The sequence below is a fragment of the Schistocerca americana genome, chromosome 3, assembly GCF_021461395.2.
Source record: "Schistocerca americana isolate TAMUIC-IGC-003095 chromosome 3, iqSchAmer2.1, whole genome shotgun sequence".
NCBI lineage: Eukaryota > Metazoa > Arthropoda > Insecta > Orthoptera > Acrididae > Schistocerca > Schistocerca americana.
Window position 1 is genome coordinate 403,776,988 of NC_060121.1, and position 144,179 is coordinate 403,921,166.

Sequence of the window (144,179 nt, forward strand, 5' to 3'; positions counted from 1 at the left end):
AGTTCATCAAGAGTATTGCGACGAGCCAGTTGCTCGGCTACCATTGACCAGACGTTTTCAATTGGTGTGAGATCTGGAGAATGTGCTGGCCAGGGCAGCAGTCGAACATTTTCTGTATCCAGAAAGGCCCGTACAGGACCTGCAACATGCGGTCGTGCATTGTCCTGCTGAAATGTAGGGTGTCGCAGGGATCGAATGAAGGTTAGAGCCACGGGTCGTTACACATCTGAAATGTAACGTCTGCTGTTCAAAGTGCCGTCAGTGCGAACAAGAGGGACCGAGACGTTTAACCAATGGCACCCTATACAATCACGTCGGGTGATACGCAGGTATGGCGATGACGAATACACGCTTCCAATGTGCGTTCACCGCGATGTCGCCAAACACGGATGCGACCATCATGATGCTGTAAACAGAACCTGGATTCATCCGAAAAAAAGACGTTTTGCCATTCGTGCACCCAGGTTCGTCGTTGAGTACACCATCGCAGGCGCTCCTGTCTGTGATGCAGCGTCACGGGTAACCGCAGCCATGGTCTCCGAGATGATAGTCCATGCTGCTGCAAACGTCGTCGAACTGTTCGTGCAGATGGTTGTTGTCTTGCAAACGTCCCCATCTGTTGACTCAGGGATCGAGACGTGGCTGCACTATCCTTTACAGCCATGCGGATAAGATGCCTGTCATGTCAACTGCTAGTCATACGAGGCCGTTGGGATCCTGCACGGCGTTTCGTATTACCCTCCTGAACCCATCGATTCCATATTTTGCTAACAGGCATTGGATCTCGACCAACGCGAGCAGCGATGTCACGGTACGATAAACCGCAATCGTGATAGGCTACAATCTGACCTTTATCAAAGTCGGAAACGTGGTGGTACGCATTTCTCCTCCTTACAAGAGGCATCACAAGAACGTTTCACCAGGCAACGCCGGTCAACTGCTGTTTGTGTATGAGAAATCGTTTGGAAACTTCCCTCATGTCAGCACTTTGTAGGTGTTGCCACCAGCACCAATCTTGTGTGAATGCTCTGAAAAGCTAATCATTTGCATATCACGGCATCTTTTTCCTGTCGGTGAAATTTCGCGTCTGTAGCACGTCATCTTCGTGGTGTAGCAATTTTAATGGCCAGTAGTGTATTTGTACATGATATATTACACTTTAGTGCAGCCCCTGAACTGACACAAGTATTAATCGCTCACTCTGAAAAGACTGTCAGAGCAGTGGCTGATGAGAGTAGCTGTTTCAACGGAAGTCTAAAAGACTGTGCGTGTTTTCGGACTGTTATTCAATTGTTTCTAGTCGCTATCAACCTATTCTTTTAATGTTCAGTGCAAAGAGTATCTTCATTTAACATATCAATAAATTTAAATCATTTCAGGTTCAGTTACTTACAACATGCCTCTGATCTTTAAGTCCGCTTGTTGCGTCTGCTCTAGTTGACAATTACATAGACGCACAGAACGCAGCATCGTCTGCTAGCTAAAGTTGACTAAATGGTTCGCATATCCTTATGTTGGAATTATTTCCATAAATAGCTTTGGCTATTTTAATCAAGGGAAAGACTCTACTTGACTAATCGATTTTACTATTTGTTTTTCTTTCGAGTGCCGGTTTCCCCAGCTCTCCCCTGCTGCTATTTTTGGTGGGTCGACATGTGACCAGACGCCTTTGTTGACTGTTGGGAGATGCTGTATTTGGTTTTCCTGGGGGAAGGAGCAAACAGCTTGCCTTTGTTCAACCTCAGCCCTTAGCATTTCCGCCTGCAACATGTGTGACTACTTTAAGGCGCTCTTTGAGGCGTGAATAAATGTACAAACAATAAAGCGAAATTATTTCATGTGACGGCTGGCTACTATCCTCGCACATATGTTGAAAGTAAAACACAGTGTTAGGTATTGGGTTCTGGTATTCTGGATGTTTGTGTATCTCCACTTACCCAAATGATCTCTAGTACTATAACATATTTTCGTAGATAATTTTTTTGCAATTGTCACCTTAATTACTTTCTATGCATTTCGTCACAGAATACACTGAAGTTCATCTTAGAAAGAAAATTTGCAAACATGTTCTATTCATACTGAATGTTACATTTCTAGAATTTATGATCTCTGAACGTTTTTCTTGTTCATGATATATAATATTAGCTATTTGTGAATAGTGCTAACTATTTGTGTAAAATGATTTTAGATAATTTTGTCCTGATAAACAGTTTTAATTTTAGTTCCAGTCGGTCTGTTCTGTAGAACATTATAATAATGGAGTGAATTCTTTGTAAAATATTCCTAATCTGCCATATGAAAATAAATAATGATACACATTTCGATGATGTTGATAAACTAATAGTTCAGATAAACTGAGAATTTTGTGACTTGATCTTATCCTTCACACTTGTGTATGTTTTAACCCTGCTCGATTGCAGTATGTGTAAATACTCTGAGTCATAACTGTAATTTTTTGTTTGTTGTTAATTATGATGAGTAAGATGTATACACACCACATGCACAAAGCATTATCCTTCTGTACTGAGGATTTGCAGATGATGGCTTTGCAGATGATGGCCCAACAAACATCTAGCTCTGATTACTAAGTTCAGCAGTGACACACATAATAAATGACCAAAGGGAATTAAAAATGAGTTTCGTTGTCTTTTATCCAACAGAAAAGAAATGATACTTTATATGTCAGTCTCACAATAGTTCAGTATCTCTAGTGATCACAGGCTGGCAAGATGCAGAATAAAGCTAGAACTCTGAGACACAGACTAGCTCATTCAACACAAATTTTAATTACTGCTATGTTGTGGGACACTCTTTCCAAAACTGGCCCACAACCTTCTTAATAAATCATTTTCAAATGATGATGATCCATTTAAATTTTTATTTCTGCATGAAAGTATGAATGCAGTTAAATCTAACACCAATGACTGACGATGTAAGTAATCTTTTCTTTAACTCTGCATTCTGACAGGTCTTCATTACGTTTCTCTGCAACATGAGACAGCTAGCGGGCTACGAGAACGGATGAGAGCACCAAAGGGGAGTGTGGCAGACAGTAAAAATGTTCCTGTTGAAAGCCAGGAGTTAGGGAGGTAGGGGCTGGGACAGAGCATTGTTTTTTCGACAGATGCAAAAACATGAGGTGATTGCTGAGGGAGTGGCAGACCAAGAAGGAGTGTTTCTAGCATGTTGTAAACTTTCAGAAAGGGAGGAGCTTAAAGAATGCCCTTTGGTAAAAAATAAAATCTGTGGCATCAGGAGAAAAACAAGGCACATTCAGCATGGGTGATGGCTATTCTGGGTCAAAGGTGGTCACACGTGTATATGTTTAAATTTTTTATGGAAGCCCAAATTGGCTCGTATTAATTATTTTGGTTATTGGGATGAGGAGAACTTGTGAGTGCACACCTACAGCTGTTATCATTGGAGGGTATATGAAAACACACAGACAGTGGGAGCGAACTTACGTCTTCTACCCCTCTCTAAAAAAGAACTGAGTGGTCTTTGTTAACCATGGCAGTTTCATTAGAAGAAGAGAAATTGTTGCAAATTGTTATAAACTTTTCATTTGTCAGAACTCAGAATTTACAATGTGACTGGCTATGAGATTCCAAAGTTGGCACGACCAACTAAATTTTGTGGAGGAAAAGTGAAAGCCACTTCATTCTAGGGTATGAAAAGATATTTCTTCATCATCAGGTGTCAGGGAGAGAACAGAGATGTCTTCACTTTAGAGCTGATCACAGATACTGGAGCGGAACTCAGAATTCTCAGCCACTACTGCAGCCATCCTCTGCACCTGAATATCAGCAGAGTCATGAGTTGCATTTGTGTGTGTCGCGATGAGCCGACCGTAGAGTTATTTGTTTTCAACTAATTCATAGCCTGCTAGCTGCACTCAGTATGCACACAGGCGAGAGCACGGCTGATTGTTCGTAGTTTTCCGGGTCTTTTCTTTGGTATAACAACTTATTCAACAATCATCATCACTCGTGGACTTAGTTAGTTTTTGTATCATTATCATTCTATCTCAAACCGACCCACCTGTGCAAAGGTCTTTTTTACAAGTCTTCACATCCTTGTACCCTTATCCAATGATTTGCATTACTTGTTTATTGATTAGAATCATATACATGCATCCTGCAATAAATCAGATTGTTATAGTGATCTGTAGTTTCATTAAGTAGCTCAATGGAAACTCTTATCAATATTTCTGTGTGAGATGTGACTCTGTTTGATACAGACAGTCAGTTATCTATTGCACGACTCTGCTTTTCCATTTCACATAATCTCATGGAGAGTGATCTGTTAACTGTGAAGGTCACCAGGTTTTGAACATGTAGCCTCTCAAGGGTGTGCTAAATGCTCAACTGATACCTCACAGATTCATAAAATAGAATGTAAAAGAGGAAGTGCTTTGAATAAAATTAACAAATAGATTTAAACTCTAGAAAATAAAGAAACCATAAATATAAATTAAAGGGAATGAAATTAAAGTCTAGGGAGAAGAAATAAAACCTTCAAGGTCTGGCAATGATATTTTAGCTTTTTAATAGACAACAAACGACTTGAAAATTTAGTTGAACGAAATGAATCATGTCTTTCAGAGAAGTTATAAAGTAGCAGATATATAATGGGGTGTATTCAGATTAAATTCGTTTATTGTGAGGAAATGAGATTAGGAAATGAAACGCAGAAAGTAGAAGATTAGCTTTGCCATTTGAACAGAGAAATAACTAATGATGGCACCAGTGCGGACGATATAAAATGTAGAATGGCAATACCAAGAAAAGTTTTCTTTTCTGAAGGCATTTATCTGGAATGTAGCCTTATATTGAAGTGAAAGATCGGCAGCAAACAGTAAGATATGGAGAGAACAGAAGCGTTTGAACATACCATTATAGAAGAATGCTGACAATTAGATGGGTAGGCTGAACAGCAAATGAAGAGGTTCTGAATTGAATTCTGCAGATAAGAACTTTATGGCACAACTTAATTAAAATGAGGGACAGTTAATTTGCTAATATAGAGAAATATGGAGAGTAAAAGCTATGCAGTGAGACCAAGACTTGAATAGAGTAAGCTGGTTGGAATGGATGTTTAATGTTGAAAATGGTAATACTTGAATTTGGAGTGGTCTAAAGGAGAACATGATCCTATTGTGGAAATGGATAATGATGATGATGGTGAGACAATGATGATGATGATAAAAGTGTGGAAGACTTTGAAGAAGATGTAGATGGATAAACAGTACATATATTACTGTTTCAAGAAATGCTTATGGTAAGGAAGAGTTTGAAGCAGATGGACACATGGTACTGTAGAGTTCATTACCCCTGTGTGGAACTGACTAGAAGTCCTTACAGCAAATTATAATGACGAGGCTTTAGGAACACTGGAGGGTGACAAGGTAAAATAAAGAGTAACGCAAAAAGCACTTCAAACTTACACGGTTAAGAGTGGAGATGTGTGAATGGATGTTGAAATATCCTAGACAGAATTCAATGATGCGTTAATGAAGAAGCAAAAAATTTAAAACACAAAGAAAAAATGAGATCCTCCACAAAAGATAAATTATATTCCTGGAAATCTGATTAGTGTGAAAGGACTTTTGCTTTAACCTATAATTATTACAAGGAGAAATATAGAAAACATATCGAAACAATTATTTCCATTTTTCAGATGCATTCACATCCAGTACCGCAATTGACTACCTAACTTTGCTGGTATGTTACGTGATCAAAAGTAGCCAGAAGAAACCGACAAAAAAACAGTAGTCACAGTGATTTTATACATTCCTTATGACATACAGATTCGTGAGTGTACAACAGTGTGATGTCAGAGTCCAGGATGAAACAAAAGTTTCATCCTGAACGTTCAACATGATGTGATGACTGTCTGTTCCGGTCATAAAAGAACAGTGCTAGAGGTTTCAGCTAAATCTAAATTTGTGATTTTGCAACGAAGTGGAGAAGCAACAGCCTCACAACAGACTATGCTTTTTGATTTTTGTTACACCTGTCAGAGAAGAATGGACTTTTAGGTTGTGGATGCACCAGTGGCTGAAGGATGCAGACTCTGTAAGACAACTAGCTGTGCAAGTACAGCATCTGCACCTGTGAGAACTAGCACAGACCGTCAGGCAGACTCGAAAGCTGGTTGAACGATAGGCCCAGCCAAGTGAGCTGCCATGGTTTCACCAGCATTTGTGAATGAATATCCATGTTAAAGTACGAAGTATTTCCTAGAGGGTGGTAGATGATGTCAAAATGAACCCCTACCACTAGACAATTCATGGGATGGACCTTCAAGCAAACAAACCATGCAGTTTCACATTGGTAACTGAGGAGGCTTTTTCACAGAGTCCATTTGATTAGTTCTAGTACACAACTGATATCGGGCCATAAGGATGAGCTAGTAAGTCTACAACCATTTCCGTTCAAGAGTTCTGCAAAGCACCTAAACCTGTGCAAGATTTACCTATGATTCCTCCAAAATATGAGTCCAATGTCGTACCCTTCAAATGAGCTTGCTCACTATCATAATACTGGGTGATTCTAATTACCGTTTAAAAACCCCCGAAGCGACGTAGATAAAGCTGAGACAAGTTATTTAATATAAGAAACATGGGGGCGCAAATCTCGGGAACACCACAAAAGTGGGTGAATAATGCTAACATGTGATGTCACCGTATGACGTACATCGCAGCATGTGCAATGGTGAAGTCTATTGGTGTGTTGCATCTGATCATCCCAACCCAAGTCAAGTATTCCGGAACTACTTGCGCGACGTTGGCACGAGGGGTCAGGGTTCGAGCCTTGCACCTGGCAGGCACTGTTTTTCTGCATTGCGTTAAGATTTATTGTTTTATTTACCGGTCTCGCCGTCTCCGATGGTTAACTGCAAAGTTCAGTGCAACGAAAACATACCATAGTAAAGAACTATAAGTTTCCGAATTACATCGATAGAAGTAAATGACCTACATATTCTTTAATAAGTACAATCTGAAAATTAGAACAGCTTTTGCGTGGTTACAGAGAGGACAATAATTTTGTAACTTCTACGTTTACAGCAGATCACATTTTTACAAAATATGTTCGAAAACAGAGTGGGGTAACGGAGCGATGGGAAGTACTGCCCCCTGCTGGGCGAGGGTGGGTCGACAAGCCCAATCACTATACGCACGGCGAGGTACGTCATCTGTTGGCGTCACCTATTTAAAATTTGTCATCCACTTTTGGGGTATTTAACTACACCTGCGTCCTCATGTGTCTTATATTAAATTATTTACTATTAAAAACAGTCTTGATCACGATTTATTTATTAAGTCGACCGGTTTCGACCACTACTGTGGTCATCTTCAGACCATTGTGTAGGAACCTCTTACTGATGGAGAATCACTAGAACCAGTAATGATTCTCCAGCAGTAAGAGGTTCCTACTCAATGGTCTGAAGATGACCACAGTAGTGGTCGAAACCGGTCGACTTAATAAATAAAACGTGATCAAGACTGTTTTTAATAGTAAATATTTGTAACTCATTGATCACTGCCACTCCCATAATGTATTCAAAAGTAATTATATTAAATTACGTGTCTGAGTATCATCTACGTAACATCTGGATTTTTCAAACATTAATAAGTCTGTATATTACAGAGGCACTAATGAGGTTTTGTTGTGCACTTCAAACTGCTCTGTCTCCGCTTTTCTAGATCACAGTGTTACAAAGAAATTACGCGGCGAGCAGATGCAGAGTCAACACATGCCAGTGCTTTGGGGCACTGATGGTGAAGTACACGCAGCACTGTCCATAAAGGACTGAGATGAAAATCAATAAAACAGAGAAAGGGGGCTGCTGAAGTACTAGTAACGTCAGTGAAAGCTATTTCAGCACTGAGAGAACATCAGTCAGCGGACGACTGTCTCTCTTTGTGGCGTTCAGGTGAAATGGAAGCTCCTCATCTTGCCAGCAGTCGGGAGAGGAGCTGATGATGGCCATTTCAGGGACACTGACGTTGGTGAACTCAAGACAAGGCAGCGCAGCCTGTTTGATAGTTGGGTCGCTCCTGGATGGGGTTGCCGACTGCGACAGGAACAGGAGTTCGTGCGCGCTGGCGACAACCTCCCGGATGCAATAACATTGGAGAAGTCGAGGCACTGAAGTTTAGGTACCCTTTCTGGCAGGGCACCAATAATCTCACTGTCAATTACCATAAATCGACAAACACAGACGCTCCCAGCTGCACCGTTGTGGGCCACTGCTGGGTAGGCTTTCCAGCTGGAGTGGTAAAATGAGTCACCGCGGGCTGGTGGCGGCCCTCTCGGACGCGGTGACGTTGGTGAAGTCGAGGCAGCGCAGCGCTGGCAGGCCGGCGAGCACTGCGGCGCGGTAGTCGGGTCTCTGCTGGACGGGGTTGCCGTGCAGGGTGAGGCTGTACAGCTGCGGCAGACGCGACAGCACGCGCAGCGCCTGCGACAGCTCGGACAGCCGGTTGCCGTGCAGGTACAGGATCTTCAGCCCCAAGAAGTGGCACAGGTCATCAGGCAGACTCGAAAGCTGGTTGAACGACAGGTCCAGCCATGTGAGCTGTCCTGGTTTCTCCAGCACCTGTGAACGAGAACCCGTGTTAAAGTGGGAAATTTTAACAACAATGTTTTATTAAATCTGGTGGCAATGAAACAATATTGACTGCTGGGGCGATAATCGAAAGGTCATCCTGGTGCAGCGAGAGTAGCTCTTGAAGTAAGGCTCTATGAGGCTGGATCCTGAGTTGTGCTTGGGTAGTTCAGCTGGTAGAGCACTTGCCCATGGAAGGCAAAGTTCCCGAGTTCAAGTCTGTGTCTGGCACTCAGTTTTAATCTGCCAGGAATCAGCATACACTCTGCTGCAGAGTGAATATTTCATTCTGGAAATCAACGGTTGAAAGGTAGAAAATTTTAGTGACTGGAAAAAAAAAAAAAAAATCACAAAGGGAGTCCTACAGGGTTCAATTTTGGGTCCAGTCCTATCCCTTATACAGTTTGGGGCAAATAAAAGTGGCACGATTGGACATGAATGTATGCATATAATAACACCCCATGATGTGCACACCACGCATACGCCCACCACATGATCCACTCCAGTTCAGAGCATAGTGTGGGCTGTGCCAGTGTGAGTGGAGCAGTGCAAAGGAGACCATGGTACTCACTGTGGAGGAGCAAGTGTTCGTTGTGGGAAATTATGTGACAACAAAGTCATGGAAATGGTGTGGTCAGTTGTTTGCTGAGAAATTGAATGGCGTCAAATTGCCAGCAAAGAGTGCCATGCATCACTTAGTCCGAAAACGGCGTCCGACAGGATCTGCTTTGGACAAGTCAGAAAACATTCCACACACCAGAAAATGTGGCTGCAGTTTACCACAAAATGCTTCAAGTCCTATCAGATCAACCTGACGTCGGTCCCAAGATACTAGCATGTCACATCGATCATGTGGATAAAAATTCCACTTGGACCTGTACATGTATCCCTACCAAGTATCTGTTCTTCATGCATTAAAACCAGCAGATGCTCCTTAGCGCCTCCAGTTTTGGGAGTGGCTGTTCACTAAGTTAACTACGAATGGCTTGGACATGGATCTGTTCTTTATGTCTGACGAAGCCTCATTTCACCTAAGTGGCTATGTCAACTCCCAGAATCACAAGATCTGGGCAGCGGAGACTCTGTATAACTTCCACAAAACGTAATTGCACGATTAGAAGGTCGGGGTTTGGTGTGCAGTGTCTGCACGTCACATTATTGGTGTAATCTCCTTTCATCAGACGCTGACTTCGGCATTTTGCATTGCCATTTGAAGATGGCTGCCAAACGACTCTACTCCCGCTAACATACATTGCGCGTAAGGACCACGAAGTCTTCTAGGACTGATACGGAGGCATATCGACTGTTGTTCTTGCCACACTCTATTTGCGATTGGAACAGGAAAGGAAATAACTAGTAGTGGTACAGGGTACCCTCCGCCACGCACTGTACTGTGGCTTGCGCAGTATCCATGTAGATGTAGATGTAATTAAATAATCATTTAAGAAGAGTTAGGAAGCGCTGTAATGGCATTATAGGGATTTAAATCCAGTTTCTCAAGAGTGCTCGATGGTTGGAACATACGTACCCGCTATCGGTGGCGAATATCAGCATACTCGAGGATGCATTCAGACAACACCGGGCCTGCAAGTAGGTGCGTCTGTTGAAAACAGGTACTCAGCAACACGACAGCAGAGGCACAGCACACAATCCGATCGTCACTACTAGTTGAAGATGCATAATGGCTTCTGTCCTGAACACTGGCAGAATTCGACAAATATGTCATGGAATGCCTCGTAACCCCACGACGGACCTCCTTTTGACCGACTTTGTGCAGCAACTCGACGCGGCGTGGACTCAACAAGCCCTCAACAGAAATATTGAGCTATGCTGACTCTATATCTGTCCATAATTGCGAAAGTATTGCCGCTGCAGGATGTTATGCACGAACTGACTTCTAGATTATGTCCCATATATGTTCGATGGGATTCATGCCGGGCGATCTATGTGGCTAAATCATTCGCTAGAATTGTCCGGAATGTTCTTCAAACCAATCGTGAACGATTGTGGCCCGGTGTCGTGGCGCATTGCCATCTATAACATGAAGTCCATGAACGGCTGCAAATGATCTCCAACTAACTGAAAATAACAATTTCCAGTCAATGATCGGTTGAGTTGCACGAGAAGATCCAGTCCACTTCATGTAAACATAGCCCATGCCATTATGGAGCCACTACCAGTTTGTACAGTGACTTGTTGAAAATTTGTGCCCATGGCTCCTTCGGGTCTGCGCCACACTCGGAACCTACCATCAGCTCTTACCAACTGAAATCGGGACTCATCTGACTAGGCCACGGTTTTCCAGTCGTCCAGGGTCCAACCGATGTGGCCACGAGCCCAGGAGAGGCACTACAAGCAATGTCGTGCCGTTAGCAAAGGCACTAGTGCCTTTGTCTGCTGCCGTAGCCCATTAACACCAAATTTCACCCCACCGTTTTAACGGAACGTTCGTCGTACGTCCCACATTGAGTTATGCGGTTATTTTATGCAGTGCTGCTTGTCTGTTAGCGCTGACAATCCTACGCAAACGCCGCTGTTCTGGGTCGTTAAGTGAAGGCTGTCGGCCACTGCGTTGTCCTTAGTGAGAGGTAATGCCTGAAATCTGGTATTTTCAGCATACTCTTGACACTGTGGATCTCGGAACATTGAATTCCCTAACGATTACCGAAATGGAATGTTCCATGCTTCCAGCTCTAATTACCATCCGACTTTCAAAGGCTTTTAATTCCAGTCGTGCGTCCATAATCACGTGGGAAACCTTTTCATATCAGTCATCTGAGTACAAATTACAGCTCCGCCAATGCACTGCCCCTTTATACGTTGTATACTCGTTACTACCGTCATCTGTATATGAGCATATCGCTATCCCATGACTTTTGTCACTTCATTGTAGTCTGCCCGGGAACTGGGTGTTTGTGTTGTCCTCATCATTTCATCATCATTATCATCATCGTCATCATCATTCGCGACAGTGGCTAGACTAGACTGTGAAATAAAACTAGACTGCGTAAAAATTTGGACTTTGTATGGGCGCTGATGAGCGCGCAGTTGAGCGCACCACAAACAAAACATCATCATCATCATCATCGTCATCATCATCAACTACAATGTAGGTTACCTACATGCTTCATAATTTGCAAGTACACCTGTTTGTAATGAATGAAGAAAAAACTGTACGAAGACACTGAGTAAAAGATATTCGCAATGAAAGGCAGGTAAGTGCGCTAGCACTTCGAAAATGAATAACACAAAGAGTACTTTTCAGATTTACAAGCATCATGGTATCGCCGTATAGCTGTCAATCAACTACTCAGACTTGCAATACAATATACTAGACTGGTGCAAAAGCTCAAATTTTCGTAATTCCACAATTAATTTGTTTGTAATCAACTAACCATAAGAAACGTATTGACACGCAAGACAAGCCAACTTATAGGCACTATGGGATCTTAATGAACCTTAAGACGATGTAATATATTTACTTGACTAGAAAAAGTGAAAAATAATCAGATTAAAATTAAATACATGAACTAATGAGAGAATGGCGAGACATATCATCAATCTGAATGGTCGAACAGAAAGACGAGACAATTCCTATAACAAAGACGCTATACACCAAATGAGTTACATATGTTTCTTTTATACGACTAATTTACACAAGTATCAATAAAATTAGCAACAGTTTATCTCATTTTCCAATTGATACAGAATCTGCCAATTAGTCTTACTTTTCTTTTCCTGATAGCACGCATGCAACGCCGTTTGTAACTTTTGAGAAAGATACTTTTATTTAATAATTTGTGTTGTTCTGGGAACACTCATTTTGTGACGTTAGATACAAGAGAGACGGGACAACCCGTAGGCAGAGAACTACGAGGGATTAAGGCAGCTGGATTTTGTGGAGCGCCTGGGGAGTTGGTCGATGGAAACGAGAGCAGTGAGCCACTGTAGTTCGGTGGTTTGGGCGGCGACTCTGCCGCGTTCACTAGTATCGTCTATACTCTACAAAGTTCTTCGATACTTATAAAGGATTTAAAGCTGGTCTCGCGTGGACTTAAAAAAAACGCGAACTCTGCTGAGCAGTGAATAGCTCTTATGAACAATGGTGTTAGTTTGATGCTAGGAAATAGACAATAGAATTATGTTGGGATAAATTAATGGTGAAATTTCAGTAAATGAATTTTTGTATTCAGGGGATCTGATTGCCGGTATTGTACTACGCCCTTGCTTGCGTAAAGTCGATGCTCCCATGTTTGGAAAGATCACTTTTATTCTTGCTTAATGGAATAACCTCTAGTTAAAACCCACGTGGATCCTAGTGTTGCCCAAATTACTTAGGGAAGTCCACTGAACTTTTTGAACTTTTCAGACAGCCGCTGCTACTTTAGCAACAGGTAATTACTGCTGTGCCTAGATAGCCTTAAAGCGGAATAATTCATCGATGCACTCGTCTGTCCCGCCGGATTAAGGTAAAATGGTACCTTTGGGAGCAATATCATGTGGTACGATATGAGATCACGAGTCATTTTACTTTATTTGACATGATGCATTGTTTTACATGACATGGTTACTAATACTAAAAAATAAAAAAGCGCGTATATGTCAAGAAATTTTGATTTAAATGTCCTTGAAGTTGTTAGATGAGTCATAAAGCTAGTTCCCGTCTTTTACGTCCCCAAGACACAATCTCCTTTTTTGTGCTATGATAGGAGCGTTTCTCATTCTGGTTCATTCTGGTTTACATGAATATGCATGAAGCTGGAAGTCGCATTACGGATAAACGTATGCGTAATATGCTGAGAGAGAAATTTGATATTAGCAGCTATGACTGCCCCGCGAGATGGTTATCATAACAGATATAAGTAGTCAAAGGAAATCGTGGTACTCAACGGAATCTGTGGCACTTTACAGCTTCATAACCGTTGTTAGTCAAGTAAAGCGTCCCAAACAAGTAGCGCAGTAGGCAAATTCTTGCCGATCTTTGCTCGTAAAGCAGTGGAGCGATTTCAGACGGACTTGGCCCTCGTGTCCTTCACTGTCAAGCAACAATCGCTGCGGCGATAAGAACCATCTACCTAAAATAGTTCAGGAAATATGACGTCACAAACAATGAGATGCTTGAAAAACTGTCGCATCATGCTTGATACTAACTCTATTCGCAACATATTTCGCAGGCAGTATCCACATATGCCGCTGAATGTACCTACGTGTATACACCATTGGATGACACACAGTTCAAGACATATGACGTCATAAGCACTAAGATGCTTGAAAAATTGTTGTATCATGCATAAAGTTTTCATACATTTATTCTTTACTGTTAAGACACTCGTGACAGTCCAGTCAACTTAAGAAAATCCCTGACAGCTGGCAGCGCTTGTGATAGCTTTCAACTGCGAAGCGCAAACGGCTGTAGGCGAAGGCAATAGCCGTCTACAGAACTATGAAGAGTCGTTGCCATAGAGACGTTTACAAACTGCGTTGTAGACACGCGAAGCAGCTGTTCCCAGTGTACAGAAACTGTCCGGGATCATGTTTCTTAATTTACATACTGTACTTATACATTTCACATTATGCATATTTCTTTGTACGGCTGTTTCATAATTTCAAAGATGTTTTCATAATTTCAAAAATGTTTTCACGAATGTATGGAATTTTTTCGAATAGAAAATTCGCGAAATGAATAGCCGGGCAGTGCCGGGTTTGTCGGTTAGTTAGTCACGAGAGGCGCCAGTCTTCGGAACAGCCACCTGCTGGGTGCAGAGAATCTTCATGGTGTGTGTGGTTACAGCGCACCATCGGCACGGGTTCAGCCTCAGAATGTGGGCGGGGATTATTGGTGACCACTTTGTGGAACCAGTCGTCCTTCCACAATTCCCAGAGACGAGTTGTATCTTCACTTAGTGCTTGCGACGCTGCCTTCCCTGCTGGAACACGTGACTTTGGTGGTAAGAAAGGCAATGTGGCTACTACGTGAAGATGCTCCAGGTCACAGCCCTCTTGAGTGTGGAGCTAAAACACTAGTGCAGACAGAGCATTTGTACTTGCCTGGTTTTTTCTCATGGGTGATTTCGGTTATTGACACCTACACTGTCAAAGATCTTTGATCTCCACCTTCAAGTGCGTATATCCCCGCTGGAGCGTTTTTCTGGCCGTATGCCCGTATGACCTTTCTGCGTCCTGATCGTCTCAAGGACAGTTTTATGAAATTTGTCCGAAAGAGTATTTATACCAGAAATAGCAGATGAGCAGTTGTTCGCATCCTACTTAGACAATGAATGGACATCACTCTGTTCCACATTAATGGACGTAGAGGAATGATGTGTGAACTTTAAACTGATTGTAAATCGCGACCGATCGGGGTAGCGCAGTGGTTAGCACAATGGACTCGCGTTCGGGAAGAGAACGATTCAAACCCGCGTCCGGCCATCCTGATTTAGGTTTTCCGTGAGTTAAAGGAAATGACGGGATGGTTCTTCGAAAGGGAACTGCCATTTTCCTTCTACATTCTTCCATAAGCCAACTTTGTGCTCCCTCCCTCGTGACCTCGTTGTTAAACGCTAATCTTTTCCTCATGTAAATCGCGCTCTGGAGAAATAAGCGCGACTGCTACGGTCGCAGGTTCGAATTCTGCCTCGGGCATGGATGTGTGTGATGTCCTTAGGTTAGTTAGGTTTAAGTAGTTCTAAGTTCTATGGGACTGATGACCACAGATGTTAAGTCCCATAGTGCTCAGAGCCATTTGAACCATTTGAACCTGGAGAAATAATAATGAGAAGATTAGGGATGGAAAAGACCCAATAACAAAATTCAGAAAATGCTGAGAGGCTCGCTTGGGTAAAAAATGAACCTGGAAATGTTGACAGGCAGAAATTAGTAGAAATTCATGCTTCTGGAAAAGAATGCACAGTTATGCCTTACTGAAGGATCTTGCCAAAAAAATCTGGTCCTGCGTAAGATTACTAAGAGGATCGAAAGTTTCTATCCAGACACCCATCGACCAGTTTGGTACGGCAATAGATGACAGCAAAAGGAAACCTGAAGTTTTAAATTTCGCGTTTAAAAAAATCATTCACGCAGGAGGATCGTACAGACATACCATCGTTTGACCGACAAACAGGCTATTACACGGGGGACGTAGAAACGTGCATCCCTGGTGTTGAGAAATGGCTGAATGAGTTGAAAACAAATAAGTCGCCATAGCCGTACGGAATCGCGATTCGATTTTACAGAGAGTACAGTACTTGGCTTGGATTTATACAGAATCTCTTGCCCAGCGCAAAGTCCCAACCGATTGGGAAAAAAAGCGCTGGTGAATCCTATATGTTAGAAGGATAAAGAAACGAATTCACAAAATTACAGACCAATATCCTTAACAGCGGTTTGCTGCGAGTGTTCATCAGAGAAGTAATGCATCAGGGAAGTGTGATAGGACCACTGTTATTTTCTGAATACAGAAATTTTTTCATGATGCTGTAGTGTACGGGAAGGTGTCGAAGTTGGGTTACTGTAGGAGGATACAGGATAGCTTTGACTTTGTATTTGATGTGATGAATGACAGCTTGCCCTAAATGTGGAAAGACTTAAGGTAATGTAGATAGGTTGGCAAAAGAATGCTGTAATGTTCGAGTGCAGTATTACTGGTGTGGCCTTTGGCAAAGTGATGTAGAGATTAAATATCTAGGCCTAATGTTGCAGGGCGATAAGAAATGGAATGACCACATAAGGGCGGTAGTAAGTAAGGAGAATGGCCAACTTCGATTTCCTGGGAGAATTTTAGGAAAGTCAAGCTTATCTTCGAAGGAGATCACCCAGGGAACAGTTGTGTGACCCGTTCTTTGATACTGCTCGAGTATTTGGGATCTGCAGCAGGTCGAATCAAAGGAAGATATTGAAGCAATTCAGAGACTCGCTGCTAGATTTGTTACCAGTGGGTTCGATTAACACGGTACTATTACGGAAATACTTCGTGAACTCAAATGGTAATCCCTGGAAGGAAGATGACATTCTTTTCGTGAAGCACTCTTGAGAAAGCTTGGAGAGCAGCCATTTGCAACTGACTGGTGAACGATTCTTTCTATTGCCGACAACATACATTTGGCGTAAGGACCGCGAAGTTAAAAGAAACTAGGGGTCATATAGAGGCATAATACAGTCGTTTATCCCTCGCGCCATTTGGGAGTGGAACAGAACAGGAAATGACTAGCAATGATATATGGTACCCTGTGCTGTGCACCACAGGGTGACTTGCGGGGTGTGTATGTAGATGTAGATTTAGCAAAATCATCGTATGTGTTATGGAGATATTCGTCCCACTAACGTCCGAGGGGCGTTCAATAAGTAATGCAACACATTTTTTTCTGAAAGCAGGTTGGTTTTATTCAGGATTGGAATAGACCCTATTATTCCCAAGTGTCTTGGTTACAAACAGCTTTATTCAACTCAATGTCTGTGCAGTGCGACGGCCCTATGCCACCTTAATTGGAGGGTCTGTGTAACTGTACGTGGAGGTTTTACTGGTCGACGTCAGAGCCAACGTCTTGGTTCATCAACACACTGTATCCCTTGGAGTGCATCCTTCACTGGGCCAAACAGATGGAAGCGAGGAACCAGGTGGCCAGACACAGTTGAATACCTCAACTGGTGGACGAGTGCGTCAGCACTACCAGCAGGGACGTTCAGGTGAGCAGCGAGGTGTTTGATTGTGATCTGTCGATCACCCTAATGAGAGTGAACTCACATTCCAATATTGCAGGAGTAACAGCTATGTGCGGCAATCCTGCACGAGGGAGATCGGGTAGGTTTGCGCGACCTTGTTGGTATGATGAGAGACACCTCGTCCAACGACTCACCGTGCTTCTGTTCACTGCCAGGTCTCTGCAGACATTCTGCAAGCGCCTATAAATGCTTGCGGTGCTCCGGTTTTCCTCTTAGAGAAACTCGATGACAACTCTCTGCTTGGAACTCACCTCCGCTACAAACGCCATATTGAAGAGTAAGTGTAGCGCCACCACCTGTCAGATCTTCATGGAACTCTAGGGCGGTGAAGCGGGAATATTCCACGATGTCCCACAACAGATTCCCTATTTTCTCTACCGGAATTGGCAGAGAAACAAAAATGTGTTGCCTTACTTCTTGAACACCCCTGATAGAGGGGCTGGAGAAGAGAGTGAGCTTACCAGGCGGGCGACAGAGAAGAGCCCCTGCACGGAGGCTATGGCGTTGTTGTTGAGGCGCAGCGCCTGGCAGCGGTAGTGGCCAGTGGGCGCCCTGCGGTAGCCGCGCCGACCGCGCCGTGGCCCCCTGGCCGACAGCTCCTCCACGGCGCGCAGGCCGCGGAACGAGTAGTCCAGCGGCGGGCCGAGCCAGCACACTTGCTGCTGCTGCTGATGCTGCATACCGGCGTCCGCTACCTACAGCACAGGAAGCGGGTAAAGAGCATTTCTAGTCAGACTGGTTGTCGATCACGTCGTGCCTGAGTGAGACCTCAGAGTCCGGACGCCGTGTTTGTGCCATTATTGTGTTTGCTTTGGCTAGCATAACAAGTGCTGTAAAGTGGTGGATTGTTTTAACGCTCTAAATACTCTACCTACACTACTGGCCATTAAAATTGCTACACCACGAGGATGACGTCCTACAGACGCGAAATTTAACCGTCAGGAAGAAGATGCTGTGATATGCAAATGATTAGCTTTTCAGAGCATTCACACAAGGTTGGCGCCGGTGGCGACACCTACAACGTGCTGACATGAGGAAAGTTCCCAACCGATTTCTCATACACAAACTGCAGCTGACCAGCGTTGCCTGGTGAAACGTTGTTGTGATCCCTCGTGTAAGAAGGAGAAATGGGTACCATCACGTTTCCGGCTTTGATAAAGGTCGGATTGTAGCCTATCGCGATTGCGGTTTATCGTATCGCGACATTGCTGCTCGCGTTCGTCGAGATCCAATGACTGTTAGCGGAATACGGAATCGGCGGGTTCAGGAGGGTAATACGAAACGCCGTGTTGGATCCCTCGTATCACTAGCAGTCGAGGTGACAGGCATGTTATCCGCATGACTGTAACGGATCGGGCTGCCACGTCTCGATCCCTGAGTCAACAGATGGGGACGTTTGCAAGACAACAACCATCTGCACGAACAGTTCGACGACGTTTGCAGTAACATGGACTATCAGCTCGGAGACCGTGGCTGCGGTTACCCTTGACGCTGCATCACAGACAGGAGCGCCTGCGATGGTGTACTCAACGACGAACCTGGGTACACGAATGGCAAAACGTCTTTTTTTTCGGATGAATCCAGGTTCTGTTTACAGCATCATGATGGTCGCATCCGTGTTTGGCGACATCGCGGTGAACGCACATTGGAAGCGCGTATTCGTCATCGCCATACTGGCGTATCACCCGGCGTGATGGTATGGGGTGCCATTGGTTACACGTCTCGGTCACCTCTTGTTCGCATTGACGGAACTTTGAACAGTGGACGTTACATTTCAGATGTGTTACGACCCGTGGCTCTACCCTTCATTCGATCCCTGTGAAACCCTACATTTCAGCAGGATAATGCACGACCGCATGTTGCCGGTCCTGTACGGCCTTTTCAGGATACAGAAAATGTTCGACTGCTGCCCTGGCCAGCACATTCTCCACATCTCTCACCAATTTAAAATGTCTGGTCAATGGTGGTCGAGCAATGGCTCGTCACAATACGCCAGTCACTACTCTTGATGAATTGTGGTATCATGTTGAAGCTGCATGGGCAGTGTACCAGTACACGTCATCCAATCTCTATTTGACTCAATTCCCAGGCGTATCATGGCCGTTATTACGGCCAGAGGTGGTTGTTATGGGTACTGACTTCTCAGGATCTATGCACCCAAATTTCATGAAAATGTAATAACATGTCAGTTCTAGTATTATATATTTGTCCAATGTAATCTTCTTGGTGTAGCAATTTTAACGGCCAGTAGTGTATATTACACTGAAGAGCCAAAGACACTGGTATAGGCATGCGTATTCAAATACAGAGAAATGTAAACAGGCAGAATACGGCGCTGCGGTCGGCAACGCCTATATAAGACAACAAGGGTCTGCCGCAGTTTTTACATCATTTACTGCTGCTACAATGGCAGGTTATCAAGATTTAAGTGAGTTTGAACGTGGTGTTGTAGTCGGCGCACGAGTGATGGGACACAGCATCTCCGACGTAGCGATGAAGTGGAGATTTCCCGTGCGACCATTTTACGAGTGTACCGTGAAAATCAGGAATCAAATAAAACATCAAATCTCTGACATTGCTGCGGCCGGAAAAAGATCCTGCAAGAACAGGACCAACAATGACTGAAGAGAATCTTTCAACGTGACAGAAGTGCAACCCTTTCGTAAATTACTGCAGATTTCAGTGCTGGGTCATCAACAAGTGTCAGCGTGCGAACCATTCCACGAAAAATCATCGATATGGACTTTCGGAGCCGAAGGCCCACTCGTGTATCCTTCACACAAAGCTTTACGCTTCGCCTGATCCCGTCAACACCGACTTTGGACTGTTGATGACTGGAAACACGTTGCCTGGTCGGACGAGTCTCGTTTCAAATTGTATCGAGCGGATGAACGTGTACGGCTATGGAGACAACCTCATGAATCTATGGACCCTGCATGTCAGCAGGGGACTGTTCAAGCTGGTGGAGGCTCTGTAATGGCGTGGGGCACGTGCAGTTGGAATTATACGGGACCCCTGATACGTCTAGATACGACTCTGACAGGTGACACGTACGTAAGCATACTGTGTGATCACCTGCTTCCATTCATGTCCATTGTGCATTCCGATGGACTTGGGCAATTCCGATAGGACAATGCGACATCACACACGTCCAGAATTGTTACAGAGTGGCTCCAGGAACACTCTTGTGAGTTTAAACACTTCCGCTGGTCACCAAACTCCCCAGACATGAACATTATTGAGCATATCTGGGATGCCTTGCAACATGCTGTTCAGAAGAGATCTCCAGCCCTTCGTGCTCTTAGGAATTTATGGACAGCGCTGCAGGATTCATGGTGTGAACTCCCTCCAGCACTACTTCAGACATTAGTCGAATCCATACCACGTCGTGTTAGGGCGCTTCTACTTGCTCGCAGGGTCCTACACTGTATTAGGCAGGTACACCAGCTTGTTTGGCTCTTCAATGTTTAAAACAAGGAAACACACGTTATTATTTCGCATTACTACACATACGAATACACATGTAATGTAAATCTGTCTATATTGCCCTGTAGTAACACATACCTTAAATTAATATGCCATTAGACACAGAATTAATAAGTAAACTTGCACTATCAAGCATATAACATTCTTCCTTGTACCTCTCATGGCGATGCATAACGCTCTCACAAATCTCAGTTTATTACCTAAAGTAAACTGCCCTTCCCCTATCAAAGATTGTTCCCTTTTGTAATGCGCACCTCATAGCCAACAACGAAGCTGTTGTCAACAGTAATATATTTGAACGATTTTGTCAGGTCACAGCAAATGAAGAATCAAGGAAAAGAATGAGCCAAATCTAGTTCCACAAATTTTACACAACATTAAATATTCCTGTTTATATCTTTTCTTGATCTTACAATTCTGTAACATTTGTGTATATTTTGCAAAATTACATACATTAATTAATATTCTGTAAATATATAACTTTATTTTTCTTTATTTATTCAAACTTTTGACGCCACATGTTAAGAAGTTGAATAAGAGCAATTTATTCAACGAAAGAGCAGTTTGCAACAGTCCAGGTTACCACCCCTGGATTATGTACTACTAGATCAATAGTCTTATATCTCCAGCTGTGGTTAAATTCAATTACTTTTCGATAATAGGAAAAAGGCTTTTTGAAGAATAATAGCAATACCAAACAATAGTACACTCCTGGAAATGGAAAAAAGAACACATTGACACCGGTGTGTCAGACCCACCATACTTGCTCCGGACACTGCGAGAGGGCTGTACAAGAAATGATCACACGCACGACACAGCGGACACACCAGGAACCGCGGTGTTGGCCGTCGAATGGCGCTAGCTGCGCAGCATTTGTGCACCGCCGCCGTCAGTGTCAGCCAGTTTGCCGTGGCATACGGAGCTCCATCGCAGTCTTTAACATTGGTAGCATGCCGCGACAGCGTGGACGTGAACCGTCTGTGCAGTTGACGGACTTTGAGCGAGGGCGTATAGTGGGCATGCGGGAGGCCGGGTGGACGTACCGCCGAATTGCTCAACACGTGGGGCGTGAGGTCTCCACAGTACATCGATGTTGTCGCCAGTGGTCGGCGGAAGGTGCACGTGCCCGTCGACCTGGGACCGGACCGCAGCGACGCACGGATGCACGCCAAGACCGTAGGATCCTACGCAGTGCCGTAGGGGACCGCACCGCCACTTCCCAGCAAATTAGGGATACTGTTGCTCCTGGGGTATCGGCGAGGACCATTCCCAACCGTCTCCATGAAGCTGGGCTACGGTCCCGCACACCGTTAGGCCGTCTTCCGCTCACGCCCCAACATCGTGCAGCCCGCCTCCAGTGGTGTCGCGACAGGCGTGAATGGAGGGACGAATGGAGACGTGTCGTCTTCAGCGATGAGAGTCGCTTCTGCCTTGGTGCCAATGATGGTCGTATGCGTGTTTGGCGCCGTGCAGGTGAGCGCCACAATCAGGACTGCATACGACCGAGGCACAGAGGGCCAACACCCGGCATCATGGTGTGGGGAGGGATCTCCTACACTGGCCGTACACCACTGGTGATCGTCGAGGGGACGCTGAATAGAGCACGGTACATCCAAACCGTCATCGAACCCATCGTTCTACCATTCCTAGACCGGCAAGGGAACTTGCTGTTCCAACAGGACAATGCACGTCCGCATGTATCCCGTGCCACCCAACGTGCTCTAGAAGGTGTAAGTCAACTACCCTGGCCAGCAAGATCTCCGGATCTGTCCCCCATTGAGCATGTTTGGGACTGGATGAAGCGTCGTCTCACGCGGTCTGCATGTCCAGCACGAACGCTGGTCCAACTGAGGCGCCAGGTGGAAATGGCATGGCAAGCCGTTCCACAGGACTACATCCAGCATCTCTACGATCGTCTCCATGGGAGAATAGCAGCCTGCATTGCTGCGAAAGGTGGATATACACTGTACTAGTGCCGACATTGTGCATGCTCTGTTGCCTGTGTCTATGTGCCTGTGGTTCTGTCAGTGTGATCATGTGATGTATCTGACCCCAGGAATGTGTCAATAAAGTTTCCCCTTCCTGGGACAATGAATTCACGGTGTTCTTATTTCAATTTCCAGGAGTGTAGTTACAATACCCTTTGTACCATAAACAATCAAAATCAGATGCAAGGAATTAATATATGGAAAATGTTTAGATAAAAGAATAATATATTTCGTTCTCATCATCTGCAAATGGTAGGAATTAAATCTCGAGCCTAATTAACGAAATATAGATAATTGATCGTTTAGCATTGTTAGAATGCTTATTTCTGCAATTTCAATACTGATGTGATTTTTATGTGTTTAGAAAATGTCTTAAACTTGTTCTAGCAAAGTAGGGAATATTATAGTGTTTGATAATGTTGTTAAACTATTTCATATTATAAATTATGTTTTGCATTATTATAACCAGTAGTACATTGTAGGAAGAGTATAAATACTTAGCCCCAAATATTGTTAGGGCAGATGAGTGTTGGACCCACTAGAGGACAGATCTGTGCATACAGTTGAGATAAGTTCTTGGAGCATGATTCAGGTTTGGATTTACGATAGAGCTACTCATATGTTGGACATTGCCTAAAACAGCATATTAGAACAGTGCAGTGACGAATTATTTCGGAGTGTCAAACAGTTTCATTTAATATCGCAAAAGGCAGAATGATACGTGACTTTATATTCGTACTTTGTTGAGTATTAGCGTTGAACAATGCAATGGACGTCACACACGCATTTCTATCAAATTACTGCATCTGGATTATTTAATATCGCCAGTGTAGTATGTGCTACCATCGGTTAGTTGTAGTAGTAACAACGAGGCTTATTACACCGAAGATTGATCGTGGGCTCACAAGAAATAGGTTTTGAAGTGAATAAATCTACGTACTTACTTTACTTCAGTTGTGGCCTACATCATTGTGGTGAAATCCATTATGATATCCTGTATTTATTGAACAGGCATATTTTAGCTCATGTATGCAGTCGTCGAGAGACACCGAAGGCAAGATATTCACAGGTATTTAAACAATTTTTAACTACTAAGTAACCAGTGGGACGTTACAACCTGAGTTCATGAATTCAAAGTAGCATAAACATGGCACATTCTTTTATTACTTGAAGTAAGAACAGCATTATATTTAAAGAGTAGTACTAGATTGCCCATTCTGTGTACTTCAAGCAACAGGAAGACTGTCATAATATTCTTGTGCTTCTGAAGCAAAAGAACTTTTTAAAATATGCAGAACCTGCTATTTCTCTCTACAGACGGGTAGCAGGTCTGAAAATATAAAGTAGAACAGTTTAGAATTTGAAACTGTAACATAGTAAAAATCACATAAGATTTGGAGATTATCATACACTTTCGCCGGCAAAAGAAAACTCAGGCAAATCAAACTATACTTCACTGGATTCTTCAGATGGTTGAACCGATTTCAAAGCAGCATGTTCCATTATAAGTCCTCCTAAATTTGACAAGTCTTCTGTGAGTTCTGCCAATGACGAGTTCTCTGACTCGATGCGTACGAAAAGGACACCACTGCTTGTACAACGGCTTCAGGAAAGCTATCCATTGCTGAAGAGTTTCGGATGTAACTCCAATAACATTTGACGGAGTAATATGAATATCTCTATAGAATCTTTACAGATTTCTGTGTGAGATTTATGGTTTATAAACCCCATTTTTTTATTATTTTCCAAGTAAGTCCTTTTATTGGAAATAACGTCTCACTTAGACAGCGAATTGGCATCACTTAGTTCCAGTAAGGCGGATGTAGAGGAATTGTGGGCAAAGTTTAAGCATATTATAAGTCGTGGTCTAGAGAGTTACATGTCTAGTAAGTGGATAAAGGGCGGAAAAGACTCACCGTGGTTTAGTAACGAAATGAAAATGCGCAGAGCATACAACAGCTACCACCGTCACACCTTAGCAAAATATCTGACAGATAACTCGAGAAAATTCTGGTCGTACGTAATATCGTTAAGCGGTCTAAGGCTTCCATCCAGTCACTTGTTGACCAGTCGGGTGTGGCAGTTGAAGACAGCAAAACGAAAGCAGAATTTCTAAATTTCACGTTCAATAAATCATTCACACAGGAGAATCGTACAAACATACCGGCATTTGACCATCGGAGAGACTCCCCTATGGACGACATTGTAATAAGCATAGCTGGCGTAGAGAAACAACTGAAGCCTTTGAAAGCCAATAAATCAACAGTTCTGGATGGAATCCGAGTTCGATTTTACAAAGAGTACTCTACGGCATTGGTTCCTTACCTAGCTGGCATTTATCGTGAATCTCTCGCTCAGCGTAAAATACCAAGCGACCGAGGAAAAGTGCAGGCGACTCCAGTATATGAGAAAGGTAAAAGAGAGGACCCGCAAAATTACAGAGCAATATCGCTAACTTCTGTTTGAACGTATTCTCAGTTCGAATGTATTAAACTTTCGCCATGCGGAGTGGTCACGCGGCTTGAGGCGCCACGTACCGGATTGCGCGCCTCCTCCCGCCGGAGGTTCGAGTCCTCCCCGTGTGTGTGTGTTGTTCTTAGCGTAAGTTAGTTTAAGTTGTGTGTAAGTCTTGGGACCGATGAGCTCAGCAGTTTGGTCCCTTAGGAATTCAGACACATTTGAACTTTTTTTTAATTAAACTTTCTTGAGACTGAGAAACTTACGTGGGGGAATGAGCATGGTTTTAGAAAGCATCGCTCGTGAGAAACTCACTTGCCCTTTTATCACATGATATACTGAGAAATATGGATGAAGGGTATCAGGCAGATTCCATATTTCTAGATTTCCAGAAAGCATTTGACACGATGCGCCATTGCAGGCTGTTAACGAATGTACTAGCATATGGAATAAATTCACTGATACGCCAGTGGCTCGACGACTTCTTAAATAATAGAACGCAGTATGTTTTTTTCGACAGAGTGTTCATCAGAGACAGAGTTATCGTCAGGAGTGCCCCTGGGAAGTGTGATGGAACCGCTGTTGTTCTTTGTACACATAAATAGTTTGGCGGACAGAGTGGGAAGCAATCTGCGGTTGTTTGTTGATGATGCCATGGTGTATGGTAAGGTGAAGTTGAGTGACTGTAGGAAGATACAAGACGACTTACACAAAATTACCAGTTGTTGTGATGAATGGCGGCTACCGCTAAATGTGGAAAAATGTAAGTTAATGCGGATGAGTAGGAAGATATGTGTAATGTCCGGTATATGGTATTACTAGTGCCCAGCTTGACACAGTCAAGTCGTTTAAATATCTGGGCATAATGCTGCAAAAAGATATGAGGTGGAATGAGCGTATGAGAACTGTGGTAGGGAAGGCGAATGGCCGACTTCGGTTTATTGGGAGAATTTTAGGAAAGAGTGGTTCAGCTGTAAAGGAGACCGCATATAGGACGGTGGTGCGACCTATTCTTGAAAACTGTTCGAGTGTTTAGCCTGTCTCATAGAATTTGTTCTGTCACGGTCGCCACTTTATAATATAATATAAAAAGTACACTACTGGCCATTAAAATTGCTACACCAAGAAGAAATGCAGATGATAAACGGGTATTCATTGGACAAATATATTATACTAGAACTGACATGTGATTACGTTTTCACGCAATATGGGTGCATAGATCCTGAGAAACCAGTACCCAGAACAACCACCTCTGGCCATAATAACGGCGTTGATACGCCTGGGCATTGAGTCAAACAGAGCTTGGCTGCCCATGCAGCTTCAACACGATACCACATTTCATCAAGAGTAGTGACTGGCGTATTGTGACGAGCCAGTTGCTTGGCCACCATTGACCAGACGTTTTCAGTTGATGAGAGATCTGGAGAATTTGCTGGCCAGGGCAGCAGTCGAACATTTTCTGTCTCCAGAAAGGCCCGTACAGGACCTGCAACATGCGGTCGTGCATTATCCTGCTGAAATGTAGGATTTTGCAAGGATCGAATGACGGGTAGAGCCACGGGTCGTAACACATCAGAAATGGAACGTCCACTGTTCAAAGTGCCGTCAATGCGAACAAGAGGCGATCGAGACGTTTAACCAATGGTACCCCATATCATCACGCCGGGTGACACGCCAGTATGGCGATGACGAATACACGCTTCCAATGTGCGTTCACCGCGATGTCGCCAAACACGCATGCGCCCGTCATGATACTGTAAACAGAACCTGGATTCATCCGAAAAAAAGACGTTTTGCCATTCGTGTACCCAGGTTCGTCGTTGAGTACACCATCGCAGGCACTCCTATCTTCGATACAGCGTCAAGGGTAACCACAGCCATGGTCTCCGAGCTGATAGTCCACGCTGCTGCAAACGTCGTCGAACTGTTCGTGCAGATGGTTGTTGTCTTGCAAGCGTCCCCGTCTGTTGACTCAGGGATCGAGACGTGGCTGTACGGTCCGTTACAGCCATGCGATGGTGATACGAGGCCGTTGGGATCCAACACGTCGTTCCGTATTACCCTCCTGAACCCACCGATAACATATTCTGCTAACAGTTATTGGATCTCGACGAACGCGAGCAGCAATGTCGCGATACGATAAACCGCAATCGCGATAGGCTACAATCCGACCTTTATCAAAGTCGGAAACGTGATGATACGCATTTCTCCTCCTTACACGAGGGATCACAACAACGTTTCACCAGGCAACGCCGGTCAACTGCTGTTTGTGTATGAAAAATCGGTTGGAAACTTTCCTCATGTCAGCACGTTGTAGGTGTCGCCACCGGCGCCAACCTTGTGTGAATGCTCTAAAAAGCTAATCATTTGTATATCACAGCATCTTCTTCCTGTCGGTTAAATTTCGCGTCTGTAGCACGTCATTTTCTTGGTGTAGCAATTTTAATGGCCAGTAGTGTAATAAATAAAGTTTTTAGATATATAGAAATAATGATATTAATTTTCCGGCGTGTCGGACAAGCACAATAAGCCGAGCTATGTCTGTAAATTGGTAAAGAATCTTTCCGTATTAATTCCACCTAAGCTAAATAGTTTTTCTCCTGTTGTAGATTTATGCTTACCAATTAATAACACTACGTTCATATCCATCTACAAAATCTTGACCGTGTCCATCATTACTTTTGTAATTGGATCTTTTTGATGACTCCGAAGCACACAGGTTGGCTTCTTGGGTATTTGTTTATTGCAATACCATTGGAATAATGACTTAGTTTTTCACTGTTGAAATAATACTATATCCTTCCTTCTACACACATAAAAAATACAGACTTTTTGCTTTTTCTCACAACCAAAGTGGCTACTGCCGATTACGCTCCGAAATAACGTGCGTCTACCTTCATTCATTAACAGAGAGCGAGTTCTTCTTTTAGCGAGAGACAGGAAAAAATGTTATGTTTTTTGACATTTGAAAATCAAAAATACATGATGGTAGGCGTAGGCTCTACACTGGGCTACCGCTTCACATTTTCTCTTTGCCTTTGAAAAAATGAAAATATAAAAGCAAGAAATGCAAAAGGTACATCACAATACCAGGTCGGATTGAAGGAGGACAGCGAAGCGATTCAGAGACGGGCGCTAGATTTGTTACCAGTAGGTTCAAACAATATGCAAGTGTTACAGAGATGCTTTGGAAACTCAAATGGGAATCCTTGAAGGGAAGGTGACGTTCTTTTCGAGAAACACTGTTGAGAAAATTTAGAGAACCGTATTTGAAGTTGACTGCCGAACGATTCTACTGTCGCCAACATACGTCACGCGTAAGGTCCACGAAGATAAGATACGAGAAATTAGGGTTCATACGGAGGCATACAGACAGTCATTTTTCCATCGCTCTGTTTGCGAGTGGAGAAGGAACGTAAATTACAAGTAGTGGTACAGGGTACCCTCCACCACGCACCGTACGTTGGCTTGCGGAATATCTATGTAGATGTAGAAATGTTACTTTTACTGTGTCAAATAATATCTGTACTGCAAACCAAATTCAGCAAAAATCGAGTAAGGTCGACGTCCATATTTTGGTCGGAACGTGAATCACAAAACATATCAAGATTTTTCATGGCCATGTCAAGGTAATTCTAACAAGATGTATGCATCATTGAACACACATGATCGCTACCTGGTTTCGCAACATATTCAGGACAAAGGAAAAATGTACTCTCTGCATCTGATAAACAGTAGATGTAGCAAGCTTACTTAGATAACTGACGTTTATAAATACAATCTTAATTGTAATGTTAGGTAGAGGCAGATTCTTGCAAAAAATCCGTAGATATGGCTTTCTTTTCCATGCTTTTTCGATTTCCCTTCTGAGATTTCTTCTTCTTCTTCTCGTATAACGTGTTGGCTTGCAATTTGTAAAACTCGTCAGAAGTTTTCAAACTCTTCAATTGAATCTCAATCTCTCTTATGTCTGCTAGTTTATGCGCTTACGTTTCTCCGTTCCAGGAATTTCACTTTGATTGTATATTCTCCACAGGTACTACATGTATTAGCATCAGGATACGCAAAAGAAATATTGAAGTTCGTATGAAATTTGTCTCTGTAGGTTTCGTAAGCCGCCTTAATTGTTGGGCAAGTCTCTGTGAATAAATTGAACATTGTACTTGTATCTAGTTCCTCAGAATGCCTTCTGTTGTTGTATCTTTTAGACCTTAATAATTATGTCTGCCTAGAAAGGAGTCAATTGTTCTGCGTAATGGCATTAACTGTTTCATCACTTAATTTCCAGGTTCTGTCCCCTTGTTTACCTCCCTCATCAACAAGGGCATCCTAGTGTTTGAAGACTAATCTCTAAATGTTGAATGTTACTTTTTGAAATGCCGTGCATCGCCAAAAAAGCCTTATGACAAACTACAATTTCTTTCACTACATCCCATATGTGCTCTCGAACTCTGTACTTGTAAGTTGGATTGTTAAATCTTGCTTCACATTCATCTTTCCTAGGCGTTCTAAGCTGTATTGGAAGTACAGAAATGATACCATATAAATAAGAAATCTGAAAATCCACAGATAGATGGACTAAGCCTTTTGTTTCACTATTTAATATGTACTGAGCTCTTGATTTCCCTGCACAGATTTTTTCAAAGCTCATCTACAATATGACTGACTAGTTCTTCTCCCTTATTATAGTAGGAAATACTGGGTGTGTTCCATACTTTTTATACTGGCCAAAACTCAAAAAATGAAAAATTGGACTTAGCTCTTTCCTCTTTATGGCCTTTGAAATCCTAAAAACAATCTTGCACCTAGGTTATAATGTTTACATCCACTAAGACTAACCAACAGGAAACATTCACTTAACTAAAAATGAGGACATTAAGTTGGTGGCTGCTTTTGACAAGAACATTGCTAAAATAGGTCCAGAAATGCGCATTGAATTCTTTAGTCTTTACATTTAACCCGTTCACACGTCCCTCTCTCAAAGCTAAAACTATGTCTGTCTCCTCTTAATCTGAAAGCATCCAGCCTTTTCTTTCGAAATACAATACGTTAAAGATGTCAGCAATGCTTAGTAACAAGTGCTGCTCATTCTGAAGGTGCTTTGGTACAGCCGTTGAACCATTCTCTTTATTATTATGCTCTTTGAAACTTATTTTAAAGTTCCTTCCTTCTGACTCACGTACCACATCTCACAATCTTGACATTTTATTTCGTAAATTCTCACTTTCCCCAACCATTTCTCATATGTGCTAATCTTATGCTTCAGCCTTTGCTCCAGCTTGTTATCTATCCAGAATGCATTTTTAAACCCTTTATTGTTGAACAACTTCGCCAGTTTATATGAGTCCCAAAATGATATGACTCTGTATTTTTGTGGATTTATCTCGTTTTGTTGGTGTCTGTGTCCCACCGCTACATCAGTCCTGTCTGCTGAACCCGGATCATGAACATTTTCTACTGCTAATTTTCTAAATGTTTTCATTTTTTCATCATCGTGCTTAGGGCTTAACAGGATGATGTTATACGTGTGCCCTCCATTTTTAAAGAATATTATTCTAAGTTTATGGTGATTCCATGAAGTCTTATTAAGTACTACACCTTTGAACGTGAGTTTCCTGTATATTCCTATATCTAGTCTATTATTCTTGTTCTTGATCATCAAAGCAAGGTAATTTAAACATCCCTGTTGTTTATGCTCTAGTGTAAATACAATATTCTTAATCATCTTGTTAAGATCGCTCACCAATCCATTTATTTCATCCTCGGATTCTTGAAACACTCTTAAGTATCTTCTTTACATATGTACTTTATCGCTGTGCTTAACATTTTTCTTTAAAAAACCTGTTTCATATACATTCAAAAAGACGCCTACCATCTGCCCTGCTGACGCACAACCTATTGTTAAAACCTTTTCTTGTATGTAAGACTTACCATTTAAGTTAAAGTAGTTCTTCCATGCTCACGAAAGTTTTTTTCGATGATGCCTGTAGTTTCCTCAACCAACACAAATGTGTACAGGTTAGTTACATATGATAAAATGTAGAGAACCAAATGGTCCTGCAGCCGCACTATGTCCTGGGGACTGACTGCCGCAGTCAACGACCTGCTGACACAGCACCCTCTGCCACTCTGCTACCTTCGCATCCGATCTACTTCCGCAAGGCAAAGACTGAGTTATCGGACACTGATCATCCTTTGAAAAGCTTCCATACTAGCGAGTGTATTCCATGACACAGAGAAATGTGGCCGTGATATTTCTTCCGCATGATCAGGTACCAGACGGTAGCATTTCTACAATCTGGAGCCAGCCAATCACCATCGGAAAGCTAGGCTATGTGACGACGCTCAATCTTGCCAAATGCTGACGTGAAGACAACGTCGTCCATGTGGTGCAGCTATCATCATCACCCAGCCTCGAGCCTCCGATTGCTGCCTAACTTGGCAGCCCATAATTCTGCCGCTACCGTGGGCCTAGTCGCTGTGGAACAGACCACCTTCACATGATCAAGGGCTCAAACTGAGGAACTAAAAGTTCCCCAGACTTATTCCAACATGTACTCACCTCGACGTACTTTTTATTTAATGTACAATACTTTGAACAGACTGACGGCGTCACCCATTGTGGCTAATCTTTTCATGGAAGACTTCAAGGAGAGAGCACTCCAGTCGTCGGATTTGAAACCTACGTGTTTCTGGCGATGTGTGGACGACACCTTTGTTATCTGGCCTCTCGACATTGCATCGCTGAATGTTTTTCTTGAGCATCTTAACTCGCTTCATCCCAACATCAAGTTTACTATGAAGGTGGAGAAAAACGGCGAACTTCCATTCCTGGACGTGTTAGTACGGAGAAAAGAAGATGGCACATTAGGTCACTCAGTGTACCGTAAACCAACACACACGGACTTATACTTACAGGCCACCAGCTGTCACCATCTTTCGCAACGAAGTGGAGTACTTAGGACGTTGGTTCACAGAGCACGAGTCATATCAGACTCAGACATCTTATCCAATGAGCTACTCCATCTGCGTACCACTTTCCAACAAACGGATACTCCGAACGGGAGATTCTCCGTGCCTTACACTTGACGCGGGCTACCCAACGTGAGGAACTGGAAGAAGGCGAAGAAGAAAGGGGAATTGTCATCTTGCCATACATCGGCGGTGTCTCTTCAAAAATAGGAAGATTATTGAAGAGGCATAAAGTTAAATGTGTCTTTCGTCCGCCGGCAAAACTCAGAGCTCTCTTGGGCTCATCTAAGGACAGCCTTGGCCTAAGAAGACCCGGCGTTTACGAGATTCCTTGTAGCTGCGGCATGTCGTACATCGGACAAACTTGTCGCACTGTAGAAGAGAGATGTACTGAACACCAACGCTACACTCGTCTGGAGCAACCAGAGAAGTCTGCAGTGGTCAAGCATTGTCTCAGTACAAGCCATTCTATGAATTATCAACACATCAAAATTCTCGCATCGATGAATTCGTACTGGGACAGTGTTATTAAGGAAGCAGTGGAAATACGTAACTCGACGAATCTTGTAAACAGAGACACGGGCTTTCAGCTCAGTACAGCTTGGGATCCAGCAGTGGCCATATTGATGTCGCATGGAGCAGAGAGGAGTACCATTGGTCATACGACGGATGACGATTCGCCAGGAACATAAATTCTGTTGACAACGGGAGGATAGTCACGCGCCTACGCGGGCGCGCAATTTTGCTTGCGGCTTCCGACAGAGGTCGCTCGAGCGGCCGATGGCAACGTGCGCAGAAGTCTTTGGTTCTTCATCCTGTAGGTGGCGTTGCTGTCCTTCCAGCTATCGGTTGATATCGTCGCTATTGGCCATCGAATTTGGCGCCTCCATGCATGCGCACTTCCTGCCTAAGACTGGCATAAATAGGGGGCTCTGGTCCTGCCTTAGCAGTGTGTTCGTCGCACCCGAAGATGTCGGCCAGTTGCGCTGATGAAATATTGTGGAGTTTTCACTATGACGTCCGACGTCTCGCCCGAGAACCATATATACAGCATGTCCCTCGGGAAAGCCTCAAGCAACATATGTGACACTTTTTTAATGTTATATGGAGTTCATGTTGAATATGCATCATCCGCCTCTCACATTTAAGTGAAGAAGCACCATTGGGTTTCAGTGAAACTCTCCCTCAGCCATTCCCCACCACTCCTCAACCAGTCCTAGTTATCGTGAGGACAGCTGATAAAAGTAGTAAACTAGCTAACTGACTTTTGTAGGCTGCGACAGAGGCACTATATTTCTTGAAGGAATACGTCTCACCACGACTGCAAAGTTTTTATTTTATTCCGCAGAATTAACCAGTATCGGTAGTAACAACATTACCAAGTGCCTACTGCAATTAGACACAAAAAAGTTATACATAATGTGGGAAACATGAAATGACAGGCATAAGAAAGTGGGAAAGACCAGAGAGAAAACACACAAAGTCATTCTGTGAGATAGGAGGCATCAAAAAAACTTCACTCACATTTTATGTGAATAGGACTGATACTTTAATTCCTAACTGACAGCTATTAGCCTGACCGCAAAGTAATTTCAAGCATCATTTGTCAATCAGGCTGTCTCAAGTAACGTCATGCTTTAATCGCAGTGGTTTTCATTTAATGTTTCATACACTTGTTGGTTGTGAAAGGGTAGGTGGTTGTGTGCTAGTGGTACTCTGGAGGAAATGGAGAGGAGATGCAGAAGATGTAGGCATGAGACAGTTTATTGATTTTCCAGTAAACAAGGGTAGAAACTATGTGTCCGCGGCTGTCGGGCGTCAGGTGGTGGGCAATGAACCGCAGACCGGAGTGGACTGGCGTGGACGCACTCACTATGCAGTCAGCCGACGGCGTCTCAGTTCCCGTGGCTATAGGTGGAGCGAGCCCACATTCAGCGTCAGTGGTAGTCGGTGCCCACGGTCAAACGCTAGAACGGTGGTTAGAGAGCAGTGGGTGGCAGGCTTGGGGCTAGGAAGCAATTCCTATCTCGGACCATAAAGCGGCGTCAGGACCTCTGACAAGCTGTCAACTGGAAGGGCAACAGGGCGCAAGCGGCCAGTTGGCGAAAGTTGTGCGGCAGCCGTCATTGATTCGTATCACCGTTGCCCTGATGACAGCTGCATCAGGAGAGCGTTAACGACCCCCGTAGCCTTGCCTTGCCAACCAATTATGGCCCAGAAATGGTGTTTTTTGCCTGGAGAACAGAGTCGCTGTTGATGAAGTTGTCCGTATGGCTAAATGCTGTGTCGGCTGGCTGAAGTTCGTGCCCTGAATCTGGCACCATCCTACTGTCTTGGCCCATACCATTATAGTTGACATTCTGTTCATTGTTTGTTTACAAGGTGATATAAAAAAGTTTCCGTTAGGAAGCCGCACACTCCAGAATCGGTGTGCCAAATCAGGCAAAATCACCGTGAACATTGAGGCAATCATCCCACCGATGCATCATGTTGAAGATACCCATTTGATAAATGCTACACATCCTTGGGTGGACACTCCAAGGCCTTTTTGAAGGGGCCGAACGCGCGATAATAGCGTGGGGAGAGCTAACCAATATAGGGCAGGTGCTTAAGTGTCTTCTACTAGGAATGGCGTAACGGATGAGACTGGCTTTCCAGATCAACCGGCGTCTTGTGCCGAATCGCGACCAGTACGGAACTTCCCGCTCCATTCCACAAGAGTGGTTTTGGACGAACATGCTGCCTCATACACATTCTTCATTCTTCGATGGATGTCTACTGGTGTTTTTCCTGCATTTGATAACAACGTCGCCATAGTTCGAGTTTCCACCTTTACTACACGCACATCGGCAAAGCACGAATGTCATACTAATACCTTGCCTACTGACGGTGCTTATATACCTACCTCGGAGTTGCGCAATGTTTCATATACGCTTCGGCAACGTTCTGAAACGGAAACTTTTGATCGCCACCTTACATATCTCATGTTTGTCTCTCTACCCTTTGTACTTATATCACGTGTAGCCTCTGAGATTATCTTTGTCAACACTCTCCTTCCACATCCTTATGTGGACACTTCAAGTCGCAAGTTAGCTGTGTACGAGACATGTGTATGTCGGCGTTTGCTGTCGTTTGCCCTGTGTGGTCAGTGCCTGCTGTCAGTTTTCTGTCTGAGCTGTTCCTCTGATCTAGGCTTACGTCAGACTTGCTCTCTGCTTATATAGTTCTCCATGTGGAACACATATCACTCATTTTACAAAGTGACACATTCATGAACAGCTGTGTAATAGACACATGCTTATTCACACGATACAAGATTCGGATGTAACATTATTTTTCGTCCTTTTTCTCTCTTTTATATATGTTTGCTATTTCATGTTCCCCACATATATGTATTTTTTTTATATTGGACTGCAATTCCCCCCTGATATTGACATTTCCACCGAAACTGGCTCGTTATGGAAAACAAAATTTTTAACAGTCGTCGCGAAATGCATTCTATTAAGTAGTAAAATACGTGTGATTTCATTATTATTACGTTTACATCAAGATCTTCGCGGGAGTCTCATTGTTAAATCCCAGACAACCGACGCATCCGGTGCAGGACTAAAATTAAATTTCATGTTCACTAAAGTTCTCATTTAATCCACAATTTCTTGCAGTAAAGAGAAAGAAAAAAGGCGGCAGGGACGCGCCTCACCTGGACACGTGGTCGCAGTAGCGCTTGAGCAGGGCGGCCAGCTGTGAGTCGGTGGGGCAGTAGCAGGTGCGGGACCTCAGCTTCGCCGCGGACACCTCCAGCTCCTGCGGCAACAGCACGGCACAGCTGCAGTCGAGGCCGGGACAGGAATTCATTCTCATGACGCACTTCTTTTGAAGAAAAACAACATTCCATTTGAGGAGACTGTGATTATTTATTATACGGTTGTTTTTGTTTTTTGATTCACTTTTCTTATGACACTGTCATAACCGATTTCAGCCTAGAAATTCAGATGCTAAATTCAAATGGCTCTGAGCGCTATGGGACTTAACTTCTGAGGTCATCAGTCCCCTAGAACTTAGAACTACTTAAACCTAACCAACCTAAGGACACCACACACACCCATGCCCGAGGCAGGATTCGAACCTGCGACCGTAGCGGTCGCGCGCTTCCAGACTGTAGCGCCTAGAACCGCTCGTCCACTCGGGCCGGTTCTGATGCTAGAATAGAGAAAACAAAACCTAAGGGCTAAAACAAGTACAAACATGTAAATATGGTTCACGCCTGTGGACGGCATGTGTTCACCAAATGCCGCTCGTAGATGTGAACCGTATGCATGCTAATAGTACTTTACCTGCCTTACAAGTAGGCCTGGTGAAAAGATTTGTACTTGTTTCAGGTCTCAATATAAGCTTCCGTTTTCTCTATCCTAGAATCTAAAGATGACCTACGTAGATCTAAATCGGTTATGATTGCATCAAAAATGAAAAATGCCTTATATTATTAATGTTCATCTTTGTTTGGGGGCCAATAGAGAAATCTTGCAGGGTCGGAAACTATTTCTTTGCTTCAACATTAAGAAAAACTAACGTCTTTGCATATAAAAAGAGTGTATGCATGTATGTGTGTGTGAATGTGTTCTAATATAGATTCGGGATACCAGGAGATATCCTTATTTGTGGAAGTGTGACTGAGAAAGTGGTGACATATAGGCATGACACTGCTATGTCTGGCGCAAATTTCAAATAAACAGGGTATATTAAAGGATTAGTACATGCAAAAATATACTCTTGGAGTAAAATGTTAAAATAATAGAAAACGACCGATATTAGTGCGGAATCCATAGTTTTTTGTGTTGCTACAATGATTGGTGACACTCCTACTGATGGGATACAGTTGGAAACAGTGAAACAAAAGCAAATAACCACGCAGCGCTGGAATTTAAATACGAGGTCTTGCTGAAAAGTAATATCTTCGAATTTTTTATGCGAGAACTCTTCAAGTTTTTTTAAATAAAACGAACGTAATTATCATTTTACATATTTATCCTCTATGCTTACATATTTTCAGCCCTCTGTCGATAGAGCGCTCCCAATTGTCGCGTGCAACACGGCGGTGTGTAATGTAATTACAGCCGCGCGGAGGCCCGCGTGGTTAGAGTCGCCTTGTCACGGATTGCGCGACCTCACCCACCGGAGGTTCGGGTCCTCCCTCGGGCATGGATCTGTTGTTCTCAGCATAAGTTAGATTAATTTAGTTTAAGTAGTATGTAAGTCTAGGGACCGATGAGCTCAGCACTTTGGTCCCTCAGGAATTCACACATATTTGAACATTTGAATGTAATTACATCGGTGTTGAGAAACAGCGTGCTGTGATCGAGTTGTGAATTCGAAGAGTTCATGCTGACATGGAGTACCCTCTCTTTCAGCATTACAATGCTAGACCACACGTGAGCGCTGCGACATCTGCAACAATGTAATGCCTTTCTTTGGTGGGCTCACTGTCATCGATCATCCTCTATACAGTCCCGATTTGGCTCCACTCGATTTTCATCTGTTTCAAAACTTAAAGAACGCCTTCGAGAACTTCACTTTGATAGTGATGAAGCGGTGCAAGCAGAGGTGAGGTTGTGCTCAGACATTCTACAGCGACAGTATGAACAAACTGCTCTCTCATTGGAAGAAATGTGTTCGTCACCAGGGTGACTAGGTTGAGAAATAAATACGTAGACATGAAGAGTAAACACTTAGAATGTTCATAACGCTTGTTTTATATGCGAAGCATTATGAGTTTTCACATAAAAAATTCAGAGGCATTACTTTTCTACATTGCTTCATAAAAGAAATGTATAAGTATGTTACCAAACACAGGTCACGAATCTGTGACTTCACGATGCAAGGAGAGAATCTGATTCATTTGAGATGAATAAATTGCTATTTTGCAAGTTATAGAGCTGTTAGTTCCATAAAATTTCGGGCGTACTGCCAGATGTCTCCAACTTTATACCACGACATTTCGGCGCAGTGTCTTCTGAGCATCTTCAGCTGAATACTGACAGGAAAAGCACTGTGCTCACGTATTTAAGACAGAGTACATATGGATGGAGGAGGAGTTGCCACATTTATCAAAAACTGCCATAAATTCAAGAACATTGACATTAATAAATGTGGTGTCACCGCCAGACACCACACTTGCTAGGTGGTAGCTTAAATCGGCCGCGGTCCATTTAGTACATGTCGGACCCGCGTGTCGCCACTGTGTAATCGCAGACCTAGCGCCACCACCAAGGCAGGTCTCGTGATACGAGAGAGCACTCGCCCCAGTTGTACGAGAACCTAGCTACCGACCAGATGTACGAAGCCTTTCTCTCTCATTAGCCGAGAGACAGAATAGCCATCAGCTAAGTTAATGGCTACGAACTAGCAAGGCGCCATTAGCCATACAGTGATTGTAATTAAAGTCTCCTGTGTATCGTCAAGATCGATGTACCACAATGATATTAAAGATAAGTATTAATACAGCTACGTACTTTTCTTAATAACATTAATTACGTAGCCTGTTCCAGTACTTCACGCCCGTCTGCGTTAGTCTAGCGTGCATTTTCAGCCATCTCAACTTCACGGTGTCGGCCCAGCTACCGACACAACATTGGCGACGAGATAAAAGAGTTCTTTCTGATTGCTTACATTTAATTGTCATGGCTTCGCCACATTCTCCAGATGTACTGTCCGAATTTTATCGCTTGCAGAATCAGCAGACGCAGGCGTTATTGGATGCCCTTGGACAGCTCGTCCAGGGTCAACGTGCGCTGCACACCGATGCGGCCGCCGCCGCTTCTTCGCTACCGCTGCCACTAAACGCTGTTGCACCTCCCTTTCGACCATACGTGGCAGCCGATGAGACCTGGCACGAGTGGTCTCGCCAGTTCAACTTTCATCTAGCAGCCTACAGAATTCAAGGTAAAGAGCGGCAGCCGTTTTTGCTTTCTTGTGTCGGTGTGTCCACATACCGTGTGATAGTGAAATTGTTTCCCCGACGCGACGTAGCAACTCTGTCCTACGAGGAAATTTTGTCTGCATTAGATGCCTATTTCAAAGAAACAGTTAATGTGGTTGCAAAACGGTATACGTTCTTTCGTACAAAACGTACGGCCGGTCAAACTAATAGGGAGTGGGTAGCAACATTGCAAGGACTTACTAGGGACTGTGCCTTTGAATGTGACTGTGGCCTTTCTTATTCAGATACAATGGTGCGTGATGCAATTGCACAGAACGTTTCTGATGTTCGCATACGGGAGCAAATTTTGAAACTAGTTAATCCCTCCCTTCAACAAGTGATAGACATATTGGATAGACAGGACACACTTGACTGTGCTCAGGAATCTTTTGAAACTTCGCCAGCCGTGTGTAACATTAACCGGCCCGCTGGACGCGCTGCGCGGCCCGGTAACCGGGCCTCGCGCACGTCCGCACAGCTGCCGCCGCGCGCTAAGCCACGTGTGCCGCGCCAGCCCACAAATGTAGTGAAATCGTGCCCGCGGTGTGCTACTAGACATTCGCGTGAACATTGCCCGTCACGCCAAGCTATTTGCTTTTTCTGCAATAAGAAAGGACATGTTCAAAGTGTTTGCCAGAAAAAGCTCAGATCAGACAATCACAATCATTCCAGGCCCTTTGCTTCGCGCCGGAATCGAACCAAGGACACTCAGGCTCGTGGACCTTCGCCTATGGACATTCATGTCGTTAATTCCGCTTCGTCCAGTGACACTTTCTCTAACAGTGACTGTGTTCGTCCGACAAAAACTGTGCGTCGACGTCGCCGGAAATCACGTCAATTTGCAAGTGATTCTGTACCAGTGTCTGTTCCAATTGCACAAAACAGTCGCTCTTGTCGTCAGCAGAACAATAAACTTTTTGTGGACTTAGACTTTGAAGGCAAAGTGATACCATTCCAGCTCGATACCGGAGCTGCAGTTTCATTGCTCAATCACGACACGTACAAACAACTGGGCAAACCTCCGTTGCGTTCCGCAAATGTTAAGCTAACTACATATTCCGGACGGAAAATTCCTGTGTTAGGACAGTGCAGCCTTCTTGCAACATACAAGGGACAAACAAAACTTGTGTCATTTTACGTTCTTCGTTCTTCTTCTGCAGTGAACTTGTTTGGTCTCGATTTATTTCAGTTGTTTAACGTCTATTGTAAATCAGGTCCTATCAGTGAATCAGACTGTGCCTACAGACAGTGTTTCTCGGCTGTGTGACGAATTTGCAGACATTTTTGCACCGGGCTTAGGTTGCGCTAAAAAACCTATGAAGCACATTTGGAACTGGAAGGAAACGCGCAACCGAAAATTTTCAGAGCGCGCAATGTTCCCCACGCATTGCGTCCGGAGGTCGCAAGAACATTGCACAATGTAGAATCACAAGGTGTGAGTGAATGTGCGCAATGCCTCTTCTCTTTCAGCTCCGCTTCATCGCGTACGCCGTACAGGTGTTCCGTTCGTCTGGACGACGGAATGCGAACGCGCCTTTCGCCAGTTGCACTCGGCGTTGCTTTCTAATACTTGCCTTACGCCATTCGATCCCCAGAAACCCCTTTTGTTGATGGTAGATGCATCGGATTTCGGGATCGGTGCTGTGCTTGCGCACAAAGTTGGCTCCCATGATCGCCCTATTGCCTTTGCGTCCAAATTGCTCTCGTCTGCGCAAAGAAATTATTCACAGATAGAGAAAGAAGCTTTGGCTCTCGTGTTTGGTGTTACTAAGTTCCATGATTTCTTGTATGGTCGTCACTTTACCATCATCACAGACCACAAACCTTTGACATCGCTTTTTCATCCGAACAAGCCTGTACCTCCACGTACAGCGCAGAAATTCATTCGCTGGTCTATTTTCCTCTCGCAGTACCGCTACGATATCTTGTATCGGTCCACTGCTAAGCACGGAAACGCCGATGCGTTGTCCCGTTTGCCTGTTGCTGAGGATAAAGCATTCGATTCTTCCGAACTTGCTTGCATGTTCATTGATTCGGAAACCGATGAAGTGGTCGAATCGTTTCCGATTGATTTTCGTCGTGTCGCTACAGCCACAGCTGCTGACCCTGTCCTTGCTACTGTTTTACGTTTTGTTGCTACGCAATGGCCTTTGTCAAAGTCTCGGATCGAGGATCCGTTGGTTCGCCGATTTTTTGCTCACAAGGAGAGACTTTTTGTTCGATGTGGTGTTTTGTTGTTGCGTTCTGATAATGATCAGTCCAGAGTCGTGGTCCCACGTTCGTTACAGTCCTCTGTTTTACGGCTTCTTCACCAAGGACATTGGGGTATAGTGCGAACGAAACAACTTGCTCGTCAGCACTGTACTTGGTTCGGAATCGATGCTGCGATTACGAATATGTGTTCTTCTTGCATGGCATGTGCCGAACAACAGTCCGCACCGCCGCGGAAAGTCTTTGCGTGGCCAAAAGCCACTTCCCCTTGGCAACGCTTGCACATTGATTTTGCTGGTCCATTCTGGAATGCTCGATGGTTGGTTCTGGTCGATGCCTTCAGTAATTTTCCTTTTGTTGTCCGGATGTCTTCCACGACGTCCTCCGCCACCATCCAAGCGTTGTCTGCTATCTTTTGCATTGAAGGTCTTCCGCAGACTATTGTTTCCGACAATGGCCCACAATTCATGTCCGCAGAATTTCAGTCATTCTGCCAGGCCAATGGTATTCAACATCTGACATCCGCGCCGTTTTCGCCTCAGTCAAACGGTGCCGCTGAACGATTGGTCCGGACTTTCAAGTCACAGTTGTTGAAATTGAAAGAGTCGCATTCTCGGGAGGACGCATTGTTGCTCTTTTTGTCTTCGTATCGCTCTCAGCCCCGAGATGGTCGCTCGCCGGCTGAGTTGCTCCACGGTCGTCCTCATCGCACCTTGATGTCTTTGCTGCATCCGCCGCATCAGGTTCCTGTGCAGCGGCAGACTCCTGCTTTTGCTCCAGGCGACGTTGTATTTTATCGCAACTATCGAGGTTCACGGCGTTGGCTCGCAGGGCGCATTCTTCGCTGCCTCGGCCGCACGATGTATTTGGTTTTGGGGGCCTCTGGTGAGGTGCGTCGGCATCTCAATCAGCTGCGCCTCTGTCGTCGCTCGGGTTCTGCCGCTCCCCGTCTGCTTTCAGCGACGGTGCCGTCCAGTCAGCGCCCTGGGGACCCATCTACTGGCTCGCCTCATCCCCAGGTGTTACCGACGATGCCTTCCATTTTGCCCCATGGCGACGCGCCGCCGCCGCCGCCGCAGCAGCAGCAGCCGCCGCCGCCGCCGCTTGTTCTCCCGCCGGCGCCGCCCGCATTCGACGCTTCGTTGCAGCCGCCAAGCGCCTCCCAGGGTCACGCGCCGCCGATCGCTTCCCGTGACCAGCTGTCCTCCGCCATGGAACTCCCGCCCGCTCCGGACCACATGACGTCATCGCGCGTCGGCTACCCCGACGCAATGGAGGTTGATCCTTCGGTCCCTCCTGTCTCTTTACGGGCGCATACACCGCATGTTGACGTGCACCCTGGACTAGTTTTTCAGGCGTTTCCTAGCTCCCCTCGGACCGAATGGCCGGGTGCGGGTGGCACAGCCTCGCCTGTTGTTAGGCTCCCCACCTCATCGCATACGTCAACATGTGGTCCTCCCCACGGCGGGCGGAAGCCTTATCACACGACCGTTCGCCGATTTGCGGGGGAGGAATGTGGTGTCACCGCCAGACACCACACTTGCTAGGTGGTAGCTTAAATCGGCCGCGGTACATTTAGTACATGTCGGACCCGCGTGTCGCCACTGTGTAATCGCAGACCTAGCGCCACCACCAAGGCAGGTCTCGTGATACGAGAGAGCACTCGCCCCAGTTGTACGAGAACCTAGCTACCGACCAGATGTACGAAGCCTTTCTCTCTCATTAGCCGAGAGACAGAATAGCCATCAGCTAAGTTAATGGCTACGAACTAGCAAGGCGCCATTAGCCATACAGTGATTGTAATTAAAGTCTCCTGTGTATCGTCAAGATCGATGTACCACAATGATATTAAAGATAAGTATTAATACAGCTACGTACTTTTCTTAATAACATTAATTACGTAGCCTGTTCCAGTACTTCACGCCCGTCTGCGTTAGTCTAGCGTGCATTTTCAGCCATCTCAACTTCACGGTGTCGGCCCAGCTACCGACACAACAATAAATTCTGTTTAGAACAGCATCTAGAAGCATGTGTAACAGAAGTAGAGTTCCATAACAGATCCTATGTAATAATGACTATTTACCGAGCACCTGCAGGAAATTATAATCTATTCTTAGATCATCTAGAAGCTCTTTTGGGTTATTTAACAGGAAGAAACAAAGAAATTTTGATTGCTGGTGACTTTAATACAGATTTTCTAATACAATCAACCAGTAAACATTCACTGCAGTTAGTAATGTTGTCTTTCAATCTCACTCACACTGTACACTTTCCAACTAGGATCACTAAATCCTCAAGGACAGCCATTGATAACATTTTCATAGACAAATCAAGGGAACAAAATCATATCATAAAACCTGTTATAAATGGACTGTCAGATCATGACATGCAGCTCCTTGTTTTAGATGTAAATTCTAAGCAGATTATCAAGACTGCTAAATCTGAGTACAGGAGAGTAGTCAATCAAAATTGAGTGTTTTAGAAAACTGCTCAAAGATATGAACTGGAAAGATGTTTATAGTGCTCATGACATGAATGAAAAATATAACACATTCATGAACAATGTCAGTACCATGTTTGAAAACTGTTTTCCTCTAAAAGTTACCCAAATTAAACAGAAGTCTATAATAAAATCATGGATTACACAAGGAATAAAGATGTCCTGTAAGACAAAAAGGAAAATGTATCTGTCGACCAAGAATAGCTCCAATGCTGATGATTTAGCTAAATACAAGGAATACTGTAAAACATTAAAAAAAGTAATACAGACGTCTAAACAAATGCACTACGATAAGAAGATAGCAATGTCAAGGAACAAAATAAAAACAATATGGGATATAGTGAAGGAGCAGACTGATAGAACCAGAAAGGAACAGGAGCAAATGGCACTAAGGGTAGATGACACATTAGTAACTGATGGGCATAGTGTGGCAAATCTATTTAACAAGTACTTTATATCCGTTACTGATAGAACGGGACTTTCAGGATCAGTAAATAATGCCCTTGAATATCTGAAACTAGCCTTCACAAATAACTTCAAGTACATGAATATATCACTCGCTTCACCAAAAGAAATAACTTCCATAATAAAATCTTTAAAAACAAAGCATTCTAGTGGGTACAATGAAATACCAACAAAGTTATTTAAGGCATGTTCTTGTGAGTTTAGTACAATTCTAAGTTACTTGTGTAACCAGTCAATTATAACTGGGACATTTCCTGACTGGCTAAAGTATGCAGATGTTAAGCCTCTATTCAAGAAAGGGGATAAAGAGATACCATCAAACTACAGACCGATTTCACTTTTGCCAGCATTCTCAAAAATTTTAGAAAAAGTAATGTACAGGCAGCTGCTCAACCATCTGACCACAAATAACATATTATCAAGGACACAGTTTGGATTTCTGAAGGGTTCTGATATCGAGAAGGCTATTTACACCTACAGTGAAAATGTACTTAATTCATTAAATAACAAATTACAAGCAGCAGGTATTTTCTGTGATTTGTCAAAGGCATTTGATTGTGTGAACCACAACATCCTTTTAAGTAAATTAGAATTCTATGGTGTCACAGGCAGTGCTGCAAAATGGTTCAAGTCATACCTCACTAAACAAAGGGTGTCAGTGCAAGGGACTAGTGAATTAAGTCATCAGTCATCATCAGAATGGGAAGAAATTACATTTGGTGTCCCACAAGGATCCATCTTAGGGCCATTGCCTTTTCTTGTGTACATTAATGATCTCTCATCAGTTACACTGCCAGAAGCAGAGTTCGTTTTGTTTGCAGATGACACAAGTATTGCAATAAATAGTATGTCAAGTGTAGTTCTAGAAAGATCTGCTAATGATATTTTCATGGATATTAATAAATGGTTTAAAGCCAACTCACTGACATTAAACTTCGAAAAGACTCACTATATGCAACTCAGAACCTGTAAGAGGTTTCCACCCAGCATATGCATAAAATACGAAGAAGAGCCGATAGAAGAGGTTGAGTCTTAAATTCCTGGGATTACAACTTGATGATAAATTCAGTTGGGAAGAGCACACCACAGAACTGCAGAAACGCCTTAACAAATCTGTATTTGCAATTCGAGTGTTAGCAGACATAGGCGACATAAAAATGAAAAAGCTTGCATACTTTGCCTACTTTCATTACATAATGTCATATGGTATAATATTTTGGGGTAACTCTTCAAGTCAAACAAAAGTTTTCAGAGTCCAAAAGCGTGTAATACGTATTATTTGTGGAGTAAATTCACGGACGTCTTGTAGCAACCTCTTCAAAGAACTGGGTATACTAACTACTGCCTCTCAGTATATTTACTCATTAATGAAATTTGTCATAAATAATATATCTCTTTTTCCAACAAACAGCTCAGTTCATACATACAATACCAGGAACAAAAATGATCTGCACAAGGACTTAAAAGCACTTACTTTAGTTCAAAAAGGGGTCCACTACTCAGGAACACTCATCTTCAATTATTTGCCAGTAAACATAAAAAATTTAGTTACAAATAAAGATCAGTTTAAAAGGAGCCTGAAAGACTTACTAGTGGCCAACTCCTTCTACTCCATTGACGAATTTTTTAATAGAAACAAATGATGTATTGTACGTATAATCATACTATTAGTATTGTTATTTCAGCTTAAAAAAAATAAAAAAAATAAATTGACATGTTCCACATCCACGAGGATCTCCTCAGCACGGATCTATGGAACGAAACACTAATCTGATCTAATCTAATCTACCCCGCCGACACATGTGTAGTGCCGCGCGGGGTAGCGGTGTATTGTAAGGCGTCTTGTCACGGTTCACGCGGCCCCTCCCGTCGAAGGTTCGAGTCCTCCCTCGGGCATGGGTGTGTGTGTTGTCCTTAGCGTAAGTTAGTTTAAGTTAGATTAAGCAGTGCGTAAGCCTAGGGACCTATGGCCTCAGCAGTTTGGTCCCATATCCCTTACCACAAATTTCCAGTTTACAAGCGTTGTGTGTCCAGTTGGCGTTGCGCATGAGCCGTTTCTCTTCAAGTCTGTGTGCTCCCTCGCGCGCCCTCCGTGGTGAAAGCTGGATTATCGATATCAGATCGATTCTGTTCGCATGGCAAACGACGCCGGTTACGCAGAACACGAAGTTTTTCTATATTGGGATTATACGTAGAATTTAACTGGAAACCGCCGTCTCGATTAATAAAGGACTCAGACAGTCGTATTTCCACTGAATCAATAATGGAAAAATGGTTCAAATGGCTCTGAGCACTATGGGACTTAACATCTGAGGTCATCAGTACCCTAGAACTTAGATCTACTTAAACCTAACTAACCTAAGGACATCACACACATCCACGCCCGAGGCAGGATTCGAACCTGCGACCGTAGCGGTCGCGCGATTCCAGACTGTAGCGCCTAGAACCGCTCGACCACTCCGGCCGGCTTAATGATGACGGAGCTCCAAAAGTTTGACGTATAGGCCCCAATTTTCGCTTTGGTAGTATTTCATCGAATGACCAACGGAAATACAATGTTCAGCGATGGCGGCCTCAGTGCCTTTCTTGTCAGTTTTCGCCTGAAGATTGTCAGAAAACTCTGCGCCGAAATATCGCGGCAGCAAGTTGCAGACATGCAGCAGTTCGCTCGAAATTTTATGGAACGATCTGTGAAAGTTTTAAATCTCATACAGAGAAGCTAGAAAATGGTTACTTTGGAATGTGACGTAGCTGCATAGATTGTGTTAACAAGGTACTACTGAATACTCTGAAATTATACCGTTTGTTCACTCCGAAAATAAGGAGAAGACCTTTAAGAAATATCGATTTCTTTGAACGAATATTCAGTAAGAAAAGCAAGAGCTGCAACATCCGTCTCCAGAGCAGATGAGGTATCACACAGCAGTCTCATAGACCACCACAGCAGTACAAGGACAATCGCCGTGGTGCACGACATGGCTTTAAAAATACTCTGACGAGTCTGATTATTATGAACACGTCCGAGCTGTGACGTCCACACCACGTAGCTCGTGAGATGTCGCATTGTGATGACTGGCGAACGATATTTTTCACTGCTTTTAGGCGTAAGGGAAGACATTTACCGAGAATACAGGAGGTGTAGGGATCAGTCAAGGCTGATTCGGGAGAATCGTGGTTTCAGCGTCGTTTACCCTTCGCTGTTTGTTCGTGTTTTGAAGGACGTTCACAGGTCCAGTGGCAGTCTGCACAAAAAGAAGCAATCTATCGTCACAAGCCTTTAAAAATAAATGGGAAAGACAGAAGAGAGGAGTGAGAGTTCTCGGTATATATTACGCAGTCGCACAAGTGACATGGTATTGAAAATTTGCTATGAAACGATATTACAATACCACGCAGAAAGAGTTGAAGATTTACAAGGGGACCTTACGGTCGCGGAAATTCAGTTCAGGATGAGACTTCGCAAGGTAGCAGTATACCTCATCCACAAAAGTTGTAAAGCGCAATAGCCATAAGATTCCAAGAAAATGGGTGAGATGTGGCATGCCTTTACAATGCACACAGTGACTTGCCCCCTCTCATATTTATATCATGCGCTGAGTAATTCGATTTGGGGAATTATAGCCGAGTATGGTCATTGCAACGCTAGTATTGAGAACCCAGAAGATATGAATATTTTCCTCTCTAATTACATGCGGTGAAGAGTCGCTATTTCTTCCCACGCTGCGTCTCTCGTCGCCTGTATGGTCCGGAAAGACAGGGGCGTTCTGCTGGGGATGAAAGAATTATGCCGACGGGTGTGAGGGAGTCGAATGGATGTTGTCCACACGCCGACATTGTCATAAGAGCGGAGGCGACACGCCCACAGGGGCCTGAGGGAGCGGCTGCGGTTAGAGATTCCGTTACTTCGCAGAAACTTCGTGAAAACACTTTCTGATGGGCTACGAGCGAGGCATGGTAATGACTTGTGTTCGCAGGCAGTCTTGGAGGGCAAATTTCAGCGTTTTCTGCAAAAATCATAACTGTGATTGGCTTGCTCAGGTGATAGTGAATTTCTGAGACCGTAAGGTACCCTTGTTAATTGACAATGAAAGAGCCAAAAATAATCGACAGATGGGATCCATTGTTCTCTGCATCAAGAAGCACTTTGTGCTACATTTGTAGGCATGCAGTCGTGAAGAAACTGGTGGTGTGAATAGAAAAATTTGTGACGTTGCACGCATTTGGTTCAAATGGCTCTGAGCACTATGGGACTTAACATCTGAGGTCATCAGTCCCCCAGAACTTAGAGCTACTTAAACCTAACTAACCTAAGGACATCACAAACATCCATGCCCGAGGCAGGATTCGAACCTGCGACCGTAGCGGTCGCGCGGTTCCAGACTGTAGCGCCTTTAACCGCTCGGCCACTCCGGCTGGCTGTTCTCGAAGTCTGCGACCAAACTGGGCCCTACCAGCTGTAGGCGGCTCGTTAAGCCAGAGTTGACAGGGGGTGCTGAATCTGTCTTCCTGGAGGTGTGGCGCTGCCCGCTCTTCCCATTGGTGCGCGGGTCAGTGCCTTCTTGGTGCCGTTTCGCAGCTCTGCGCTGGTCCGTGTGCAGTCGATCTTTAGGATTGCACAAAGAATTATATTTTTTTTATGAAATGACTGTTACTATTGTCGATAAAATGTTATTGCAAATTCGACAATATTATAAGCTGCAGATAGATTAAGAATATTCTTTGTAAATTTGAGTAACCGGTTTCTACGTGGAAGAACAGAGTGTAGCTGTTGCCCTGCTGTATGTACAAGTAGGGAGATGGTCAGGAAGTGTCGATATCCTCACGGAACTATGGACCGTCCTTACCCGCTACTGATAATATTTTACGTATTTTAAAACAATTAAAAAAGGATATAAAAAGTTACCTGAAGGTAGGATCGAATCTAGATCGCCCGTGTGGCAAGCAAGTCTGCTACAGGTGCAGCCATTTCGCTGTGCTGCCGTAGCATATAAATTGACCGGTATATGAACTTTGCCTAAAACTTTAGCGCCCTTGCGAGGTGCCAGGGCTAGCAGTGTGTTTAACACTAAATTCTTCTAGAACCTTCATATGGAAATGATGCTCTAAGCCCCCCACTCCCCTTTTTCAAACTCGGACTTTTGCTGTTGCAGATGGATTAAGAAGAAACGCGAACTGACTGTAAACGACCCTGCAAGTGGAGTAGAGTTTGGCATCTGCAATAATTTAATTTGATAGAAACTAATTTCATAAAGGAAAGATTCATTAACGTAGTGAGAGATGAAAGGGTTGCTCTACCAACCTACAGAATGAAAGTTCTGTTCAAAATAACAATTTAATTTATTATGACTAAACTCAAAATAAAAAAACACATGAAACATTTACAATACTTCAAATTGCATACTCAAATAAATGCTGTGAAGGTGAAGGTGTCCATAAACTAGCTCGTGACATTTATGACCAAGTGGTATGTGGATTCCTTGCAACTCAGATCTTAAGAGAAACACCCAGTCAACCCAACATTAATTGCTGCTACAGTAGTGAGAACTTAGACAATGAACACCGAAGACAGAACCACAATAGAAAAGACGGTAATAGGCGCGCTCTGTTTAGCTCTGATTATCACATAGCAAAATTCCCTATCTGCCGATGCTGCTACATTACGAAGCTGTCTTCTTAACTGCAAGGACACGATCTGGCGTACCGGAGGCGATGGCTGGTTGCTTCTGCGTCCCGTTGTGGTGATGATAATGTCGCGGGTATAGCCCAAAACAAATTATCCTGGTCTGGTTGTTCCAGACTAAAGATTTCCTAGGAATTCAAATGCGCCTCTGAGGGAGACGAAGAAGGCTCACCACACAATCACTCACAACACAGTCATTGATTTTAACAAGCGAAGTCACACTGTAACTCCAATACAGTCAACTTTAGCCAAAACTGCTCAAGACGGACAACATAGGCTGCATGTTCACAGAACACTCAATTGCCAACTGTATTCGGAAAGTTACGTTGAAGTCGAAACTTCAACAACTTCGTCAAAAGGGTATTACTAAACGAGAGTATATTAGACAGCCATCGGAAGGCACGCTGTCCAGAGCATCGAGAGCTCAATGTTGTATCCTACTCCGACCTAAAAGCGAGACTCGACTCTACCAAGAGCACCTGTACAAGTCAAACATAGAACATTACCGCCCCCACGATACTGGCCGTGGTTAAACGTGCCAATCAGCAACTCGAAAACCGGTGGAAAATTCCACTCTATTGCCGAAGCACTACTATTCCACCAATCTTTGTAAATTTGAGTAACCGGTTTCTACGTGGAAGAACAGAGTGTAGCTGTTGCCCTGCTGAATGTACAAGTAGGGAGATGGTCAGGAAGTGTCGATATCTTCACGGAACTATGGACCGTCCTTACCCGCTACTGATAATATTTTACTTCAAAGGTATTATAATTTTTAACAAAATTAAAAACATAAAATAAAAAGTTATCTAGAGGTAGGATCGAAACTGGTTCGCCAGCGTGTTAAGTGAGTCCGCTACAGCTGCAGCCATTTCGCTGCGCTGCCACAGCGTTTCGCCTGAAAATTCACAGCCCTTTTTCTGGGAATCTTCTGGCTAGTGCGCCTTACAACTTTTGTGGGCGGACACCATTGAAGTATACTACTAGACTACGAAGTCTCATTCCGAAGTGAATTTCTGAGACCGTAAGGTACCCTTGTTAATTGACAATGAAAGAGCCAAAAATAATCGACAGATGGGATCCATTGTTCTCTGCATCAAGAAGCACTTTGTGCTACATTTGTAGGCATGCAGTCGTGAAGAAACTGGTGGTGTGAATAGAAAAATTTGTGACGTTGCACGCATTTGGTTCAAATGGCTCTGAGCACTATGGGACTTAACATCTGAGGTCATCAGTCCCCCAGAACTTAGAGCTACTTAAACCTAACTAACCTAAGGACATCACACACATCCATGCCCGAGGCAGGATTCGAACTTGCGACCGTAGCGGTCGCGCGGTTCCAGACTGAAACGCCTAGAACCGCTTGGCCACTCCGACCGGCTTGCACGCATTATTCCACTGTCTGTTGCAATAGTTCTCTGTGGCATTGAGCGAAAAGCATGGAGACTTTGTACATTATTTAAAGGTGCGTTGCTTAGATCGAGGGGCACGTCTGGAACGATTTATCGATTTAAAACTCACTATTGTTGAATTTATGAAGGAAAAAGGAATGCAGCACCGAAAATTAGAACATCTGAAATGAACTTCAGACCTCGCATTTTAAGTGGACTTGATTGCACACTGCCGACAATAAGGCACTGAACGGGGAGAAACAACGTCTTTCTGATTTGATGGGGTTGCATTTAAAAAAATAGCTTTGTAGAAGGAACACATTCTGACGAACACAGTCGAGTGCCCTAAGCTCGCCTCCGTTAAAGAAAACGCAAGATTTGAATTCATTGTGGCCCTGAACGATCTACAAGGATAGGTGTGCCGACTGAAAAATGCCGCATCGCAATTCTAAATGAAATACCGCACTGTGCAGAGTACTTACCGGAAGGAACGAGCAAAGCAGAGGCAGACAGAACCTTGGCCCACACACGACTTGCATACCGGGCCCGCGTGAGGTTTGCCCTGACTTTAAATGGTGGTATCCAGAGTGATACCGTTGAAAGCAGCGGAAGAGGCACTAACGAAACAGGTCAAACCAGAAAGCTCGCCTCACAATGGAACTCAAGTAACCTATTCTTGCTGAGCCGAAAAGAGCCTTTGGGCATTCTTAAGCTGCACGTGAATTCGAAGTAGTATGCCAAAAGAACTTGAGATATTGTTCGAAAAAGGATTCGAGACTTATGATCGTTCTAACTTAATTTTAATGGCAGAACGTAGGCTCTGATTAGAGAATGCAGATATCTGACTACTGCTTTACAATGTGATATTACTGATATACTTATCCACCTCACTGTTAAGTGACAACGCCAGCTACACTGAATCGCCAAAGAAACTGATATGGACATGCATATTCAAATACATAGATAAGCAAACAGGCAGAGTATGGCGCTACGGTCGGCCACGCTTATATAAGACAGACAAGAAGGGTCTGCCGCAGTTGCCAGATCGGTTACTGCTGCTGCAACGGCAGGTTATCAAGATTTGAGTGAGTTTGCACGCGGAGTTATAGTCGGCGCACGAGCGATAGGACACAGCATCTCCGAGGTAGCGATGAAGTGGGGATTTTCCCGTGTGACCATTTCACGAATGTACCGTGAATATCAGGAAACCTGCAAAACATCAAATCTCTGACATCGCTGCGGCCGGAAAAGGTCCTGCAAGAACGGGACCAACGACGGTTCATCGTGACAAAAGTGCAACGCTTCCGCAAATCGTTGCAGATTTCAGTGCTGGGCCATCAACAAGTGTCAGCGTGCGAAACATTCAACGAAACATCATCGATGTGGGCTTTCGGAGCCGAGGGCTCACTCGTGTACCCTTGATGACCGCACGACACAAAGCTTTACGCCTCGCCTGAGCCCACCAGTACCGACACTGGACTGTTGATGACTGGAAACATGTTGCCTGGTCGAAGAGACTCGTTTCAAATTGTATCGAGTGGATGGACGAGTACAATGGAGAAAACCTCATAAATCCGTGGACGCTGCACGACAGCAAGGGACTTCTCAAGCTGGTGGAGGCTCTGTACTGGCGTGGGGCGTGTGCACTTGGGGTCATATGGGACCCCTGATACGTCTAGTTACGACTCTGACAGGTAACACGTACGTAAGCATCCTGTTTGATCACTTGCATCCATTCACGTCCATTGCGCATTCCGACGGACTTGGGCAATTCCATCAGGACAATGCGGCACCCCACACGTCCAGAATTGCTACAGTGTGGCTCCAGGAACACTCTTCTGAGTTTAAACACTTTCGCTGGCTAGCAAACTCCCCAGACATGAAAATTATTGAGCGCATCTGGGATGCCTTGCAACATGCTGTTCAGAAGAGATCTCGAACCCCCTCGTGCTCTTACGAATTTATGGACAGCGCTGCAGGGTTCATGGTCTGAACTCCCTCCAGCACTACTTCAGACATTACTCGAGTCCGTTCCAAGTCGTGTTGGGGCACTATTGCGTGCTCGCGGAATCCTACACGATATTAAGCAGGTGAACCAGTTTCTTTGGCTCTTCAGTGTATTTTGTGGATTCAGTCTATTGCATTAACGTCTAACACAGACTTACCTTCAGTAACGTTTTATTCCTCTGTGTAGCTCTCAGTCTTCTTTCATGCAAGCTTTCTGCATCAGCAACTTCTATTGTATCCCCTGTTGAAATCCTCTGTTTAGCGAGATTATCCCTCTGGCTCTGCCTGCGAAATAAGAAAACCTCTATAGAATATTTAATTGTCATCGAAACCACACACGAATCGCATCTCTCTGTTTTCTGGAAGATCCCCCGAAGGTTACACTATTATGTAGTTGGAAGGAGTCCTCCTATTACGTGAAGATTCCTCTACTGATCGCACACTTTTACTTCGGCCCTGAAGGAGGATGCAAGAAGCGGAAGCTTGGGTCGCCTCGTAGGACGTTGCCTGCTGAGACGGGCCCCGCCTCCTTCTTCCTGAGCAGCCAATTTATAGCTTTAAGTGAAACGAACACCCAATGGATTAATGCGTCGCAGAAATGACACAAAAGTTGGTTGAGTGGCCGAAGGACCAGGATTACCATCAACAGTCGTGAATGATCAGATTTTAACATATTTAGACTCACACTGTGGACAGATTTGAGTTTGCACCCACAATATTTTCGCTCAGGCAAGTGATAATAAGCTTTTCATCACCATAGCTCCTTTCCTTACTAATCAAAGTTTCTTTTAAAGTCTCCATTCAGCTGCATAAAGTTTGAGTGCTACAGTTACTAACATTAATTAAATGTCTCAAATGCAAAGCACGCACTATTAGCACCAGGAAGGACACAGTAGTTAATAATTAAACTTTCGCTACTTGAGAGGGCCCTCAGAAAAAACGAGTGATCCAAGTACAATGAAACTTTGTTGGAACATTTGTAAGGACATACGGAAGAGAAATAATGAAGAAACCATTGAACCAAACATAAATTTCAATGTCTACACGAGAGCGTAACATTTGTTAATTGCGTACCATGTTTACGTTCCAGGTTACAAACTTTGCTCAATGTGAGGACCATCTGTATTCACGACAGCCTGAAACCCTACTAGAGATACCTTTCCACAATTGTTTGCATGATTTTTCTAACTGTGAACTGTGGCTGTCGTGAACAGCTAGTGCACAGCTTGAAGATCGCGCACAGTGTCCAGCATTTTCAGCCATGGCAACAGTAACTTCTTCGACAATTGGTGACGCAATTGGGCGTCGGTCTCTCCCAGAAGCAATTCCAAATCGCCAGTCAATTCGAACTTTCGAAATGTGTTCTTCAACCACGGTGCGAAAAGTACTCCTTCAGTTCTTGAATGCGTTGGTACTCCAGAAGAACACTATTGCAGTTGTTTTGAGAAAACAGCTTTACCAGCAAAGCCCTGTTCATCTTGTCCAGATCTATGTTGACTGTCTGCACAATGATATGTCGCTGTACCAGTACTGGCGCCTAATGGTAAATCATGACACTAACACTTCTAACAAAGCAAATCCTATAGCACACAGTCTAAACATCAGTCTTATAAAGTTCAATACCCACACGCTAAATAGTTTTCCGTCTATAGTGACGGAAGAATAGAAAGTTTAATTATGTATTATACAAAGCCAATATATAAGTGAAGCATTGACGTTGCAATAAATCTGTAAAAAATAAAAAGCAATTTAGTTGCTCTAGATCAGAATAGATCTATCTGTAAGCCTTCGTATTACTGTAAGCCTTCGTATTGCCTGAATATCTGCCCCCCCCCCCCCCCCCCCCAAATTCTATAAGTCCCTCCACATCCTTGAGCGTCATGCAACCCGCCTCGCCTTCCATATATGCCTCCCGTGCCCCACGCGGATCCTCTATGACCTCATTCCTTTCCCCCTTCTGCTCCTATTTCTTGAACATTTCTGCATACTCTACACCTCCTGCCGTCTTGATCCCCCTCACCCCCTGGTTGCTCCACTCCTCTCCCATCCCCGTCCCCTGCCGCGTTTTCACTGTTGTGTCCCCCCTACCCTCAATCTCTACACCATCTCCTTTCCCAAGGTGGCTTCCATCAACTCCCCCTCCCGGATGATGCCTTCTCTCCCTCCATTTATCCCTCCTATCAACTCTGATCCTCACCCCCTCTCCTTTCCTCCGTCCTATCCCTGGGCTCCCTCTTCCCACCCCCCTTCCATCCTGTTTTTCTCCCCGCCTAACCTCTCCATAACTCCCTTCTCCCCCCCCCCCAAATCCTTTTGTATTCCCCTCCTCTGCCTTTCCCACTCCCTGTTGCGTCTGCCCAGCACCCCCCCCTCGACCTCCATCGGCTCATTTCGCCCCCTTCCCCCTCTTCGTTTTTCCTCTCCTTCCCCCCTTTTTATTTTCCCATCATCTGTCCAGGTTCCCCCCACCTGCCCTCGGCTGTGGTATGTCATATTTGCCAACTTTTTAGTGCAGTGTTCAAGTGAATGTTCAGTGTTGTTCGTCTGTCCAAAGTGTTGTGAGCAGAAATCATGCTGTCGCTGGGTGTGAATTTTATGTCTCTTGCGAACAGAAACCAGACTGCCGCCGTGTTTTTTAACTGTCTGTCTATTATTTTACCTGTCTGCTTCATATGTATTTTATTAGCATCATGATCCCTTTGTTTCTATGTTTTAAGTTCCACGATTTTTTCCGCCATGTTACCGTTAAAGTCTCCGATTTTATCGCCTGTTTTTATTGTTTATTATCTTCCTCTTTTTAAAACAAATTCTGATGGCTGAAGAGCGGCATACTAAGCTGCTGCCAGCCCGCCCCGTTTGGGGGAAATCGAAACTCAATAAAGAAAAAAAAAAATACCTGATTACTTCAGTCCACTGTTGGACTGGCTAGAATATTTAACGTCCAAGGACAGACACAAGTCTGACAGCTTTATGGGAAAGAGTCGATCAAAAACAATACCACATGCCTGAATGACGATGCCCTATCGCCTCATGATCCTTTACTTTCTCAAGTTCAAAAATCAGTTTTCAGAGAAGAGGCAAGAAACATTCTTCAGTTCCATTAGTAATATTTACGTACTAAGTAAAAAAGAAAGGCTGATTTAAATGCAGAACCCTTACAGACATAAAGACAATTGCTGTCACTTACGCACGTATCAAAAAAGAAAGGTTGATTTAAATGTAGCACCCTTACAGACACATAAACAGTTCCCATTCGCGTCCTCAAACCATCTTAGAAATAAGAAGAGCAACTAACTAAAAAAGCTGGGTTCTACTGCAAAGCCTCGCGCTGAAATGTTGTTTCATGAGATTCTTCAGAGAACTTGAGCCGTTGTCATTCCTGTATCCAGTTACCACGTTCTCTTCACAAATAACGACATGCAGCACACTGCTAAAAAGTCAAGGATGAATGACCCAGTGGATACGTGGCGGTGGTCAGATTCCGACGTTAGATACCTGTGAACGCCAATGAATCACCTCCTGTGTTCCCCGCCTACAAAGAAACAGGACAGCACTACACTGAGGTGAAAAAGTTAGCGATTTGCCCGTATGCAGTTGGCGGTACTATCACGTACACTAGGTATAAAAGGGCAGTGCAGTGGCGGAGCGGTCATTTGTATTCAGATGAGCCATGTGAAAATGCTTCTAGCGCGATCTTGGCCAAATGGCGGGAATTAACAAAGTCAGAACGCGGAATGGTAACTGGAGCTAGACGCATGAGACGTTCCATTTCGGAAATCATTAGAAAATTCAATATTCCAAGATCCACAGCGTCAAGAGTGTGCCAAGAATACCAAATTTCAGACCTTACCTCTCACCATGGACAATGCAGTGGCCAACGGGCTTCACTTAACGACCGAGAGCAGCGCCGTTTGCCTAGAGTTGTCAGTGCTAACAGAGAAGCAACAAAGCGTGAAGTACGTTAGCACAGTACAGCAAAATCTGGCGTTAATGGGCTATGGCAGCAGACGACCAACACGCATGCCTTTCCTAAGAGTGCAACATTGCCTGTAGCGCTTCTCTTCGGCTTTTGACCGTATCGGTTGGACCCTAGATGACAGGAAAACCATGGACTGGTCAAATGACTCGCGATTTGATTTGGTAAGAACTGATGGTAGGTTCTGAGTGTACCGTAGACTCCATGAAGCCATGGGCTCAAGTCGTCCACAAGGCACTGTGCAAAAAGGTGTCTGCTCCATAACGGTGTGGTTGTGTGTACATGGAATGGAGTAGGTCCTCTGGTCCAACTGAACTTATCGCAGGCTGAAAATGCTTATGTTCCGCTACTTGGAGACCATTTAGAGCCATTCAAGGACTTCATGTTCCCAAACAACGGTGGAATTTTTACGGAAGACAATGCGCCGTGACACCTGACCACAGTTATTCGCGAATGGTTTGAAGAAAATTCTGGACAATCGTAGCGAATGATTTGGTCTCCAGATCGCCCAACATGAATCCCATCGAACATTTATAGGACATATCGAGACGTCAGTTCGTGTACAAAATCCTTCATGAGCAACACATTCGCCACATGGGTCAGTATTTCTGCAGGAGACTTTCCAGCTACTTGTTGAGTCCATGCCAAGTCGAGTTGCTGAACTACGCCGGGCAAAAGAAGGTCGGACACGATATTATGAGGTGTATGTCAAAGATTTTCTGGAGCCCCATTTCATGCCAATCCCGCGCAGCATGCCCAAAGTCCAATAGCTCAGGTGACCGCAGCACTCTACTTGTTGTAGGAGACGTGGAGGCCATTATTTGCTCGTAATATTAACAGAATTTTCGCCAGTTGACCATATTGGGGGAGTGCCAGAACAGTCACTAACCGGCGCAGAGTGTAGGCCATTTATTAACATGGTTGTCAGCAGATGAGGAATGTGCATTAGCAAAGCTCTCTCAATTTGTACAACGCAGTACCTTCCCAAATTGCTGGCAGTATCATCATTGCTGTACTTGCGCTTTAAGTATCCCGTAGATCAACTCTCACTAATGGAGAGATGAAAATCTCATTTAAACAATAACGCCACGAATTTCTCGAAAACGGGGGGTTTTACTAAAAATCGTTAAATTTATGACATTCTGTATGTTGCTGAATAAACACATTTTGAAACTGTGAATATGAGGGCAGTTACTGACTAATGCGCGTTTCCGGTTCTCTGCGCGTGACAGAACCTATCACGGTTTATACCAACATCGCCAACAGCCTTGCCGCAGGGTAACACCGGTTCCTGTCAGATCACCGAAGTTAAGCGGTGTCGAGCTGCTTCGATGGGTGACAATCTGGTCTGCCGAGCGCTGTTGGCAAGCGGGGTGCACTCAGCCTTTGTGAGGCAAACTGAGGAGCTACTTCACTGAGACGTAGTGCCCTGGTCTCGTTAACTGACATACAGCCGGGAGAGTGGTGTGCTGACCACATGCCCCTCCACATCCGCATCCAGTGACGCCTGTGGTCTGGGGATGACACGGCGACCGGTCGGTACCGTTGGGCCTTCATGGCCTGTTCGGACGGAGAGTTTTTATAACAACATCGGCTGAATTTAGTTGTTATATGATGTTTGGATGGTCAATAATTTATCTCGGTAGACGCATTAAAACTAAGTACATTATTTGCATGACTCAACAGTTACGCCTGAAAACTGACTTGCCACAGCTCACTTTTCCTTATCAAAACATTTCTTTAACAGAATGAAATTATTTGGCTTGTGTGCAATTTAACTTCGATTGCTAAGTGTGACCGATAAGAAAGAATTAAGTTCTATTCACACTAGACGGAACCACACCAGGAATTAATGTCAATGTCAGATATTCTTTATGGTACTTTGAACAGCAGCATTCACTCACGATCAACGGAACAAAACGAAATGTCATCATCGAGCACGTGGAGTAATTTTTGAGAGAATAGTTTTGACTTAAAGTTGATGATCACATAATGTCGTCCTTCCGACTTGACTTGCTCTCATTCACACTAATTTATCTCTTCATAATTAAGTGAAAAAGCACCTATTTTGTCTTAAGGAAATATTAACCTTTTCAAATTCTTACATGTCATTTATTCACATTTTCCCTTTTGGAACTGAACACAATTTGGCTTCCACGTTTGAAGACGGGCGGCGAGGGTCTGGTTTCCCAATACGGCAAAAGACTGACGTATCATCCTGGCAGTATCTCAAAAAGAGAACTTCTTCTCAAAATTCGGAGAATTATCAGTAGTGTGGAACAATTATCTGGCTTGAAATGAATTATTTTATTCCTTAACTGAGCTTAACTCGAATATTTTTTCTTTTTCTCAGTGTAATGTTAATAACTGTGGTACAAAATGTTGTATATGTACATTCGTTACTAATATAACACTGTTAAACAAGTTAGCAAGACAAAACTACTAAAAGGAAAAACGTACAATAACGTGATTCAACTGCAAAAAAATGTTGGTTTGTATTCAGTTACAAAGCGACACGAACTGCTCTAAAGAGCGTCATACCAAATAAAAATAAATGTAAATGTCGTGTGACTAAGGCCTCTCGTCGAGTACGCCATTCGCCAGGTGCAAGTCTTTCGATTTGACGCCATTTCGGCGACTTGCGCGTCGATGGGGATGAAATCATGATGATTAGGACAACACGACACCCAGTCCCTGAGCGGAGAAAATCTCCAACCCAGCCAGGAACCGAACCCGGGCCCTTAGGATTGACATACTGTCGCGCCTAGGACATCCTATCAAATACGTAGCTGCAACAACCTATTGCGAGATTGCTGACTGGGGTCTAGGGCATTTGTATTCCAGCTTGTAGGAGGAAGAAAGGACAAACTACACCGGTTGTCAGAAAACATCATTAAAATACGATGCCATATTGCATCTGATTTAATTTAGCCAAAATGAAAAAAATATAGAAATGTAGTTTCAGAGAAAGCAATTATGTTCAAATATACAACATGTTTGAAACGAACGAAATGCACGCATGAGTTTTGTATGAATAACGTCAGTATGGAGCTGTATTATTTCTAGTAGCTGCTCACTGACAAGGGAGCCTCCCCACCGCACCCCCCTCAGATTTAGTTATAAGTTGGCACAGTGGAAAGGCCTTGATAAACTGAACACAGATCAATTGAGAAAACAGGAAGAAGTTGTGTGGAACTGTGAAAAAATAAGCAAAATATACAAACTGAGTAACCCATGGGCGACATAGGCAATATCATGGAGAGAGTTACTTCACGAGCGCCGTGGTTTCGTGGTAGCGTGAGCAACTGCGGAAGGAGAGGTCCTTGGTTCAAGTCTTCCCATCGAGTGAAAATTTTACTTTCTTTATTTTTGCATAGTTATTATCTGTCCGTTCGTTCATTGACGTCTCTGTTCACTGTAATAAGTTTAGTGTCTGTGTTTTGCGACGCATCGCAAAACCGTGCGATTAGTAGACGAAAGGACGTGCCTCTCCAATGGGAACCGAAAACATTTGATCGCAAGTTCATAGGTCAACCGATCCTCCACAGGAAAACTCATCTGATACATTCTATACGACACTGGTGACGGCATGTGCATCACATGACAGGAATATGTTGTCGACCCACCTAACTTGTACACTTGGCGAATGGGTAAAAAGTTTCTTCTACCTTGCCCGATTTAGGTTTTCTTGTGAATGTGATAATCGCTCCCAAAAAAGTGATGAAAAGATAAGAGTTTGTCACATAAACTGAAAATAAAAAATTAAACTTTTCACTCGATGGAAGGACCTTTCGTTCCGCAGCTGCTCACGTTACCACAAGACCACGGCGCTCCTGCCTTTCCGATATCCTTGATGTTGCATATCTTCCCATGAACTACTCAGTTTGTATTTTTGGTTATTTTTTCACAGTTCCACATAACTTCTTCCTATTTTCTCAATTGATCTGTGTTCAGTTTTTCAAGGCCTATCCACTGTGCCAACTTATAACTAAATCTGAGGGGGGTACGATGGGGAGGTTCCCTTGTGAGTAACATGTGTTGCTGTTAAATGAAGATTACCATAAGCTGCATAGGGAATAAAACTTTCATCCATCATGGATGTACAATACTGCGACTATGATGAAAAATGTTTTCAGAAGTGACTGCTACCAGTCGCCTTTCTTAATGGTGGAATTTTTATATTTCCATTACCAGTTTCAAGTCACTCAGAGACTCATCAGATGGTACAGTTCTTAGTAATTCTTTATGTAGTTGTGGTTGTCGCTCTATAGAGTTATCTGATTCCAAAACAATCCCCACAGTTCTATGAACAACTACTAAGAACTGTTCCATTTGATGATGAGTCACTAGGCGACTTTAAACCAGTTACGGTAAAATAAAAATTCTACCATCAAGAACGTCAACTGGTTGCAGTAATTTCTGAAAACCTGCATTGAAAACGATGCGGCTCTCACATCACTGCAAGAGTCTGGGGAAGAGAACTGCGACGAAGTGAGGCAGCTCCTGAAGCAATTTCAAACATGTATTTGGGTCAGGAGAACCGCCTGGCCATGCCATATGCTGAATGGTTCCCTGTTGAAGGTATCCATACCCTACGTATCCAGGTTGTGAAAACTACTTGACAGTTTCATACGCTGATTTGTTTACTGTTGAAGATGTACGTAGTGTCTGAAAATGAGCACTGGAGAACTCCTTGCCATCCAATACCCTAAATTGTGTTGAGTTTACGGCATTCATCCAAGAGGCGAGCTCTGTGTCATGTAACGTATTTTTCTCTTGCCCAGTACAGAGACTTTTACGAGGATCAGAGGTATAAATTCCACTGAATGGCCCATTTACATTTCTGCATGGAAATACGTGTATGTGTGGGCATCTACGTAAAAATGTACCAACTCAGATATGGACACAGGTGTCTGATGGTTGATAGCGAGTTCACAATATCACGGTTTCGGCCCAAGCCATCGTCAGATTCGGCTATGCGGCATCAAACGAAGTAAATACTGATGAGACAAGAACCTACGAGTATGTATTATAAGTGCAGCGTAGCTGAAGACTATTGCATGCGATTGTGGAGCATTCTCTGAAACATTTGTCAACGGCATTGACAGTGTACACATAAGCGGTCTTACATTCTTTTTAATCTACCAGTACATGGAGGAGCAACTTAGTTAGGTAGAAAATACTGTCGCCAGGTGCAGGACGATTTCCGCTTGCTTCTTTGCCAATCACGAATTTCGAACTGTGTTTCCACAGGATGTGATTACGTATATTTGTTCAATGGCTCGTTCTGCCGAACCTCCATTATCGCGACGTAATACAACATAGCACGACTAGTTAAAACTCTACACGATTAGAACTGACCATGAATGTTGTGCATTACATCGCATCGTCTATGTATTTGACCGTGTTAGAGCTATTTAAAATGGTTGGCTCCTTAGTATATGAGGTGCTATCCAAAATTTTCGGGACTGGTGCTGCTATCTGTTGGAAGCCTTATCTTTGTACTAATGATCACCATCACCCTCGAAGTATTTCCCATCTGCACGTACACACCAGTCCCAGTGCTTCTGCCACTGGTCAAACGTTTTCTGGAAGTCCTGTTCTTTGAATGTGTTTGTCACCACCAGCAAAGTCCGCCTGCTTAGCTGGGTGGTTACGTGCTTGCCTCCCATGCAGTGGGCCTGGTTTCGATTCGCGGCCGGGTTGGGGATTTTCTCTGCTCGTGAACTGGGTGTTGCGTTGTCCTCATCATCATTTCATCCTCCTTACTGGCATGCAAGTCGCCCAGTGTGGCGTTGACTGAAATGAGACTTGCACTCGGCGACCAAACTACCCCAAAAGGGGCCTCCCAGCTAAGAATGCCATACACTCATTTCATTTTTTACCACCAGCGATGCTGCTTGAATCCTCTCTAGAGTGTCGAACCGACGGCCTTTCAACTTGAGTTTCAGTTTTGGGAATAGCGCGAAGTCGCAAGGTGCCAGATCTGGTGAGTACGGTGGTTGGGGTACAACCAACATGTTGTTTTTTGCCAAAAAGGTCCTGGTGAGCAAGGACGTGTGACAGGGCGCGTTGTCGTGATGCAGCAGCCAGATCCCTTGTCGCCAAAGTTTGGGCTCTTATTGCCACACGTTTTCACGGAGCCATCGCAAAACGTCACAGTAGTACGCGGAATTCACTGTTTGGTTGGGTGGGACGAATTCTACGTGCACAACTCCCTTGGTATCAAAGAAAACGATGATCATGCTCTTCACTTTGCTCTTCACCTGTCTCGCTTTTTTGGGTCTTTGAGAGCCTGGGCTTTTCCACTGGGACGATTGTTGCTTTCTCTCTGGGTCATAACCGTAAATCCAGCTCTCATCGCTGGTGATAACCCTTGACAAGAAGGTTGAATCATCAGATGTGGTCTGACGAAGGTCCATGCACACTTCGGCTTCCGATCGGCAGTCTAGATCCTTGACAAAAATTTTGCGGTGGCACGATGCATGCCCTATTCATCAGTCAACATTCGTTGACATGTCCCATAACCCATATCCACTTCATCTGCGAGGTCTTGAGTGGTTCGACGTCGATCCACACGAACCAACTGTTGAAGTTTGGCAACAATGTCTGGTGTTGCGCGGCTAATGGGCCTTCCAGTGTGAGCATCATCTTCGACGTCTGTACTGTTCCCCAAACACTTGTTAAATCATTGAAAGGGTCTCCATAGCACTTTTCCCGAGATTGGCACAGTTTTTGATATACATACGCTCTTCTGTTCGCGGATCCATCGTAGATTCGCCACACACCAAACACAGAGTATAACGGAAATAGCTGTGTACATGCAAGTCCTCCGAGCTGAATGCCACTCTGCACACTGACTCATCATATATGCAGCTCTTGCCACCTAGCGGTGCAAAGATCTACTGCTCCTACTTTCCAGATGGCAGCACCAGTTCCGAAAATTTTAGATTCCACCTTGTACTGGCACTTTATGTGGCGAAAAAAAAAAAAATAGAGGGAGAGAAACTTGAATTGCGATTAACTTCGATGAATATTAAGCTTGATATGTTAAAGCTGGAATGAATGTTACTTGAATGTTACGTTAAATGTTAATGCGCTTCACAAAGAATTTTTTCTCCTTAATTAAGAGCGCCTTTAAATGGATCCAAGCTTTCAGGACTGTCTAGCTCAATGCTCATGTATAATAAACTTACTTGTATGATGTAGGTCGGTAGAGTCGCCGTAATGATCAAATGGTTAGCGATACGAAGCTTTTGCCTCGCACTCCGCACCGTTTCTGTTGCACGCTGTTATCGTAAAAAGGTTATTTATTTCTCACGTTAGACATACCTGGCCATTGCGATGGAACCGGACCGCGTGCAGGCTCGAGCTAACACTTATAAAGCCGCAAGGCGAATGTCTAATCGTGAGTATATGTAAACTTGAAGCACAAATTTCCAGAGGGGTTAAAATGATGAAATTCTTCGCCTTTGAATAAATGTTTATTTATACGGTTGTTCTTTCTAACAAAACAGCCACGTCCTCATTTCTGTTCACAAGATATTACGCCTTAGCGTTTAACAAACATCATTCTCTAACTAATTCCGTAATGGCCGCCGTGCATCAATACAGTTAGATCCGCTCCGACAACACGTCTTTCTTTTCCAGTCTCAAGCCAAAGTAAGAAGTATTATTAATCCATTGTCAGCAAAGAGTAGCATCACCTACACAGAGTTTATTCTCGCAGTCACTTTCTTTTGCTGCGGCTAATACGTTAATTCTCAAGGGAACATACGGTGGAGTTCGTAGCAACAGTCAGTGCTGAAAAAAGGTACTGTCAACACAGCTGCAATCCATCTCAAAAATTAACAAATTTCTCATCTCTTAAGTCGATTTATGTCATTACAGCACCCCAAATCCTCACTACACAGATCAAGTCGATTTATCCCATTACAGCACCCCAAATCCTCACTGCACAGATCAAGTACGTATCATATAATTGCAATCACAACACAAGGTCTCATTTACGTATTATCCCCAAATCCTCACAGCGCAGATCAAGTGCGTATCATATAATCGTAATCATAATACAAACACTTTTCGCAAACTCGTCCTCTGTCACTGCTGTCCTCTAGGGAACCCGAATTATGCACACAATAAAACGCCCATCTGTACATAAAGAACCGATGCAGTTCTTTTTATCGCTCTTTTCACGTGTCATAAAATGTAACACAAAACAAATGTATCTCTATTACACAGTACAGCAAACGCATCTTCTTTCGGTTTTGCTTCTTTCTCTTTTCGCTTCTGAGTCAGTCACCGTACTTTCTATCCACCTCTCTTCATTAATTATGTTTCCATCATGTTCCCCCTTTCTGTCCCACTCCTACCCCGTCTCTTACGTCAATTTCTGCGGGTGCCCATAGTGTAAATCCACCTGAGTGCAATATGCATTTGTTGTTCCATTTCACATAAACTAATGACAACTGTCATTTTTATACTAAAGATACTATTGCCTTCCACTGTTTATACTATAATTACTTCTACGTGTCGTGTCTCATATTACATAATTATGTTCTCATTAAATTTATGTCGTTATGTGAATATTCAACCAAGATGCCATTTTTGGAAAAACAACATACAGCCTGTGGAGAAAAATGTCTGAAGTGTCTTAAACTGCTCTTAGCGCTTCGTACCTCAATCGTCGAGATCGGAACCTTTGTAGGATCACTTTGCTCTCCGTCCGTCTGATCTTTCTGCCTGTTAAAAACCACTTTTCCCTGAAAAAAAAAACAAAAAAAACGAGTTGACGTAATAAGTTGACATTTATCTCACACATTCCGATCTAAGAACCCCTGGTGATGTAAAAAGGTTAGGCTTCTAAGTCAAGGCAATTAAAAGATACGGCCATTTACGTCACTCATCAAAACCTACAGGGTAGTTTCTGTTGAGCTAGAATCATGAAATTTGGCAAGAATCAAGGTTTCACACTACAAGCAAAGGAAAGAAATTCGAAAATGGTTAATCAGCAATTACATCAGAAGGAATTTTTTTTTGTCTGTCCTTCTGTTAAGACCCGTTTCTCTCAGGAATAGTTAGACGTATGTCTTATCTCTATCGATATCGATAACAGGCTAAAATCGTCGTTCTCTATCTTCGGGATGGATGAACTATCTGTATACATAATTAAGTTTGTCTACAACCCTGGGTGCTTGAGTCGTAATCGCATGATTTTTTGTTTTGTACACCATCACAGAATATGATAACATTCACTGTCGGTTTCGGCTATGCGCTGACCATATTCACAATCTGCCCGTCATAGGCGCCATATGACAAATAACGCATGTAGCGCACGTTCTGTTCGTCATATACAGCGTTCGACATAAATGCAGAAGATTGTCCACGTAAGACTGAAATCAGTAATGATTGGGAATTATAACTATTGGTTGTTAAAATGGAAAAAAAGTATAAACTGGCCGCACCTCTTTTTGTCCCTCTCACAGCACCAGACCTCATACACGCAGTTGTCTTGTGTGCACAGATGGCACAAGTGGATGTACCAGCATATTTTAACTTTCCTATCAACTGAGCCATGCTTCCTCGAGTTATTTTCCTTCCGTTACTTTTTGCTCTCTCCATTCGCCCTTCTCCCTCTCTCTTTCTTACCATACCGCCCAGCCCCATTTCTCTCGCTTCTTCTCGCTCTCTCTATCTCGCGATTCCTCTCCCTTCCCCACCTCCCTCTTGCTCTCCCTGCCCTCTTCTTTCATTCTCCTAGTGTTCATCCCGTCATTCATCGCCAGATGTTTTCATGATATGGCAAAATTTAATTTTTGTTTAATTTTGAAGCTCGATGGCCTTTCTGTCGCCACAGTCATTAGTTAACCTAAGGAAGGAAAGTGCGTCATCTGTCTGTGAATAATGTACAGAGGGTCCATAATTAAACTTCCAATTCCAAAACGCTGTAGAAAGATAACCACTGCTCAGATTATTATTATTGTTTGTTCAAAGGGACTAAATTTCTTGGTCATCAGTCCCTCCATTTCACGAGAGAAACACGTAAAAAAATAAAAAGCAAAAAAAGTGGGTCTTGGCTGCACCAACTTTATAAGCTAGTCAGATAGTTTAAAAAAGGGCGTGACAGTAGTTTAACACGATAGGTAAAAGAAAATAGAGATACTCCAGGCAACATATTCCACAAGAGAGTATAAAAGCACAACAAGGTGTGGGGGGAAGAAAGTAACCTGCCGTCGCATGGGGAGTACTCGCCGCAGTGGAGGGCTCCCCTCCCCCCTCCCCCCCCCCCCAATCTCTACAAATACCCCTAAAAAAGTTAAGCTTCTAAGTCAACCCAGTTAAAAGACACAGTCATTTATGCGAGCCATTAACATATATAGGGTAGCTTCCGTTAACCTAGAATGCTGTACTTGGCGCTCAGTGGAGCGCAGTGATTCAGAGGCACAGTACATATAAAGATCATCTACATACAGTGATGGAGATATTGTGGGGCCAACTGCATTTACGATACCATTTATGGCAATAGCGAACAGCGTAACGCTCAGAACCGATCCTTGAGGGACTCCAGTTTCTAGCACATATTGGGTGCTGAGAGTCGAACATATCTGGACCCAAAAAAGTTGCAGAGACAGGAAATTCGGGATAAAAATGGGCAAACAGCTCCCGAGATCCCACTCATGCAGTATAGGTAGGATGTGATGTCGCCAGATGGTATTGTATGCCTTCTGTGACTCAAGAAATACAGCAGTCAGATGTTGGCGAAGTGCGAAAGCACTGCACACTGCAGATTTCAGACGAACCAGATGATCTGTGGTAGACTGAAAAGCCTGAAAACCACTTTCGAATCGTGATATATGCCCTCCGGCTTCAAGGCACCAACAAAGACGGCGGTTAACCATTTGTTCAAGTAGATTACTCAGCCTATTCGCCAGAGAGATTGGCTGGTAGTTAGTTAAAATATGTAGGTCTTTTCCCACTTACAGGGCAGGAATAACAATACCTTCCTGGAGCGGAAATTCTCCTCCCTGCCAAATGCGATTAAAAGGCCCAAGTATATGTTGCATACTGTCGGCACGAAGATGGTTGAGCATTTGGTTGTGGATTTTGTCGGGTTCAGGGGCCGTATCTCGACACTCTGCCAGAGCGCTGCAAAGCTCCCATTCACTAAAAGGAAAATGGATGATACGGAGCCGTGTGCGTGGGAGGATAGCGGGCGGCGCTCAAGAAGGAGTTTCCAGGTCAGAAAATGAGGACTGTAATTACTACAAGTGGACACTTCAGCAAAGTGTGACGCAAAACTTTCGGCAAGTACGACGGGGTCAATGTAGATATTTCCTTTGACAATGATGCCAGGAACCGCTATGGGTGGTGGATGGCTGCAAATGCAGCGGAGTTTAGTCGATACTTGGGACGATGGGGTGTGATATCGCATAGATCATAAATATTGCTCCCAACACTCCTGCTTCCATTTCTTTATTAAAAACCACGCTTTCGCCAGGAGTCCCTAGAATACTATTAAATGAATCATAGAGGGATCGCCCTTGTGGCATTGAAGCGCCTTGCGGCGTTCCCTGATAGCTGTGGCTGTATCTTCAGATCACCATGGCACCGGCGTTCGTCGGGATGTGCCGGAGGAGTAGAGTATCATTGCTGCTGCAGCATGAATAATACTATCAATAGCATCCTGTACCACTTTGTCGATATCCATCGCATGGACGCATGACTGGCTGTAGAAGTGGCTGTAAGAGAGAAAGCATGCCAGTCAGCTTTCTCAAGCGACCAACATGGAGCATTCCAAATGTCTGTGAGTGGAGAGGGAGAGAACGATAGGAAAAGGGTCTCTGTCAAAAGATCCCCATGGGCACACCACTGAATCATGGATAAGAGACTCGGGCTGCAAACTGTGAGATCAGTAGTTCAGTATATTCCATGGGCCGCACTGAAACATGTTGCAGCTCCGTTACTGAGTAGACAGACGTCTAATTCCGAAAGGAGGTGTTCTAGTACTCGGCCTCTGCGAGACATGGTGACGCTGCTCTACAAGGAATTATGGGCATTTACGTTCCCCACTAAGAGAAAGAGGGGAGGTAGCTGTTCCACTAACTCTACAAGCCCGTGATATTGGAAAGGTCCGTCTGGTGGCATATAAACATTACATATTGTCATCCGAACCGACAGGTAGACACTAACGGCCACGGCCTCTAGTGCTGTGGTAAGGGGCACCTGCTCACTGGAAGTTTCAGAGCATATTAGGGTACAGATCCTACCGACAGGTCTCTCGACATTATCGCGATTGGTACAGTAGGATTTGTAGTTTCTCAGAGCAAGGAGTTCGGTCAGAAGGCGATAGCAGTCTTTACAGTTCCATTGAAGGTGCGTTGGCGTCAGGTCTGAGAAAGCGGTGAATGGAAAAGATAGGTGTGATTACTTCGCTAACAGGTCGAAGTCCACCTGAGTGTATGATCCGTAGTCAGCGTGCATAGGCTCGACTGCTGCAGTGATGGGGAGTGGAATATCTGAAGCCTAAGAAAGTAGTTTGTTTTCCTGTTTATCCTTCTTATTCTTGTGATACTTTGTTTTCTATGAAGATTTTACCATTTTATCTTCCAGGAGTGACGAAGACCGTACTTTTCTTTGGCCCACAGCATGTGACTGCTGATCCTTGTCTTCAGAGGGGATGACCTTGACAGTTGTCCTCGTCCCTGACGACGCAGAGGTTGACGAGGCATCTCGGCCACACTGGTGGTGTGGGAACTTCTGGTGCTATAGGTGTAGGGGGCGAGGGAGCAGACATTCCCTCCCCCATCTTTAGGGCAGGCACTAGAATACGGCCAGGGCTAGGAGGTGTCGCGTGATGCCTTGGCATCGAGGCCCACGAGAAAGACAGGCCGCGGCGCGTACGTCACGAAGATAGTACTGCACTCGCTCGCTCGCTCAGCTCAGCAGACAAAATGCGTTTCTAAACCTGTTAACTCGCAGCTGGGCATGTAAGTACTAACGAGAATTGCATCTTCCACTGAAATTTGCTATTATTAACTCTTACTGATTAATAGTACTACAGCAAAATTTAATTGAAGATCAATACTCGATATAAATGTTATAACGGCTTGTTTATAGCACTTAGTCTCTTCTGCTTAACAGTACTCATTACATGCTGGAAGTGGTGCCTTATGCAACTGACATTCATTTTAGCATGATTTTGTTTTATTGTGCGCCAGTACAGCTGTAACAAATTAAAAGTAGGCCCATGGACTTCCCATCATTATAGGAATAATGACAGTAAGATTCCATAATAGCTGATTCCAGTAGAAGATTCAGTTTTAGTTTGTACGGACACGCCTAGTTACGAGTTAACAGGTGTAGAAACGTAGTTTGTCTGCAGAATTGAGCGAGTGAGTGAGCGAGCGGAGGACTACCTTCGTGACGTACGCACCGCGACCTGTCTTTCTCGTAGGCCTCGCTTGTCATCGAGTGACGTATGGACTGTGACATAACGGTCGAAAAATTTGAGACCGTATCAGTGAGATGAAGTCTTTCAAATTTTTTCTTTTCATCTTGATAAGACAGGCAATCCAGTCTTATACTCTTGAATTTTCTTCTCCCTCTTGAACACTGAGCATTGCAGTGAACGAGGAGTGTGCGGTTCCAGACACGGTGAGGAAGTTGATCGCAAGGGATGCCCTAATTGGATGCCTGTCCACATATTCTACAGATAACGTCATTAGAACAGTGAGAGAACACGCATCTGAACTTCTGGTACGTAAAACATCTCATCGCAGAAGGAAAACAGGGCTGACATCACACCTATGAACCATGTTGTTAACCTTCTCGGGCAAAACTAGGCTAGGATAAAAGCTCCAGAGTGCACTCTATTATCCTTGGGGCCATTCTGGATGCAGTGAACAAAATGGACTCCACACTGCGCCAGATTAGTACACTGCTCTTCATCATTTCATAACATTAGGTCCCAATGGAAGATACCTTGAATTCTATTGAGCCTGTTATGAGGAGAAAAGGTGACTGGTATATCTCCTGCCTTGACAAAGGCCTGAAGTGTCCATGAGTGGTTGGCATGTGATGTTTTGATCAGCAAAGATCTACTTCTCATCTTCTCTATTGCAGCAACCTCCCCAAACCGATCTTCAATATTTTCAACGAAAAACAGTCGCTTTCTTTTAGCGACAGATTCATCAGTTCGGGAACAAACTAAGAACTCGGCAAACTATATTCCATTTCTGCTTAACTGGCTCTCGTCTTGAGGAATGGTTAAAGACGGAAATGCCGTAGGATTGCAAGCCTCTGCATTAAAATCATTGTTCCTGACCGATGAGGCGGCCGTGTTGGCACAGCCACCGTTAAGTTTGATCCGTTTCATTGCAGATCATCCGCCCCGATGCCACTCACTCCACCGGCCGCGGTGGCCGAGCGGTTCTAGGAGCTTCAGTCCGGCACCGCGCGACTGCTACGGTCGCAGGTTCGAATCCTGCCTCGGGCATGGATGTGTGTGATGTCCTTAGGTTAGTTAGGTTTAAGTAGTTCTAAGTTCTAGGGGACTGATGACCTCAGAAGTTAAGTCCCATAGTGCTCAGAGCCATTTGAACCATTCTGAACCACTCACTCCGATCGGAGGCTCTCCCCATGGGTGCCACCCCGCCAAACAAAGGCCCCCTGGCACAGCAGGATAGGTACTTGCCCCTTGGCTGACACAGGGAGATTACAGCTCAGGCATCGGCAGTGCGATCCCTGTGTTGTCAAGAGGCTACCACTGAGGGGGTACATGACATCCCCACTACAACGGACTGGCTACCGCGCTGGATCTCGGATGGAAAGATAAATCCACTTGAATGGTAGGCGTAAAAAATAACAGTGCCCACTGGAGAGTTAATGCACCACAGTGAGGCGTCCTTCCCCAAACGGCCTGCGCTTCTGTAAAAATTGGAAAGTGCAGATCAAACACAAAATTTAAAAAACCAATAGCGGCGAGCGAAAAACATTAAAAAAGCGAAAAGAGAGAAAACCTTTAGAAGTCCAAAGAATAATCAAAACACCAAGGTAAAAACGTGACCAAATAAAAAGTTTCCTATTAGTCGCCTCTTACGACAGGCAAGGAATGGCCGTGGATCTGTTTTAGCCCCTGACATCCCAGGGGGGACGACTGCTCAGAGTGACGTCAAATCTGAACAGCATGTTATTGTCGCAGTGGAAAACCTCATGAAAAAATATATATTAAGGAAAATTTTACCAATTGATGGCGTACTTTGAATGTGTATGACTACAATAGTTCGGCAGTTACCAATTTTGGCATTGTTAGTTAGGTAAGCCCAACCACCACAGCAAGGTCGTACCACATTGGATGGGAAAATCGGGTTTTTATTGTTTGTAAGCCAAAAACAGCATAAAAAGCAAACTAGCATCGGTTTTGAATTGTCCTGGGACCAAAAACTGCATAAAAAGCAAAATGGCATCAGTTTAGAACTGTCGTGACACTGGAGCAAGACATGTTCAGTATGCTGTTCGCTGTATTGTGCCAGAATCCGAAATCTACAAACAGCATCTTCCACTGTGGATCGGACTGTCTCAGGGGTTACGTTCAGAATTTGTTGCGCAATGCGTGTCTTCAGTTCAGCTACGTTCGTAATTGAAGCAATGAACGTAACATCGTTCAGGTAATCCCACAGCCAGTCTCCTGCAATGCTGTGGCCACATCTTCAACAGACGTCGGATCAACTGCTGTCCTCCGTCTGCCACAATGCACCTGCAAAGAACCTGTCTTTACGAGTTTTGTAATCATTTTCCCCAGATCCCTAGCAGACACAGGACCAACACCTTTTCTTATCCCTACAGGTCCGGAACTTCTGAAAGAGCTTCTGGCGCACAATCACCGTTCTTGCAAAATAGCAGCACGCGACCCTTCATGGAGACAGTCATGTTGACTGTCTCGGACGCGGACTGAGGAACAGTTGCGTTCCGCATGTCTGTTGGAACGCATATTCGCACTCTTACAGCGCCATCTATTGGTCAAATTTTCGTTAACTTTTTTGTGTTCCATGAAGTTTCCCTTGCATCAATAATCTGTTTCGAAACCAGAACTTTAATTAGGGACATCGTGAATGTGTTGTCGTATTTTAACTGTGGGGACGTTAGCTGTTAGTCATCGGCGTCGCCATTTCGTGCTGGGCGGGTTGAGTAACAACGCTCTACGAGAATTTTTCCATTAGTGGCGTGGGCAGTTCCTTCATCGAACTGTCGCGCTGAGTTCTTCAAATGCTCGCGAGGAGCATACCAGCCACTTCGTGAATCGATTCAGTAGAACATCAAGAAAGGTACTTTGAGTGCACATTCCAAGTTGCGGTTTTGTATTGTCTGCAACGTCCGCAGGTTCCATTCTGTTGTGTTGTCTTACACAACACCTGCACGGTATATAGAGTGTGCCCTAGCTGACAAGGAAGAAAAGACATGGAGATTAAGAAGGGGTAAAGTTCCGTCAGTCTTCCCAATGTCTTTCCTCTGACCTTGAGCAAACTGGCCCCGTCAGTCTCCTGTCCAATGTGCCTCCGAGATAATTTATTATAGCGGACCAGTCGACGGGTTCGCCTCTCACCATAAGATTTTGAAAACCTTCCGAGTCAGCGACAGGCTTGGAGAACTACGTCAGAGCAATCTTAGGATTGCTGACAGAAACAACAATTGTCGAGTACACATATCGATTAAAAGCGTATAATTCATGTTTTTAGCTTTGAAATTTATGCAACAAACTTCATTAACGCTACATATATAAAGAAAATCATATAAAGAAGACAATGCGAGGAAGAACAGTCAGTGAGAAACGTTACGAGACGAGCAGAAAAAGAGGGTGGGACAAATGTCACGAAACGGTTATAATTGCGAATAACTTTATTTATCATTGGCCTCCATTGATATTTCACACACTTAAAGATCAAGCATGGATATTGGTTACACTTATGTCTGAGATATAATCATAGGTGTCCACTCATATCGGACTCACAGTAATTGGCCCTGTGTAACACGTGATTCATGACAGAGATCAATGCTTCTGGTCCGAGTGTCAGTATTGCTGCACGAATATTGCCAGTATTTCTGCACTAATATTTTGTGGTTTCTTCATATGAACTTTGTCCTCCAAATAGCCCCAAAAGAAAATAATCAAGCGGAATGAGGCGAGGCAAACGGGAAGCCAGTGTTTCTTGAGAATATGCGATGACCGGAAATGGTCTTCAAAAGTCCAATTGAAGCCCTTGCTGTGTGTGCTGTGGCCCCATGGCCCCATCTCGTTAAAATCTCGCTGCAGGCATGTTCTCCACTGTAGGATGCACAACAGTCGTAATCATGTTTCGATGTCGATCACCAATCGCCGTCACTGCATTGCCTTCATCATCGTCGAAGAAGTATGACCCTGTGATGGTTTCTGACGTGATGCCATACCACACAGTGCACATCATAGGATGCAGTTCGTGCTCATGCATAGCGTGTGGGTTTTCGCTGCGCCGAAACCGACAATTTTGTCTGTTAACAAAGCCATTAAGTGAAAAATGCGCTTCGTGACTCATCAACAACGTGCCGATGAAATCATTGTTTTCTGCGGCCAGCTCCTGTATTGACACTCCACAGGCGAGTTTTTGACGATAATCTCTGTGTGTCAGCTGGTGCACCAGTCGGATATTGTGGCGATAGAGATGCAAATCGAGTTTCAGAATTCGTCGAAGTGACGTCCTTGTCTAACCTAGTTGGCTAGTTGTATTCTCGATGAAGTTCCTACATCTTCATCAACACTTTCTTGTACTTGTTGAATGTTAGCCTCTGTAGGAGTCGAGTTTGGTCTCCTACGTCGTGGTACGTCGTCCACTGAACCGCGTTGTCTGAAGCGTTGAATAAAGTGACGGATCGTGGATTTCGATGATCCGGTCCGGACATTGAAATGGTGGGAATATGCACGTTTTGCGAGAGCAAGTAACTTTTGGTTTCCAAAGTAAACTCAACAAGTTTGGCTCGTTCAACGATGCTGAATGTTCCATGGTCAGTATCTCATCGTTCCTGTGACTGAGTCTAAAACAAAAGAAAGGAGAAAAGAATAAATAAAAATATTAACAGCGGAAAAATTCTCCTATCGGAGCACAAAAAATGCGAATACGTTCCTGTTTAGTTAAAAACTCTGACTGAAAAGTGGGGTAGTAGCTGCCTCATTCTACCTTCCTCAGCACACTTATAAATCTTCCCAAAAATTTTGGCATGCGAACATATTCGCGCTTTTTTAGCATGCAACTCACCTCAGACTCCTATAAGCACCCGTAACTGTATCTCACTCACACCCACTACTCCATAACTGTAAGTCGCTCATATCCATCCACTCCCAGACGCCCTCTCTCACTCACTCTTTCAGCGCAACTCATTCTAGTTATCTCTTTTTGTCTCTCTGTCAGTGTCTCTTGCGTCACAGCCGCCGTCTCCGTTCTGTTCTACTACTACAGTCTTCTTCCACTGTCACTAGCTCCCTTTTGCTCTGTCTTACTGCCACTGCCTCATTCCTTTCTTCCTACTGCTACTGCCTCTTCTCACTGTCACTATCTCTCTCTTCCTCGTTGTCGTTGTCACAAACACTGTCATTCATTATCATTGGATCCTAGCCACTTCCACTTTCTCATTATTCATCCCCCCATGGCATTGTCTCTTTCACTCTCTCTGCCACGTGATGACTGGGTGTTGTGTGATGTCCTTAGGTTAGTTAGGTTTAAGTAGTTCCAAGTTCTAGGAGACTGATGACCATAGATGTTAAGTCCCATAGTGCTCAGAGCCAATTTTCTTTCACTCTTTTCGTAGCACTGTTGTGTCACTGTCAACCATGTTCCAGTGTTACTGTCTCCCTCTCTTTTCCTCACATTGCCATTGTCTCCTTCGCTCTTTCTATAACGTAGCCACTGCCCGCTGCTCCGTCTCTTTGCCACCTCCACTGTATTGTTCTCTCCCACCATGAAAAAGCGTGAACATGTTCACACGCCAAAATTCTTAAGGGTTCTGAGGAAAGTAGAATGGGGCAGCTGGTACCCTACTTTTCAGTCAGAGCCTATTAAATAAACGGGAATATATTCGAATTTTTTGTGCTCCGACAGGTGTTCCCTTCTCTTCCCTGCTGCAGCAGGACGTGTAGCTCATATGAAAAGAGGTGTATTGGTCAGTAAAATTTAGATGGTTTACTTATGTGAAATTGAAATAACTCAAAACTAATTTTAAACGTCAGACCGGATTTTATGTGCAAAAAGAATTAGCATGTGCTTCAGTACTTTAACATGGGGTCCCCAGATGATAGCAAAGACACTTTAAAACATATTTCTCCGTGTTACGTCACATTATAAACTACGTTCTCGCCTCACACCGGATTTTACGTGCTTATTTTACGTGTACAAATAGGGTAAATCTGAATCTCCGTTCTCGGAAACGCATAAAGATAGCAAGAAAATTTTCAAACCTTTTCGAGATCGGAATCTTAGGAATATATGGTAAAACTTTCAGCTATTTGCTGTGCGTAGCTGTCTTGGAATCTTCGGCTGGGGTTTGGTCCGCTGGTGACGGCGGAAATATAGTAACCGAGGAACTGCCAGTAAACTAATGGTTCCTCTAAAAGTCCCATCAAGCCCACCTAGACCACATCAAATATAAAAAGAATCAATCGATTTGCTCCATTTGTCTAAGCAGGAGAAAGTATGTGATATTCATACTTTGGCCCTGTACTGTAGGATAGGGTCACTAAGACGATCCTTCTGCTGGGAATAAATATGGTCCCATCCCAATGGCTATCAAAAACACATGACCTCATCTTTTTTTATTTCGAATAGAACCCGAGGTATGAGCACTGGAAAATCCCGTTGTTATGCGCGGCGTTTTGTAACATTACGTACGCTTCCTATCGCATGCATACCGATTCATATTTATAGCCTGTCGTGATTTCAGCCCACCCTGTAGTGAAAATAAGGCCTCTCATGCTTACACACTGTGAACGTAGTGTGGGCGCTAGTCTACTGTAAGAGCGAGCTATTGTTCAGTAAGCAGTCGCGGCAGCTGGGGGCAGAGCACACCCGCCGGCAGCTTGTGTTATGCGGTTGTATTTCAAGCAGGAGCGCGGGGTGACTGACCGCGTCTGGGGCTGGCGTCTTATCTCGCCCCTCCCGCCGCCAAACCACGTGCTGGCGGCTTTTCTGGGTCAGCGGAGACTCGAGAATTCTGCACGCGACGCTTCCGCCAGTAGTAATACGGACACGCAGCTCAACATGATACCGGCTTTTGTTTCTTTCTTCACGTAGCGGGGTTCAAGGAGTCTTTAGGTAAATGCTGGGCTGTTCCCATATCTCCGTCTCAGAAAAAACGGTAGACAAACAGTTAAAATACGACAACACATTCATGATGTCCATAATTAAAGTTCTGGTTTCGAAATAGATTATTGATGCAAGGGAAACTTCATGGAACACAGGATTCCAGTACACCAATTATTCCCTATTTTTTTGGCTACAAAACACTATTGTTGACCATAATCACCGTTCAATGCGACGGCCTTAGGCCACCTTATTGGGAGGGCCCATATGCCCGCATGGTAACACTCTACTGATCGACGTCAGAGGCAACGTCTTACTGCATCAACAACCTCCCCATCATCCAGGAAAGTGCATCCCTCACTGGACCAAACAGATGATCATTCGTTGCTCTTTATGATCTTCCGTTAGGCAGCCAGGCATCCAGCGGGCACACATCTTTACCCAGTGGCGCATAGCGTCCACTACAGTGGACGGCTGTTAATGGTCGCTTCTTTGCCAGTCCTGAGGCTGCAAATGCACACAGTTCATTGCAGTGGGCACTCCCTACTGGTGTTGTGTTCTGCATGCATTTGCAGCCTCATGTCTGACTTAAAACACCAGATAATTGACCATTAAAAGTCATCCACTGCAGTGAAATTCATGCACCACAGGGTTAAGGTACACCGACTGGTGGACGAGTGTAAGCGCTACCAACAGAGAGGTCCAGGTGAGTACCGATGTGTTTGGCTGTCACCTGTATGTAGCCTCGAATTTTGTGACTCATCGTCCTTTTATTCGCTGCCAGGTTTCCATTGACGTTCTGCAAGCGCCTATGAATGTCTGCGATGTTCTGGTTATGAACCAAAACAAACTCAATGACAGCTTACTGCCTGGAGCGTACCTCCGTTACAAACGCCATTTTGAAGGCTATGTATGGGGCCGCCACCTATCTGAACTTTTGAAACAATAGGGGCTGAAGCGGAATATTCCACGATGTCTCATGAAAATTTCCGCATTTTTTCAATCGAAATTGGCCGAGAAAAAAAGTGTGTTGCTTTACTTATTGAACGCGGCTCGTGTTTACAGTCTGTTGTGCATTAATGAACACAATCGGACACCAGAATGAGAATTTCCTCTCTGCAGCGGAGTGTGCGCTGATATGAAACTTCCTGACAGATTAAAACCCTTTTCTTCCAGGAGTGCTAGTTCTGCAAGGTTCGCAGACGAGCTTCTGTGAAGTTTGGAAGGTAGGAGACGAGGTACTGGCAGAATTGAAGCCGTGAGGACGGGTCGTGAGTCGTGGTTGGGTAGCTCAGTTTGTAGAGCACTTGCCCGCAAAAGGCAAAGGTCCCGAGTTCGAATCTCGGTCCGGCACACAGTTTTAATCTGCCAGGAAGTTACATTAGGAGACCATCGTACCAGGAGTGCTACGACAGTGTGGCCTTTTATACAGAAGTAAGTTTAACGTGAACTCCTTGTTCTTCATTCTCTACGAGGAAGGCACGTGCATACCTTACACTTCGCACTACTCAGATGGGACGTTATTTAAGACACATGTCTATAACACATTGAGTTCTTTGAGACTTTCATCCACATTGTGGTTCATTCTTTATTCGTTAGTACATTAATATCTCATCATTCATTGTCAAAGCCGGCCCGAGTGGCCGGTCGTGCGGTTCTAGGCGCTACAGTCTGGAGCCGAGCGACCGCTACGGTCGCAGGTTCGAATCTTGTCTCGGGCATGGATGTGTGTGATGTCCTTAGGTTAGTTAGGTTTAATTAGTTCTAAGTTCTAGGCGACTGATGACCTCAGAAGTTAAGTCGCATAGTGCTCAGAACCATTTGAACCATTTGACCCATTCATCCTCAAGTCAAACGGAAAATCTCTGTCATGCGTTACTTCCGTCCCTTCCTATTATTCAACCAATACAATTATCACAGATTATGAACAAGCGACTGTCCGCGGGCAACTAGTGAGTGTATGAATCCATGGTGTTTGTTTTTTCAGACACATCCAAAAGAACAGAAAACACGCTTTCATATAATTGATACACCTAGCTGGGTAATGGATCTACCTTCTTCAGTGCAGGTGCACAAATACGTCCGATCTCCTGTGGGAATCTCAGAATAGCGAACAAGGAGTCAGTGGACAGGGACTGCGGATAGGTGGCGCTCGGTGGGAGTGTGGATTGGCCATGAGGCGTGCCGAGACAGTCTACGTAGTTCCGATAACGCTGTGTCCCGGATTGTTAGCGCACCTGTCTAGTAAGCAGGAGATCCCGGGTTCGAATCCTGGTCCAGTACACATTTTTACTCGTTGCTGCTGATTCTGATTAAGGTCCTACTGCAGCTGACAGCAGTGATCCTTTTCAGTTTACAACTAGTGATTGTGTTTCCTACACTTGTTTACATGGATACTAAACAGTAAACTAGATGTGATTGTTCAGTTTCTCCCGGCATATTTCTTGCTTCAACAGTCCACGGGTGTACTGCCGGTCCATAGTGTCCAAAGCGCACAATATTTCGGCGATCAGACATGTCGCCATCGTCAGGTGCGCTGACGAATTGAGCTTCTGAGCTGACGCTGAAAAGACGAGCCTGTCCTTGGCTGGAGATGGTGCAGTTTAGACAAAATTGTCTCTCCTGCGGTTCCTAGGGGGGAGAGAGCTCCTGAGGGCGGGCGGTCTTCTTAAATCCCCTCCCCCTGCGAGGGGTTCTCTCCGCGGTCCGCGCCCGCGGCAGCGCGTCGGCGGTCGCTGAGACGCTGGTGTCGGCGTCTGTGGTGGCGCCGGTGTAACTGCCTCGTCCGCCCTGGTCGCTCGTTCGTTTTCTTTGCTGAGCGTCTTTTTAATTAGACTCAGTGCTGGTTCCCATGCCTCGCTGAGCTTATAGCCGCAATCTCTGTTGATGAGTCCGTCCCTGGTACGAATTTCGGTAGCCTCTCTAACGACGCTATCCCAGTATTTAGATGTCTGTGCCAAGATCCTGGTATGTTGGCAGTCCATTTCGTGATTTTCGGACAAACAGTGCTCTGCAACCGCCGACTTGTTAGGGTACCTAAGACGAGTGTGCCTCTGATGTTCTCGACAACGTTCTTCGATGGTGCGCACTGTCTGTCCAATATAAGTCTTCACACACTGACTCGGAATCTGGTATATGCCCGCCTTCCGCAAACCGAGGTCGTCTTTGACACTTCCCAATAATGCTCGTGTTTTATTGGATGGGTAAAAGACAGTTCATACTCGGTGTTTCCTCAATATTCGTCCTATTTTCCCCGATAGTGCCCCAGTATACGGTATATAGGCAGTGGCTATCTCTTCCTCCGTGACTTCCTCCGTCTCCACACTCTGTACTGTAGAGGTGGGGCGGAGAGCTCGTCTGATCTGCCATTCCGAGTACGCCGGGAAACCTGCCGTGCTCTGACGAGAACTAAACCGATCAAGTCGAATATTACCAGTAGGGAGAGGTCAGCCATTCGAGACCTGAACACAGCCCTGAGATTGTTGTCTTACCCGTTGACAAAGGCAATGCTACGGTTGTTCTTTCCCATAGGGACTACATTGAGAAGATGCAGAGCCTGCTAAATGAAGAATCTTCCAGGAAGATCAACTCTGACCCCACAAAGAAGGTGGAGAACGAGACTAGGGCTCTTCTCAAGGACGCGGATTTAACAGAGGGTGTCACCAAGAAATTGACACTTCAAGGACCTGTACCGCCAAGACTTTATGGACTCCCTAAAGTCCACAAAGGAGTGCCGGCACGCCCAATTGTCAGCAACATTAGGGCACCTACACATTTGCTGGCCAAATACCTAGCATTATTATTAAGCCCTTATGTGGGTAAATGTCCTCATCACGTTCATAAGCTTGTGTCTCGACAACTTCAAGCTGAAAGACTCAGATATCCTGGTGAGTTCTGACGTTGTTTCATTATTCACCTGGGTGCCTCTTCGAGGGTCAGTTGAGCTTATTGCACAGAAATTTGACGAGAAGACGACCGACCTTTTCAGGCACTTTCTGGCTTCCACGTCTTTTCTCTTTAATGGAGAGAACAGAAGGTGTCGCAATCGGGAGCCCAATCTTGCCTGTGGTCGTGAATTTCTATATGGAGTACTTCGAGGAGGAAGCTTTGGCGTCATCCAAATGGAAACCTACTTGTTTTCTCCGTTATGTGTATGACACGTTTGTGATCTGGCCCCATGGAAGGGACAAGCTCCTAGACTTCCTTACACACCCGAACTCCATACACCCGAACACCAAATTCACTACGGATACCGAAGCAGAAGGAAGATTACCATTCCTATAAGTCATAGTCAAAAGAAGAGCGGGTGGCACCCTGGGCCACGGAGTATACAGGAAGAAAACGCACACCGACCTGTATTTGCATGCGGATAGCTGCCACCATCCTTCGCAGAGGAATGGGGAGCTAAAAACACTGGTGAACAGGGCGTGCACCATCTCTGACGCAGAGAGTCTGCCCCATGAGCTGGAACACCTCAAAACTGTATTCCGGAAAACGGGTACTCGGAATGGCAGATCAGACGCGATCTCCGCCACACCTCCACAGCACAGCGTGTGGAGAGGAGAAGTCACGGAGGAAGAGAGAGTCACTGACTGTGTACCGTATACTGGCCCACTATCGTTGAAAATAGGACGAATATTGAGGAAACACCGAGTATGAACTGTCTTTTACCCATCCAATAAAACACGAGCATTATTGGGAAGTGTCAAAGACGACCTCGGTTTGCGGAAGGCGGGCATATACCAGATTCCGAGTCAGTGTGTGAAGACTTATATTGGACAGACAGTGCGCATCATCGAAGAACGTTGTTGAGAACATTAGATGCACACTCGACTTAGGTACCCCAACAAGTCGGCGGTTGCAGAGCACTGTTTGTCCGAAAATCACGAAATGGACTACCAACGCACCAGGAGCTTGGCACAAACATCTAAATACAGTCGTTAGAGAGGCTATCGAAATTCGTACCAGGGACGGATCATCAAACGAGATTGTGGTTATATCCTCACCAAGGCATGGGAACCAGCATTGAGTCTAATTAAAAAGACGCTCAGCAGAGAAAACGAATGGGCGACCAGGGCGGACGAGACAATTACGCCGACGCCACCACAGATGCCGACGCCAGCGTCTCAGCGACCGCCGACGCGGTGCCGCGGGCGCGGACCGCGGAGAGAACGCCTCGCAGGGGGAGGGGATTTAAGACGACCGCCCGCTCTCAGGAGCTCTCTCCCCCCTAGAAACCGCAAGAATGACACGCACCTGACGATGGCGACAAGTCTGATCGCCGAAATATTGTGTGCTTTGGACTGGCAGTACACCCGTGGACTGTTCTAGCAGTAAACTAGTTGACGCATTACGGTGCCTGTTTGTTTTGGATTAACATTATTAAAGACTTACGTTGTTTGCAAGTCTATGATGTTGAGGAGGTGTTCTATGAGCAGAAACAATACTGTGAAGCTTTAATTTTTACTAAGAATTTCGTTATGCTTACATTGAAGTCTTAGTAAAGGGTGTTTCGAAAACAATTACTTGATCTCAAAACTCCATATTTATTGATAAAAACATACCACAAATGTGGTATTAATTGCAAAATAAAAGATCTTAAAATTTTAGTTATGCTATTACAAGTGCTCTGTGTATCAAACAGCAGCATCACGAGCAACGTTCAGGCGTCAGCTAAACTCGTCATGAACTTTACACATTGTAGCTGCTTTTACAGAAGTTATGGCAGCTTTTATTCTGTTCTTCACTTCTTCTACGTCCCAAGGTAAAGAGGAGATGACACACGTTCCTTCACATATCCCAACAAGAAAAAATAGCATGTCATCAGATCTGGCAATCTTAAAAGTCAAGAATGTAGGGCAATGTCCGGGGTCCCATGTGCCTTATCTAGCGTTGAGCTATCTTCAAATGTTGCAGAACTGGCTTTTTCCACAACTTCAGGAAGACTCTTGTGACTTTCCAATAGGATGGTGCTCCACCATATTGGCACAACAATTGCGCAATGTCACTGTGCCTCAACGCTGGACCCCGGGTCACTACGCTGCATTCTTGGCCTCCAAGATAGCCAGACAAGACACAACGTGATTTTTTCTTGTGGGGATGTGTGAGGGAAGGCGTTTTAATCTTCCCTTTAACTCGTGACGTAGACTAATTGAAGAACATAATAACAGCCATCGTAACTTCTGTAAAAGTTAATACAGTGCGTAAAGTTTATGACGAATTTAGCTACCGTCTAGATCAGTGGTACCAACACTTTCTTGGACCATTACCCATGAGTGCAGTCAGACATTAGATAGTCCTCACGCCTCCTACCCCTCCCCCCCCCCCCCCCTCTGTCCTCTGTGGGCCCCGTCTCCCCCACATTATCACCAACTTTAGCTCCTAACTAAAATGAAGAATGAAAGACTTTCGTTGAACACTTTTATTTTTAAAATGATGAAAGATATTTAGTGTATGTGTGTGTGTGTGTGTGTGTGTGTGTGTGTGTGTGTGTGTGTGTCTGTTAGAATGAATGACGAAGGAATTCGTGGTACATTGCAAGTGCTATTCACAACTCCTTCTCAGAAAAGAAAGCTAACTATCCACAGTGAGGGTACACATTTCTTACAAAACATGCTTCCCCTGCATTACTCCTCTCCATTGAGAACTTGGTTGACTTGCACTCTGCAATCCCATTTAAAATCAAATTTCAGATGTGTTAACTATACTTACTGTACTTAGTTCGTAAATCACTTCTTTGATGCACTTCTTACTTCTGAACTGCCAGAATGTGGATGACTTCAGGCTGTTAATACTAAGTGTCTAACCAGTCTAATAATAATAATAATAATAATAATAATAATAATAACATTGTGCACAGCACTATAGTATCCCTTATGTAGTTACTGCTGTGTTGTCCTGTTAATTAATTCATTTATCTTTCGAAGTGAGTAACGAAGCAATTTCTGGACTACTGCAGGCACTATATACAACTTGGAGAAGATATTTTTCTCTAGATATTTAGCATTTGTTGCATATATGTCTCACTTCTATCATCAGTAATGTACGGAACAAAGCACAGCATATATGTGTAGTGGGTGCAGTGTGTGAGGAACCTGTAACCTCCACCGCATTAACGCTACGAATTAAGAAAAAGTAATTATTAATAAAATACGTGATCAGCATTAGAGCCCACAAAATTTTGATAATAGTAATGATCTTTTGAAAATAATTTAGTTTCGTGACTGAAACAGAATCGAATCGTGTTTTTACCCCTCAAAAAATTTCATTTTAGCCATTAGGGGGTAATTACCCCAGGTTGAGAATCACTGGTCTAGATGTGGTTCGCGCTGCCGCTGGTGGGCATACAGAGTATTTCTAATAGCATAGGTAAAACTTCAAGATTTTTTATTTTGTAATTCCTCCTACGTTTGAAGTATGTTTTTATCATTAAATAAGAAGTTTTGAAATCATATCATTCTTTTTTGAAACACTCTGTGTATGGAATTCTAGAAATAAATATACCAGGGCACCTTTTGGGTGGTATGTGGCGTTGCAAAATCATCATGGATATTGAGACTCATAGAGACAATGGTGACTGTACTAAGTACACTATCTAATCGAAACTACCTGAACGTCTGTCAGTGGAGATTAATGTGAGGTGTGTCAATCCTTTGCCTTTATCACGATTTGAACTCTTTCATTGAGGTATTTGAATGTATGTGTAGACATGGCAGCCCATTCTTGCTGAGGAGCCGAAATCAGAGGTGGTAGAGATGTTCGAAAGTGGGGTCCACAATGAAATAAACGTTCTAACTGGTCCCAGAGGTATTCCATTTCAAGAATATTACTGCACGCAAAACCATTGCCACGCAGATGCTGCTTTATGACAGCGTTTTTTTTATTTCGTATGACTTGAAGATGCAGTGTGTTGTTACAAAATACAATGTACAGTTATTTACATATTTACAAACATATGCAGGTTTAGTCCTCGATCTATGAGTAACATCAGTATTATTACGGATGGGTGCCCAGTGTCCTTAACCACTCCACCGCTTCCTCACTGGCCTGATGGATCTCGTCCATTGAACCACAGAACCTTCGAAGTGGTAACGATGTGGCTGATGGTCTGAGGCACGTCTGCACAGTCCCAGAAAGGGCTATCAGCAATCTTCCATTTGTGCTTCCAAATCTGACTTCTGCCATGTTAGGTTCTTATACGGTTAAGTGATGTCCAGATTTTCTTGGGCTGGTTGAAACCAGTTGGTTGGGTCCGAGATCAGTCCAGATCTATCTGGGTTTGAAGACAGCCACTCGCTGCGCCAAGCTTCACTTACCGTAAACTGATCTTGGGCCAGGTTCTTTCCTAGAATCCAAGAAGGGTTCCGAGATTTCAGCCTGAGATCTTCATGTAGACAGTCTTCATGTATTGGTAAGAGAGGGTTGTGTGACAGGGTTCACTGTCATACTTACACAAACAGTCATCGTGTCTGGACCGTTCCTCTACTGTGCGCAAACACAATGATGTAAAATGTGTTCATATCCTTTGGCATCAAGCGTTCTCTTAAGCGAAATGAGACGACCACGTCCTAACCACACTGTAACACCACCTCCTCCGCACTTTATTGTTGACAATACACGTGATGGCAGGCAACGTTATCCAGACATTCGCCAAACCCAAACCCCCGCAGTGGATTGCCACAAGATATATCGTGATACAACACTCCAGATTACTCGTTTCCTGTCACCCATTGTCCAATGGCGTTGGTCCTAACACCACCTCACCGACTACGCAAATGTGTTCGTTGTGAGGAGCTGCTCGACCATTGGATCGCATTATTTTTGACTCTGTATGCACAGAGTTTGTGCTACCTGGACGGGCGGTAGCACGTTGGATCTCACGAGTGATTCCATCCCCTAATTTCATGCGATTTTTTACAACAACCGCAATGCTCGAAAGTCCCTGTCCACCAGTATATGAGATCTACTTGGTCTCTATTTAGCTGTGGCCATTCCTTCTCATCTCCACTTCACGACCATATCACCAAAGACTTAGCCCGTTTCAGAAGTGTTGAAATGTCTTTGGTGGATTTGTTACTCAGGTGACATCCAAAGAGTAGTCAACGTTCGAAGTGACTGACCAATTTTGCTGCTACCGGATCTTTACTGGCAACACGGTATTCCCCACTTTCTTCTTACACTGGCGGGTTCACCTCTCGTGACATCTAGCCGTCAATTGCGCACTACTTGGGGGTGACCGGATATTTTTTATCAGATAGTGTATGTGCAAAGCTTCTGGCTAGTGATAGGCAATAAACACAACCTGGGAAATAGGACAGAGAGATTCTTTCACTGACGGCAATAGTAAGATTGATTACGGGATAGCGTGACCACTTGTACAGCGAGAGCAAATGCTGACCCACGGCACATTCCATGTTCCCTCTTCGTCGCAGCTGACGACCTGTAGATCACTTTCCAGTGAATAACGGGTGTTTAGCGGATATTCTGTTACCATTGATAAATTTGCACTCGCTAAATTCTCTGAGTCAATGAAGGACGTTAGAAAACATAGCTCTATTTCCATATCGCCGTGGTATTTGCTTCTTGGTTGAGATCAGCTGAAACAGGGGGATTGAATCCTGCGTTATTCTGTAACAGGTTCGAGAAAACTGAGCTGGGACTACGGGAATCTTCATTGGAAATGTTTGCCACGGGGTTTCCAGTTCCGCCCTTTGCTTTACGCCTTATCTATCGCGGACTTTTTGTTGTTGTCTGGTTATTAGATGGAGTTTTGGTGTTTTTGTGACCGAACGTTAGTCTAGGGAATTTTTGTTAGTAAATTGGAAAGGATGGTCGTAAATGGTGAAGTAGAAGTCTTGAGAACGGAGGTGAAGGTGGTTATTTTCTACGTCTTGAACGAGTTGACTTTTTTTAGCCACTTGTTGCACAAGGAGGTAAATTGGTTGAAAAATAGTTGAAAGTTTCGTTTGGATCTGTGGAATATGAGGTTTAGGACTAGGAAAGCAGTCTCATCGGAATACTGTAGGAGGTAGACAGGGGAGGGGGGTAGGGATATATGACGTGTACGTCATATAAAAAAGTGGAGAAAGGACAAGTACTGGAGTTAAATTGCAGTGTTATTGAAGAGATATGAATTGGTGCTGTTTTTGGTCCCATTGGATTATCTGTTGGATAGATAACTCGCAGGGAAATGCGTGCGGTTCATTGGAAGTGCATATGTATCGAATTAAGAAAGGAGAGTGGAGTACCATTCGTGGTGATTTTGTAAGGTGATTTTTTAAGATCAAGACCCACAAAAATGGCATATTTACCTTTACTGCGTTGGTAGGATAGGAAGTAGGTAACGTACGATAGTTGGACAACGGAGGGAAAGTTACGACAGGAGCTGCGCTGACAAACACGGAGAGACGGGTACAGTTTTAGATATTTGTGGATGCACTGGGACAGGTAGTTGTCAGAGACTTGGCTGAACACCGATGTAAGGCCGATGGGTTGCTGCGAGGAGGTGTCACATGGGTGTTTGTTGGGTTTAAGAAAGAGTAGGACACAGGAAATTTTCGATGATTGAAGGTGCTGGCAATGATTTATAGAAAGGAGTGGATGCGTTCTATATCGCGACAGTAGGTAATGCTGTCGTGGCTAGGAGCAGTGTTCCGTTTTTTGTGGAGTATTTGTTTGATGTATTGTGCTGTGATTGCTATAAAAAGTTCTATTTGTGATATGTGATCAACGCACTGAAAACTAGGAGCAAAAGGTGGGATAGAGATGTCAGTTCCCTCATGGATTATGGGGAAAATACTAGGCCTTACCAGGAATTTTAAAAGTATGTGAGAGGTAGGATCGTAAGATGTTGATGCTGAAGTTAAGTTGTAAGTGTTTAAGGAGACCAAAAAACGAAAGCCATCAGTCTCCTATTCATCCCTCAGGACAGAAGCAGTGTACCCAGTCCGTCTGTGTACAGAGTAAATTTACCGCATAGAGTGCATTTTATGTAAAAGTGTGAGGAAGTGTGCAAAATGTTTGAGTAGCATATATCTGAGACAGGACAAGGTAACCAGCTCAATATTCACCCTTTGAGGTACAGGAAACCACCTAAAAACTATATCCAGGTTGGCCAGCACACCGACCCCTCGTCATTAATCCACCACGAGGCTTCGATTCGGGGCCAGCATACCTCCCTGTACGGGAAGCGGTTGCGTTAAAATGCGTGGCTACCCGTGCGGGTTTGTTTTATCCTCCTCGCCCGACATGGGCGTATGTTGGACTGTCAGCGGTACGAACATTTAGTTCTTAAGCCAATAATTTTAAAAATATATAAGGTCGAAAAATATCGGTAAAAGGTTAAATATTTAGATATTAAGAAAACGGGGATAGAAGTTTTACAGGAGAGCAGTTTCAAAAATGAACCCGCAACGATTAATTCAACAATTCTCCGTTCCTAAAACCTTCATCTATTTTCAGTAGTGTACACTTCTGTGAGAAATTGCACGGCTTTTAGCTGTTACACAAGTACTTTTTTAATAAATGAAAATTAGTGGTATATGAACCTGCTTAGGGGCCAAAGGGGTCATACTAAATTACATGTAAGAAACACATATAGTTTTATCAGTAACACTTAATAGCATTCAGATGTTTCATGTTCTACACACAACTCGACAACACGTCTCGAGAGACAATGTTTTTACATCAGATAGTCAAAAAATGAGGTTAACACACTGAAAAATCTATCAGAACCTTTGGCACATTCATAAAATAAAACAGAATAAGAACAGACTAGATCATGAGTCCTCATCTTACACTAAAATCGTCGGATTCTGTCCATATTCGTTCCATGTCACACTGGGCTTCGTAGTCCTGGTCAGATGCGGGCTCCAAGAGTGTCGTGTATTGTGAGCTGACATGTCTGAGGCATTACTGTGTAACTCAAGCTATTGGCTCGACCATACTGCTATTCTATTGGTCACCTAAGTTTCTTCATTTCAGAAATGCTTCTTGTTTGCTATCCTCTACAATTGTCAGACTCTGCCTGTTTCGTCAGAGAAGTATTATAAATTTATAATTATACATCTACTTTAAAATAATTCTAAAATGACACTAAGAAATCTCGTTCGATTGTCTTTCACTTGTACATGACCAATATTGTCATATTTCTTTCTTTTCTTGAATGGTAATCTCCAAGTCTTCTTTGACATCGAGTTTTCATTCTTTCTTTTCTATGTGCGAATTCTAAGTCATTTTCTTTTTCTTTTGAGGGGATGGCCCTGTTTTGTAAATGTGGTTCACTACCGCTGATTCTTCATAGCTACTTAATCTGAAAGCATTTTTATGTTCCTTGCATCTGATCACAAATGTGTTTCCCAACTGTCCAATAAACTTCCAGCTGAAAATAAAGTTTACCATTCTATTAGACCAACAGTGAATTGTAGAAATTACTCAGCCAATAAGATGACTATAGTGGTTCACCAAATCCATAAAAAACCTTGTCTTTGAGAACAACCAGTTTGTAATAATATGGCTCTGATTAACGTAATTCAGGAGAAACCAGTCACTAAATCTCCCCATTTGTTTGCAATGAATGATAAGAAAGAATTTATTTAAATAAAATAAATTTTGAAGGGAAGAGTCCGTTTAATTCATACAACTGTTACAGCTGATTACATGTTGTAACTGTTTCATTTCAATCCTAAGCTTGAAAGTTTATGTTGCTCATATGAGCAATGAATTTAAGCTAGCATTATATAATTCTGATATAAAATATTATTACTTTTTAGATCTGAGTACTCCAATCTATTATCAGTCGGTTGCTTAACCATGGAGAAGTTGAATGACAATTTAAAAGTTCTTGTAATGTAGATCAAGACTGAGTATAACAGATTTCTATTTGCCCTAATTATTGGACAGACACCACAAGTAGCTAACACAGGGAAAAGATTTGTAAAAATTTGTCTTGAATTCATATCCGCCAACACTGTGGGGAGATCCAAATTATATGAATATCTGCTTGGAAATCAATTAGACAAAATCATAATTATAATTAAATGGGCAACTCAATTTGCATACTGGAACAAGTATGTAGCAACCTGGCATAAACATTTCTGTAAAACCAGCAAACCATGCACCCATCAGTATACTAACACCTACATTGTTAATTTTAAACATTATTATAGTCTGTACCCAATTTTAGTTACATCATCGATATATATATTAAAAAGAGTGGATGAGAGGGGACACCTTCGCCTAACTCCTTCGTTTTTTTTCAGACATACTATATTTGCTGCCTGATATCTTTATTTATATTTCGTTACTAGAAAATAAACCCTGTACAGCTCTTTTAAGACGAGATGAGATCACTCTGTTTCTTAAAATTTTCCACTGTTTGTTTCGGTTTAGTTTATTAAACGCCATTGCCAATGAAGGCAAAAGAAGTAGGTAAATTAAATTCATGGTGTTTTTCTATTAGTTGTCATGGCGAAGATACATTCTGAGCATGATCTGTGTTTTCGCAAACTATGTTAAGCATCAAACAACACGGTTTCAGCCATTGGTGCTAGTTGTTTTGTTAAAATTCTAGCATGCAATTTATAACATTAATTCAGAAGTTCTGGCATTTATGCCTGTTTCCTTTCTTATAAATTAGGTATATCTGGACTACATTCCATTCTTCATGTATATAACCACTTTTCCAACACATATTCATAAAATCGACTATTCTTAGTTTTGAAAAATTTGGTGCACACTTTATCAGTTGTACACTGATTTTGTCACAAATTGGAGTCTTTCTAGACGTATTGCATCCAGTAGTTCCTCCAACGTTATTAAGGCTACGTTGCTATCAAGTTCAGACAGAACTACCTGCGTATCTTCCATGTCCATCTACGGTGTCTTGGTTAAATGTTTCTTATTTGCTACGCTTTATCTTGTCTCCATCTTACATCTTGTTCAGTATGTGTAATATACTTTTTCAACTAAGGTTTTTAACTTTCCTGACTTCCCTTTTGACAAAAGCTGATTTCCATTTGTAATCTAGTCTCAGATCTTGATCGTCTGAGGAATTCAACATTTTTAAGCAGGAGTGTTTCTTATCTTCAATTAGACTAGGTATCTCATCATCTCAGTATCGTAGGCCCCTTTTGAAAAAGAAAATTTTCTTTCTCGTACCAAGTACTTCTGTTGCTGCTTTAATTAGTGCTTCCTTTGTATTATTCCTTTCCAGATCGTTTACATTTAAACATATGTGTCATTCAAGCCTTTTCTGGTATAGTAACTGGATATTCCCTTCTTTAAGTAAATGTACTTTAAATGTTGTATCAGAATGACTTTCTTCTGTGTGGAAGATATCTACCATCTATTATATATTTTTCTTTTTTAGAATGAAAAGAAATGATCTGAAGAGATATCTGGACCACTGAAGACCTTTGTGTTTTGCACTGAAGACCAAGTCTTCTTATTTGCAACTATGTATATAATTGTGGAAGAGCCTCTAGCTGACCAGATATATTTGTGGATCTGTTTATGCCTGAATAATGTGTTTGTTTTGCTTAGCTCGTCTATATCTATATCCACTATTATTAAATACGTTTTCTCCATTCAGAAGCAATAAAATCTTCCACAGGTATGTTACTCACCCTTGCATTTGAATCTCCTGCTACTACCAAATAATTATTTCTGTATATCTTATGTACTTATGTAGGGTGCTTTGCAAGGTATCATAGAAGTCTTTGGAGTCACCGTCCCGTCCCTCTTCTGCGGTATATACTCTAATTACCTACAAATAATCTCTTGTCAGCTTTATTGTAACCATAATTATCCATTCACTGAGGAAGGTTTAAGAGTGTATTTTGTTTGTTAAATTTCTTCTTCCACAAAACATCGACTTCAGCACAGGCTGTTTCCTTTTGACAGAATCCTCTGTAGATCATGACATACATGTTTATTATTGTGGAATCTCTTGATTTCTTTCTGGTGTCTGTTATGATGGCCATGTGAAGATTTTGTGAATTTAGTTCACTTTCTAGTTCTGCTTCTTCATCTTTTAGACTGCAGACATTCCAAGTACACAGTTTGAATACACTGTCTATTCCAAGTCGTTTGTTCCTCTTGTATGCCAAGGTGGCAGTAAATTTATCTGCCCGTTTGCTTTTCTTCTGGTGATTCTGAGTAGCATTATAATTCCCCGTTGTAGTACTGGCCTGTAGCCAGGTTAGCTAGGTGGTGGGGCTGCCACCTGTAAATATCCCAGCACACCTGTTTTTCTTTTGGGATTGTCTCCCTTAGATGGTGGCTTTCAGTACAGCTAAGGGTCCATCTCCTCAGGTTTTATAGGGTGTCCTTCCCTGTTTTTCATTGAGGCTGTCACATAGAGTTGGCTTCCCTACGCCTTCGAGCCCCTCCATCCCTCCCCCGCTTCTGCCCACCCAAGAGACCTGTCTGGCTTTGGTGGCCCTGTCAGGAGCTTAAGCTCACACCTACATACCTCTCTCGGTCGTAGCGGAGTGCACAACAGTATGGCGACAGTCACTGAGGAGGAAAATTGTTTATTACAAACGTTAAGTAGATGACATACTGTTGCTTGTTGAGAAGAAATAGTGAAAAAGTCTAACGAAGACCACAAAAGAATCGAGTTCACTGTGGAGAATGAAACTATCAGTAATTCACAGTCTCTCCATTTGAACATTAAAAGTAAAGCAATAAGTACGCATTTACTATTTACAGGATACTGACAACAACTGATGCTGTAATTCTTGGTAACACATAGGAAAATCAACGTGCCAATGCGCAAGAAAGTTAAAGAATCAAATATAATTATGAAGAGAGAGATCAGCAGTGGTTACAAAGTAGATGTTGTTAAGAAACTGATGGACAAAAGTAAGAGGAATGGAAAGAAGAAAGTAATGAAAGACAAAATGAAAGTGGTGATTATGACATATTAAGAAAATCACCAAAGAGTGTGAACATTTCTAAACCTCACGGTTTCAAAATAATAATCTACTGAGGTATAGCTTGAATCGTGATGTCGGTAAAAAGATCAACAAGTTCTAAAGATGGTGAATGTATAAAATACAATGTGCATTCTGTGATGCAAAGTGTATTGGGCAAATGGGAAGAGCATTTGCGATAAGATAAAAGGAACATAAAGATGCTTTCAGACTATTACGATACTATTCGCTGAACGAGAATTCTTTGACATCAGCTGCATTAGGTGCAGATATACTACCTATTTGTGACACGTGAAAATTTGTGCTGGACCAGGATTCCAACCCGGATTTCGCACTAATCACATAACAGCAGCATCATCCATGCACACTCCCAGACCGACCCAAAACTCCAAATGCCATACTGTCTACATGCCCTAATGCTCGTGCATTACGTGATTCTCGCAACAGGGAGAACGAGACTACAATGAATCTAGATCATTGTCTTGGAGCTTGGGAGAGCAATACACTTACCGTAAGTTCCTACAGGTATGCAAGCTTTCCTCGCGATAAATCTAAAAAAAAAAAAAAAAAAAAAAAAAAAAAAAAAAAAAAAAAAAAAAAAATCCTGTCTGGAAGGCCTAATAAAATAGCAGTGGCAACTGTAAAACATTGGAGGCATATGTTATCTGGATATGATTCATACCTTCGCTTGCATTTGAGGATGTAGAAATTATACTTCTTGCAGGATTTTGTCTTTTTCTTCCTGAGATCTCAGTTGTCATTAGCGACGTTGTTCACGGTGCATTATATGACTTGTGATTCACGGCAAGTTATGACCATGCCAAACCGAAGCTGTCTGACAGGTCGGCTTTTAAATTATCATACATTGCACTCTAAAATGATGTTTAGCCCATTTTATATTATCCTCATTTGTACAAATTTCTAGTAGAAGGTTGTGGTTTGGAACAAGCATTCTCAAACTGTCCTCCCAGTCTTAGGGTAGATGTAATTGTGGTATTCACTAATCCCATATTATTGTTTATTCACTAATCCCATATTATTGTTACACTCGATGTATGAGTGGCCTTTAAGTAACCACTACAGCTGTAATGCGTTTCTTTATGCGCACTGCATTATGCAGCTAGCGTTTGTGACCATTTTCAGAGTCCCAAAATATGTGGAGAAGATCAAATTGTTCACTCGGTTCACTAACTACAAAATCGTCCAATACGCGTCGTTATTTGCCTCGTATTCGGAATATACACAGAAGCACGATATGTTGTCAGAGAGTCTATGAGTATTGAAATACAGTATAAAGAAAGCTAAAGTTATTTTGTGATACTCTATATTTGTCGTGATATTTGGGCAAAGAAGATTTTGTTAGAAATCCATAAAAATTTCCTCTGTCTCCATGTGCTTCCTACTTCTTTTCCTGTCTTCTCTTTTTCTGTCGCCGGCCGGTGTGGCCGTGCGGTTCTAGGAGCTTCAGTCTGGAACTGCGTGACCGCTACGGTCGCAGGTTCGAATCCTGCCTCGGGCATGGATGTGTGTGATGTCCTTAGGTTAGTTAGGTTTAACTACTTCTAAGTTCTAGGGGAGTGATGACCACAGATGTTAAGTCCCATAGTACTCAGAGCCATTTTTTTCTTTTTCTGTCAAAGAAATGCTGTTTTTCTTAGAAGTATCTCAGTTTTAATTTCGTTTTCTAATTTAGTGAAAATGTCATTCGACCTGATTCTTTCAACTCGTCTAACTTGGCACCTAGGGACTTTACAATAGCATTGAAACTGTCAGAGTAGAAGTATCATTTCGAGGTTAACCAAAAGCGATATTGAAGTTCTCACAGAAAATTTATCTGTAGACCCATAAGATAAACACTACTGTTAAGATAGCTTCCTTTATATATTATATGTTTCTTCACTTTGAGTTATTCTGGTAAAAATTCAAATGTCGCTTGACGCTGTTGGCCGGGATACCCCACGGTGTGGCTAAGCCGTCTGTGGAAAAGTGTGTTCTTCCTCCGCATACATTGGCCCCTCTTCTTGCGGATATTTGAAAGTAGTGGCGTATGTGTATTTGTACAGCGTACGTGAGTGTAATGGATGCATGTATAGTGTAGCACAAAGTAAGTATGGCCATGCTCGCTAAGTTTAAGAATTGTTACAGTGTGGAATAATTATTTGTGTTTTCTTTTACCAGTCTCTTTTATTTGTTTATACTAAGACATTTGACTTCCTGCATGTATAAACGCCCACGATGAGCAAAACATGCTTGAAACGCATTGCGATTTGTTAAATCAAACATAAAACAAAACAAAAAAACTGACTGGTAGCAGAGAATACAAATAACCGTCAATAGTTCCACATGTCATCATTTTGTGAGGCACTGAGGAGAGGTTTGGAATTTACCCCTGGGTTTTGGCGCAAAGACGGGTGATCAGGAACTTGAGGCCATCAACTCGCCTGCCCTTGTCGAGCAAGTACTGCCAGCGAAAATTTCATCCACAACTGGCATTCGAATCGGATTATCTTCGAGTCGAAAGATACTGCACAGGCATGCGTTAGCGACCTCGACCAAAGAGGTGGGTAGTGCTTTTAGTGAGAAGATCTTTTTTGTTTTTTTTCAACTATAGTGGCTTTCTCTCTCTCTTTACACGACCAGATATGGGCGATGCCATTCGCTTTTGTGTCATCTGAATGCTTATTACACCTATCTGCATCTTCTTCTTCTTTTCCTCTTCCCGTTTCTCTACGTGGTCGGTATTATTATGCAGGTTGTAATAACGTTAGCGTCAGTTGGTGGCCGGATGCCCTCTTGACCCTACCACTCGCCCCCAGGACAGAATCTGTGTACCACATTTGTCTGTGTTTAGAGTAAATCTCATGCTGAAGTATTAGAATGTTTTTCTAAATGTTTGCGTAACATGTACTTGAGGCGGGATGTGAGACCCAGCTCGGCATTTACCTAGGTGGATGTGGGAAACCACCTAAAATTACATCCAGGTTGGCTGGCTCCGCACCTTTCGTCGTTAACCCCAAGGCGGATTCGATCCGTGGCAGGCTCACCGCGTTGAATCCCGGAAGTGGCGCATTAACGCTCCTGGCCATGGGGCAGGATTGGACCGATTTTCATGCTTACTTCAAACAAGTCCTGTGTCTCAAATATTATGTATGTTTTCTAAGCTCCGTTTTGATATCCCATGTATGGACAGAAATGTTTCTTAAAATTTAGAAACTACTATGCTGCCTTCCATCATATCTCTTGCTTTACACTTAAATCGTTTTTCTCAAAAATTCGCCTCCTCATATCTCTTCCTTAGCTTTTTTCTGACAACTTCACAAACTGAAGTTAACGCACTGAATCACATGGTCTGTTTTTCCCAAACAGTTAAAATATTAAAATCGTTAATTATATTTGAGTCCTCTGGGGCTGTAATGTTGTCAAAACACCTCAGTTTGCAGTTACGTGGCTTACCTTGCTCATGTGTCTGCGCCCTGAGCCTCTTGTTTGCATCTTTTAACGTTTTATGTAACTTACGTATTTTAGTACAATTTGTAGATGCAGTGTGTTACGTTTTCGTCGATGAAAAATGAACTGTCGTTGTCCATCATCTCGCAGGAAAAAAAAAGAGTGAAAAGGATAATGTTCTGCCGACCGCGGTGGCTAAGCAGCTCTAGGCGCTTCAGTCCGGAACCGCGCGACTGCTACGGTCGCAGGTTCGAATCCTGCATCGGGCATGGATGTGTGTGATGCCTTAGGTTAGTTATGTTAAGTGGTTCTAAGTTCTAGGGGACTGATGACCTCAGTCCCATAGTGCTCAGAGCCATTTGAACCATTTTGATAATATTCTGAAAGTCATGAAGGCTATTTAAAGATAATGCTCCACCCAGAAACATATTGTTCTTACCACAGCAAGAAACGCATTGTCACTGAAACAGCAACCTGTTCAACTAAGTTCAAGCCAACCGACTCGAAATCAGAAAACTTCCAGCGTTAGAACGATGCGGTGTAACATTCACAGACATGTCTCATTTCTTCTGGGAAGGCACTGGAATTGCTTCCTTTTCCCCCTCTTCATATATATTAAAACAGGCAATATTTCTGTAACGTACCTCTTACTTCCCTAACCCATTTATGCACTGTAACAGACCGAACTTCAGCTACACGACTGAGGCATAAAATGACAAAAAGTGGACTTACCTTCTACCTCCCTGAATCATAGACGAATGCCAGGATAGTTCCTTTGAAAGGACACAGCCGATATCCTTCGCCAATACGACTTTGTGCACCTTCTCTAATGACTCAGGAGGCGATGGGACGTTAAACCCTAATCTTCATTCCTTTATAAAGCTCTGTGGACTCTATCAAGCAGCAAGATTATATTAAGTTTAATATTTTTTGAAGAAAGACCAATTATTGTTTCTAATAAAGTGTGATCTATCTTCCTGTATCATGCGAAGTGAAACTACGGTTTTCTTAGTGCTGTGGCTTCAAATCCTGGTCACAGCCTTCCAGTTCGACTAATTGCAGTTTTCATAATGAAAGGCTATATTTTGGTGCTCTCCACTCGGTTCCCTCATCTCGTCACTATGGCACACCTTCAGCCACTCCTAAAAATATACAACCAGCATGAAATTAGGTTTTAAATTTCTTTTCAGATCTTCAGAGTCTCATATTCTTCACACAATCAGATATACCTACATGAATGATGTAAATGCATATTGGACGAAACATACACGACTCCTTCTTGTTGATTACTCTTCATTCTCTCCAAACTGAATGAAACATTTTCTCAATTTTACGTACTTTTAAAAAGTATTTACTAACTTTGAAAGAGTTAAACATGGATTGGATTGCATCATGAGTTTTAGTTCACTATTTAATCTGTGAGCTAACCTCAGCAATATTATAGGCAGTGCTTTCGCCTTTTTAATTGTGATTTGGCGCCCTATTAAACTAGAAAGTATTTCTGTTCCAACCGCGAAACAAACCTGAATTATTTGCAAACAGCATAAGAGGGAATCCTGGCCATCCATTAATGTCACATAGAGAAGTCTGGGAATCTAATTACATTACTACAGTAACACAGACAACATAAAATGTCCGTTATACACTTATGATATTTTCAGTTAATTACTAAAACTACAGTAACTGCCTATATTTCACCACCAAAATTCATACGTACAGAAGTATCAACAAATATAACAGCAATGTTGACCGGCAGAAGTCATTGTCGACCAGGGCTGCAAGTAATGCTTGAGTGATCGCAAATGTAATACTTTAACACTGTTCCAGTTACGTACTAAAATTGCTAATAGCGTTAATGGAAAGAAAAACCCTACCCTTTTTCCTGTATTCTGGTTCTGCCACGCTTTCCAGATTTCACCTATTGATTAGTGTGTGTTGAAATGCTTTACTGCTCCAGTTTCGTTCTCGCACTGCAAGGAAGAGTGATGTAGACATTAGTGTCAGTGGCGTTGAAAATAAATAAAATTAAACGAGGGTCCAGAGCTGTATAAGCTGCCATTTTAAGGATAATATCCTTCGAGACATCCTTTTAATGAAAAACTGTGCCCAAGATCGGAAGAAACCTCTTCTGCCTACAAGAAAGGTTGCAGAAGTGATTCATAAAACTACTGTCAAATCTCATTGACTTCTATCTGTAGCAGAAGCTTGGAGTACATACTGAGCTCAAACGTAATTATGTGCCTCATACATGCCAACCAGCAACGGTTCTAAAAGCATCGATCGTGGGAAACCCAACTCACAGTTTTCTCACAGGGCATTCTGAAAGCTATGGATCAGTGCAGTCAGACGCTTGCAGGGTTTATTTCGAAAAATATTTGACTCGCTACCATACCATCATCTATTAAAATAAGTATATGAGGTGTCTGAAACTTCCTGGCGGATTAACAGCGCACAATCCGCTGCAGAGTGAAAATCTCATTCTGGAAACATGAGGTGTCTGTTATGCGACGACCTTCCCCAGCTGGCACCACACTCTACAGCCAGGTGAGTCAACAGTCTGCCTTACGGATTCCGAAGCCTGAGTCAGAAAGGTGCAGAGCCAACATGGTGAATGCTTCCACTCCGGCACTGTGGTGAGCATGGTTGCCACATGCCAGGCCCTGACATTTGCTGCCTGGGTCCCTTTTGTGACTGGGAGCGGCACCTTTCCTGAGAAAGTTTAAATACTAACGACCTGGACCTAACACTATTCGTTGTCAACAGCTCCCTACAATAAGAACGCCTCCATATGAGTTGCCGATCCAGAGTGGGTCATCAACTCTCGTCTACAACCAGCCACTGCCTCCGCTACCCAGTGGTCTGTCGGCTATACCTAGTGCTTATGCTGCCAGAGCCTGAACTGGCGTCTTCCAGTTGGGACCTGCCGCAGGCTGATGTCAACCAACCCCTGAGCGCCTCCAAGGGGTCCCTGGCTCGTAGTTCACGCTTGGGTGCCTCCTGTTCCTGACCCACTGCGCGTTGCTGGCTGGACACTACATTTATGCCTAACGCTATGGCCAGTCTGCACAAGAGTCTGTTGTCACTCCACATCTGACGTTTGCAGGCTTAAAGTAGCTGTGAACTCGCTGGGTCGCTAATACCGCTTCTTTGCTGTCCTACCTTTCCAACCTGGCATCTTTGTTATCATCCACCCCCACAGCTGAGTGATGAATGCGACAGACCCTCATGTGGCAGTTCCGGGTTATTGCCAGGTATTTTTCCTTGGTGATAGAACTGGACCAGGGTGCACTCAGTCCCATGACGCTAAGTGAGGAGTTACCTGATTAAGAGGAAGTGGTGGCTCCAAGCTCGGAACGTCGACAACGGCTGGGAGTGCAGTGCGCTGATCTCAAGGCCTTCCATACTGGATCTGATGAGGAATGACTGAGGATGACAGGGTGGTCGGTCGACTATCAAGTAGTCTTCAGGCTCTCAGGGTGAGGTTTCCTTTTTCCTTCCCATCTTTGTTAACACTTCACGCTGCCATGTTCTTCAGTGGGCAAGTGCAGTCTCCAAGGGTCAACGCACACAATTAAGGTACCGTCTAAACTCGCTGTAAGAACTCCGCTGAATAAAACTGTTGTTACCACTGTATTTATGATTCACTATGGCTGAGGAACTCGTTACTCGTACCTACTGCCTAGTGAACCAACCTGCAACGTCATCTTATACATTCAATGGGTCAATAACGCTTGGTCGATCCAGACCCAGATAAAAAAGTGATCAGATAGAGGTTTTCTTGGCAGGCGTGTGCGTGTGCATCGAAAGTCGTCGCCAGATGTGGAATTAAGATTCAATGGGCCACAGGAAAGTGTGTTAGGACTGTTGCTTTTAATGTTGTGAATGTCTGAATAACACAGCATAGACCACAAAGTTATTTGTTTATGATCACCCGTTTCAGCCAGTAAAGCACCTCTTTGGATATTAAACCTCGTAACTCGTTACAGAAACTATTGCGTATCGTCGACTAGTGAGATGTGTATCTATATTAATAGTAAAATAGGAATTTTTGCAGGTCATACAGTTATCTACATTCAAACACTGTTTGCAAATTCCACAAATATCCAGGCAGGTCTTGATTTTAGATTGGTGCAAAGAGTGGTAACTCGCTCTAAACGTATTGAAATGAAAAGCTGTGCACTTTACAAAATCTGGAAAAGTAGTACCCGTTCAATACGACATCAACGAGTCATAATTGGAATAATACCAATATCTGTGTATCTTTTTATCAAATACAATGATCAGATCCGTTTCAGACATAGGTAAAGCAGGTGACATACTTCGCCTCATCAGCAGGATGCTGGGAAAATGCAGAGAGTTTATAAAGGAGACTACTTATAATACGCTTACAGTAGTTGGACAAAATTATGTAAACACCATGAGAAATACGTGCAGATGTTAGCCAAGCCTGCAGGTGGCCCTGTTGTATCTGACCATGAAAGGTTGTTGAGCAATGCCCTCAATACGTTGCAAGGGTCAGTCGTAGTGAGAATACTGTTGTGTCTAGGCAAGACAGCCTAGACACAATGAGAGGAAGCCGAAAGGCACGCGCTAAGCTAAAGCAGGAGGCGTGAGGTCTGAAACGATACGTAATGAAGGCTATAAAGAAAAGTACGTAACTTCTGGAATACTTAACTTTAATCCATCCTTTTGGTACATCTGGAGATTGTGGCGATACAAGTGAGACTCTTTAGATACATGCAATGTTACTAATGGCGCCTTGCTGGGTCGTAGCCATTGACTTAGCTGAAGGCTATTCTACCTATCTGCTCGGCAAAGGAGCGAGGCTTCGTCAGTATAGTCGCTAGCTAGGTCGTCAGTACAACTGGGGCGAGTGCTAGTCCGTATCTCTAGACCTGCCTTGTGGTGGCGCTCGGTCTGCGATCACACAGTGGCGACACGCGGGTCCGACATGTACTAATGGACCGCGGCCGATTTAAAGCTACCACCTAGCAAGTGTGGTGTCTGACGGTGACACCACAAATACTGTTCTGTGTAGTTGAAAGTGCATTGTGTCGGAACTCATACTGTGTACAGGGGAAATGGAAAAGCATCATCCGCTAAGTAACAACGCGGACGAAAGCGTTGTTGAATGACGGTGACGGACGGTCATTGAAGACGTGACGAAAAATAAGAGGACGGCAGCTGCAAAAGTCATTGCATAGGTGAATGTCGCACTGGCGAACACGGCCAGCATCAAAACAACACGAAGGGAGCTCCATAAGATGGGCATTGCATGATGAACTGGGACTCCAAAACCACACATCAGTGATGCATATGTACTTAACAGGAAAAGTGATGCCGAAGCCGCCAGAGAACTTGGACTACGGAGAGACGGAAGAAAGTAATTTGGTCAGATGAGGCTTGGTTCACACTGTTTCCAATTTTTTGGCCGAGTTTCCGTCTGCGTGCCATCTCAAGCCTATGATGCAGATTGCTTGCTGCTTTGAGTGAAACATGTTGAAGAGGTAGGGGGGGGGGGGGAGGGGAGTTTCATGGTGATTTGGGCAGCCATATCGTGGTATTCCATGGACTTCATTAGGTAAGGTCGCATTACTGCCAAGGATTATGAGACCACTTTGACTGATCAGGTCCATCCCATTGTAGAACATCTTATCGCCAATGGTAATGTTATGTTCCAAGGCGACAGGGGCCCTGTTCACTCAGTTTGCATCGTCCAGGACTGGTTATGTGAGCACAGAGATGAACTGCCGCATCTCCCCTGACCATTACACTCACAAGATATGAATACTGTTGAGCCTTTGTGGCCTACTTTAAAGAGAAGAGTGCTTGGTCGCTATCCACATCCATCGTCGTTACCCAAGGTTGCCACTGTTTGCCGGAAGAATGGTACAAAATTCCCTTGAAACACATACAGAACCTGTATTTTTCCATTAGGAGACGACTGTAGGCTGCCTTGAATGCCAACGGGTTTCTTGCACCGTGTTAGACAAGATAATGCTTTGCACTCGTAATGGCATAGACATTGTGACAAACGATAAGCATCAGGACAGTGTCACAACTGTACACCGCATCTCTGATCGACTCATGAGTGTAAAAGTCGAATTTGGCACATCTACACTTCGAACTGTGTGCTGCTACGCACCACAAACTGGATGTCCTGATGAGGAGAAGGATGAATTTTGAACAGAATTAGACACTCATCTACGCACTGTTGACTCCGAAGAATATCTGATAATAGGAGGCGACCTCAATGGCCATGGGGATCAGTAGGAAACGGGTATGACCAACGTCATAGTGGAAATGGATATGGCACTGTCAATGAGGAAGGGATACGAAGGATTATTCATAAGCACCTGAGCTTGTAGTGGCCAACATATCCTTCAAGAAGAGGCATACACATCTGATAACCTACACAAAAGGCGGGAATAAGACTCAAATTGACTATCATGTACAAGAAGACGCAACCTGAAGCTAATGACTGACATAAAAGTCATCCGTTCAGAATAATTGCACCCCCCCCCCCTATCATCATCCTCCTGTCATGGACTTCAAGTTGAATATCTACAACCGAAATAGCCCCCAAACCATTAGAGTGCAGAGAATCAAATGATGGCGTATGTCAGATTGCAAAACACAGCTCATTAGTGCTCTTAAGGCCATCGACATAGATACAGACCAGTCAGTATCAGGCATATGGGACAGCATTACCAGACAAGCCGCTATGCAGCGAATAACGTTCTTGGCAGAACGAAATCAGGCAAACGAACAATCAATAAAGAAGTTTGGTGGTGGAATGAAGTTGTACAAACAGCTGTGAGGAAAAAGAAATAGTCTTTCAAACTAAGGTTCCAGTCCTGCGCTAATGAAGATCTGCAACGCTACAAGATGCAAAAATTGGCTGCCAACGGTTTGGAGAGCAGTTGCAGTGGCCAAATCTTCTTACTACGACCATGTGTACGATGAACTAGAAACACCTGAAGGAGTAAAGTACGCCACAGAGCCATCCTCGACTTACGTCATGTCAAACACATGAAGGACGAAGACCATTGACTCCTTTGAGATGCTCTCAACAATCTCGGCAGATGGACTGATTACTTCTCCAGAATCAGCAATGAGGAATTCGACCATCCTCCAATACTGAGTGCTGATCCAGTTGCTGGACCTGTACTACCAATTACCATCCAAGAGAGAAATGAAACGGTCAAGAAGATGAAGAATGGGAAGGCTACTGACCCTGATGACATCCCAGCTGATGTATGGAAGATCCTTGGCCACAAAGGTGCCAAAATTATTATTACCTCTTCAACAGAATCGTTGATAAGGATACAGTCCCAGCTGTTTGGACAACTAGTGTCACACTGCCAATCTGAAAGGGAAAATGTGTTATGACAGAATACTCGCAGTATCGACCAGTTCGACTGCTTTGTCACACCATAAGATCTTTGGGTGAGTTATAGATACCAGGTTCCACGCAATTGTTTCTATCGCCCCAGATCAATACAGGTTTATCAAAGTAAATGGCACCACAGAAGACATTTATGCCGCATGGTAATTTATGGAGAAACACCTTGAGAAGAACGAGGATATTCATATGTCATTCCTTGGGAAAGGCCGTTGGCTGTATCCCACATCAGCTTATATAGCATGCGTTACGATCTCACAATTTCCCTGAGGCCTATGTCTGATGTGTCCAACTGCTGTATCGAAATGTCTCCAGCAATGTGCGATGTGCAGTGGGAACATCACTCCCTTTTGCTATCAATTTCGGAGTACATCAAGGTTCCCCCTTGTCACATCTGCTGTTTATCTTCTGTACAGACACTATGACTTACGACCTATAGTCACCCCACCCTTGGTCACTCACACATGCTGACGATGTTTTACTGCCAAGTGAACACCATGAAGACCCCAGGAACAGATGCAGGAATGGAATCAACGACTTGGTAAATTTGGCCTCCGACTGGCTATCAAGAAGACAGAATGCATGGAGTGTGGTATTCAAACCAATGGTACCATCAAAGTCGGTGGAGAACACCTGAAGAAAGTGGAGCAATTCAAATACCGTGGCTCACTCACGTGCAGTGATGTCAGATGTCTGTGCCAGGTGACTGGCGTCCTGTGTGATCACCATATGCCTTTACGCCTTGCGTCAAAGGTTTATAGAACTGTAGTGTGCTCAGTCGCACTTTATGGATCGGAGTGTTTGCCAACGACAATGAAGCACGAGCATGTTTTCCATGTGATGGAAATGCTCATGCTCCGATGGTCCCTTGGGCTTACCCGATTTGACCATGCAGAAAACGTCCACGTTGGACGGCGACTTGGACTTGCACCCATCTCAGAAAAACTATGGGAAAGCAGATTAAGATGGTATGGACGCATCATGCACAGTAAAGCAGAATCAGGGGCAAGGACAGCTATGCACCTGGACATAAATGGCCGACGATCTCGTGGCAAACCCAAGACATTATGGATGAACCATATCAAGAAGAATATGGAATGCATCAATGTCACTTATGGAGATGCCCCTGACAGACCCAAATGGGGACAGATGTGTCAACAAGCACACCCTGAAAGCGCGGGATAAACGCTAAGAAGAAGAATGCGTTGGGTTTTTGATGTTTCGATATTTTTGTACTCCGCTCTTATGGGTCTCTGCTTAGCATATTGCTCAAGTGTATGGTGCCCTTCAAACAGGTCCAACAGGGGATACTGAATGTATTAAAATAACAGCAGCACGAATGGTTATAGGTTTGTTTCACTTTCGGGAGAACGTTACGAAAAAGCTAAAAACCTGAAGTATCAGCGGTTGAAAATAGATGCAAATTATATCGCGACATGCTCCTGAAAAGGTTTCAAGAAACAATGTTAGGTGATTAATCCAGGAACTTGCTACAAATCATTATGTATCGCTCCCATTGGACTATAGAGACAAGATTATACCTATTACAGTGTGCGCATAGCCTCCTAAGTAGCTATCCTTCTCTCACGAATGGAGAGGGAAGAAGGCCTAATAAAAGATACAACAATGAGAAGTTGCAATTCACAGTAGCTTCCAGAGTATGGATGTAGATATGAACGCATGTCTGATAAAATATATTTCAAGAAATCATCTTATTTAGGATTTGCCTGCTGATTGTTCATTATCTTCAAAATCGATGAAAAGTTTCTCAGTTTTGCCTACTTTTTTACCAACTTTGAAAGTATTTATCGAGGACTGCATTACATCACAATTGATTTAATGTACTATGTAAGGTGCGATCTAATCTCAGAACAAAAGTCGTAATTTTAAAGTGTACTCTTCTCGTGGGCTTTTCAAATGTGAGATGGGGCCTTCTTAAACTCAAAACTGTCTCTTCCTCGTATGCAAATACCTGGGACTATTTAAAAATACATACACCTTTATAATGTCGGCAGCCACAACCATTGAAATTCATGGTAAATTCAACTTGTATAAATTGCAGATAGCTGTTAAGTGATGACATTAACGACGGGTTTCACTGCGTTAAAAGCGGCATCTTCAGGTTGTTAGTAGTCACATACAGTAGATGAGGACACAGAGACGCTCTCCATTACAATTATCTGAAAATGCTATAATAAGAGGTCGCTCTGGGGTTGCACAGAAGTCGCATAGAGAAATCTGAGATGTTATGACACTACCACATTTACGCAGTTTACAGAAAACTACCATAGATTTAATGAACGAGGTAAAATAATTGTGTACCTTTAACGACAAAAAGAAACAGCGGTACTATAGCATCGTTGACAGGCATATATTATTGTCGATAAGGGCCGTACCTGGTGGCTGGAGTTTTCCTTGGCCACAGTAATTATGCTTTTATGTTACTTTGGCCAAGTGGCAAAATTGCTAGCAAGTAAAAGGAAAAAAAAACCACATTTGTTGATTTTCTGTGGTAGTGTTGCGAAAACTACCTCCTATTTAATAAACGAGGTAAAATAATTCTGTATTTTCCATTACAAAAAGTAATATAAACTACATCACGAGACGGTATTACGGCATTGTTGATCTGCGTGTGTCATTGTCGCACAGGGCCGTACTTGGTGGTTAGAGTTTTCGTTGACCACAGTAATAATGGTTTTATGTTACTCCGCTCAGGTGAGAACATTACTGGTAATGCAAAGAGAAAGAAAACTAAATTTGTTAATTTTTTGTGATGGTATATAGGAAACTACTATCGAGTTAATAAACGACGCTAAATAATTGTGTATCTTTAAGCACAAAACGTGATACGTACAGGAGCACCAGACGGTAGTCTAACATTGTTAAACCGCATGTGTCATTGTGGAACAGATGGTGCTATGGCTTATGTCAGCCACAATAATGATGCTTTCATGTTGTGCTGGTATGGTGGTAACATTGCTAGCAATGTAAAGGGAACAAAAAACGTCAATTTGTTGATTTTATGTGCTACTATACAGAAAGTACTATCGATTTAACAAACGATATAAAATAACTGCGTATCTTTAACCACAAAAAGTAATACATACAGGAGCACCAGCTGTATTATAACACGTCAAAACTGGCTCTAAGCACTATGGGACATAACATCTGAGGCCATCAGTCCCCTAGAACTTAGAACTACTTAAACCTTACTAACCTAAGGACATCACACACATCCATGCCCGAGGCAGGATTCGAACCTGCGACCGTAGCAGTCGCGTGGTTCCAGACTGAAGCGCTCGCCCACAGCGGCCGGCTATTTATAACACTGTATTACAGCATTGTTGATCGGTATTGGTCATTTCCGAGAGTTCTACGTGAGGGCTAGAGCCTATGTTCGCCGCAATAATGATGCAGGTGGCAAAATTGCTAGCGACGTAAAGGGAAGGAAATTCCAGTTCGTTTATTTTCTGTGTTCTGGCGCTTACATCCCCCTTCCCCAAGTCTCCAGTTCAGTTCGTCTGCGCAGCAGATCCGGCCCTGTGCCTCAATACGTATTACTTGCCATAGCTGAATAGTTGCGACGTTCGGACGCATTGTAAAAGCACTGCATACTACACACACAATACATACTGAAAGCAAAACGGAAGCGGTGGGTTAATTTATTGTTGGACTGCTGTGTGTGACCGGTGTCGGCAGAGTTGTTTGGCGGTACTCACAGGGCTTCGAGGCGTACGTGCAGCTGCAGCTCACGCTCGGCGAACTTGACGAGCACACCGTCCAGAAAGCGGAACATGGGCGGCCGTCCGCTGGCGGGTGCGTCCCACACTGAAGCCAGCGGTTGGCCACGCCGGCGGCGAGCTACCCTCGCGGGAATATCGACCCGGCGTGTGGTCGATGGTCGCGTGCGCGCCTCGACTCACGTTGGGGAGGAGCGGTCGGAGACTGGCGCCTCACAGCAGTGTGTCACCCGGTGCGCAGCTAAACAGCTGCAACTGGACAGGGCGACCTATAAGAGCCTTGTCTTAGATCGATGCGCCGAAGCGTTAAGGTAAACCTCGTTACCGAAAACAAAGTAGTACGGCATGCTTACATTTCTACGTATATTATAGTTAGGTTAGGTTAGGTTATGTGAAAACTACACCACGGAAAAAGTACAAAACTTATTGGTCGTTCAGGTTTCGATACTGCCAATACCGTAGCGAACACGAGTGGCGCCTGGGGTACGCCACTTTACTGGTGCCTCCCTCATAACTGATGTCCGGTCACAACTCTTTAATGGCGCCCCCTCTGCCTATTTTGGTGCGTGGGGTACGACACTACACTTCATTGGCGCTCCGCCTGCCTTCTCCAGGAACACATTTAGTAGTGCACTGAAGCGCCGAAGAAACTGGTGTAGGCAAGCGTATTCAAACACAGAGTTATGTAACAGGCAGAATACGGCGCTGCGGTCGACAACGCCTACATAAAACAAGTGTCTGGCGCAGTTCTTAGATTGGTTACTGATGCTACAATGGCAGCTCATAAAGATTTAAGTGGTGTTACACTCGAACGATGGGATACAGCATCTCCGAGGTAGAAATGAAGTGGGGATTTTCCCGTACGATCATTTCATGAGTATACTATGAATATCAGAAATCCGGTAAAACATCAAATCTCCGACATCGCTGCGGTCGGAAATCATTCAACGTGAGGGAAATGCAACCCCTCCGCAAACTGCTGCAGATTTCAATGCTGGGCCATCAACAACTGTCAGCGTGCGAACTATTCAACGAAACATCATCGATATAGGCTTTTGGAGCTGAAGGCCTACTCATGTACCATTGGTGACTGCACGACACAAAGCTTTACGCCTCTCTTGGGCCAGTCAACACCGATATTGGACTGTTGATGACTGAAAACATTTTGCGTGGTCGGACGGTCTCGTTTCAAATTGTATCGAGCGGATGGACGTGTACGTGTGTGGGGACAACCTCATGAATCCATGGACCCTGAATGTCAGTAGGGTTCTGTTCAAGCTGGTGGAGACACTGTAATGGTGTTGGGCGTGTGCAGTTGGAGTGATATGGGACCCCTGATACGTCTAGATACGGCTCTGACAGGCGACTCGTACGTAAGCACCCTGTCTGATCACCTGCATCCATTCATGTCCATTGTGCATTCCAACGGACTTGGGAAATTCCTGCAGGACAATGCGACACCCCACACGTCCAGAATTGCTACAGAGTTTAAACACTACCACTGGCCACCAAACTCTCCAGACATGAGCTGTATTGAGCATATCTGGGATGCCTTGCATCGTGCTGTTCAGCAGAGATCTCCAACCCTCGTACTCTTACTTATTTATGGCCAGCCCTGCAGGATTCACGACGTCAGTTCCCTCCAGCACTATTCAGACATTAGTCGAGTCCATGCCACGTCGTGCTGCGGCGCTTCTGCGTGCTTGCGAGGGCCCTAGGCGATATTAGGCAGGTGTACAAGGTTCTTGGCCTCTTTAGTGTATAATACGTGGAATTTACTGTAATAATAATATATTTTCCGGAAAATCTGTCTTGCACACCACTTGGTGCCCCATGACGCCCAGGCATGAGAGAACCACTCGCCACGCCCTCGCTACAACACAGGATATTGGATGTATATGTTACGAATCAGATAGCAAGAGTGCTTACTTGGGTTGCATATAGATACAAACGACGCCGAAAATTGGAACACCTAGAACAAAATGGCCCTAATGCGAGCACTCGTTACAGTTCCACACTGTCGTTGAGTGAACAACATGACCTTCCTGGGCATAGGATCAAGTCTGTGACTGGATTCAGTTCTATGCAGAACTCATTCCCATCGACAACGTGCGTATTTTTTTGTGCTGCTATAAGGAGTGGTCTTTTGCTAGATAGCTTCCTTAAAATGTGCACTGCATGCAGTGGTTGACGTGAGCGATGACGGGTCACATTAATGCCTGTTACCGGTTCTATACTATCTATAAAGGTCCGAAGTGACCAACGGAACGAAATCGACGTAGGTACAGGTAAGCTCACTGGACAAAAGAGCACAGTGCGCACTTGGGGGCTTTGCAGACGCTACAGAACTGACATGTGGTCATGTGACCACCTATAACTGACGTAACACACTGCATGTGATGGACATTCTGAGTCGTCCACCTTGCAAAAGGTCATTGCTTACAGCGACGCATAAAGCTGCTCTTATTCAATAGGTTAAGCAAAACAGAAATTGCACAGTAGCCGACTGCAGGCGTGTGGTGAGGCAGCGACTTACGATTTGTTTCTTTTCAAGTAATGCAAGGCGACGACTGCAGCGACGGTCCAGTGAGTCATGCATATTGTGTAGAGGATGTAGTTCAGACCAGACGTGGATCTGTAATGTTTCGAGAGTGGTTTTCGTACCGTTACATGGGCCCACTTAAACAGATTTCCGTGATGTTGAATGTGGATGTGTATTTTGACAATCTCGGTGACCACTGTCGATCTTTCTTCTGCATCTTCTTGATGAGTGTGTCTACCAAAATGAAAGCTGTCGTGTTCGCTAGGCTGCACTCGTACATTTCTGGTTTGACAAACACTAGAGAAAGCTAACGCACTTGAACTGCCCCCCTAAATACCCGACCTTAATTCCACAGAAACACACCCCCAAACTGTAATACGACTACAGCCTCCTCCTTACTTCACAGTTTTACTCCACACGATGACAGGAAACATTCTCGAGGCATACCGCTATTTGGTATTTCTGGGGGATGTAACCGTCAATCAGTGCTTTTCGCTGGGTATGATGTTCCTGAACAAACTTGTGGACTCTATTTCTTGACGAAATGAAGTCGTTATCAAGGTTAGAAGCGATATTAGCTTGATGTCTTCTTGCGATGATTTTTTTCCTCAGAATGTTTGTGCTAACTCATTGAAAGTATTCGGACACCAGTTACTGGGCATTAATATTGGGTGTGTCCATTCTGTAGAGCGGCTTCAACTTTGTTGGGGACATTTCCAGTGACGCGTCTGAGTGTAGAGGACTGGTAGCCCATTCACCAGCAAGAGCCGAAGCCAGAGAAGGTATTGAAGTTGGACGCTGAGGGCCGCAGCGAAGTCACGTTCTACCTCAATCCAAAGGTGTTCCATTGGGTTCAAGTCGGGGACCAGGCAAGCCAATCCATTCCAGGAATTTTACTCTCTACAAACCATTTTTAGGATGTGCTGCTTTGAAAAGGTACATTGTTATGCTGATACAAACAAACACTGTCTCAGAATTGTTCCCCTGTTGCGCTTAGTACAGAACGCAGTAAAACGTGTTCATCCTCATTTAGCGTTTCCTTCAGCGCAACAATCCTAACCGTGAAAAACAATCATAAACCATAATACTCGTATATCCTCCTCCTCACTTCATTGCTCGCACTTCACATGATGGCAGGTAACGCTCTCGAGGCATTCAATAAATCCAAATTCTTCCATCGGATTGCCACGCGGTGTACATCAGCCCTCTGCAAAGCTCGACAGTCCCAGTCCATCAGTACGCAAGGTCTGCCTCGTCTTACCTTATGTGAGGTTGTTCCTCCACCTTTCCACTTCACAGTTACATCACGCACAATCATTGCGCTAGCGGGACTCGTAGTAGCACTTTTGAATGCACGAATGATTCCTTCCACTGATTTCATGCGATGTGTTACATCCATCCCCTGCAATGATCAAATGGCCATGGTTTGGCTGTGGCTGTCCCTTCATGTTTCCACTTCAAACTTACATCACCAGAAGACGACTTGGGTGGCTTTAGAAGGGATGAAATGTCACTGATGGATTTGTTACTCATGTGACATCGAATGAAACGTCCACGTTCGAATTTGCTAAGCTCTTCTGATCGACCCATTCTGCTGTTAGTGCCTTTCTTCCGATAACGCAATGGTCTCGGTTCCTTTTACACCAGCAGGTCCGCCTCTCAGTATATCTGGTGGTTAGTTTTGTATTATGTAGATGTCTGTATACTTTCAAAAGATTGTGTATAGTCATGATAACATACAACTGGAAACCCGTCAGAAGCATACTTATATCTCGCTTTCCATGGGAAATCTATTAGATTCGATAGGCATCGTAAAGTGTGGAAAATGACAAATAGACTAAGAGCAAGGCATGGGACCTGTGCAAATACGTTTTACGGTTGGAAAAAATAACTGTCACCGAATTTTGAAACAAACTAGTTTTACATGTGACTGAAGACTGTTAAGTAACAACGTACCAGCCTACACTACACGTTTTCACACTTACCCCCTCATTATCTAATTTTTCAAAATGTTGTTCATGAGTTGTTGTAAGCAGATTTTATCGTAATTACCGGTAGTTTATTTAAAATGGCAGGCCACCGCATTTATTCAGGAAAAAGCCGACAACTTTGTTTATTGTTCCAGTAATATTTGTTGATGACTGAACAGCTAGACTAAGAGGAGGATACAGAACAGGTGCAAATACGTTTTACAACTGGAATACATAACAATCACATAACTTTGAGACAAATAAAAGTTTTAATGTGACTCAAGACTGCTTAGTAACAACGTAACAGTCTAAACTACACGTTTTCACACTTATACCTTCACTATTTAACTTTTCAAAATGTTGTTCATCAGTTGTTGTAAGCAGATTTTATTGTTGTTAGTTTATTTAAAATGACAAGTCACGTCATTTATTCAGGACAAAGCAGACAACTTTGTTTATTGTTCCAGTAATATTTGTTTATTAGTGAATAGCTTTGGGTGTATTAGGTCATCATTAGATAACAACTGAATGGCGTCTACAAAGGCACTAGACTTGAAGAAACCAAAACTTGAAACATAAAAATGCATACTAATGAAACGATTCTTTGATCACGACTATAGGCAAGAAAGTCAAACTGAGTGCTAGTAATTCGCCTTTTGTGTCAAATATGTTGTAATTAGCAGCAACTATTATTCTGTATAGTGTAATAGAATTATATAGCGAAAGAATCTGGGAGCGGATGAACTACAGTTTAAATAGTGGCTACTATATGAGAGATACAGTTCAATAGCAATGTGAAATGAGCTCTAAATTCTACTACAAGGGTCACACTTTTCCTCTCTAGCAATAGATTGTTATGAACATTGCCATGCATACAATCTTAATCTATAGATTCTTATGTCATTTTTCAACAACTCTATTTCTTCTCCAGTGGCATGATTACTGTGAGGTCTGCATTATCGTGCTACAGGATGATCTTTGTTATGCCGGAGTCAAGGTAGCCCCCGAGGGCTGGCAACCCAATTACACCACAGAGGACGAGGTTGTCTCTGTCCAAGGCGTATCAAAAGCACCATGGTAAACACCGACTATTTACATACAAGATAATGGAAACAGACATTCCGAGCACTACTTCCTGCAGGGGAAGCTCGAGCCACGGCCTGCAGGAAGTATCACTACGCCAAAACCTGATTGGCTGGAGACAGTTATTTAGGGGCTAGAACCAGCCCTGAAGTTCAGTTCTCTACGGCTGCCAACCTCGTGTACTTCGACCGCTGAAGAATACGTCTTCGTCTCTGAATTGGACTCTTACTAGTGTGTGTGTTACCATGAACCTTTGTGGAAAATTGGAAGTGAACTTTTGTTTGCCTCAATTAAGAGACTTTTACTGACATATTTATTGTTACCTTTTCGTTTGTTGTTCAGTCATAAAACTTGTGAACTTACCTCAATAAAAATTGTGTTTGTGAAAACTTGCGAATTGTCAGTCACAGCACCCTCCCCATAGCATTTATCGTGCACTGCACGACGGAACTTTAGAAATATGTGGATTTAATGGACAGCATTTTTGGTTCGTTTGGGCTTAACAAAATCAAACACTGTGCAACCCTGCGCATCCCAGCAGACGCTGCCCATAATCTTCCCATCAGATCTCGCTCTTCTTGCTTTCTTTCTTGACGGCCTTTTGTTTCATGTTCATAATGATGCAACTAGCTTTTATTGCGTGTCACAATAATAATAAAAAAGTCGTCTCCTACACTTAGAATTCTCTAAAGATGGTTTTGAACTACGCTTCTTCTCTGAACGTCGTTGATATTCGGTCAATAATCGGAGTACCAAAGGATACAAACGTTAAGATAACCCAAGCGCTGCACTGTATCCTCATCCACGTTTTATTGCGATTTCATTCACAGTGACGTGTCTGACTTTGACGGACTCATCTTTTGTTGTTGCGTACTCTGGAGGCTGTTCGAGAACGACCGCTGTGAGTCTCATTGTGGACGGGCAAGATGAGCAGCAAACTGCGGCTGTTTGTTGATGACGATGTGTTGTACGGGAACGTGTAACAGTTGAGTGATTATAGGAGAATACAAAGTGACTTAGGGAAAATTTTTAGTTGGTGTTACGAATGGGAGCTTACTCTAAATGTAGAAAAATGTTATGTTAATGCAGATGGGAAGGGTAAACAATTCCGTAACGTTAGAATGCAACATTAGTAGTGAAACGACACAGTCAAGTGGATTAAATGTCTCGGAATAGCGTTGCAAAGCGATATGAAATGCAACGAGCACTTAAGAACAGTAGCAAGGAAGGCGAACCGTCGACTTAGGTTTAGTAGAGAATTTTAAAGAAGTGTGGTACATCTGTAAAGGAGACCACGTGTAGAACACAAGTGCGACCTGTTCTTGAATACTGCTCGAGTGTTTTGGATCCCTACCAGTCCGGATTAAAGGAAGAGATCGAAGCAGTTCGTAGGCAGGCTGACAAACTTGTTAACAACGCGAGTATTGCGGAGACGTTCCGTGAAATCAAGTGGGAATCCCTGGTGAGAAGACGTTCTTTACGCGAAATTCTATTGGGAAAATTTACAGCATTGACAATTGGCTCAAATGGCTCTGAGCACTATGGGAAAAAAAATGGCTCTGAGCACTATGGGACTCAACTGCTGAGGTCATTAGTCCCCTAGAACTTAGAACTAGTTAAACCTAACTAACCTAAGGACATCACACACATCCATGCCCGAGGCAGGATTCGAACCTGCGACCGTAGCGGTCTCGCGGCTCCAGACTGCAGCGCCAGAACCGCGCGGCCACTTCGGCCGGCTCTGAGCACTATGGGACTTAACTGCTGTGGTCATCAGTCCCCTAGAACTTAGAACTACTTAAACCTAACTAACCTAAGGACATCACACACATCCATGCCCGAGGCAGGATTCGAACCTGCGACCGTAGCGGCCACGCGGTTCCAGACTGTAGCGCCTAGAACCGCACGGCCACTCCGGCCGGCATTGACAATTCAGCTGGTTGCACAATGTTTCCTCTGACGCCAACGTACATTTCCTGTAAGGACCGAAAAGATAAGACAAGAGAAATTAGGGCTCATACGGAGTCTCATACAGTAGAAAAGATCAGTGTAAGGGCATGGATATTTGTAGGAAAATTAACATTCTCGGCTGGAATAATTGCACAGTGTATACGCAAGCATGAGATTCGGTATACTAAGAAATGCAGTCAAATGGTATCGCATTTGGTGTAAGTAGTACAGTGTATAACAAGACTTCAATAATTCGGGTGGAAAAGACTGGAACTCAGTATAAAGGCAGTGGGCTCTTTCTGGTGTTAGTGTGTGCATATGTGACTCTACTGCAGATAGGAAACAGACAACATTACTGACGGTTCATCTTGTGTACATAAACCACAATTCTGACAGTGCAACGTGGGAAACAGTTATCACGAGACAAAAAAGCGAAAATCGATGCGTACATGGCAATGGGATACTCTTATCATCAAACAGCCCATAAATTGAACTGTTCAAGTACAGTGATTGATAATTTCTTTAGATTTGGAGTACGACATGGACAGAACGTAAAATATGGGCTAAGTAGAAAATTATTTGAGGCATCGAAATGGTTCCTTTTGCGCAAAGCAAGGGTCAAAATTGTTTTTGTTTTACAGTTGTCAGTAACTGCCAGACGTGTACGACAAATGCTGTAGGACGAGAAATATCGTGCACTCAAGAAACGCCTGCAGAAACCTGCTTAACATTCAAACATAAACAGGCTCCATTGGAATTTGCTGAAAGACATATGTCATGGACTTCAGAATCGGATAAATTGTTCTTCAGGGATGAGAAGAAATGTAATGGGCCGGATGGATTTCAGTATTATTGGCATGCTCTGAGAACAGAGCAGCTGGTAAGAAGCAGCAGAAATTTTGGTGGTGGATAAGTTTCGATTTGGGCAGCTTCCTGCGCTAAAGGTAAATCACGCTTTGCTTGGCTGAACGCTAAACTATAACATGTACACTGAGATGCTAGAGGCAGAGCTGATTAAAATGTATGAGGACTTAGGGAACAAAGTCTAATGTTTCAACTAGATTATGCATCTGTGCATGTTTTGCTACAACCAGAAAGTGGCCTGCACTTAGCTTGGATATGAACCCCGTGGAAAACCTTTGGGAATACTTTCAAGTCGTGTTTATAGCAATGGAAGGTAATTTGAAGCCAAGAGCGATATGAGAAGAGCGACCGACAATTTCACTACAAGAACTGCAAATCCCTAATAAAAAAATAAATAAATAAATAAAAATTAAAGAAAAAAAGGTAATTAGGAAGAATAGAATTACGAACAAAGCAATAACACAACAGCACAGTGAGTGCCTTCATACCAATTTTCACACAGGAAATACAAACGCCTTATCTTTTAACTCGTGGTATGAAAGAAACTATGTAATTCCGTCATGATTGTTTATGTGTTATCGGTATATACTACTTTCACAATAAATTCGATACAGTATGCTTCAGACATTGTAGTATTATTGTCGTAGAAACCTTACTTTTATACTGAGTTCCACAAGTGTAGCCGGCCGCGGTGGTCTAGTGGTTCTAGGCGCGCAGTCCGGAACCGTGGGACTGCTACGGTCGCAGGTTCGAATCCTGCCTCGGGCATGGATGTGTGTGACGTCCTTAGGTTAGTTAGGTTTAAGTAGTTCTAAGTTCTAGGGGACTGATGACCACAGAAGTCGAGTCCCATAGTGCTAGTGGATGTGTGTGACGTCCTTAGGTTAGTTAGGTTTAAGTAGTTCTAAGTTCTAGGGGACTGATGACCACAGAAGTTGAGCCCCATAGTGCTCAGAGCCATTTGAACCAGCCACAAGTGTAGACAGTTGTTTGTCTCTCGCTCTGTTTGTGAGTGGAATTGGAAAGAAATGACTAGTGGTGGTACAAGTTATCCTACGTTGTGCATCGTAACGTTGCTTGCGGAATATCTATGTAGACGTAGATACAGATGGTGACGTAGATGGTTCTGTTCCCATCTTGGAAGGGTTTCACTTAACTCATAATATCGTTGGCGCACATACACGCATCTCTATATGTATGCTGAAATGTGAGCAGAATTTCAGCAGCAGACTTGGTCTCTTTAACAAAGAATTCGATTATATGTCGCTGTCGAATAGAAAGACTGACATCAACCGTTTTCTAACGTGAGAGAAGTTAGCATGACGATGTATAACACACACAAAATCTTTAGACTACGCTAACGCAGTCGGTTTTATTACATCGATGAAATTAGATTTGTGACAGAGGATTGCTTACGACTTTCCGTATGACGCTCGTACAACGTACACATTGTCATACATTTATTAACTATTCTTGTTTTGGGCGCTAAGAAAAGAAGCGCCGTTGAATCCTCGGAGCATGACCCACTGCGATCAGCTGAGCGACTGTCATTACGTGTAAGTTTGCAGTGTGGCGTCAGCTGATCGGGTCGATAGGCGCCCTGCTTGCGACTGAATTTGCTGAATAAAACACGGCGGGGCGGGCAGACATCGACCGCAGCTAATGCGGGGGGAGCGGACGCAGGCATAACACGTACACACTTTAACTGTGCACACAACACTGTCTCGCGGTGAACTCACTTCCGACTACTACATTCTTTAACGGTTCACAAATGAATCGGCCACTCAACTTCAAGACACAAACATGACCTACATTTTCAAGTAGTAGACTTTCTAATAATAAAAAGTGAATATCGTAACCCTACAGTAATGTAACACTCTGAGGCTCAAGAAAATGCCAAAAATTTTATTAAATATTGTGAGTCAATCAAATCGATATTATTTTGAGCATCTCATGTCTGTGGAAGCTGCATGTTGAGTTCGAATCTGCTTCACTGTTATCTTAAACCACAATATGTATAAGATATTTTCAACGTAAGTGATAGATGAAATCCATTTTTAATACATATCGAAAATAGAGAATCCCATCAACAGTTTCAAAACTCAGTTGCAAAATTAGAGATATGGTATTGTTAGGATCATGCAAAAAGTTATTGGATCTAAATTACGTAAGCTCATAAAGTAAATATGATTATTACACGTTAACGAAACAGTAAATTATATTGTATATAATGGCCGTAAACGTCAGTCTTCATCTAAAGAATACGGATAAGTTATAATATAAGTTATTTTACTTTCAATGGCTATTTTACAGCCTATACAGTATAGCTGTCCCTTTGCTTTTGACATGTAACGTATCTGAATTTCAACAATAATAATATAGAAAGAGATATGGTACTAATTACACTACAGACCATTAAAATTGCTACATCACGAACATGACGTGCTACAGACGCGAAATTTAACCGACAGGAGGAAGATGCTGTGATATGCAAATGATTAGCTTTTCAGAGCATTCACACAAGGTTGGCGCCGGTGGCGACACCTACAACGTGCTGACATGAGGAAAGTTTTCAACCTATTTCTCGTACACAAACTGCAGTTAACCGGCGTTGCCTGGTGAAACGTTGTTGTGATGCCTCGTGTAAGGAGGAGAAATGCGTACCATCACATTTCCGCCTTTGATAAAGGTCGGATTGTAGCCTATCGCGATTGCGGTTTATCAAATAGTTCAAATGGCTCAGAGCACATGGGACTCAACTTCTGAGGTCATTAATCCTCTAGAACTTAGAACTAGTTAAACCTAACTAACCTACGGACATCACACACATCCATGTCCGAGGCAGGATTCGAACCTGCGACCGTAGCGGTCTCGCGGTTCCAGACTGCAGCGCCTAGAACCGCACGGCCACTTCGGCCGGCTGCGGTTTATCGTATCGCGACATTGCAGCTCGCGTTGGTCGAGATCCAATGACTGTTAGCTGAATATGGAATCGGCGGGTTCAGGAGGGTAATACGGAACGCCGTGCTGGATCCCAACGGCCTCGTATCACCAGCAGTCGAGATGACAGGCATCCTGTCCGCATGGCTGTAACGGATCGTGCAGCCACGTCTCGATCCCTAAGTCAACTGATGGGGACGTTTGCAAGACAACAAACATCTGCACGAACAGTTCGATGACGTTTGCAGCAGCATGGACTATCAGCTCGGAGACCATGGCTGGGGTTACCCTTGATGCTGCATCACCGACAGGAGCGCCTGCGATGGTGTACTCAACGACGAACCTGGGTGCACGAATGGCAAAACGTCATTTTTTCGGATGAATCTAGGTTCTGTTTACAGCATCAAGATGGTCACATCCGCGTTTGGCGACATCGCGGTGAGCGCACATTGGAAGCGTGTATTCGTCATCGCCATACTGGCGTATCAACTGGAGTGATGGTATGGGGTGCCATTGGTTACACGTCTCGGTCACCTCCTGTTCGCATTGACTGTACTTTGAACAGTGGACGTTACATTTCAGATGTGTTACGACCCGTGGCTCTACCCTTCATTCGATCCCTGCGCCGGCCAGAGTGGCCGAGCGGTTCTAGGTGCTACAGTCTGGAACTGCGCGACCTACGGTCGCAGGTTCGAATCCTGCATCGGGCATGGATGTGTGTGATGTCCTTACGTTAGTTAGGTTTAAGTAGTTCTAAGTTCTAGGGGACTGATGACCACAGCAGTTAAGTCCCATAGTGCTCAGAGCCAATTGAACCATTTGAACCCTGCGAAACCCTAAATTTCAGCAGGATAATGCACGACCGCATGTTGCAGGTCCTGTACGGGCCTTTCTGGATACAGAAAATGTTCGACTGCTGCCCTGGCCAGCACATTCTCCAGATCTCTCACCAATTGGAAACGTCTGGTCAGTGGTGGCCGAGCAACTGGCTCGTCACAATACGCCAGTCACTACTCTTGATGAACTGTGGTATCGTGTTGAAGGTGCATGGGCAGCTGTACCTGTACACGCCATCCAAGCTCTGTTTGACTTTATGCCCAGGCGTATCAAGGCCATTATTACGGCCAGAGGTGGTTGTTCTGTGTACCGATTTCTCAGGATCTATGAAACCAACTTGCGTGAGAATGTAATCACATGTCAGTTCTAGTATAATATATTTGTCCAATGAATACCCGTTTATCATCCGCATTTCTTTTTGGTGTAGCAATTTTAATGGCCAGTAGTGTAAGCACACTTGCGGAAAACTACTCAATATAAAAATTGCAATACAATAAAGTAAACACCAGTAATGGAGCATAAGGAAACGTTTGAACCTACAGAGCAAACAAATAATATGAAGAGATCATATCCGATGTATTTGGAAAAGACCCTTTACATATCGTCATTCAGAGTCAATCTCGCTTCCATGAAGAATAGCATTCTAGACAGGTTTGCTCGACTTCACAATTTAGCTGTGTTGGTTAACAGACGAACTTAACGGGCAAGTCGCCGATTTAAACAACTTCCATATATGCTCGACTGCTCGATGTTTAACATAATTTGAGTAGATATTCCAACGAAGAAGCGTTACATACCGGTCAAAACATTCTTGGACATTCCTTGTTGCAAATGCACAACTGGTATCGTACTGGAATTCATCTCCAAGAAACTGTTTGCGTAGGGACATCATTTAGACGTCTATCACTATTGTAGCTGTGCCAGTAGGGGATATCTGAAATTCATAGCCATCTATAATACACAACGGCACTCCAGACAACTGCCCGAGTTATTCAGCAAATATACCGCTGGATGACGCGCTCTGGAAAACAGAATTCACTGCTACAGTACGTATCCTTCGCTATAATCGTGTCGCAACAAAATGATGCGACGGAACCACAGGCATCCGCAAGGGGGGGGGGGGGAGACGAGATGGAGCACTCATCCCTTCTAATGGAAATTCTCACGCATTTCTAACATCGATTACTGTGGTTCTGATAATCGGCTTGTTTAGCGATGCTGAGCACAATGGGCCATAATGTAGCTTTAGCATTTGCTATATAATTTCGATTTGTTTAGTTGTGATGCTCTTAACGGGAATTTATGCTGTTTCGCTGATTCTTTCCTCCGCCACTTCCTCGTACAGCGCTTAGTCACAGAGCATAAAATTAAGTCGAGGAGCGTTTCCTGTGGCGAAGGGCTGGAGGGCCTATTCTCCAACCCCCGACACCCTTAGGTTCCCATGGCGTCTAGCACAGCACCAGTCTCGTTGCTGTTTTCCTGTGTCTAATTCTTCACTCAGTTTCTCATCTCGCCTTCCTATCGGGTTTGCTTTGGATGAGTTAGTTCTCAAGCTAATTACACAAATGAGCGAATATATTCAGAAATGTAGATATCGATGCAAACCAAATAATATAGGTAACATTTTCTCCTAAAACCAGGGAGCATAGACCGAAAAACAATCCGGAAAGCTGTGGGTAGGACTCGTGCACTGAGAGATTTGTATACAGATAGTTCATTCATCCCGGGAATCGAGGATTTCAACGATTTTTGCCTGTTACAGATATCGATACTGGCAAGACATCAAAATATGTGACATAAATGGCCGTATCTTTCAATTACATTGGAGTAGAAGCTTATATCTTTGTACACCCCCAAAGGACAATAGACTTTAGCGTGTGAGATGAATTTCAGCTTGATACGTCTACCTATTCCTGAGAAAAAGGGTTTTTAACAGTCGGACAGACAGACACGGATAGATGGACAACAAAGTGGCCCTATATGCGTTCCATTTTTACCGACTGAAGTAGGGAACCCTAAAAACATACAGTCATCGTCATTAGCTGATGACTCCTGGTGGTTTTAATTTCACTGAGTTTTTCTTTCATTTCCAGTTTGGTTTGTATCGGCAGCTTACGAAGAAGAGAAAATGAGGCACCTCCACACCCCGCATAGCAGGCGGCAATAAGCTACACATCCGCCGCACAGCTACCAACCTCGCCGCAGAAATCTCCAACATGTAGGTATAGGTATATTTTGTACACAATGTATGGCAAAAAATGTACCAAACGTAAATTGGCCAGTGGCTATATTTTTTGCTCAAAACTTTTCAAAATTTGCTCGGGTTCGTAATCTGAAGTATCGCAAAACTACGCACAATAATGGAAAGAAAAAAACTGTGATATGTGGCTATAAGATGCGAGAGAACAATATTTTTTACCCAACAGTTTCCTCAAAATCGAATGAGAAAGACTGTACAGCAAAGAATACACACAAATCCCAAAACAGTGATTTTTATTTTTTTATGCGAAAAGTGAAGGTTTTACTGAGAAACTAACTACAGGGACGGATGTAGCTTTGCTTCATCTACATACGTGATTTTTTTAGGCAAACCTAGTGACTTGAAATTTCACTCCCTGTGATCACACGATTCGAGTTGCTTGGAGTGACCAGCACTTCTGCTGTTGTGGGCATCCAGAGGGAGGGGGAAGCTTGGGACATCTCACGTGTCCCAAAGGCCTCTCTATTTACTTCTATGCTCTGTGACCTTGCCGAGTTGCAGAACAGGACCGTTCCAGCACCATTGCGCGCGGATTCCGAAGACGATTCCTTGCTCATCATACACATGGGTGGAGTATACCTACCAGCATCCGTCCTCTGTTCTCCTCATCTTGCTGCAAAAGGTAATGACGACAGCAGTTTCCTATTTGTCTGTCGGAAAAAAACCACCCGTGACGGCTTGTTGACTATTCAGTTTTACAATGAAGAGCTCTTTAACAGACTGAAGAACTCAGCCATTCTGTACTAAAGATGTGTACATCTATACCCCCATAGATCCAGCTGCAGCTATCGAGAAGGGAAATAAGTGTAAAATTTCAAGTTCGAAAAGATGTCCTCTCCAGATATTCTAACCCGCTCAAACTACATCGAGTTTGCATGTGGCAACGTCTAGTCATAGAGAATTACCAATCCTGCTGTCCAATAGGCATGGCTGCTCGACAATGTGTTAAACTGGGAAGACGAGAGCCACCTTGGCTCAGAATTAAACAGTCGTTCATACTTGCCATCTTCAGGGTGGTTTTTGGAGGTTTACGACGTTTACATAGCCGAATCTTCTCCTGGATTGCCCTTTACTCAAACAACCCAAAAATGTAGCTTTAGAAAAGCATTTTGTTCAGCATTAATTATGCTAGTCAACATTAAAATAGAAGAGAAGAAATTAAAAAAGTGCAATAAATTCATTAACATGGTCAAATGTGTAACTGGAAAGAGTTGTAGATGGTATAACATTTGGATAAGTGCTTTTTAACGTTTGTTTCCTTTATGTCCATTTTGAGGAGAATCAAGTATGTGTGTCTGCAGCATATGGACTCTCAAAGGCGAGTTTATCAGCGCCCTTATCCTCATTAAAACAAACGAATGTGGATAATGTCTCTAAAACTGTTGCACACTGTGAGGAGGAAATCCATAAACCGAAGCTCGTTCACACACATCCACCTCACTCGCGTTGAGCCACGCAAGCATTCTATCTCACATGCCTGAAGACAACTGAGAAAGAGTGAAAGGTGCTATAACTGGGATTAAAATAGATTTAAAATCATAAAAGAGGTAAAAGAAAGGCTAGGGGAAATATGACCGGCTGACTACTAACAAAAAATCAAGGGTGAGCCAGTCACCCTGTTAACACGGTACGAACATTTCCCTAAAATTTTAGGAAACAAGTTGGACGTATCACGAAACTTTAAAACTCTGATCAGATTCGTGCGAAAGTTACCTAACATAGAGGGTAGATCTGTCGGAAAATCTGCTGCCTCCCTCTAGTCAGAAAATAAAACACATGTGACACACAGTGATCTGCAGGCCACAAGCACAACAAATTGGAGGGTCCCCTCGCAGAGCAAGAATCCATGCGTCATAGGGTTGTGGCCTGTGCGAAGACGTGTAAGGAGAACCTCGTCACATCTGCGTGGCTGGAAGGAGGTACACCACTGCTTCGTTGTAAGTATCACTAGAGGAGCTTTTCGTCTGTCACTTCCAGCCAGTCATCTTCCCACCGACGAATGACGCTGTATCTCAACAGCAAGACGAGAGCATGCAGGTTATGGCATATCGAACTAACCGAGGATCAAGACATGCCTCATCGACTGCTACATCTGCCATTTCGTTCCCCTCAACACTCGTGTACCATGGCTCCCAGCGGGAGGACGACTTCTTCTCCAGCCGTTATGGTCAGAGGAGGTCGTCCTGCACATCGTGGACTGCTTTATAGCTGGATACAAGCCTGAAGGACACTCAGGGAGTCGGAACAGACGAGGAATTTGACCGGCGTGGCGCTTCTCACCTGCTCCAGCACCCTCAAGGTCATGAATAGTTCGGCATCGAATACAGAAAACTCTGAAGGCATCCGTAATCTTGAGGACACAATCTGGGAAAATAACAGAGCAGCCAACGAAATACTCCTGTTTAGACCCGTCTGTGAAGACGGTCCGATAGTTGTGGCGCCTATTTAAAATGTCGGAAAATATCACATTAAAAACAGAAGCAGGAGTGCAGCCTCTACTGTACTGCACTGAATCTGTACCCTCTGCAGTAACCAGAATGGAAGTCAGCTGAAACCCTGGATTTGAGCACCTCCATGTTTCACAGCGAGGGACCCTAGCACACATTTCGCACTGATAGCAAATGGCTTCGTTGTACGTGGACGGTTCGTAAAGAGGCGTACGAGTAACGGTATGGTGTGCTGGGGAAGGGGGAGTAGCGAAGAACTGACACGCCTGACGCACCATGAGAAGCTGCCGCCGGATGATGAGTGGCCTCAGCACAGAGCCTGGGTGTGGGGCTGGTCCTGCAAGCGCCCATGGACAGCCTGATGCGCTCATGGTGTACAGCGTCAATGATTTTTAGGAACATAGGCCTCGCTGACCTGTACTGTGCACCCATGTCCAGCCGCGATGAAACGAAAGCCCTATAAAATTGGAGCAGATGCGTCCAGTCCACTACCCAAGACCTACGGATAAGACACTTCAAAATGTTCAGTGCCTCTGTGTCCTTGCCTTCAGGGCCTTGGGGCGTGGTAAGCACAACAACAGGAGAAAAAAAACGAGACCCAAAAACCGCACAGATTCTAGAAAAGCGGGAATGGTTTTCTACATGCCCAATCCAGGTAAATTAAAAAAACGACAAGAACGATTAAAATAAACACACTCAAACTTCTACGCAGGAAACGTAAACTCAGTCTTTGCAGCCCACTCCTCCAGTCTCTTTAATGTAAACTGGAGCGGTTGAGTTGTTTCTACAACACTGGAGAAGGAACAGAAAACTGTAAATTCCTCCACAAATAAGGATAATTGAATGGGACTCCTTACTGTAGACGTGATAACGTTCATAGCTGTGGCAAAGAGGATAACACTTAAAGCACTGCCCTGAGGAACACCATTCTCCTGTTCGAAAGGATCAGACAGCATGTGACCAAACCGATTAGACAGAATATATGGAGAGGTAGCCACGAAAGCCCATTCATGGAGGTACACCAGAATACTGTGTCTCCAAGTAGTGTCGTACGTCTTACCGATGTTAAAGAATATACCAAGGCAATGATGTTTACGTAGGAAGCTTGCTGAATAGGCGCCTCTAGCAAGGCCAGGTTGCTGACCGTGGACCGATATCTCCGGAATCCATACTGAGAGCGGCTAAGGAATTGTCTGGTCTTTAACAACCAGACCAGGTGACGGTTAACCATTCGCTCCAGGCTCTTTCCAACACAGCTCATTAAAGCGACACTCTGGCAACTGCTGGTAAAGGGATCAGTTCTCCCTCTCCCTCTCCATGAGTTTGGAAACTGGCCTGCCTGCCATATCAAATTAATACGTTCGAGGAGAATTTCCTTTGACGCCGCGGGCAAATGTCGAAGCATACAGTACCGGATTTGACTCTGACCAGGTGCAGTATGACGAGTCGCAGTCCAGATTCTAGCTCCCACATGCAGAAAGGGCAGTTGTGGGATCTGAAGTCCAACTTGCCCCTCTGCAATCGCACGGTAGTGGTGAAAGGCCGGATTCTGCCTAGCATTGACAGTAGTCGCTGCAAAATGCTCTGCCATCGTCTTTGCGAAGTCTCTGAGTGTTGTTGGAGACATCCCAATTTCAGCACTGCTACTTTCGGTAAATGACTTCGTTTTCTGGAAACCCTCCTGATAGCTTCCCATACTTTTGTAGAACAAATGGAACGTTTCCCATGACCTTTTTTGCTGTCCTCCCCAACGCGGCGAGCCTTGGTCATCGCGACTCGAAAGGCTGTGTGGTTGTATGCTGTTGGGCAGCATTTAAACCGTCGAAGTTCCGCACTCCTGTTTTGGTATGCTGAACGGCTCTCATCGCTCCACCAAGGTACAGGTTGCCTCCTAAGATGGTCTGAAGCCTTTGGGATAGATAAGTCAACGGCATGATGAAATCGAAACCAGAACAGCTGTTAGCATGAGCGACATAAAATAGATATCTTAGTTGTTGCAAAAAAACTCAAATCACTTAAGAAAGGCAAGTCTTCCGGTCCAGATAGTATACCAATCAGGTTTCTTTCAGAGTATGCAGACACAATAGCGCCTTTTTCAGAAATCATATACAACCGCTCACTTGACGAAAGGTTTGTTCATAAAGACTGGAAAGTAGCACAGGTCACACCAATATTCAAGAAAGGAAATAGGAGTAAGCCATTGAATTACAGATCCATATCACTGACCTCAATTTGCAGTAGGATTTTGGAGCATATACTGTACTTGAACATTATGAATCACCTTGAAGAAAATGACTTCTTGATACATAACCAACACGGATTCAGAAAATGTCGTTCTTGTGCAACACAGCTAGCTCTTTATTCCCATGAAGTAATGAGTGCTGTCGACACGGGATCTCAGATCGATTCCATATTCCTAGATTTCCAGAAGGCTTTTGATACCATTCCTCACAAGCGACTATTAATCAAATTCCATGCATATGGAGTATCGTTTCAGTTGTGTGACTGGATTCGCGATTTCCTCTCAGAGAGGTCACAGTTCGTAGTGACAGACGGAAAATCATCGAGCAGAAGAGAAGTGATATCTGGCGTTGCGCAAGGTAGTGCCATAGGCCCTCTGCTGTTCCTGATTTACATAAATGATCTAGGTGATAATCTGAGCGGCCCCCTTAGATTGTTTGCAGTCGACGCTGTAATTTTCCGTCTAGTAATGTCATCAGAAGATCAATTCCAATTACAAAATGATCTAGAGAGAATTTCTGTATGGTTCGAAAAGTGGCAATTGGCACTAAACAAAGAAAAGTGCGAGGTCATCCACATGGATACTAAAAGAAATTCGATAAATTCTGTGTATACGATAAATCGCATAAATCTAAGGGCTGTCAATATGACTAAATACCTAGGAATTACAATTACAAGAAACTTAAATTGGGAAGACCACATAGATAATACTGTGGGGAAGGCGAAACAAAGATTGCGCTTTGTTGGCAGAACACTTAGAAGATGCGACAAACCCACTAAAGAGACAGCCTACATTACACTTGTCCGTCCTCTGCTGGAATATTGCTGCGCGGTGTGGGATCCTTACCAGGTAGGACTGACGGAGGACATCGAAAAAGCGCAAAGAAGGGCAGCTCGTTTCGTGATATCACGCAGTAGGGGTGAGAGTGTCACTGATATGATACGCGAGTTGGGGTGGCAGTCACTGAAACAAAGGCGGTTTACTTTTCGGCGAGATCTATTTACGAAATTTTAATCTCCAATTTTCTCTTCCGAATGCTAAAATATTTTGTTGACACCCATCTACGTAGGGAGAAATGATCATCATAATAAAATAAGAGAAATCAGAGCTCGAACGGAAAGATTTCGGTGTTCCTTTTTCGCACGCGCCATTCGAGAGTGGAATGGTAGAGAAGTAGTAAGAAAATGATTCGATGAGCCCTCTGCCAGGCACTTAAGTGTGAATTGTAGATTAACCATGTAGATGTAGATGTAGATGTAGATAAATCACTCATGTGGTGTGGTCCATCCATTCCTGGACGCTGTCGCGATGCTCAGACACAGCCAGCTTGATGAACAGCGTCCTGTTAGCCCTGCTGACCATCCATTTCTGTGCCATCTGTTCAAGCAATCCTCCATACAGTAGGTGAATCCACAGTGCGAAGTGGTCACTGAAATGAAAGTCATCAGTTGCTTTCCACTGTGCTGAATCTGCGAAGTCTGGAAAGCAGAAAGAAAGGTCGACGGCTGAGGACGACCCAGTAGCAGTCGAGAAATGAGTAGGACTGCCTGTGTTGAGGATGCACAGCTCCTAAGATTTCATGACGTTCCCCAAGACTCGAAGCCTGTGGCAAGTATAGTTCGAGCCCCATAATACATTACAGCCCTTGAAATCAGCCAGCTGTAGAAACGGTAAGGGCAGTTACGCAATAAGACCTGTGAGAGCCTCAGTATCTACCGCATAACATGGAAATAAGTACAGGGAACAGATAGTGATCTTATGAACGACATGAACAGCACTGACTACTGCTTGTAGATCAGTAACCAAGCTGAGAGCAGAGGAATGGTGTATTATTGGCAAACGCAGTAACCCCTCCCTTGGATCTTGCCCCAGGACAAATAGTATGGCAGTTCTTGCTGTTTACTTTTGTTGACATCCAACAGGACTTTTTCAGTCATTCTGATATTTTCCTTTTACAGATTTTTATTTACAGTGTAAATACTAACCCTTAATAAAAAAAATTATTATTGAGTAACTTGTTGGATACCTTGGATTTAATCAGACAAAGAATGAAATTTCACATAGCTGAATAAAAAATGTGACATTCATATTAATAACATAAAATGATGGAAGCAAGCATACACAAATGAAATGTCTTACCATTTAGGTAGCATAGTAATCTACCTTTAGAAGTACGTTGAGTGGATACCTATCGGTGGTGTAAGGTGAAATATGGTTTGTGAACGTCCTATCGAACTTACTTAGGGGGGCATCATACACGCACACACTCACTGAAGCAGATGTCAAAAATATACAGTTTTTAAAATCTTTCTCCCTCTCGGGTGAGCTTCCATGCACGACCATGGAGGAAGCACAAATTCAGATTTGAACTGCTGCGATACTTTGAGACGGTTATCTTGTTGTCAGGAAATTTTCTGCACAGCGGAAATTCTTACCAGCCCCACGACGGCTTCGGAATTCCCAGTGAACAATGAACAAGCTTGAAATATTTAAAACGCGAGTGAGAACTATCACGAATGCAAAGTCAGAATTTTTAATACTTCGCGTTTAGTTATGAATCCTAACAGAACATATGTCCCCAAACTTTATTCTGCCTGAAACATGAAAATGGAGGTTAAGTTACCTTCATAAGTAAGAAATAAAAACAATAGAACGCCGGGGTCAATCTGGCGCTCTCATCGGCCCGTTGTTAGTCGGGCTCTGGACAGGGCTGACTACTACTAATAACAAAAAATAGCAACCAAGATGGCAAATTTATTTTATATCTAATTTTGGTAATCGGTTTCGGCCATTACATCAGATGGGTTAAAGTGTTGTACCTGGAGTATAATGTACCTGGGGACACACTATGTTTCTTCGGTGATACTTCAGTCTATTGATTGATTTTAGGCTCTCATGAAGGAGAACGTTCTAGAGACCAAATTAAACAGTTTTCTCCATTTTGTATAGTTTATATCGTTTTTAGACACAAAATTGCGATTTGTACAGCATTTGCAATTGATATGTAATCTACACATTTAAGGGCTGCATAATAGATTAAAGCTATTTAGAATATATTGTTAATACAACAGATACAGAATTTTACAGAGAGTAGATTCTATATAACTTAAGAACTATTTAAGCCATAATTCGTACGTCATGTTGTACCCTGAAACAAAAGGTCATTTAGCATGGGACATGTGATGCAAATGAACTCAATTTCTTCAACGTCTTAACAATTTTACCTGTCTTGAAAATGAACATTTGTATAACTTCTATTTCTAAATGTGTTTAACTCGTAATGATTTTTGATAATACTACTTCTTAATTCGATTTTACTTACTGATTGTCGATGTGTAGTAGAGTAATAACGTAGGTTAACAGATAGACTATTAAATACAGCAGGGGTACTCAACCTGTCGATCGAAATCAACCGTCCGATCGCCATGGCTCTTTGAGTCGATCTTCCAAAACCTTTGTCCGAAACCTGTTTAAATGAGCTGTTTGTGTAAAATACCAGTTTTTTGACAACGAGTGATTTTCACGGTATTTTTAGGCAGTAAATCTGACAACACTGTCTCCGCCTCTTTCGTCTGAAACAGCATTCCACCGCCTTTAACGCTGGTGCTAAGCAACTGTGTTTCCTCATACATGGTTTGGTTACGTATTTGTGAAAAATGAGTGTGGATAAACAAGGAAATCGCGAGTGTTCAGATTTTCGGATTTCAACGCAATGGAATCTGTTCTAGGTTTCACAGCTAAACCGTTCCAAAAAGTGCACGTGGAACGTATTTCAAGTGACATAAGTATTTTCTTTCCTTGTTATGAGACTGAAGCTGGGGAAATGATTCGATTTCAGAATGACTTTTCCTTAGAGTACAATCAAGATAACTTTTGGAAAGTAGTGAATGTACAAACCTATCCTAACATTCTACAGTAGCATCGTATGTTTTATAGTTTTTTGGATAAACTTATCTATGTGAGGTAGTGTTTTCAACTGCTGAACGCAGTGAAATCTAAGTGTAGAAATAAGCTGACTGATCCTTATCCTTCAAACTGTATAACGTTGACTCTGAAAAATTATTCACCAGATTATAATAAATTTACCGATGACACGCAAGGCCACTAAACTTTTGCCAACATTTATGACTGTGTGTATTTTAATTTTTTTCACATATGTAAAATGTTGATGGCTGAGTTGCTATCAACATGACTATGTTGTACCTTGGAATATTTTTTCACATTTGAAAAGAACATTACTTTTTCAGGGTGTTTTTGTAATTTTAGAAATAGAATGTAGCACATAAAAGAGAATGCAATCATTTAAAAATGAATGAGAATATATATTATACTTATAGTACACTGCAGGCGAAAGTCTGAAAAGTGTACCAAGGTACCATCTCCTGCCTGCAGTGACTCTTCGTACTCGCTCTCCTCGTCATCTGGAGTCTTGATCTGAAGACGTAACGACCGCAACCGACTACCAGTAACAGACATAAAATAAATTTGTGATCAAGATTGCTATTTTTATTATTACATTAAGTCGATTGCTGAGTTCCTTCATTACATCAAAAATTCTTTGACTTCATCTAACTCGTAATGCACTGTTTCGTGACTCACATTTTGGTAAGAATGTTTTTCTGTCAGAATTGTATTATTCCAAGTGGTTATGTTTCTGCTAAGTCTTCTGAAGGGTACCTTACAACGTTATTAATTCGTATCCAAGAGTAAATTATTGTTTTAAGCATACTTTACGTTATTCTCTGATGTAACAACAGCATTCGTGATCATGCTGATGGAGTGATTTCTGATTCTGAGTATTTTTGAGTTAGGCTTATAAGTACGCTTTATTTGTATCTGTTTCACTGTGACAAGGTTATGGTTAGATAATAATAATAATAATAATAATAATAATATTTACTAAATTCAATCAGATGTGAAGAACTATCTGACGGAAGATCTACTTTTAATGAAGTATGTGGGAATGGTTGCTAGATTACAATTACCTTACTAATATATACACCTCTGCGATCGCAGATGCGAATAAGTGCTGTAACTTGACGTCGTAAGCAGTAGAATCGCTCCTTTTGTTACATGTTAATAAGAAAGTTACATTGTATACTTCACATAAAACGTGAGACTCTTTGAGCCTATACTGAGTAGTATTTGTAGGAGAAGACATCTTTGCTTTTGTACATAGACCATAACTATCATTGACTGCGCACGCCCATATCTCTGCCGTATTGAGTTCTGAAACCAACATCTAAGTCACGTGACTCGGGGCAGGAAGCCGAGTTTCCATCATCACGAGCTATGTGAAGTGGAGTTGAGAGTTACATTTTTCTCTTTTATAACTGAAATTAGGCATTGACTTATTGCTATTAAAAATGTCGTAGTACAGTTAACGTAATTTATCCGAAATTCCTAATATAAATGCCATCGACAAACTGCCTATTGGCTTCTGTCTCGGGTTCTTCGGCCGACGTTCATCTAACGATTTTTCTGACGTTTCGCCAGCACGAGTGGCTGGCATTGTCAAAGCTTCACCTCACAATGGAGGGTGAAGCTTTGAGAATGCCAGCCACTCGTGTTGGCGAAACGTCAGAAAAATCATTAGATGAACGTCGGTCCAAGAACCCGAGACAGAAGCCAATAGGCAGTTTGTCAACAAGTGGCCACGAAAGCCTCAACAATTTTGTATAAACGCCATCGTTATCATTTTTACGTGTGGTCAGGTGAAACGTACTGACAGCACTGTTTATAAGCAACAGAATTACAGAACTTAAGTGAGTACCTGTTTTTGTTGCACTGAGCGTTTTTTAGTTCACTGCTTCCACAGTAGTAAAAGACAAAATGACGATTTCTCAGCAAGACGTGTGAAATGTTTTGTCACGCTTTTTTAAAAATGAAATTCTTTTACATCCATAATGTCTGTTTTTTACGCAAAGTAAACATCTATATTTTATGACTTTTGCGTAACAGAGTCAGATACCGGAAGAGTATATGTTGTAATATATCAGAAAACGTTGATTACCGAGAAAGTATCGGTAGTTAGTTTGATGTTAATATTCTCTCATCTTAAAATCTTTCATGTAGTTTAACTTCTAAGTACCAACATACATCTTTACTTTCAACTCATGAAAATATCTCTTCAAGGAATGTGAAATAGTACACCTTCACAACTGACATTTTCGTCGGTTTGCCTAATCTGTAGGCTGTAAAACAGTACTTCTCTGAGTACATATGGAGGTCATTACTTCTGTTTCTAATACAATGCACAAAATCCGATCTGAGGCAAAATTCCACGAAGAAGAAGAACCTTCATGGATGTGGAACAAGTCAAGATTTACATTAACAAAAGGCAACCAAATTTTAGAGGTTGATCTCTACCGGTATTCACATTAGTCTATCAACCATTGTATTGATTAGTGTTATTCGTGCCTACACTAACTAAATTTAACTAAAAAAAGTAAAAAGAAAGTTGCTACTTTAAAAGAAGATGCTGCCTCCACATTTGCTGATTACCTCCTACTGGTAGCTTGATATTTACTTCACTACCCCCGTTTTTATGAAACAGATTAGTTGCTGTAAATTTCTGTTTGACTTATAGCTTTACAAAGATTACTCTTACCTGCCATGTAACCGACAGAACTTATTAATCCTTTTATCTAGATCTTCAGGTAATTTCTAGAAAGAGTGGCTAATTAACTTATTTTTTCTTTTAAACTGGTACGGATTCCACATACATAACTCCACTCTGAACACAGGCCAAAAATTTAAAGTGTACATGAAGATCACTTTGTATATCTTATCCTGTGATTGTATGCGTTACAGCTCACCTGAAGTTTGTTTTTGTTGGCTGCAAGAAAAGTCACTAAGCAATACATGCGTTGGGAAGTGCCTGATGAGTTCCAAGGGTCTTAAAAAAAATTATGCCTCCCGCTGTTCAATTCTGGTGAAAAAACACTTGATTCATTTTAAGTACCCTGCTTCAGAGAATAATTCTTTATTAGGTAAACAGCCTCTGTTTAACAGGATCATTATCAGTTTCATAGAAATGCATTAAATTGTTTAGAATCTGCAATAAGCTATATGGTATGTGCTAGAGAAAAAGGATTGCTATCTTTTCTAGTGAGTTGTCAGCGCCAAATGGCTCCTAGTGACCAAACTTTACTCTTCCTGGCCTGGTACCAAAAAGTTCAATCGGTTCCTTAGGACAGTAATGAACTCAACAGAGAAATGAAAGAACTGTTAGTAGTGATAGAAGTACTTAAATTATGAGTATTGGTGTAATAGAAAAACAGCATTATTACTGTATCATTTAACACAAGTCGTTTAGAATCAACTTTATTTAATCAAATTTTTGCTGCAGTGGAAACACTGTATAAGGGGCAAGAAGGAAAAATAAATCAGTCATCTTAAAAATTAATACAATATCACAGTCCGATTTTCACATTGAAACAAATATAAGGCATTAATCTCTGACTTGTCAGCAACAGAGTTTAAGAAAAATACAGAGAAATTTACAGAATGGCACTCAAATTCACTAATTTATTTCACACAAATAAACACAAAAACTACAGCCCAGCTGTAGGTGACATGACTTCTGCAATTGTAGATGCTGTCACGTATACCTATATTCTATTTACAAATCAATCAGAAAATCATTGATTATTAAACAAACCTATTTTTGAATGGAAACTTCTAATCAGAGCATGGTGTAGCTTCTCGCTGTGGGTCTCACTTCATGATGTAACCTTATTTTACAATACTCAATGACTACAGCTTTTTTTTCAGTGGATGAATGTGGTTATCAAGGGGAAGGCTGTTTGAAACAGGTTTATTCAGTTGAATGAAAACGTCATTCCTTATGTCCTAGAAAGCTGAGATCACTAATTCCTTTAAAGGGTTCGTCACATAAAAAATGGTCATTTGTCTAATACTTTATGGTCCATTTTGCATAAATAAACATGATCATTGGATGTAATAGACAAGACACCTCTGTTATTTCTGCTCAAGATACCGGTGCTAGAAACTTCAGAACATGATGAAATTTTCCAAAGGTGGCATTACCGCTTTTTTCAGTTTCATAGCAAAATTCAAAGTGTAAGTAACTGAATGAGGTATGTACTCATGTTGTTGTTGTTGTTGTTGTGGTCTTCAGTCCTGAGACTGGTTTGATGCAGCTCTCCATGCTACGCTATCGTGTGCAAGCGTCTTCATCTCCCAGTGCCTACTGCAGCCTACATCCTTCTGAATCTCCATAGTGTATTCATCTCTTGGTCTCCCTCTACGATTTTTACCCTCCACGCTGCCCTCCAGTACCAAATTGGTGATCCCTTGATGCCTCAGAACATGTCCTACCAACCGATCCCTTCTTCTAGTCAAGTTGTGCCACAAACTCCTCTTCTCCCCAATTCTATTCAATACCTCCTCATTAGTTATGCGATCTACCCATCTAATCTTCAGTATTCTTCTGTAGCACAACATTTCGAAAGTTTCCATTTTCTTCTTGTCTAAACTATTTATCATCCGTGTTTCACTTCCATACATGGCTACACTCCATACAAATACTTCCAGAAACGACTTCCTGACACTTAAATCAATACTCGATATTCACAAATTTCTATTCTTCAGAAACGCTTTCCTTGCCATTGCCAGTCTACATTTTATAGCCTCTCTACTTCGGCCATCATCAGTTATTTTGCTCCCCAAACAGCAAAACTCATTTACAACTTTGTCTCATTTCCTAATCTAATTCCCTCAGCATCACCCGATTTAATTCGACTACATTCTATTATCCTCGTTTTAATGTTGTTGATGTTCATCTTTCCAGACACTAACCATTCCGTTCAACTGCTCTTCCAAGTCATTTGCTGTCTCTGACAGAATTACAATGTCATCGGCGAACCTCGAAGTTTTAATTTCTTCTCCATGGATTTCAATACCTACTCCAAATTTTACTTTTGTTTCCTTTACTGCTTGCTCAATATACAGATTGAATAACATCGGGGATAGGCTAATAGGTTACAACCCTGTCTCGCTCCCTTCCCAACCACTGCTTCCCTTTCGTGCCCCTCGACTCTTATAACTGCCATCTGGTTTCTGTACAAATTGTAAATAGCCTTTCGCTCCCTGTATTTTACCCCTGCCACCTTCAGAATTTGAAAGAGAGCATTCCACTCAACATTGTCAAAAGCTTTCTCTAAGTCTACAAATGCTAGAAATGTAGGTTTGCCTTTTCTTAATCTTTCTTCTAAGATACGTCGTAGGGTCAGTATTGCCTCACGTGTTCCAACATTTCTACGGAATCCAAAATGATCTTCCCCGAGGTCAGCTTCTACCAGTTTTACCATTCGTCTGTAAAGAATTCGCGTTAGTATTTTGCAGCTGTGACTTATTAAGCTGATAATTCGGTAATTTTCACATCTGTCAACACCTGCTTTCTTTGGGATTGGAATTATTATATTCTTCTTTAAGTCTGAGGGAATTTCGCCTCTCACATGCATCTTACTCATCAGATGGTAGATTTTTGTCAGGACTGGCTCTCCCAAGGCCATCAGTAGTTCTAATGGAATGTTGTCTACTCCTGGGGCCTTGTTTCGACTCAGGTCTTTCAGTGCTCTGTCAAACTCTTCACGCAGTATCATATCTCCCATTTCATCTTCATCTACATCCTCTTCCATTTCCATAATATTGTCCTCAAGAACATCGCCCTTGTATAGACCCTCTATATACTCCTTCCATGCTTCTGCTTTCCCTTCTTTGCTTAGAACTGGGTTTCCATCTGAGCTCTTGATATTCATACAAGTCGTTCTCTTTTCTACAAAGGTCTCTTTAACTTTCCTGTAGGCAGTATCTATCTTACCCCTAGTGAGATATGCCTCTACATTCTTACATTTGTCCTCTAGACATCCCTGCTTAGCCATTTTGCACTTCCTGTCGATCTCGTTTTTGAGATGTTTGTAATCCTTTTTGCCTGCTTAATTTACTGCATTTTTATATTTTCTCCTTTCATCAATTAAATTCAATATTTCTTCTGTTACACACAGATTTCTACTAGCCCTCATCTTTTTACCTACTCGATCCTCTGCTGCCTTCACTACTTCATCCCTCAGAGCTACCCATTCTTCTTCTACTGTATTTCTTTCCCCCATTCGTGACAATTATTCCCTTTTGCTCTCCCTGAAACTCTGTACAACCTCTGGTTTAGTCAGTTTATCCAGGTCCCATCTCCTTACATTCCCACATTTTTGCAGTTTCTTCAGTTTTAATCTACAGTTCATAACCAATAGATCGTGGTCAGAGTCCACATCTGCCCCTGGAAATGTCTTACAATTTAAAACCTGGTTCCTAAATCTCTGTCTTACCATTATATAATCTATCTGATACCTTCTAATACATCCAGGGTTCTTCCATGTATACAACCTTCTTTCATGATTCTTGAACCAAGTGTTAGCTATGATTAAGTTATGCTCTGTGCAAAATTCTACCAGGCAGCTTCCTCTTTCATTTCTTAGCCCCAATCCATATTCACCTACTACGTTTCCTTCTCTTCCTTTTCCTAATGTCGAATTCCAGTCACCCATGACTATTAAATTTTCGTCTCCCTTCACTACCTGAATAATTTCTTTTATCTCATAATACATTTCATCAATTTCTTCATCATCTGCAGAGCTAGTTGGCATATAAACTTGTACTACTGTAGTAGGCGTGGGCTTTGTGTCTATCTTGGCCACAATAATGCGTTCACTATGCTGTTTGTAGTAGCTTACCCGCACTCCTATTTTTTTTTATTCATTATTAAACCTACTCCTGAATTACCCCTATTTGATTTTGTATTTATAACCCTGTATTCAGCTGACCAAAAGTCTTGTTTCTCCTGCCACCGAACTACACTAATTCCCACTATATCTAACTTTAACCTATCCATTTCCGTTTTTAAATTTCCTAACCTACCTGCCCGAATAAGGGATCTGACATTCCACGCTCCGATCCGTAGAACGCCCGTTTTCTTTCTCCTGACAACGACGTCCTCTTGAGTAGTCCCCGCCCGGAGATCCGAATGGGGGACTATTTTACCTCCGGAATATTTTACCCAAGAGGACGCTATCATCATTTACTCATACAGTAAAGCTGCATGCCTTCGGGAAGAATTACGGCTATAGTTTCCCCTTGCTTTCAGCCGTTCGCAGTACCACAACAGCAAGCAAGATCAGTCAATCATCCAGACTGTTGACCCTGCAACAACTGAAAAGGCTGCTGCCCCTCTTCAGGAACCACACATTTGTCTGGTCTCTCAACAGATACCCTTCCGTTGTGGTTGCACCTACGGTACAGCTATCTGTATCGTTGAGGCACGCAAGCGTCCCCACCAACGGCAAGGTCCATGGTTCATGGGGGGGATGTAATCATAGTCGCTATTTATTACAGTGGCAGAACAATCAGTGCTAATAGATGCAACAGTTTGAACGTGTGCAAAAAATCTCTTGGAAGCAGCTTCAGACTGCTGGACCAATTTTCTGCTCCTCTACGACTTACCACAGCACTGAACAGTACTTCCACCAGGTCTTGACTGAGTTTATATGCCAGTACGAAAGTCCTTCGTGGTGAAAAACTGCTTCTGACAGCGTCATACACAACTAAAGATGAATACAGACTGTTTAATTGTAGTCATAAAACCACTTCTTTAATTGAGAACCAGCAAAGTACCCGCAGGCGATTCTTTTTAATGTAAACTGGCAATCTTTTGCTTGCTTTACATAGCGGCTCCGCTGTAAGTGGCAAAAGTCATAAAATATGAAATATAAATGCTTATTTTGCGTAAAAAACCGGACATTGTGGGTATAAATGGATTTCATTTATTAAAAAACACAATAAAAATTTCACACGCTTTGTTGGGTTATCGTCAGAGAAGTAATGCCACCTGCCAAACTGATTTTTAGTCTTCTTTTCCTGTGAAAGCGGTGTACTAAAAGACTCACAGTAGAACAAAAATAAGTATTCACCGAAGAACTGTAATTCTGTTGCTTGTAAACCGAACTGTCAGTACGTTTCACCTGGCTACACGTGAAAACGATAACCATCGCATTAATATTAGAAACTTCGGAGAAATTAGGTTAACTACACAACTACATACGTGGTAACAATAAGGCGACTTGTTTTATTGCTAAAATCAATGCTTAATTTCAGCTATAAAGGAGAAAAACTGCAACTGTCAACGCCACTCCACTCACTGCTTAATAACAGAAACACGGCTTCCCGCTCCAAATTATGTAACTCAGATGATGGTTTCAGGGTAATGACGTCACGCATAGTCTGTATTATTTATGATCTCTGGTTTCATACACAGATTCATAATATCTATGGATTTAACATAATCTACATCTACATCTACATCTACATCTATACTCCGCGAGCCACCTTACGGTGTGTGGCGGAGGGTACTTATTGTACCACTATCTGATCCCCCCTTCCCTGTTCCATTCACGAATTGTGCGTGGGAAGAACGACTGCTTGTAAGTCTCCGTATTTGCTCTAATTTCTCGGATCTTTTCGTTGTGATCATTACGCGAGATATATGTGGGCGGTAGTAATATGTTGCCCATCTCTTCCCGGAATGTGCTCTCTCGTAATTTCGATAATAAACCTCTCCGTATTGCGTAACGCCTTTCTTGAAGTGTCCGCCACTGGAGCTTGTTCAGCATCTCCGTAACGCTCTCGCGCTGACTAAATGTCCCCATGACGAATCGCGCTGCTTTTCGCTGGATCATGTCTATCTCTTCTATTAATCCAACCTGGTAAGGGTCCCATACTGATGAGCAATACTCAAGAATCGGACGAACAAGCGTTTTGTAAGCTACTTCTTTCGTCGATGAGTCACATTTTCTTAGAATTCTTCCTATGAATCTCAACCTGGCGCCTGCTTTTCCCACTATTTGTTTTATGTGATCATTCCACTTCAGATCGCTCCGGATAGTAACTCCTAAGTATTTTACGGTCGTTACCGCTTCCAATGATTTACCACCTATGGCATAATCGTACTGGAATGGATTTCTGCCCCTATGTATGCGCATTATATTACATTTATCTACGTTTAGGGAAAGCTGCCAGCTGTCGCACCATGCATTAATCCTCTGCAGGTCCTCCTGGAGTACGTACGAGTCTTCTGATGTTGCTACTTTCTTGTAGACAACCGTGTCATCTGCAAATAGCCTCACGGAGCTACCGATGTTGTCAACTAAGTCATTTATGTATATTGTAAACAATAAAGGTCCTATCACGCTTCCCTGCGGTACTCCCGAAATTACCTCTACATCTGCAGATTTTGAACCGTTAAGAATGACATGTTGTGTTCTTTCTTCTAGGAAATCCTGAATCCAATCACAAACCTGGTCCGATATTCCGTAAGCTCGTATTTTTTTCACTAAACGTAAGTGCGGAACCGTATCAAATGCCTTCCTGAAGTCCAGGAATACGGCATCAATCTGCTCGCCAGTGTCTACGGCACTGTGAATTTCTTGGGCAAATAGGGCGAGCTGAGTTTCACATGATCTCTGTTTGCGGAATCCATGTTGGTTATGATGAAGGAGATTTGTATTATCTAAGAACGTCATAATACGAGAACACAAAACATGTTCCATTATTCTACAACAGATTGACGTAAGCGAAATAATTATTCGCATCTGATTTATGACCCTTCTTGAAAATGGGAACGACCTGCGCTTTCTTCCAGTCGCTAGGTACTTTACGTTCTTCCAGCGATCTACGATAAATTGCTGATAGAAAGGGGGCAAGTTCTTTAGCATAATCACTGTAGAATCTTAAGGGTATCTCGTCTGGTCCGGATGCTTTTCCGCTACTAAGTGATAGCAGTTGTTTTTCAATTCCGATATCGTTTATTTCAATATTTTCCATTTTGGCGTCCGTGCGACGGCTGAAGTCAGGGACCGTGTTACGATTTTCCGCAGTGAAACAGTTTCGGAACACTGAATTCAGTATTTCTGCCTTTCTTCGGTCGTCCTCTGTTTCGGTGCCATCGTGGTCAACGAGTGACTGAATAGGGGATTTAGATCCGCTTACCGATTTTACATATGACCAAAACTTTTTAGGGTTCTTGTTTAGATTGTTTGCCAATGTTTTATGTTCGAATTCGTTGAATGCTTCTCTCATTGCTCTCTTTACGCTCTTTTTCGCTTCGTTCAGCTTTTCCTTATCAGCTATGATTCGACTACTCTTAAACCTATGATGAAGCTTTCTTTGTTTCCGTAGTACCTTTCGTACATGATTGTTATACCACGGTGGATCTTTCCCCTCGCTTTGGACCTTAGTCGGTACGAACTTATCTAAGGCGTACTGGACGATGTTTCTGAATTTTTTCCATTTTTGTTCCACATCCTCTTCCTCAGAAATGAACGTTTGATGGTGGTCACTCAGATATTCTGCGATTTGTGCCCTATCACTCTTGTTAAGCAAATATATTTTCCTTCCTTTCTTGGCATTTCTTATTACACTTGTAGTCATTGCTGCAACCACTGACTTATGATCACTGATACCCTCTTCTACATTCACGGAGTCGAAAAGTTCCGGTCTATTTGTTGCTATGAGGTCTAAAACGTTAGCTTCACGAGTTGGTTCTCTAACTATCTGCTCGAAGTAATTCTCGGACAAGGCAGTCAGGATAATGTCACAAGAGTCTCTGTCCCTGGCTCCAGTTCTGATTGTGTGACTATCCCATTCTATACCTGGTAGATTGAAGTCTCCCCCTATTACAATAGTATGATCACGAAACTTCTTCACGACGTTCTGCAGGTTCTCTCTGAGGCGCTCAACTACTACGGTTGCTGATGCAGGTGGTCTATAGAAGCATCCGACTATCATATCTGACCCACCTTTGATACTTAACTTAACCCAGATTATTTCACATTCGCATTCGCTAATAACTTCACTGGATATTATTGAATTCTTTACTGCTATAAATACTCCTCCACCATTGGCGTTTATCCTATCCTTGCGGTATATATTCCATTCTGTGTCTAGGATTTCGTTACTGTTCACTTCCGGTTTTAACCAACTTTCCGTTCCTAATACTATATGCGCACTATTTCCTTCAATAAGAGATACTAATTCAGGAACCTTGCCCTGGATACTCCTGCAGTTTACCAATATTACGTTAACTTTTCCTGTTTTTGGTCTCTGAGGACGGACATTCTTTATCAACGATGATAATGTCCTCTCTGGTAAGCCGTCAGGTATTTTATCGTTTCGCCCAAGGGGGGGTCCCTCTAACCTAAAAAACCCCCGTGTGCACGCCACACGTACTCTGCTACCCTAGTAGCTGCTTCCGGTGTGTAGTGCACGCCTGACCTGTCTAGGGGGGCCCTACAGTTCTCCACCCAATAACGGAGGTCGATGAATTTGCAACCATTATAGTCGCAGAGTCGTCTGAGCCTCTGGTTTAGACCCTCCACACGGCTCCAAACATAATGTACGAACATGAAGCCGGGACTCTCGAGTGACGATCAACTTTTCCTGTGTAACGCCAAAAAAGTTTAATTATAGTTATCACACTCGTAAAAGGTGTTTTATACGTTGAAAAATATTGAGTCAGTGTATATAGGCACTATGTTTATTTTACTACAGTTCAAATGGGTACGGTTAATGGCTCTAATCACTATGGGACTTAACATCTGAGGTCATCAGTCCCCTAGACTTAGAACTACTTAAACCTAACTAACCTAAGGACATCACACACATCCATGCCCTAGGGAGGAGTCGAACCTGCGACCGTAGCAGCAGCGCGGTTCCCGACTGAAACGCCTAGAATAGCTCGGCCACAGCGGCCGTCGGTACGGTTAATACTGGAGCTTCTTTACTAAGGAAGGACGATTTCAAAAAAGAAGGACCATAAAATAAAACTGAAAGTCTTTCATTCCTCCCCCCCCCCCCCTCGCCCTCAAAAAACTGCAAAATCTCTTTTACACTTTATACAAGAATGTTTTCATTGGGATTCTGTAATGTAGCGGACACTCGTAAGTAAAATGCGCCAAATAAATACGGTGGCATGTAGAATACAGGGTGCTTCAAACAGATTTATCCGATTTCACAAGTCTGTATCTTCTACATGAATGAAAATAGAAACTGGGGCTGCAATTTAACTTACTTACCGAAACTAGAGTTTACCTTGATTACACAGTGTACTGACTTCACTTGAAACTTCCGGGCTGATAGACCATGGTCGATGTACAACACTTTTTCTTAATTTTTCATCTTCGACTGCGGGAGACATCTTCAGAGGTGAGACGGCGAACTGCAACCAAAAATTGAGGGAACACCGTGGTGTAGAGGGTACCACAGTCCATCACATGATGCCGATTGCGAGATTATCTCTGCATTCTCGATTGAAAGTAATCGATCGTCATTCCTATGGTTGAACGTTGACATCCAAATTTTGCCTAATTTAACACCTTCACATTTCCTGTTAAAATTCCTGCAGTGTTTGTAAAGCTCAACAGCTTCTCTATACCTGCGCTCATGATAATGCAATGTTTTCGTGTTGATGCTCGTCTCATTGAATTTTATTTCGTGATTACCCTCTTGGTAAACACGTTCCACTATTGTCGATTTATCTGTATGTCCCAGGTCAAGGAGACGGGTGTTAGCACTTCTTTTCGTGATACCCATGTAAACTATTCCACGGCTACAAGGAATTTCATATACACCCGGTAAACATTCTTTTATCTTCCTGGTCGGTGTGAAGATAGTTTCCACACTATACTTA

At 43.3% G+C, this 144,179-nt stretch overlaps 1 protein-coding gene across 1 annotated transcript; it reads right to left on the bottom strand.

The window, feature by feature from the left end:
- Positions 1 to 8,251: 8,251 nt before the first annotated feature.
- LOC124607031 (leucine-rich repeat-containing protein 51-like) lies at positions 8,252 to 108,805 on the bottom strand. Its single transcript, XM_047139200.1, has 5 exons — positions 108,265 to 108,805; positions 53,620 to 53,746; positions 35,935 to 36,038; positions 17,793 to 18,026; positions 8,252 to 8,604 (listed from the first exon to the last, which is right to left on the bottom strand). The coding sequence occupies exons 4-5, from the start codon at positions 18,009 to 18,011 to the stop codon at positions 8,293 to 8,295; spliced, it is 531 nt and encodes a 176-aa protein (XP_046995156.1). The 5' UTR covers positions 18,012 to 18,026; positions 35,935 to 36,038; positions 53,620 to 53,746; positions 108,265 to 108,805; the 3' UTR covers positions 8,252 to 8,292.
- Between the last annotated feature and the right edge of the window lie 35,374 nt (positions 108,806 to 144,179).

Excerpts from the sequence above, each read along its gene's own strand:
- LOC124607031 (XM_047139200.1), bottom strand. The coding sequence starts at position 18,011 with ATGCAGCATCAGCAGCAGCAGCAAGTGTGCTGGCTCGGCCCGCCGCTG. Across the intron at positions 8,605-17,792 it reads TCTTCTCTGTCGCCCGCCTG|GTGCTGGAGAAACCAGGACA; the intron begins GTAAGCTCACTC and ends TCTCGTTCACAG.